This window comes from Hyperoodon ampullatus, assembly GCF_949752795.1.
Source record: "Hyperoodon ampullatus genome assembly, chromosome: 11".
In the NCBI taxonomy this organism is placed as follows: Eukaryota; Metazoa; Chordata; class Mammalia; order Artiodactyla; family Ziphiidae; genus Hyperoodon; species Hyperoodon ampullatus.
In genome coordinates, this window is record NC_136924.1 from 52,485,492 (window position 1) to 52,629,670 (window position 144,179).

Here is a 144,179-nt window from a genome sequence, read left to right on the forward strand (position 1 = left end):
AAATGTCGGAAAAATAAGTTGTGTGATTAAATCAATTTAGGCAATTTGCTACAAAATTTTCTAAATGTGAACCAGCTCTAACCCAAAATAGATTAAAAATTCACACAATTGTTTCTAGAGTTCAAAACTGAAACAAATGAGGTGTGCATTGATATTTAAAACACTGTCTTAATATTTTATTAGAAGAAATATACTTCCAAAACTCTTTCCCCATCATAATCTAAACACAAACCTTAATTAAAAATATATATAAATCAGTAGAATACCATATTACAAATGCCCAGAAATGCAGAATAAAGATCAGAAACTGCTTGGAAATATTTCTACCACTTTTGGGATTATACTCATAATCTAATAAAGATTATGAACTAGCACAATCATTACTGGGGCCAATATTTCAAAATTCGCCTATCAAAGCTAGCACCAGGAAAGTATTATACACATAAAATTGAGAAACAGATAATCTTTACTTCAGAAAAGCACAGTCCTGAAGAGTATTGCTTTCACTATTTAGCTAGTACGAGGGTCAGTCTGTCTCACTGAGGCACAGATCCATCTTTGTGCCATTAACATCTTATCTGAAGTGCTTTCCAGTTATTTGGTATCTATTGAAAACTGTTACTGGAATGAAACAGTTTATCATGGAAATAATCCATTTTTTCTTCCAAGATGCCAAATAAAATAATAAGGCTAGAACATTTTAAACTTACCTTTAATAAAAACAGTACTAAAAAAAAACCAATCTCTAGTCCCTGAAAGCCTAACCAAGACTCCATTATTTAATTCCTCTCCTTTTTCCAAAACACCGGTTTTAATGTCTAGAATTTTGCAACATGGTTAATGGCCACCATATGGTCACCAAATTAACACTTTATTCACTGTAAAGCATTTGGAGATTTCTAAAATGTGAGAAGAATTTCATTAGTGATTAGTCAGATGAGCAAGAACCTGAAAGCCACTGAAGCAATGTCATGATTCTACCGTAGCCACAGGGAAGGGAGGGTCACTACTTAAAAGCAATTCTCCAATTGGCTCAAACAATTTACCATCTCTGATAAGTAGAAGATATTATGGAAGAACATAATTTTTACAAAGTCAACATTTTCTCCAAACAGGTCTTCTAAATTCAACAGAGCTTAGACTGCCGAAGTTGTAAATCTAGCAAATCAAATTGCTTCATCTCAACTTGGGGAAAAAAAGGCACAAAAGAAAAACAAGCAGCATAACCTTTATTTGGTGATACAATAGGTGAACAGTGTTCTAAAGTTTTGAACACTGAATTTTACTCGTGTGATAATTTGTTTTCTATCTAAGCAATTTACTCAGATGTGTGCTTTAAAAATACACAGTAGGAACCCTGCAATTGGTATGTTCTGTTATTAGAAATATTTTTCATGGTAATACATTATTTATCTTTGTATAATTAGAGAGAAAAATCATAAAGATCATACTTTATTTTTAGCCTGACAGAATAAATGTATTATATATATCTCTTCCAAAACCAGTGCACTCAGAAGTTCATCATTTATGCACTCCATTGTTCAAATCAAAAAGCTGTACATCTTCCAGTATCCACAATATAACACAGTCCTAGTAAAAATGCACATTCCTTTAACCCCTTTACTTTCCCTTGAATTTGTTTTTATTGGGGGGGGGGAGGGAGGAAAAGATATAGAAGTTGCGGTGCAGAACTATATTTATTTAGAGCAAAACATTATATCCTACATTAAAAAAAATAATTTTATCAAAACCAAATTTCAATCACAGTTATGTATGATTTTCCATTAAAGGTACATGTTGAAATTGCACTTTGCAGGTATCTTGATAGTGTCCTTTATACTGCTCCCCACTTCAGCCTGTGTTTTTATCAGCAGACACAGGTTCTTCCAGAGTTTTCTTTTGGCTTCCCTTCCGTGAATATTTGTATTTGTCTACATAGGCTTTAACCAGATTTGCCACTTTGGTAGAATTTACTTCTCCACTCTTACTATGACAAACCTATAAAAAAAAGAAGGGGGAATATTTTTCTCATACTTAAACAGATTAAAGGAAAATGGAAAGCTCTATGAAAAACAAATATGCCAAAAAGATAACCAGACATTTTTTAATGTTTCATTATCTCCTGTCGGGTACGTGTTTCGTTATCTCAAAAGGTAAAAAAACAGACAAGAACGGTAGAAGCTACCTCTTACTATTTTAATTAATTTAATTAAGCATTCCTTTATTAAAACAGGCATGTTCAAAACAATATGTACATAACTCCACTAAAGCTATAACTTACTTTATCTACCGCTTTCCGCACAATCTCTTTATATTCTTCCTTGGTGATATCTTTATTTTGATAAAATGGCTTAATGGCCAATTTTACCTCCTGTGCTGCTTTTTCTTGAATTTGCAATTTCTGGTAAGAGGAAAATGTATAATTATTATTTGCCCAATCACATACTTTCAAAAAAAATTCTTTAAAAATATAAAATTGAAAACACTGTACATTTACATTATTGCAAGGAACTATTCAAATATTAGTGTTATAAATACAAGTTATTTACTAACACATACCAAACATTTCTAAAAATAAATATGAAATACTACCAGTAATTCAATTGGCACCAACATATTTAGACAGAACCCTTTAAATAATATTGGAATTTAAGACTATCAACAATAAATTCCCTTCACCACTTATACAATAGAAAGCTGTTATTTTTTCATCTTTATCATATACAGAATTATGTAGGTTGCTCTCAACTTTGAACTTGCCTTGTCTGTCTTCGAGCTATCTGCGCTGGCTTCCACTGTAACACTTACTTTGCTTTCTGCCAATTTTACAGCAGCATTAGAAGCTCTGCTGTGACTTGATGACGAAGTATTACCAGAACTTGGTCCCTGAACTGTTCCCATATTTCCTGGGGCTGCTGTCGGAGCAGGCAAGACTGGTGTACTCATGTTATTACTTACATGAGAAGCACTAGGAATACCCTGTTTTAAAGAGTTATCATCAGTTAATGAATTACTTGTACTCAATAAAAGTCTTTTAGTCACCTATTAGGAATAACATCAAAAAAAAATCATAGCAATCCAATACTTAAGTACTTAAGGGAAATGCATATTTCAGGTCATTTATATCTAAAGGACTCTGAAGAAAAATGAGTAACATTCCTTAACAGAGCCCCATTTAAATATTTCATGATGACTTTAAAAATATATATATGTATTGTAATGTTCTGACAGCAACACTAAAACCAACAAGCAGCAGAGCAGCATTAATAACAGTATCTTTCCTACAAGGCTCTTTAGAGTAGGTGCCCCCCCTTCAAAGACGGAGGAAAGTGAGACAGTGAAGTCAAATGACTTGCAGTGAGTTGACAGCAGAAAAAGATACAAGATCCCAAATTCCCACTCCCCTGCTCTTCCAACTCCTGCTGTCAGGATTCTAGAATTTCTGAGATGTAGACATGAAACTATAATCAACACAATGTTTACAGATTATTATTGAAATTTTTCTATATTTAAGAAGTGCCTCAGAGGCACTTTTTTCAGCATGGTAAATTCATGAAAATGAAACACAGAAGGTAATGACAATGAACAGCTTTATCTGGTGTTTGAACAAAACAGTACAAGGTTTATCACAGTACCCAATCACAACAAGTTCCCACCCCTTAGAAGTCCAATAAATCAGGGAAAGTGTCCACCACTTGATTCTAGTTTGGCTCATAATTTGGTCTTTTTAACCTGACCAAAAAACCTGTTTGGGTATCAGCAATAGCCTATATGTAGCTCAGATTTGATATTATGCATTCAGTTCATTTTCTCATTTGGGAGTGGGAGGTTTGGGGAAGGACAGTGAAAAAGGGGTTACGAAGGTTTACCATAAACCTAACCAAATAAGTCACTGTGTATGGATATCCAGCCAGGAAGCCCTTTCTTGAACATCTGTTCCTAATAGCTAAATGTTTACAATGGCTATGTTGATTAAACTTGAGTTGCTGAAAACATACCTGCAATTGCTTTCCATCTGGCTGTGAAGCAATGTAGCTGACTTGCTGGGATGGAGGGGGAGGGGGTGGTGGTGGTGGTGGTCCCTGAGATACACTGGTGGGAGCAGCTACCTGCATGAGAGGTACTCCTGTGTGCAGATGCAAGGGCAGCTGAGGATGAATGTTAAACGGATTGCGCTGGAGATTCATCAAAGGAGCATGAACACCCACTGGATATGGGAAGATATTCATAGGCTGGTGTTGTGCATTCATTTGTTGCTGCATTACATTCATTTGTGGTTGCATCATATTTATAGGTAGCTGAGAACCATCACCTTGTTGGTTTGTTTGGTCTTTTAGGTTAGAATCTATCAAAAGAAAAAAGGCTTATGAAAAAAATTCATGTTACAAATTTCTTTAGCCAGAGAAACAAAGAACCACTGGTTACAATAAAATAGCAATTAACAGAACACCTAAACCAATACCCAATTATTCAGTTTAATCCTGTCATTCCTAAATAATGTGGGCTGATTTTCTAACTGAAAGAAAACATTCAACTAAAATTATTTTAAAGCATAACTTCACACAATAACATCGGTCAACACTCACAAAGAATCAGTAGCTCAAGAAACTTCCTAAAGAAATAATCACAGAAAATTTAATTAGATTACTAAATTAGAAGGTTAATCACTTTTTTAAAATCTGCAACAGAGTTTTTCTTGCAATGTTCCCAAGAAAAGTCAAGGAAAGATAAATCTTTTTTTAGCAGAGTGACTTATTTATAGGAAAACAATGATCAAAAAATTTCAAGTGCAGGGCTTCCCTGGTGGCGCAGTGGTTGAGAATCTGCCTGCCGATGAAGGGAACACGGGTTCAAGCCCTGGTCTGGGAAGATTCCACATGCCACGGAGCAACTAGGCCCGTGAGCCACAACTACTGAGCCTGCGCGTCTGGAGCCTGTGCTCCGCAACAAGAGAGGCCACGACAGTGAGAGGCCCGCGCACCCCGATGAAGAGTGGCTCCCGCTCGTCACAACTAGAGAAAGCCCTCGCACAGAAACGAAGACCCAACACAGCCATACATACATAAATAAATAAATAAATAGAATTAAAATAAAACATTTAAAAAAAAAATTTCAAGTGCACACATCTGATATAAATGAAACAGAATTTAAATCCTGCAGAGGACTATCTCAAATTCTTCTACTGTAGCAAATTATACTTAAAATATTTATGTCTTTGGCAAGGTTTGGGGCAGGCATGGGGTGAAAAAAGAAATATTGAAGTGTATATCTATTATACAATACAAAGTGACTTGTAAATAACTGGGATTCATTTTAACATAAAACTATAAATAGGGATTATTTCAATTCATATAAATAAGGTATTAAATTTATAATCTCTTTCTTCAAATAAAAGTGTTGATAAATAAACATGTTACCCTGTTCAGTTGTTTCCTCCTCTTGTCTCATCCATCCAGACTGTGGACCTGAAGAATTCCTCCCTCGTCGTGAATAATAGTTTTGTACATCTGCTGGCAGAGTCTTTCTCACAGCCCAACTAGATGCAGATGTCCACCCCGACCTATCTGCAGGTGTATCAAATGAGAACTCTTGCTCACTTTTCCGTTTATAGGGCTGCTGTTCCACAAACTTGAAAGTCTCATTCCCTGAACTATTTGAATTCCCTGAGAGGGGTTTTCGGGTTTGCCACCTGTTTTCATTTTGATCTGTGTAGGCAAAACCACCTCTGTAAGCGCCTCTGCCACGGTTACCTCTACCACGGTTCGACATCCAACCTGAACCAAAGTTTTTATTCCAAGAATTCCCTGAATTTTCACTTCTATTTTCTTCCCAATGAGAATCTTTTAACTTTTCTAGATTTCTGGTCCTCGGATCAGGCCCAGAATTTATTTTTTCTGTTACCCAACTGGGACAGTCATTTCTATGTTTGTCAGCAGAATTTGAATCATCAGCATCTGGACTGATGTCATTTTTTTCTTTTCTTGTATTTTCATTCTGTTTCTCTGAGTCATTCTTTCTGTATCGATCATTTCCTCGTGGACATCTCCAACCATCATTTGCCCATCTTTCCTTCCATCGAGGAGAATAACTGACTCTGTCATTTCTACCAAATGATGAACTCTTACTTTTTGTTCTAGATCTTGATGGTGACCTAGAACGAGATCTGGACCGAGACCACCTTCTGGTTCTCCTTTCTCTATCTCGATCTCTCTTTGGGCCATCTCTATCACTTTCTCTTTCTCTGCTCCGGGACCTGGATTTTTCTCTTGGGGAGGAATCTTTCAGTCTTGACTGAGATCTTCTGTTCTCTCTAGAAGTGTCTCTTTTTGGGGAGAGTGATTCAGATCTTTTGCCTTCCCTAGTGCTATCTCTTTTTGGAGATCGAGACTGAGATTTCCTCCTTTCTCGTGGGTCCTTTTTTGGGGACTGAGAACGAGATTTTCTCCGTCCTCTTGAAGATTCTTTCTTGGGAGATGGTGATCGAGACTTCCTGCTTTCTTTTCCAGCTTCTCTTTTGGGAGATGGAGACTGAGACCGCTTCTTTTCTCGTGCAGTGTCTTTGTTGGGAGACCAAGTTGTAGATGGAGAATGAAATCTAGATCTTCGAGTACGAGGCTTTTTGGCTTTATCTATCGTATCTATTGGGATTTCAGATGGTTGAGATACAGTTTCAACCTTTTCATTTGAAGGACAAGAAGATGACATATTCTTTTGGGAACTGTGCTCCACAGAATTTTCATTCAATTGTTTAGCATCAGCATTTACAGATGGTTCGAGTTCAGATTCATTCTGGTCACTGCAAAATGAATCACATTCCATAGGTATCATCTCATTATTGTCCTCACTAAAATGCTTCTGAATCAGTGCAACATGTGTTTTAGGCAATTCTGTAGATCCGGGATGTTCAACCAGAGATTCAGTCTTTTCTTCGAAAGATTTGTCCAATTTGGTGTTAAGACTTTTTTTTAATAAATTGTTTTCAGAGTCTTGAATACTATTGAAATTTTCATTCCCTGAAGTATCACATGTTGCAATTATTTCTGCATCTTCATTTTCAACATGCCCAAGCAAATGAACCTCTGAGCTCTCAAGAGATTTTCTGTCCGTTTGTATAATTCCACCCTCAGAAGATTCTAATTTGGGGCTGTCAATAAGATGTTCTGTTTTTACTGTAGAATCTTTATGATCAGTAATTTTTACTATAGGACTCTCCATAACTTTTTCTTCATTAACTGCTGACTCTGCTTTCTCAGGGATCTCACCTAGGCTTGATATAGGTTGGTATACTTCAATTTCAGATCCTGAACATGTAAGAAAATCATTTGGAAGATGATCTGTACATCCATCTGCTTTTACTTCTGATTCTGAAGGTAAAGCTATTTGGTCTTGATTTTCCAATGGGTCACCTCCTTTTTCAGACGTATTCTTAGAAATCTCACTTTCCAGACATAAAATATTAGCCTCTATACCTGTAGTCTCAACTTTTTGAATTTCCTCCTCCTCTCCAACTAGCACAGGAGGATCTTGGGTACCAGACTCAGAATATAAAGATTCTACTCTTTCCTCTGTATCATGGGTCTCACTATGTTCCTCACTTGCTTCTACTGGCTCACTGCAACTTCTCAAGCCATTAGCAGACTCATTTTCTACATTTATCTGCACAGTGTTACTACTTTCTACATCTGATTGCTGTTCTTTCTCTAACACAGGTGGTATGTCAGATTCTACTATTTCTTCATCTGCTGAATCACTGGAAGATGATTTTTCAGGGGGAGGTACAGAGCTCCGAAGTTTCTTTTTCAGTAAAGGTAGTTTTCTTCCTCTTCTTACAGACTTCCGTTTTGGAGCCTGCCTTGTTTGCTTTTCTGACTCACCTGAAGAGGAAACACTTACAGATGGATTATTACTATCTGGGGCATCACACCCAGAATTATTTGATACTGGGGACCTCTGAGACTGACTGACTGGTTCAGCTCTCGTGTTACGTGTAGATCTCCTTGTTGGAGTTGTTGCTGCTGGTTTTCGTCTTGATCCTCTGGTGTTTGAGGTACCAGAAGTTTGCTTCTTCTCTTCTCCTTCTTGAGTATGTGCTAATGCATATCCTTTGCAAGAAGTACCTAATAATACATGTTTTTTAAAAAGTAAAAAGTCAGTGTATGTTTCAAAAAATGATAATAGTTTGGCTTAAGCTTATTTTAGCATAAAACAGACATCTATAACAGAGTGAAACAAAATATACTTGTGAATCAAATTATAAATAAATGCATAGCTACTAACACCTGAGTAATACCAATTTTTTAATGCTACTGAAATGAGTTATCCCAAGATTTGAATCCATGTGGGCAATTTTATAGGGAAAAAAACTAAAGAAAATGTTTCGTCTGATAACTGCCATTTGCTTAATGAATCACTAGGCAAAAGCAAGAGACAACAGGTATCCACAAATAGTAAAGATTCAAACTATTTGTTCATAATTAATAGGAGATATTACTTTAAAGATCTATGGTTTGAACATTGAAGCCCTAAATAGAAAGGAGACTTCTAATCAGTTCCTCAAAGACATGAAGCTGTAATTTCTTAAAAGGAATTTTCTAGTTGGGACAATTTTAAAGTCAAGTCACTGTACAAATATTTATAGAAATATCTAGGACTTACTATCTATACCTTATTTTACACTTTTTCTAAGTCATCAACATTCATACTTTTTATGAGACTGAAAGAGGCTAATAACTTTTTTTAAACTAGAAAGAATTTCAAAAACTTTACCAAAATTTTCTAAAGATATGGTACTTGTTGGAAAAATAGTTCTTGGCAACACAGAGGAGGTGAGAGGAAGCACTTCTGTTTCAATATTCCAGGGTATAAAACTAATTCTGAAAATTCAAAACAAAATAAAGACATTTTTGTTTAAATGGTTTAAAAATTAAACCAGCAATTTAAAGGTACTAATTTTCCAAATCAGGTTAGCAACATTAAAATACAGGGTGCTTAAATTATTTTTTGCCAAATAGCTAAAAATGTAAGCTCAAGGTTACTCATTGTTCAAAGATGGCTACCAACTGGCTGCAAAAAAACAAAAACAAAACAAAAAACCTTTTAAAAGCATGTTTTTCAATAAATTAATAGCAAAGGGAGATCAAAGGCAACTTAATACATAACAGTTGTTTCTTATTTAAATAAGTTAATGCAGTACTTTGTCAAAAAAATTTTTTAGCCTTTTTTTCCCACTACTCTAAAAAATAATAAATTTGGATAATAAAATGCAGATAAATAAAATACACAAATGAAATACACAGATTTTAAGTGCACAGTGTGATGACTTTTGACCAATGTATGTACCCGTATAACCTCCACCCCAAACAAGAAATAGAACATTTCCGCCATCCCAGAAAGCTCCTTCATGCCCCTTGATCCAGCCCCCCTCCACTTCCAGGCAACCAAAGAGATAATTTAGTCAAGTTAATCAAATCAGGTTTTAAAGAAATTATCAAGGTCAAAGGGGAATCAGTCCATAAATTTTAAAAAAGTAACAAAAACAAAACTACATCACTTGAATTTTGAATGTGATAACCATCATGGATGTTTATCACATTTTTTATTAGACTTCTTTATGTTTTTACAGCATATATCAAGGCCAAAAACATCAAAATAAATACATTTTTAAGAAGGAAAAAAACACCTGATTTCTATTGTTATATTCTAAAATTCCTCAATCTGAGGATGATGGCTCTTCAAGGTTACCAGGGTCTCTATGGACCTGCTAAGACGCCAAAGTTTCTTCATTCACAACCAATCCACCCTCAGCTTCTTCCTACTCTGACTCTTATTTTGTTCAGTCAGGTCTCCTAACAAAACACTATCTCACCCAGTCTAAGGTGAGATTCTGGAGTAGGAGGAAAGAAGCTTGAAGAACAATGTGCAACTTGCACATGTACAAAGAAAACAGCTCTAAGAAAAGGTTTCATATTATACATAACTGGACTTTCTAATTTACTTATGTTCCACTGTTATTCCTAGAGGGTGAAGGCCCTTCGCAGAACTGTATTACAATGATATATAAAAGTTACAGTATGTTAAAGGAATGAATATAAAACTCTGGCAAGGAACTTGGTCTTTACATAGGAGCCTGATTTAAGTATACATCGTGTACCTACCAATGTGTTAATAGCTTCAGAATAAACTAAGAAAGAAAGAGCTAGATTATAGAAAGTCATGAATGCCAGGGCAAAGTAGGGACTTGATCAAGTAGTTATTTAGAATAACACTGTGGAAATGGGAAGTGTCATGATAAAATCAGTGCTAAAATCAGTGCTTCAGCTAATAGCACACAGGGAAGATTGGAATGGAGGAAAAAACAGAAGAAGGATGGAAGATCTGAATGCTATTACTAATAATGAATCTTATCATTTGGGTGCTCTCCCTGTTAAAGTAATCAAATATCTACATTTATTAAACAAATAAATAAAATATTCTTTACTTTTCAAGGGGTTCTTTAAATAGGGGCTTTTCATTAGGCATCTGAAACACCAAAGTTGAATTAAACAAAACTTTCTTAGAAACATACCTATTGAATAAGATACCTCTGTGCCTTATTAATGATATCTTATGTACATGTTAGCATGTAGACGCTTTAGTAAACAATTTTTTTTTTACCTTCCAATTCCAGGTAATGTATCAGGAAACCACGACAATTCCAGTTCCTGTCTCTTCTGCCTAATCAATGCACTGATTTCATTGACTTCTATAAATTCTGTACTAAAAGATAAATTTTAGACCCTCATCAGAATTCCAAATATTTAAGTTCAGAATAACAACTGGGTTATACCATAAATAGCAGAAGTTTTTATACCTAGCATTATAAATCACGTTTTTTTAAAAAGAACCTTCTTCTATTTAAACACTTTCAAAATGAACTCATTCCTAAACTAAAAATTTTATATTATAAATCTAAATTATACTAATCTGATTCATAAAAATAACGCTTGACTTTCTATCTTGAGTGACAAAATTTTTAAAAAGTCAATTCAGACTAATATCTTTATTATTGAGAGAAAAAAGCAACACTACTTCTATCCCATGAACCAAAGTTGCAGCAAGCAGTTCCAGCCAAAATTCTAGGTGCAATAGTTTGCCATCTGAAACTAAGCATAAGACAAAAGAAGAAAGTAAAGGAAGGCATGGTTATTTTTGTAACCAAAAATGGGTACAGTTCAGTTTTTCAAAAGGCTACTCGGATGTAATTGTTTTCTTTGGTACCTTGCCAACCTCTAAAATTAAATCACAATCTTAATCTGTCTTGTTCATTCAACCAACTCCATGTGATTTTAAAACTCCAACTTAATCTTCAAATTCCACAAATATCTACTCAGTATCTATAATGCCAGTTACTAAGGATTCAAAGATGACTGAGTCTACTCTGAAAGTGTTCTGCTTTATTAGGTACTTCCCTCATCATTTAACAAGTAGCCTACTTCTCTATCACATAAAAACCTTGTGTAGAACAACTTAATTTATTATTAAGGAAAAGGAAGACCACTAGCATAGGCAGTCACTGCATAATAGAGGGTCACAAAGTAACAGGTTTCCCTTTGTTTATTTGCCAAAAGAAACAAAAACATAAAACAAGCTGCTTTCATAATGTTTGTTGAGTCAAGTTTAAATTTCTACCAAAAGTTGACTACAATAACTAAAATATCAAATATAAAAAGCATATATTAAAAGCAGAAAATACTAACCGGTAAGCTGTACAGGTAAAAGAAGATTCTCCAGTGTAACTACCAGAAGAGAAGATATTGGAGAAAAAATTTCTGAAGCACTGATTTGTACACGGATTTGATCTTTGAGGCTAGAAAAGTAAAGAGAGGTTGGTGTTACAGCAAACAAAATCTTTCCATAATAGGTAGGTAATATTGGGTTAGCCAAAAAGTTCATTTAGGTTTTTCTGTTAAATCGTACTGAAAAACCCAAACAAACTTTTTGGCCCACCCAATAGTTATATTTGAATATTTTGATATACCTGAGGCACTAGAGTTATGTACCAAAACAATAATAAACTGTTATTATCTAAGAAAAATATTTTTCTTTATTTCAACAAACCTTATTTGTCTTTATTATTGCATTTTCTTTTCCTCCCATTTCACTGTATTTAGAGTTTCCTGTACAAAGACACAAAAAGATCTTGCCTTAATTTTTATTTTAAAAGGTTTTAAATGAGTATTGATACTGGCATATTGACAAAAGAAGGTTAAAATGTGTAGAAAAGTTGTATTTAAAATAACAGTACCTGCATTTAAATAATTTTTTAAAATGCTAATTTTATCTTGTTAAGCCACAGACAAAAGGAAAATATAAGAGGGCACAATACAGAAAACTAGTGAAGCATGTAAAATTGCTACGCTCGGAGCTTTAAGTATTAAAATTCTAGTCAATATTTTCTGGCACCATGTGCAAACTTAAACCATCTTATAACGAAAAGCATATAAAAGAAGTCAAATTATTTAATATCAATAATGCACTTAATATATCCTTTCAAGTTATGACCTAAACAACAGGTACTGTTAACTCACCTCAAGTAGAAGCTGGCCAGCTTCTGGAACTGGGGCCATCAGCCCTTTTCAACCATAAATTACCATTTTGGCCACAGTCACCAACTTCAATTAAGTACCCTCCCCCCTTCCTCCTCAAACTTTATAGAATTAGGAAAAGTAGAAGTGTTGATTAAAACAGCTTTCTGCTATACCAACGTTTTTGGTTTTATTGCTTACGACTTATTTTTTGGTTTTACCTGTCCCATCTGAAATTTCTATGGATACATACTTCCAGGTTAAGGAAGATAAAGGACGAATAGTTTCTGCTAACCACAAAAATTGTGTTAACATCTTTACAGATTACTGCTCCTGGTTTTTCTTTATCATCAAACCTATGTTATTAGTCATCTCTACCTATCAATACACTTGTCTGCAATAAAGTGCTGCTGGTACTGCCACTGCTCTCTCCTCAGAACTCTGGGAAAAGTTTACAGTACAATCAACAACTGGTCTTTCAATCTCCAGCCAAGCTTGTCTCACAAAGGCCCTACTAACTTTGTTCAAAATAAATCAACCTGACTGACTGGGAGGCCTGTTTCCTGCCACTGTAAGATTGTAAGTATTTTGGGTTTCTTCTGTCAGTCCAGTTGGTAACAGCCTACTTTCTACTTAATAACATACTAATTTCCTTTTAAGTTACTATACAACAGCTGTATGGTTTCATGCTATTATCCATCCTTCACACATGTCCCACCCAGAACTGCTGTAACAAATGAAATTTCATGCTGGGGAGAGGGGTGCTGGCTGAGTTCCAGGAACTTATTTTCCTACCCTTTGATGTATATTTAAAAGATGATACTGATTTTTTCAAGTGGTTAAAGAAGCCAGGAATAAAAATGTGTGATATGTACCCAGCCACATTCTTAGAAATTACAATTTCCTTCAACTAGACCGAGAATTGCTGTGTTGTAGCTACACAGTATTTTTTATGCCCAAAGGGTGCTAAGCTGTTCTCATTCAGGTTTCATTCACTCAATACTGAATAAGTACGTACTGTTTACACAGCATTCCTTCACTTGGAAGCCTATGTCAAGAAGCCACCACAGATGAAATGCTCTCTGTGGGAAGAGCTGTTAGTTTTCTGGCCAATGCTAAGTATGAACATCTCGTCCAAAAGCTATTTCACATATTTCTGGGTAATTATGAGCAGCTCCAGTGGTGGATTTGTCTAAACTGTGGTTTCCTAGAGACCATTTCACAAGTTCATTCTACTAATCTATCCTTTGGTCAGCAGTGATACATCTTTTCATTTAATTTTTATCAAAGTAATGCATGTACATACTTTAAGAAGTCAAACAGCATTTCTAGACTTATTAAAAAAAACAAAACTACAGCAATCCCCACTCCTGATTTCAGCTCCACCAAAGCACTCATCAAATCCTTTAGCTGTTTCCTCTCATATTTACCTCTTTATTTCTAAATAACATGCTTACTGCTCTACCTTGATTTTTTTCGTTTCAGATATTTTCCAATTTTTTTTTCTATAGAAGATAAAGACTTTTGCTCCTCTACCCTAATGTTCTTTTGATGTATCAACATTTGACATAAGCAATATTACATAATTATAACTATACAGACATTCTCAGCTGAACCATGTACTGAATTATGATTACTTTTCTTGCACAACTTCTTGCTTCTCCTAGGGATAATGACTGCTTTGTTTTCTTTTTTCTTTAAAATATTATCTATCATTAACTTAGCTAACTCTATAACAAAAGTATAGATTTCCTCTTAATGCACTCAAATACATCAATTCACCCATCAAGTTTGCTCCCCACTCTCTTGGAAATACTCTTCTTTTGTCTTGCTCCAATCTGAACTGATAACTCTCTAAAAGCTGCTGTTCTACCGTCATTCTGAGACTGTTCTCTATCATCGTCACGATCTCCTTTCTTCCTGGGTCGAAACTCATTTTCTTATTTTTTTTCTCCTTTCTCTGTTTCTTTTAGGAACTCATTTTCTGAACCTCACATCGTTCCTTTGTTTACTTTCTCACTGTGACACATACATATCCTCCAGTATAATTATGAGGGCAGATGTGTGAGAATGAATTTTTGAGCTCTTACGTATTTGAGAATGTCTTTATTTTGCCCTAACACTTGACTGATGGTTTGGTAGTGTACAGAATTTTTTAGGTGAGTAATTGTTTTCCCCAGAATTTTCAAGGCAGTGCTCCACTGCTCCATGTGTTGTTGCTGACAACATTCTTTTACACATGGTCTATTTTCTCTCTCTAGAAGCTCTTCAAATATCTCATATGCAGAGTTCTAGGATTTTATAAAGCAGTGTGTTTCTTTCCTCATTTACTAGGTATTAGGTTAATTATCTGGATACTCATACTCTACTATTCTGGGAAATTTTCTTTTGCTGTATTTTTCTTGATAAATTTCTCCCTTTTATTTTTCCTTTCTGGAATTTTAGTACTCAGTACTGGAACCTCATGAACTAATACCCTATCACCTCTTTGACTTTTGTCCCACTTTCTGAGGTTTCTAAGCTCATTTTCCACTTCTGTTCAATATTTTAAACTTCTACTATAATATTCTTAATTTCCAAAAGTCTTCGTTTTTTAGTCTTTTCTTGTCTCACTGATGAAATATCCCTTCTCTTATCTCTGAGGATATTAATTTTCAAGTAGTTCCCTGTTTCCCAGCACTGGGTTTCTATCAGGTTCCTTTCCTTTGCCTCTTTACTGATCTCTATTATATTGGAGGTTCCCTCAAATCTCTGGTGATCCTTGATTGTTTGCGGGACACTAAAATACTGATTGAAGATGATGTGGATGGGTGGTCAGTGCCTTTCAATGGCTTTCCCTGTAAGGTGATCAAGCACAGATTTGGCTATTTCATTCAGAGACACCCAAATGGCAGTATCTCCAAATCTTTTAGGCAAGACAGTATCCTGGAAGATACCTTCTATCTCCCACTTTGGGAATAAGCAAGATAGCAAGTGCTTTGGGAAATGATCATGGGTAGGGAACTAGAGGCCTCAACATCTGACTTAATTTCCTTTTCTTTACTCTGTTGTTTCCTCTACCCCCATTTGTGCTACAGTTTAATCTGGTTCAACCACTCATTCTAGAGAGTAAGCCTCCAGTCTTTGCCTGTATAGACTCCTTCCCCTACACTGGCCAGAAATCTACAGGATAAACTGCTCCTTTAAAAAAATTTAACCAATTCTGTTTTTCAGCACAACCGCATATACCTGCTTTCATAGATAACAGAGGCCCCCAGACCCAAGACTAAGGTTCTATGGTACGTGAACTGATTTGATTCTTAACCCCACTCTCTCCATGAAAGGTTTGGGCTTCAGCTTTCTGCTAAGACAGTTTACCATTCACCTCAAACAACCATTTTCAAGCTTATATTTTATGGACATCTCTTATCTGCTGTCCCTTCTCTCTAGTTCTCTTATCTTTTTGGCTTTAAATTTTTATTTTCTTTTCATTCCTTTATGGTTATTTCCATAGAGTTCTAGGAGGGATAAGAGAATTAAACAGGTGTTCAATCTGTTATGCTTAACTGGAAGCTTATCTTATTTTTTTGAATTCAGTATATCCCAAAAGATGTTTCATGACAACATCTTTTTCTACAATATGAACCAGTATAACAAAGGCTCTGAGCCTAGAGCCTAGTACTTGGCAGGCACTCAATTAAAGTTTGATTAATTGATTCCCAATTAATAGAGCCATAATTAAATGGATCTAGCATGTACCTAAGGAAGTACTCCATTAAGAAATGCCTTAAAAGAGGACACTTTTTATAAACTACATCAATTATAAACTATTAGCCCAAACCAAAGATTATTATGTTCATTCCAAGAACAAAGTACATAAAGGAGTTTAAATTAAAAAGAAGTATGTAGGGAGGGTAGGAGGGAGACGCAAGAGGGAGGAGATATGGGGATATATATATATATGTATAGCTGATTCACTTTGTTATAAAGCAGAAACTAACACACCATTGTAAACCAATTATACTCCAATAAAGATGTTAAAAAAAAAAAGTATGGCAACTCAGTTATCTAGTATGACTGAAGAATGAAAGTGATATTTTCTTAACAAATTCTCCAAAAGGTATGCTGTCTAATCTTTCACAATACCTCCAGTGAGGCAACACCATCTCCATTAAATGAAGAAAGTAAATTAAACAGTTTATATAATTTTATTAGAGCCACAGATGATTTAACAGAAAAACTAGTACAAAACCAAAGTGGCTCAACTTCCAATAAAATTATCTATTAGGCCTGCTGAAGTTTTAACTAATGTTATACTAATAATTTCTAATCCAGATAAAAGAATTTCACAATTTCATACACTCTATACATTAGTTTGAGTTTGTATAATATAAAGATAATAACTCAAGGGAGAAAGTCACACACGAATGTTCAAAGAAGAGCCCCTTCCCACTTCGAAAAACTGGAAAAAATTAAAGACACTAAACCGCATTGCTTCTGAAATCTAGCCAAGCAATCATAAAAAGACAGATAATACTTTCTCAAGAAGTTCTTTCATAAAAATAAATTTAAATTATTCTTTGGGTACCATGGTTCCTGCTCAGTCTAACTAGGTAAATACATAAAAATGTTCTTAATTTGCACAACTTCCCACTAACTCTACCTTCACCTTAACTTTCATCTTAGTTCCTTGCTCAGTCATCAAATGCCTACATTTAAGAGTCCAAGGTTGCTTCTCTTTTGCATAATAGGTTCATTATTGTCTCTACACTTTGAGACAATTACAAGTAACTTTACAGATTCTCTTAGTCTTCTAATGAGGCAGTTTGTTAAATGGTATCTAAGAAATCTCAATGTGAAAATTAAAGGTTAAAACCCTTAAAGGTTCTATTCCTATAGTTATGATTTATAAACTTTAGCCAGAAAAAAACAAAAACAAAACCTGTTCTCTATTACATTTCTAAAAGGAAACACAAAATAATCAAAGTTAATTACAAAGTTAATTGGTCTGCTAAGTAGGGAGCAGTCTGCTATTTATATCGAGCCATTAGAAAAAGATGATAATTTGAGTTATAAAAGCTTGTAGACAACCACAAAGTGAGAGGCTTAAGGTGAGTAACATTAATAATATCATACTTTAGCATTATTCTGCAGTGGGAAGAGGCATTAGACATAGAGTCAGAAGACTGGATCAAATTCTATCTGCTCCAACTGTGTGATCTTGGCCAAGATATTCAGCCTTTTAAAATTGTTTTAAAGTTTATAATTATGAACGATTTTGAACATTCCATAAAGTACAAAAAATGACACCTACGGGGCAGATTTAACTGTTAACATTTAGTTATTTTACTTTTATATTAACCATTGTTTCAGTCTCTTTGCCTTCAAGAGAAAACTACTTGCCTAAAATTGTCTTTTATTTTCACGCATCTTTTTATTACTGAAGCTTTCTGAAGTCTGTTTGCTGTCTGTTACAGGCATAGATCAGTTACCTTTTATCATCAGGTAAGCTACAGCCAAGGACAATCAAATACTAAGTACTTAATTACCATTACCACTTTGTATGATACCCTGGAAAATGCCACACAGAAAACACAACTATTCACAACTTAAAATCTTACTAGAAAAAAAAGCCGCAAAACAAGCTAATATACTTTATTACATTGAAGTTAACTATAAGAACTTGAATTATTTTATGCACCACTATCGGGGAAAATGGACAATTAAATTCTCATGGTACATTTTTTTTAATTACAGAAAATTTCAAACAAACACAAAATAGAATAGCATAATGAAACTCCATTATACCCATATCCCCGCCTCCACAATTATTAATTCACATCCACTGTTAATTTATCTACTACCTTCTCAAGTCATTTTGAAACAAATTCTAGACATCATATCATTTTAATGCACAACTATTTCAGTAAATAACTAACTCTAAAATATAAGTGTTCGGGCTTCCCTGGTGGCGCAGTGGTTGATGGTCTGCCTGCCGATGCAGGGGACGCGGGTTCGTGCCCCGGTCCGGGAGGATCCCACATGCCGCGAAGCGGCTAGGCTGTGAGCCATGGCTGCTGAGCCTGCGCATCCGGAGCCTGTGCTCCGCAACAGGAGAGGCCACAACAGTGAGAGGCCCGCGTACCGCAAAAAAATAAAAATAAAAAAATAAAATAAAAAGAAATAAAATATAAGTGTTCTTTGGAGGAAAAAAATAACATCAATACCATTATTACAAGTAAACAAACAAAAAACCTCCAATAACTCCTTGATACCAAACACCTGAATCTCAATTTTTCCCCAACTGTCCTTAAAGTTTTATATATATATATTTTACTTTCTTTTTACAACATGTCACAATAAGGATCCAAATAATCCAACTGTGACTAGTTGAATCTTTCTTTTGTCTCTTTTAATCTACAGGTTCCCTCTTCCACTTTTAAACTCCTTGGAACTTTTTGACAGAAGAAACCAGGTCATTTGTCTATGGTCTACATCTTGTTGATTTCATCTCCTTGTCACTTAACATGCATCTCTGTCTCTTGTATGTCTTATAAATTAGTAGTTAGATTTCTTAATCAGATGCAGTTTTTTGTTTTGGGGTTTTTTTTTTTCTTTTCTTTGGCACACTACTGCATATTTGTAGTTACTTACTTCCATAAGGAAATGTTTAATGTTTGGTTGTCCCTTGGGACACTAATAGCCATTGCTGATCACTGCCTAGAACTATTAATTCATTAAAGTTTACAAAATGCTGATATTCGAAGTCCAAAATCTTCAATTACTTGCAGAAATACTTCTATAAAAAATAACCTTTCCAGGCTTCCCTGGTGGCGCAGTAGTTGAGTGTCCGCCTGCCAATGCAGGGGACACGGGTTCATGCCCCGGTCCGGGAAGATCCCACATGCCGCGGAGCGGCTGGGTCCGTGAGCCATGGCCGCTGAGCCTGCGTGTCCGGAGCCTGTGCTCCGCAACGGGAGAGGCCACAACAGTGAGAGGCCCGCGTACCGCAAAAAAAAAAAAACCAATAAAAAAAAAAATTAATAAATAAACTTTCCTTTACTACCTGTTCAATCACCCTGATGTACAGTTTATATACAAAAGGCAAGGTAGATGCTTGTATCTTTCCTTTCATATATTGGTTTTAATAATGAGTTAACTTCCTAGCATCCTCTAAAACAGACCAATTTGTGTTTGTTTACTTATAAGGTAGCATGACGAACTCATGAACTTAAACATATCTGACAGGTTTCAATAACTGTTCTTGACAGTTACTGAGGTTATTATCCTCTTCATGCTCAGATTGTTCCATTTTTGGCTAAAGGAAGCCCAATCTAGTTGATTCTTGAGACTTTTTGTTACAATCCTAGCACTGCTTTGAAAGTTTCCTTGCCTTCTGTTAAGAAAAAAATATTCTAGGCACATCTTATTTATTTACTATCTCAAACCTGGAAACAGTCATTTATTTCAAGGAGGCCTGGTTCTTTTATTAGGAAATGTTATTTGGAGAACACAATCTCTGCATCAGAGTTGGGTCACAGTGATTTCTTATCACTTAGAAATTTTATTTCAGAATTACTGAAAGAGCTGTTTTTAACCACCAAGCTGTTTTGGCCACCAAGTTTGTAATGAATTTTTTACAGCAGCCCTAGGAAACTAATATAGACCTAGGCACAGTTTTTAATTGACTAATAAAAGTGAATATATAGGCATAATAAATTGGTTAAGGCATTCATAAAACTTCTTTACAGGCAAAATCCAACTTTTTCTAATTACTTTTCAACCCAAGTTTGTGGTGACCATTTTTCACATGGTATCCTCTATGCTATCAAGAACAGTGGTGATTTGTGGAGAATACAGTCAATAAATTATGTAATATCTTTGTATGGTGCAGATGGTAAATGGATTTATCGTGGTGATCATTTTGAAATGTATAGCAATATCATATCATTATGTGTGTACCAGGAACTAACAGTGTTGTAGGCTAATTATACTTCAAAAACAAACAATCAAACAAACTCATAGAAAAAGAGGTCAGACTTGTGGTTACCAGAGATGAAGGGTGAGAGGAGGGGGAATTGATGAAGGTAGTCAAAAGGTGCAGACTTCCAGTTATAGGATAAATAAGTACTGGGGATGTAACATACAACATGATAAATATAATTAACACCACTGTATGTTATACATCAAAGCTGTTGAGAGTAAATCCTAAGAGTTCTCATTACAAGGAAACAAATTTTTTTCTATTTCTTTAATGTATCTATATGATGATGTTCACTAAACTTACTGTGATAATCATTTCATGATGTATGTAACTCAAAACATTATGCTGTATACCTTAAACTTACACAGTGCTGTATATATCAATTATTATCTCAATAAAACTGGAAGAAAAAAAAAGAACAGTGGTGATTCTTCAGGAAATCCATACAAGAACTAAATCATTGGTGCTGGTCTCTTATATTGGCCTTGCAATTAAGTATGTATTTAATAGAATTAGCCAACTTATGACTTTCTCAGGAATGCTGGCACATGTGTCTGATGAATTTCCCCCAATTCTCTCTCAGTTAGAGGTCTAGGGGTTAAGAAAATTCCAGGATTATCTATGGATCTTCTCCCAAGTTTCTGCTATCTATTCTCCAGATTCCATGACAGCACTTTGTATGTTCATACAGTCACAGGCAGTGCAACTATGCAGCTGCTTGGTCAACAGTGATCATATGAGACAAATGATAAGATAGAATCCCACTTCAGAGATGTTAGAATGGGGGAAAAAAAAGGGTTCTCAGAATTGATCAAGTAAGGTGTATACTAAATGAGTCATAAAGAGAAAAAAGAAACACAACCTGAGAAAAAAGAGACAGCTCTAGAATTTTTCTAACAGGTATTTGGCTTTCTATCTTTTTGAAATAACTTTTACCGAGTTTTCCTAAAATGGTTTCACCACATTGTAATCCAGTGAAAAAAAAACCTTTAATGGTATCTTTTTGCATAACATTACTCCTTGTAAGATAATATGCAGAAATTTTAGCTTTATTGCTCAACTCTCTATGACGGCCTCAACCTTCCTTTCCAGTCTTATTTCTGATCATGGTCTTTATTAACATTTTTGCCCAAACTCGAGAGTGGGGAAAGAAATGATAACTGGAAGAAACCATCAATTTGACTTAAGCGCCAAACACTAATTCACATATCAACATGAACCAATTACCATTAAAACAATCTAAAGATGAAAATATCTTTTGCATATGACATGCAAACATCCATATTTTTTCAGAGCATCTCTACTTGGTTGTAGAGTAAGCATCTTACATGTCCAAAAGAGAAATCTTTATTATACCATCCCAAACATTCTATTAGCCTTCCCCATCTCAGTAATTGGCAACTCCATTTTGACAGTCGTTCAGGCCAGGACTTTAGTCTCACCCGTGACTTCTTTACCTCACATCCAATCCATCAGCAAATCCTTTTAATTTCACCTCTGAAATACAACATTTACAGAATTGAGCCACTTCCACTAATATCTTCCTGGCCCAACCCACCATAATCTGTGGCCTGGAATACAGCCACCAAACTAGTCTCTCAGTCCTCCTATGAGGACCTTGCCCTCCTATGAACTATTCTCTCCTTAACAGCCAGAGATCCTTTAATAATATGTCAGTCCATACTATCCCTGAAAATGCTTGCCATTTAAGAGGCGCTAAATGACCTCCCAGCCAATGACTTAACTCTTCCTCCTCCATCTACGTAACTCAATTGTTCTAGTCATACTGACCTCCGTGCTATTCTCTGAACATACCATGACTGCTCCTGTCTCAAGGCTTTTGCACTTGCTCGTCCCTCTCCTGCAACACTCTAGATAGATTTATGGCTTGATCCCTTACTTATTCTAGATTGCTGTTCAAATATAATCTAATCCAAGAGGCTTTCCCTGATGCCTTATATAATCACCTCCAGAATGTCATCATCCTTTGTCCCTTTACCCTACTTTATTCTTCTTTGAAGCACGTATAACACCTGTCATATTATACATTTATCTCTTTATTGTCCACAGAAGATACTCTGTTAGCAAGCACTTCGTCTCTTTTGTGCATTACTACAACCCTAAGAGTCCAGAGCTGCTTCAGAGTCTGTTGAATGAATGAGTTCATCTCAATTCCCTTTTGCTCTCCTAGTACAAACTTCTCATACTGAGTATGTGGTGAGTATGGATTTAGAATTTACACCTGAATAATCTTCATTAAACATGATAATTAAATGTAAGCTACTTCATCAGGTACATAATCTATCTCAATGCTGGAAGAAAAACTGGCTAAGTAAGATGTATTAAACGCCACAAGTAAAAAGCAACATCACAGAAAGAAATTTAAATGGGTAATCAGCAAGTACCCAATACCCTTCAGCTCAATCTAGACTTGCTCAGTAAAGACATCTGCTAATAATTACACGATAGGTATTAGTACTCTTGTTCTACCCACTCATAAAGTATAAAGAATATTCTGCCTATCCTAAACCAAACAAATGACTTCAGGCATCTTAACATAAGTAGACATGGCATTAAGTTACAGGCCTTGGATAATGTTAACCTTCTGGCAGGAAATACATTTTTTAAGAACTATAATTTAAAATTACCTATTCAAAATTTTAAAACTCCTAACAAACAAAAGTCCAGGACCAGATGGCTTCCCAGGTGAATTCTACCAAACACTGAGAGAAGAGTTAACATCTACCCCTCTCTAACTATTCCAAAAAACTGCAGAGGAGGTAACGTTTCCAAGGCCAGCAACCTTAATGCCAAACCAGACAAAGATATCACAAAAAAAGAAAATTTATTAAAGGCCAATATCACTGGTGAACATACACCCAAAAATACTCAACAAAATAATGGCAAACCAAATTCAACAGTACAGTAAAATGATCATATATGCCATGATCAAGTGGGATTTATCTCAGGGATGAAAGAATGGTTCCATATCCACAAATCAATCAATGTGATACTCATTAACAAATTGAAGAGTAAAAACCATATAATAATCTCAATAGCTGCAGAAAAGCTTTTAAAAAAAAGTCAACATCCCTTTATGATAAAAACTCAATAAAGTTGATATAGAGGGACCATACCGCAACATAATAAAGGCCATATATGACAAACCCACAGCGAACATCACACTCAACAGTGAAATGCTGAAAGCATTTTCCTCTAAGATCAGGAACAAGACAAAGATGCCCACTCTCGCTACTATTATTCAACATAATTTTGCAAGTCCTAGCCACAGCAATCAGACAAGAAAAAGAAACAAACGGCATCGAAACTGGAAAGAAAGAAGGAAAACTGTCACTGTTTGCAGATGACATGATATTATACATAGAAAATCCTAAAGGCGCCACCAAAAACCTACTGGAACTCATCAATGAATTTGGTAAAGTTGCAGGATATAAAATTAATATGCAGAAATCTGTTGCACTTCTCTACCCTAACAACAAACTATCAGAAAGACAAATTAAGAAAACAATCCGGGCTTCCCTGGTGGCGCAGTGGTTGGGGGTCCGCCTGCCGATGCAGGGGACACGGGTTCGTGCCCCGGTCCGGGAGGATCCCACATGCCGTGGAGCGGCTGGGCCTGTGAGCCATGGCCGCTGAGCCTGCACGTCCGGAGCCTGTGCTCCGCAGCGGGAGAGGCCGCAGCGGTCAGAGGCCCGCGTACCGCAAAAAAACAAAAAGAAAAAAAAAGAAAAAAAAAAGAAAACAATCCCATTCAAAATCCCATCAAAAAGAATAAAATACCTAGGAATAAACCTAACTAAGGAGGTAAAAGATCTGTACCTGGAAACCTATAAGACGCTGATGAAAGAAACTGAAGACAACACAAACAGATGGAAAGATATATCATGTTCATGGACTGGAAGAATTAATATTGTTAAAATGACCACACTACCCAAGGCAATCTACGGATTCAATGCAATCTCTATCAAAATACCAATGGGGGCTTCCCTGGTGGCGCAGTAGTTGAAAGTCTGCCTGCCGATGCAAGGAACGCGGGTTCATGCCCCGGTCCGGGAAGATCCCACATGCCGCGGAGTGGCTGGGCCCGTGAGCCATGGCTGCTGAGCCTGCGCGTCTGGAGCCTGTGCTCCGCAACGGGAGAGGCCACAACAGTGAGAGGCCCACGTACCACAAAAAAAAAAACAAAAAAAAACACCAATGGCATTTTTCACAGAACCAGAACAAATAATTCCAAAATTTGTATGGAAACACAGAAGACACTGAATAGCCAAAACAATCTTGAGAAAGAAGATTAAAGCTAGAGGTATCATATGATCCACCAATTCCATCCCTGGGTATTTATCCGAAGAAAATGAAAACAGTCATTCAAAAAGATATATGCACCTCCATGTTTACTGCAGCATTATTTAAAATAACCAAGATATGGAAGCAACCTAAGTGCCCATCAATAGATGAATGGATAAAGAAGATGTGAGATACACACACACACACATATTCCACACAATGGAATATTACTCAGCCATGAAAAAGAATAAAGCCCTGCCATTTGCAACAACATGCAAGGACTTACAGGGAATTATGCTAAGTGAAATAAGTCAGACAGAGAAAGACAAATACTGTATGATATCACTTATACAAACAAAATCATAGAAAAAAAGATCAGATTTGTGGTTACCAGAGGCAGGTGGTGGGGGAAGGAGGAACTGGATAAAGGAAGTAAAAAGGTACAAACTTCAAGTTATAAGAGAAATAAGTACTAGGGATGTAATGCACAACATGATAAATATAATTAACACTGCTGTATGTTATACATGAAAGTCGTTAAGAGAGTAAATCCTAAGAGTTTTCATCACAAGGATAAAAAATTTTTTTTCTATTTCTTTAATGTTATATCTATATGAGATGATGAATGTTCACTAAACGTACCATGGTAATCATTTTATGATGTATGTAAGTCAAATCATTATGCTGTACACTTTAAACTTAGTGTTGTATATGTCATACATAATTTATATACATAATTACATAAGTTATGCACATAATTTATATACATAGTTTATATATGTATATATGTATTTATATACATAAATTGGAAGGAAAAAAATTAGCTATTCAACTGGCTTACGATGTCCCCTGAAAACTTGTTTAGTATTTCATATTCTGAATAGTAAAACAAATTCTCAAATCCAAATGAATCAGTCTTATAAATGGCCTTCACCATACTGAAGCACTATAGATTTAAGATTTGCCTATGTTTTTCTCTCTAAAAATAAGTCCAGGCAGGAGATACATATTTAAAGAAAATTACAGTAGTCTTAAAACTAAGATTATCATAGAGAGAGTGGGCCAGATTATCTAGAGAAAATCTATAACATCATTTACTCTTCCTTAGCAGTAAATTTTACATCAGATCCTAGAATTATCAAACAAAGGCTATTCATTAAAAAGGATGCTATTCTACAGCAATGACACAGAAAAACAAAGAAGTTCTGATACCTAAAGTTCTTTAACAAAAGAAAAATGCTTATCTAACCATAAAGTCCTTTTAGTGAAATTCCACTTTAATAGTAAATTATCGAAGACAGACACTCATTAATCTATAAATATGGGGTTATCTATAACCCTGAGATCATGTTAGTTCAAATAAAAAAGCCAATAACAACAACAACCAAACTTCGTATTCAAACGTATAAAAAATGAAGTTGATTATCATTTAGTTTTAAGATCAATGAATTCATTAATTCTTTCTATCTATAAATAGAAATTAATTATAACCTGGCCTGGAAAATAAATGCTCACTTCTCCCTGCTTACAATTAGCCTACAGTAAGTTGTTCTTTGTAACAAGAATAAACCGCTTGAGCTCCAAAGAGGAGTCACAAAGCACTATAGTGCCATTTTTCTCAGGCCCTGCTGCAAAGCTTTCCTGTATTAAAGAACCATACACTAGACAACAACAAGAGACAGGCATATTTAACTGCTCATTTAGATAAATATGTAAGAAATGCTTTATTTCCAAACAAAGTGTCAAATTAAAAGTGTGGCTCAAAGCCAAACCACAACTTCCTCTGGGAACTATGAATTAACTTCTCACTGTCACAGGCTTCTCTTGTTACTGCTTACAGTTATTGGCCCACAAGGTATTTCATCTCAGTTCCCATAAGGACTTCTGCACTAACGAGTGGAGTAGGACCACAATGTAGGTTGCTAACCAAGTAGTTGGAAAACATCCTTTTCTCCTTTTCCTTCCCAACATACATGCGCGCGCGCACACACACACACTCATTCACTCTCCCCTTCCCTCCTTACAGCTGAGCATGAAAACAAAAAAGGCTTGAAACAGTATAAATGACTCCATGAAAGCAGTTTATGTAGGACTGAATACAGTGTACAGAGCTCAGCAGAGTTCTGTGCATGACTATTTTCCAATCCAAAATATTACTTACAAGAACTTTGGCACAAGCATTAAAGTAAGAAACAAAAAAAGGTAGAACACACAAGTAAAAAAAGTCACTTACTGTATATCATCTTCAAGTCATAAAGTTTTGCACTTAATAGACCTTCTCTTTTGACTTTTTTTCTGTAAACACCAATAAAGAGATGAAATAAGAGAAAACTGTTACTTTGCTCATTTATTTTCAATCCACTGCCCACCAAATTGAAAGTATTATGCACTGAGTTTTAAATTTTAGCAAAGAAAGCATGATTAGTTGGACTCCCCACTTAGTTACCACTCCAATGACTGCAATGGAGATTCACTAACAAGAAACAAAACACTCTTGCAATCCCTTTCCCTGGAACTGGGAGAAACTATCAGAAAGAGGACTTTTACAGCTTTAGAAGGGAGAGGCAACAATGAATGGGATATTTTCTAAGTGCAGGAAATGAGGCATATGCCTCATAAACATAAGATTGAATGAGAGGAATTCTAAAACCATCCAAAAGACTCCCAAAAAAAGTGTATGGTAAAAATCTAATAGCTGACAGATTTTCCACCTTGGAAGAAATCATTAAGGGTATGACTTGGTGAGCAAAAGCAAATTATTATTTTGCATTACATCCCTATGCCATCCCTCTACCACAGTCCTTGAGAAAAAACAGTTAAGCATGTGGACCACCTCAGCTCTGTTAGACCCACTGTACGACCCTATCACAGGTCATACAATGATGAGCACTGCACTCTCAGCACGAGCCAAGAGAATTGGGTAATTCTGAAAAAATGCCTATCTATGACATTGTCACAGCCAAGAATAGGAGATAAATCAATAATGAAGCTAGCAAAAGGTATTTCTTCACTATGCCTGGGAAAAATGTGCTATTTACTATATAACCATAAATGGAAGACTCAAAGCTGACTCAGATATAATTAAAAGAAACTTTAAATAAAATTTGCTCTACTGCAGTTATTAACTGGCTTTATGGGTGGGCTCTTGAACTGAGTGTTCCAGGAATCCCTTAAAATCTAACAACTTTTGTCTCTAAGTATGTTTTCGGATAGTAGTTGTCTATAGTTTTCTTCAGATTACCAAAGAAGTCTATAACTTCCCCAAAGTCTATAACTTCTAAAGAGCTACAGGGTTCTAAATTAGTGGCATGATTCAATAAATCTCAAGGAATATTGTTAACTGTTTTGGTAACTAATATATTTACGCTCTTAAGATATTAGTATTCTGATGAAATGTACTAATTAGAATCATAGATTTAATTATGCCTGTGACAACTTTTGGACAGCTCTAAATATACTTCAGATCAAAAAGGGCTTCAATTTTAAAAGTACTGTAATAAGTTATTTTAAGTATTAATAATAAATGAATCTCCAGTACACTACTAATTCAATTTAATTCAAAAATATGTTAATACCTGTTAAACCTGCGTACTAAGTATTTCTAGGCAATTACGTTTTAACAATAGCAGTTAAAGAAACAAATCCAAACATGTTTAAAAATTTTTTTAAACAATAAACATTTGTTATAGTAGTAGCAAGTGTCTGCTATAACACAGAGAAACAAAATGAGAAAGATAATAAGTAGTTTCAATTACAACTGTCTCATGAAGAATGTTGTACTATATCTTTAGTTACTTTCTACTTTCGGTCCATAAATACTAGAGCAGTTACTCAAAATGTGTGGGCTGTGCACCAATGCTTATCCATGTTGGTTTGTGATATGTACAAAAATGCGTAAGCATTCAGAAAATTTTACAGAAATTTTACACTGTTTTAACTTTTATTGTACAAAAATATCGATCTAAAACAAATTAGGAAAAAACTAAAAAAACCTAATTCATCAGATAGAGGTCAAATAAATTATATTCTCAGATTTCAGCTGGTCCTTCCTTAACTTATCAAGGGTGTGCTTTAAAATAAATAATTAAATACATTTAAACCTCACCTCAAATTAAATACAAAAAACCTCATTTTTTTAAGTACTTTTTTTCTTTTTACTAGCTATCTTCTGATTCTACACAGTTGGATTCCACTTCTGAAGTTCAGCACTAACCTCATACAGCTTTTAGAATTTTCCTGACAGGACAGATGTTTCTTAAAAGAGCTTTCATTTTTCTTCTCATTTGTTTCTCTCAACTGTCTTTTTATGTGAACCTGTGAGAAAAAGCAAAATCACCTATTTAGACTGATAATCTGGCATCACAAATGATAACCTACACATTTCCCTTGAAAGGACAAAAAATTAAAGAAACAAAATTGTCTGAATGAACATGCAGCCCAAATACGTATGCTTATTAATTCAAGCATGCTAAACTCTAAATTTAGTATGTGTGCTAAGCTCTGGGGAAACATAACAGTAAGAGAGGGGCATGTAAATAGATTAAGTGCTCATAACAAATATAAACACAGATCTTTGTATACATGTAGAACTGACTTTGAGGATATCAGAGAAGACTTTAATGAGTAGATGAGTTGGAATCTGTATAAGGAAAAAAATATTCTAAATGGAGGGAACACAGTTATAAGAAACAGTGAGAAGCCAATGCAGATGGGGAAGAAATAATTATCAGGATATGAAGCTGATACAATGTATTAGGACCAGATTGTAAAGGGCCCTGAATAAGAAAATAATTCTATAGGAATCAGAAGATAGAGTTTTAAAAGCATGTGAATGAGATGATCAAATTTGTTTTCTTTGGCAGTGATATGGAGAATGAACCAGTTAAGGGAAACTATAAAAGCCAGGAAACTGGAAAAAAGTTCTTATAACAGTGTAGATCTATACTGCATGAGACAACAGTCACTAGCCACATACTATTAAGCATGTGAAATGTGGCTGGTTTAAATTGAGATGTACTTGTAAGTGTAAAATATACACCGATTTCAATGAAAACAACAACAAAAGATAAAATCCTTCAATAATAATTCTTCTAAAATATTACATGTTGAAATAATACTAGATATGTTGGATTAAATAAAATATAAAAATTCAATTTAACTGTTTCCTTTTGGTCTTTTAATGTGGCTACTAAAAATTTTATATTATAGAGTGGTTTGTAGTATACTTCTATTGGCAGAACAGGTCTAGATGACAGCATGAGGGCCTACAAAGAGGTAATGAAGTGGAAACAAATTTAAGACATTGTGCAGAAGGAACAGGCAAAAATAAGACAGAGAAAAAATGGAAAACTCCCAGATGTTTTTGATCTGGGTGACTGGGATTATGGTACCATACAACTGGGGTTGGGTGACGGGGCAGGGAATGAGATGAGTTTGGGGTTTGTTAATATTTAGATTCCTTTGGTATTCTAGATGGAGATGTCCAACAAGTGGTTGAAAATATAAGCAACTATATATGACCCATTCGAGTTTAACTGTAAAGGGAAAAGGATAATAAAGATTCAAAAGAAGTAAAAGAGCAAAGGAAGATATTAAGAATATATGGATAATATCACAAACAGAATTACCATATGACCCAGCAATCCCACTACTGGGCATATACCCAGACAAAACCATAATTCAAAAAGACACATGCACTCCAATGTTCACTGCAGCACTATTTACAATAGCCAGGTCATGGAAGCAACCTAAATGCCCATCGACAGACGAATGGATAAAGAAGATGTAGTACATATATACAATGGAATATTACTCAGCCATAAAAAGGAACGAAACTGGGTCACTTGTAGAGACGTGGATGCATCTAGAGACTGTCATACAGAGTGAAGTACGTCAGAAAGAGAAAAACAAATATCGTGCATTAACGCATACATGTGGAACCTAGAAAAATGGTACAGATGTACCCGTCTGCAGTACAGAAATTGAGACACAGATGCAGAGAACAAACATACGGACACCAAGGGGGAAAAGTGGCGGGGGGGAGAGGTGGGGTGTGGTGGGGTGTGGTGTGATGAATTGGGAGATTGGGATTGACAGGTATACACTGATGTGTATAAAATGGATGACTAACATGAAGCTGCTGTATAAAAAAATAAATAAAATAAAATTCAAACAAAAAGAAAGAATATATGGATAATATCACACATGATAAGAAATACCTTTTAAGTTTGACAAAATTAGATTAACACTCCCCCAAACTTTTAATTTAAGTAACACTCAAACCCTATTAAATAAAACATAAATTTTTATTCCAAGCAACAGAACAAAGTTCACATGAAGCAACAGAACAAAATTTTACAGAAGAATATCTTTGGAAGCTAGTTCACGCTAAAGAATCTTCAGCAACATAATATATATAGTCTGGAAAAACAGAACATGTCTTTCAGAGAAGTGTTGCTTTAATTTTGATTATACTATCACACACATATATAATGTTTTATCTTTTCTCCAAGATATATAGTAATTTGCATAGATGTCCAAAGTTAACACAATTACAACATGCAGTATCTTTTACATACGTCATTTTATTTGAATTGCAATCTCATTTGTACCTTAAGTCACTGAGACTTATCTGGAAAAAATATATCAAAACAAATTATAAACACCTACACTGAGAACATCTAATGCTTAAATAGTTTTATGTTGCTTACATGCCCCTTCCTATTCACAAAGATAGCAACCAAAGTGTTGGTGCTACTTGGGAAGTTTGTTTTTCCCATCAATGGCATCATATATGTATATATTGAGTATTCTCATTTTTAACTGTATACCATTCCTGACTTACTAATGAGAACCTCAAGAAATCTTTCTTACACATTTCACTTTATGTAAATTACTACTTACTCTCTTTTCCTCTTTTCACTTTTTATTCATTAACTCAAGAATATGTTCCTATTTCTTTCTTCTTCTTTTATTTGTAAGCCAAAAATAAATGTGAATACAAATCATAATCATGGTTCTTAATCATAAGTAACATCAGCATGGAATGTGAATCTCAAGAATGTGATTAGGATTAAGCATTACAATAAAATTGTACATAAAAGAAGTCATCTGCCCATGACAACCCTGAAACCGTGAGAAGTCCCTCTCAAGATCTTCACAAACCCCCTTATTCTACTCCAGTTAAACTCAGTTTCCTTCAAGCACCAGAATTTAAGAACAAAGACACCCTTTTATATGAAATTTTATTTGTTTAATCTTCTCAACATTATATGTTTTTCATGAAAACATAATTTTCAGGTACTCTGGACTTAAGTTTTTGTGGGGGTTTGTCTTTGAATCTAATATTCCATTCAAACATTTTTTCAATGGAAATTAAACACATTAAAGTTGAACAATTCACAAATATACTCAAACTGGAAATTTAAAGCAAAATCATCTCAATTAAGTTTAAAGAGTTTGTTTTACAAAATAAAATGTAAACCTTACCTTAACACAACCTTCCAATGCACTGAATTTAAACACCGCCTGAAAAGGTTTCCGGTCAATAGGACATGAAGCCAGTGTCTGAAAAATGAACGAATTATAACTTTATGAATGTCTCTTTAAAACAGATCAAAATTAAACTATAACAAACGCATTTACGGTAAGTTTTTCACCAGAAGAGGAAACAATAGAAAAATAATTTTTTCTTCTTTCAAAGACAAAGATGAAATACTTTCCACCTGTATCACTCCACAAAGTAATAAATACCATAATTTTTAAAATTCATTCAAACATTTACTGAGCACCTACTGTATGCTAAATAAGTAGAATACAACGATGAACAGAGAGAGATAAGATCTTTTTTATCAAGATAATACCTATTAAGACTTGCTGCACAGTTGAGTACTACAGCTATAATGAAAGGAAAGCTGGGCTGAAATCACTACCTCTCTGATCCAAAGCACTTGAGTAACTCTAAATAAGCTGTAAAAGGAATGGCTTGGACAGGTCCCTTATAGATTTTAATATTTGATGACAATATTTTCCCCCAAAATAATTTTGAATAGGCAGTTGTACCAGCAATAAAAAAAAACTGTAGATATGAAGAAAAGCAAGGATTCCTCTGCTGTTCCCTCAGCCATGTAGATGCCCTCTCCGGAAGGAGCTTCTTATGTATCCTTTTGGCGATACCCAATGTTTATGCATAACATGTATCTTTTAAATATAAAATATAATTCAGATGCTGAACTGAATCTTGTTTTTCTCTTAATTACGTATTTTAAATTGGCTCATATTACTATTTCAGAGCTGTCCCATTCTTAACAGCATGGTATGTCATATAGTTTTAATTTACATTTCCTTTTATATGAGTAAGGTTGAAAATATTTCCATGTTTAAGGGCTCTTCAAAGTTCCTTTTCTTTAAACTGTCTATTCATGCCTTTTGCCTAAATTTTTTTATTAGGTTGCTGGTCTTTTTCAAACTGAATTGTAGGCTTTCTTTATAAATTAAGAAAAATTGTCCTTTGTTCACTGTGTAATTCTAAATCATCTTTATCTTGACATCAGTATATTCCCTGTACTTTCAAAATTAACATGCATCAACTATAATTGAGTTTCTCTGATAACTATTAAATGTTTGTATAGGAATAGGCTTATATTATTTAAATAATTTAAGATAAAGTATGTTGTCTACTAGGGTAAAAGGGAAGATTCTGTAGCCTAAGAAGAAAATACTGAAAGGCGATATTTTAATACCTATGGTTATAAAAGTAAAACAGGATTCTAGCAATTTAATAGCAATATTCGAATAGATAAGATAATAATGAAGTTTTGATAAACTATCCTATATTCCCTGGTGGAAAAATGTGATATTTGCTTTTCTGGACTTTGGCACATATCAAGATATGCCTACACAAGCACAAGTACAACAGACTGTGTGTGGTCCTCGATCATATAATACATTTTCACAAAGCTTGTGAGTCACTTTGGAAGCAGCCAAAATATAAATAGAGTTACTTTTTACTACTCTGCTAAAAAGTGATTTTTCTTTTCTTAAGTAGGTAGGGCTTGATAAAATGCTCTACACCATATCTGAATTAGGAAATTTGACTTTCCTGGCTATATTAAACCAATTCAGACTGGTAGAACCCAGCTCAGCTTACTTCCAAGTACTATGCATTTAGGATGCTAGTACTTTCCCTACAGAAAATTTGACCTTAAAAAGCTTTGCTACAAGTAGCAACAAAGCTGTCCACAGCTTTTTAATAATGCATTACAAATAGCAATTCTAGTTCAAAGAACTCAACATCATAGCTATGTGATTGTTGTCTATATTACCATTTACTTCATGAAATTTCTTAGACTAGAGGTTATATTAACACATTTATAATTCAAAAGAATAAAGTGGAAACTTTCAAGTATTTATTTTTACTAAAGTTTCAAAATATATTTGTATTTCTATTTTAAAGGTAAATTTAGATAAAATTCATTAAAAAGATAAAACAGGGACTTCCCTGGCAGTCCAGTGGTTAAGACTTCACCTTCCAATACAGGGGATATGGGTTTGATCCCTGGTCAGGGAGCTAAGATCCCATATGCCTCGTGGCCATAAAACCAAAACAGGAGCAATACTGTAACAAATTCAATAAAGACTTTAAAAATGGTCCACATAAAAATAAAAAAAATCTTAAAAAAAAAGATAAAATAATAAAATTTGTTTCCTTCAATGTTTTTTAAAAAACTATTAAGACATGTGTAAGGGCTCTGGATTTACTATTTTTATATCTTGTCCTGTGTATAACCTTGAGCAAATTACATAGCCTTTCTTTGTCTCATTTGTGAAAATGGGGATAATAATAATCTGAGGTTTTCACAGTAATTAATGGCATACACTAAGTACTGTGTAAAGTTTTCTAAACATTAACTAGCTTTACAGCACTAACAATAAAAAAGCTTGGTTCACTAACAAAAAGATAACTCACAATATGATGTACATATACATGTGAGAGACTGAATTCTTAGTGATTTTTCTTGTTGGAATTTTCAAAGTTCACGACATATATGGAAATTAAACTATTCCATTTTTTAATATCTATTTCAAGTTGTAACACTTACAAAGATCCAAAGAAAGCCACTGTGTTAAAGAAATTTATTCTATATCAGATGCATTGAACCTTTCAAAAACTCTGAAATTACACAATCCCATTTCCTTCTTTATTAAATTTCCTCTGTTGACATCAGCTAAATGGCTCTCTTCCCTTTACCATGTTCAAACTGACAAGAGTTTTAACCTGAGCTGTTCCATTTTGATCTGTTACAGGTATCAGGGTTCTGAGTAAGATTTTGGTTTTGTTCTTTTTTCCTTAACTGTAATTGTCATGGATTTGTCTTAAGGTTTCATGTGGAGAAAGGGTTCCACTGCTATTTCAAAAACAAAAAGAAAGAAAACAAATAAAAAATAGTAGTCGGAAAACTACTGCTATCTATTACGATAATCTGTATATACTTACATTTCCTAAAAATAATCTAGTTAACATTGGAAAATAAGTTAATAGATTTTCTTTGGCTCAGGTTTACCGTCAGAAAAGTTTCTTAAAAGCAGGTTATCCTCCTCAGATTAAAAAAAAAGCATAGGTCAGAAAATAAGCTACCTATATAGACAAAATATCTTTGCTATAGCTACTGAGAAATGATGATATCCATTTCTGACCTTAAAACAGTTTAGCAAAGCATTTCAAAGGGGAAACAGAAAAGAAATTCAGTTATCCTGAGTTAAGTCTTCACAGCATACCTCAATAAATTAATAGTGACTAAAGAACTTAATGAAAAAGAAATCAAAACAGATTTTTAAAAACTAAGTGGATCTTTCATTTTTTGTTAATGTATAATGTAAGAAAAATATAAGGCTACTTTACATTAGCGTATTAGCCAAAGTTCAAAGACACCATCATCAGTAGGTACTAAAGCATAAAATTATATATCACATGATGATCAAACAGCTTTAATAGGAAAGTTAAAAAAAAATGGTTTGCATTGGCCTAATTTTAAAGCATTCCTAAGGAATCTTCATCCTTATAATCCAGCAGATATCCATTCAGAAAATCTCAAAGATATTTTAATCTTAGTTTCCAGAGTTTGTGTCACTAAAATAACTAATTTAGTTTTTAAGTTGTGTGGTTTTAAAAAATTCACATTTAAAACTAATGTTGAAAAATTTTAGCTAATATACTTAATTCTTCTTTAAAATATATTTTTAGTTTTAAAGAAAATTATCCTAAATTTTATTTTCCTTGTATACAACAAAAATAAATACCCTTTCGTTATTCACCATTTTGAGTTCTTATATACAACAAAAATACCCTTCAATTATTCACCTATTTAAACTGACAATGACTTTTATTTCAATAATTTTTCAAGTATCTAATTTAATTAGTTTCATAGTCAAAGTAATCCAATATCATCATTCAACTTTGTGATGCAGCTACAAAATTAACAGAATTTGATCACTACTTTACAATGTAATGTGTATTAAAAAACAGAGCATTCATTTTACTGTGAATGCTCTGTACTGAGGTTGTATCAGTTAAGGAGGCAATTTCGACAGAAAAAAATAATCTTCCTAATGATTTCAGTAAAACATACCCTAGTATTCTGAAGCGTTGTAAATTCCCAGCTCAGATAAACCCATATTTAAATGTAAGAACAGGAAACCTTCCTTATTTGGGAATTCAGGATTCTTGATTTCTAATATTTCTTGCTTCCTGCTGCTGCTCTATCCTCAATCACAAAGGCTGCCTACCGATAGCCCCTCCTAGAGAGAGAGAAGCAAGTGTTAAAGGTAAGTGCTTAAAGACTAAATCTCAGTACCTATGTTTTAGGTAGGTTTGTCTGTTCATGGGAATCTCTAGAACATTTATCTCTCTTACTAATAAATAGAGCACATTATATAAAACTGCAGTTCTAAATCAAATAAAGATGATTTAGGAATGCATACCATTAGAGGTTGCTGCTTATTTTAAAGCCATTCACTAGGACCTATCCTTTCTTCTTGATGGTCCCAAGATACCTAGTCTGAACCTCTAAAGAAGTGCTCACCTGTAGTCGGCCTACATGTACACTATCACATTTAACCAGTTCTTTCCAGACAGTCCTATCACATTTAACCAGTTCTTTCAAGACAGCTTTCAGGAATGTACCCCTACAGGGCAAACGGCTGTCAGTATTAAATTAACAGCAAGAAAACTTTTTATCCAACTACTCAAAAGGAACTGTTTCATATTCTTAAAAATATATTACAACAGTTGGGTAGAATTACTTTTAACCTTTCTTTTCTTTTGACATTTAATAGTTAAGACTTTCATTTTCTAGCATAAAAACAGAAAATCCCATAAACTATCTGTGTAAATCACTTTACAAATTCTGACATTTAAAATTAGACTATACAGAAATACACATTAATTTACCCAACTGGTAAATATAGAATATTAAATGAAAACATATTCCATATATGCTTTAGGTAATGAGCATTCGCAATATAAAAATATTCTTTGCTCTACCAAAGGTTTTACCAAAGGATTAATACAGAGTGAAAACAACTAGAAATTTGGAATAATTAGTCACAACTTCAAGTTCTGGAGGAGTCAGAACTAGCAAACCTTTCTAATCTACTTTAAGGATGAAGATAGACAGCTCTGAATCACTTATCACACAAGTTGTAATAATTAAATGAATTAATGTATTTGACAACGCTTTACAGATTATAAAGATAAGGACTAACAGTAGTGCTCCACAGATATGCTTACATTATTGTTCACAGAGAAGTACATAACAGAGAGGTTTGGTTCAGTTCAGGAATAAAGAAAAAATTTAAATCTTAGGAAAAACTGTTGGGAAAATCCAGGCAATAAAACTTTGCTTAATTATGTTATCAAACAATAATCTAATCACTAGAATGATGTATAAGTTTCTACTCACTGCATAAGGGAACATCTGTATATAAAACATATCAGTAGTCAAGATATAAGTCAATGAGTCACATTTTGATTTTTTGGGTATGTACTATTAATCCAAAAACATACTCCTCACCTGTCTGCATTGAACACTGTTGTCTGACTTCTTCAAGAACCGTACATCACCACAGTAAGACTCTCTTCATTTCTAGTCTCATGAGAGAAAACATACCTTTGCCAACTGTGCAATTTTGATTTCATTAACCTTACTTTATCAAACTGAAGCTGTCAGAATTTGATATAAAATGGAGGACTGAGAGAAATAAGTTGAGGGAGGATAATTTGCTTATAGTAGGAAAGTTAATCACATTAAAAATTTTACTTTAAAAATAAGGGAAATATTTATATTACTTAAAAGAGAAAAAAATCCCAGTGAATATCAAAAACCTCCTAATCACATATATTGCATGTTCCTTTAAATAGAGTAAAAACTCTTAACCACTTCAAACATGAAATGTTTCCAAGTCCTCAAACTTTAACCCTTTTAAGGGTCAGAACTGTAACCACTTCTTGGCAACCTGCCAAATCATAAATCTTATTTTCTTAGTGTGTGTGTAGGTTACCCTATTGTCTATTGAGGATCATAATTATGATTGGCTATCAATGCTATGGCCATGTGTCAAACTTCCCTAGCCTTTACCTTTCTAATTATCTACTTTAAAATGTGCAAACTCAGACAATCAAGATTAAACTTATATGTAAACTAAATGCCCTCAATATGTTTAGACTGTATTTTTGCTCTCAGTATAGATAAAATAATTAACTTTCTAAGTGGCTGATAAACTTTAGTGTATTGGTTCTATACATATTTCATCAGGTTAAAGGCCTTCTTTAGTTCCAGATTCTCAGTTCTAATACTGATGCTTTAAATTAACAAGAACTTCAACTTTCCTAAGTGTCAATTACTGTGTCTTTGTTTAGATCAGTATTTTATTTCTACATCATCACTTTTATTTTATAAACCAACAGGCTTACCATCTGTGAATTTCTTGAAACTAAACACAGAATGGACATGTTTAATTTCAATTTGTTCTAGTGTCCCTAATGGGAGGCAATTAGGCTATGGGCCATGAAGACCACCAGCTTCCATTATTCTGAATCTTTCTGCCCTAGGTAAGTAGATTCTATGAAATATCTAGAGACTAAATTCAGTTACTTAATTAGTCCTTACATGGCTTTTGTTTTAAATAACCAAAGAACCAAAATTTTAGAACTTGAAGAGATTGAAACTGATTGTGACTCTGGATATAGATATTTTAAGAACATGAGAAATTTCCAGGAATGTGTCCAAAATAAATATACTAGACTATTATATACTTTAACTTTGTTTCTTATGGAGAATTTCTTCAATGCCTAAAATATTAAGGTGAAAGTAAATAAATGAGTCCTTCTTGGTTCTTGATACCTATTCTGAATCAAATTTTAATAAACCTTGAGAATAAATCTCAGACAGCTCAGCAGAATTTCTGAAAGACACGTAAGACTAGGAAGGTGATCCTGAATACATTTTGTACTTTTTTCTTATTATGTAGATTTCCAACCACTGTAAATTTCACTTTTGATTTCTAACTCCCTACTAAAAGTGAACATTAGTAAAATTTAAAACTATGGATCAATTTTTAAAAATGATTTTAATTTCAGGCTCTTGAAGTATTTAGAAACAACTTAAGAGTTCAGGATCGCTGCCTTGAATTTCAAATAAACATTAACATAGTAATTTAAATGAAAGAATATAAAAGAAAGCCTTAGCACAAGGCCGGGCCAGTTAGCAGAGTCTGAATATAGCCGCTCATTCCTAATCCTGAAATCCAAAGTAAACTACATGCCCCTTTTTCAAAACAGAAGGAGGTTAAGGAAAATGAGAAGAGAGATCTTAATAACTAATGGCCATGAATAAAAACACTAGTGAATATGAAATCTGCTTCTATTTGTCAAAGCACTTATACACTTCAAAACATATCTAATTTTTATCGTACCAATGAAAGATTCAAACTGAAAATTTAGTTCAAAGCCTAAGTGATTTTGTTAACCAGTAATCATTTATTATTTATAATGAACATTTTATTAGTAGATTGTGCTCTTGTTACTGCTCAACTTAATGGTTTATTTAACTGATGTCTGCTATCCCCACTAGGGACAATGAGATAATTCAGAATATTCTGTTTATTCTCTGCTTTCAAGGTTAACTAGTTTTGTTTAAACAATACCTCAACTCCCCCACTGCCCATCACAATTTATGGTAGTACAGCCCATAAGTATTTTCTTTTAGAAGCAATTTGGCTTCAACAAAATGTTTATATCCAAAGGAGTAACACAAAAGAAAAATATTACATGCAAGAAAAGTGCTGACTGCAATACTATGTATGTTATCAAGTATTTTTAACTTAAAAATATTCAACAATAGTTAAAAACATAGACCTAGGTTTAGCACTATCTAGTGGAGTCGAATATGTACATAGTCTACAATCACTTCTAGATACTTACCCTAGAGACACCTGAACTTGTACACCATGATAAAGCTAATGGTTGTATCAAAGATGCATGTAGTGTAATGAAGGATGACGAATCAAGCCTATTTTACACATTCTAATCCTCAGAGAAAAACACATACTCAAATCATGGTTGTTGAACCTCCCAATTATGTGGTCACTGAATGCAATCTTACAAAAAGCACTGAATTGAAGCCTTCTAGCCATCCAGTAATTCTCTACTGGAAGCAAAATCTCCTCTATTTTTTTTTTTTTTTTTTTTTTTTTGTGGTATGCGGGCCTCTCACTGTTGTGGCCTCTCCCGTTGCGGAGCACAGGCTCCGGATGCGCAGGCTCAGCAGCCATGGCTCACGGGCCCAGCCGCTCCGCGGCATATGGGATCCTCCCAGACCGGGGCACGAACCCGTATCCCCTGCATCGGCAGGCGGACTCTCAACCACTGCGCCACCAGGGAGGCCCTCCTCTATTTTTAAGATATCTAATCACAAAGCAAACCACGGTGCACTAAATTCAACACAGATGAAATCATTAGTTGGGTGGCAGAGAAAAATATGCATTCTTATTTCATTAGTCAATGCTCCTGCAAACACACAGAGATTTACAATTATATTAAATAATTAAATTAAACTGAAAATATTTTTTCCAAGAATACATTTTCACCTATCCTTAGTCCTTTCTTGCCAAAAACCAGTTTAGACTTTTATCTAATTAGAACTGTTTCCAAGTATACTATTATGAACTCAATTAGTATAACAAATCTTTTTCTTCCCCCTCCCAGAACTTAGCCATAGAGTCAGTACACAGTTATGTTCTCTTTTTCATACTATTGATGAAATATAAGTAAGACACGGAACTTTGAAAACCCCAGTTATGTAATAGACAATTAATTCCAATGTGCATAAGGACAACAAAGAATTTGAATGCAGCTAATGTTAAAAACATTTTTAAGATTTATCTCCTTTACTGATTTTTACACACTGACAAATTACTAACTCAGAAAATAGCATGAGCAGTATAAATTTTTATTTCACAATTTCTAACAATGGGGTTCATAATGAATATTCAATATACAGTACCGTGATCTACTTGACCCAAATTGAATCAACATAATACATTAAAAGTACCAAATTTTCCTGTTTCTTAATCATTAACTATCTATGAAGAACCTCAATAATATCTCTAACTTTGAAATTAGTTCAAAATAAATGAAACACAGGAACTAGAAAATGCAGTTGTAAATTTATTTCTGTCTCTTAAGCTATGAGACCTTGGCCAAGTTACAGAACACAAAATCCAAGTTTCCACATCTGTAAAATGGAAAGTCACTGTTATATCTGTTCTGGTTATCCCACAGGCTGATATAAGGAAGAAATTTAATAATCTATGTAAAAATTATCTGAAAAATATAAAACACAAAGCAGAGAGAAGGTGTTATTATTAGTAGTAAATAGATAGAATCACAAGAGGGTCAAGTACACTGAAGATGAATCACTGCATTTCTACCAGAAAAAAAATAATCAGTTATTCCCATGGTTTTTTTTTAATGGTATGCATTTAAAATTTTTTAATCATAAAAGAACAAAAAGCTGAATATAAAAAATTTAGAAGGGAATATACTAACAAAATTTGAGCAATACAAAGATGTTTGTCCTAAGTGGAGGAAAACACATTACTGTGAAATAATTTATGAAAGGCAGTATCAAGTTTTTAGACTAGGTGGAATGAAATCATGCTAGGGAACTAAAATACAATAACATTTAATACTTAGACTCACCTCTGCCCATTTAAGAATACAGGTCAAGCAGAAGACATGATTACAGCTTTCTGGAAAACCAATTTCCTTCTCTAACAGGCAACTGAGACATATTGGACATCTATCAGCTTCACTGTACAACAGACCAGTGGTAGCAGTATTATCTTTGTTTTCTTCACCTATAAAGTAAAGCAACGATATATGCTTTCAATTTCTCCAGACCAAATGACTTATGTTTGTGGTAGTATGATGGACTAGATACTCTAAAAGGCCCTCCTTCTACAAAGTAATTAGATCTTAGATACACTATAAGAAACAAACTCCTTGAGCACAATAACCCCAACATTTACTGATTTATAATTTAAGGGAGGAGTGAAAAGAATTTTTCATGAATTAATTTAAAAATAGGTAATAATCACATAGTTCAAATATTTAAAAGTAAAAAAAGGTTATAGTGACAAATCTCCCAAGCAAATCTACTCCCATCTATCTAGTTCCACCCAATGCAACAAGTAACAACTGTTGTTTGTTTTGTGTTCTACCAGAGACAAGATAGAATGCACAGACAAGCAAATCCTAATATATATTCTTTCAAACCTCCTTCTTCACACAAATGCTAGAACACTATACACAGCAGTCTGTGTTTTCTGTTGTTTCAACCTATGGATGGGACATTTACCTGTTTTCAACCTTGGGCTATTACAAACAATGCTGCAATGAAAAACTTTTCATTTCCCATTTTTAATAGTGTACCTACAGGATAAATTCTTAAAAATGGAATTCTTAGACCAACGTGTACATACATTTGTATTATGAATAGATACTGCCAAATTATACCCCTTAGGGTTTGTACTAATTTAAGTACCTACCAGCAATGTAACCGACACACAAGAAGTAAGCAGAGCTGGCTCAAAAGTAAAAGAAACTCCAAGATTCAACATAAAACAAAACAAAAATAGAGAAATGGTCAGCTGAAATGTGACCACTATATGCCAAGCAAATGGAAAAGCTGGCATTGCCCTGGAAACACATGTCCATACTAGTGTTCAGATCTGGAGACTAACCCTTAGGACCAATCCAGGTAGGGAAACTGATCCTAGGAGATTCCAGTCTTAAGCCAAGACCCTCAAATGGGGCTAAAGTGGTCCCAGAATGGGTTCAGAAAAAAAGCAAATACATACAAATCCTCTGAAGGAAAGCATACCTAATTTAGGCCCTCAGGATTCCACACATTAAACGGATCAAATATGAGCTCATAATCAAACTTTACCAAACAGAAGAAAATACGTTGTCTTGAGTAAGAATCAGCAGAAACATGAATGTGTTTAGATTTATTTTTATATTTATGTATTATATTTATTTATTATAAATTTATTTAGATGCCACTGGCTTCAAATATCAGAACTTTTAAATACTACATAGAATAACTGAACAACAATTAGACCCAGAAGAAAAGAATATTTGTGAACTGGAAGAACTCAAGGAAACTACCTAGACTGTAAGAGACAGACAAGGAGATAAAAAAACAGAGGTTGAGAAATGAGGTCAGAACAAAGTCTAACATATTAATTGAAGTTCAGAAGAAGAGACTAAAGGGCAGGCAATAGTTGAAGCAGTAATGGCTGGGAAATGATAAAACAAAAACATGATCCAACAGATAAAGGACACACAAGGTATACTAAACAGGAGTAATAAAAATAATCCATGTTTAAAAACAAAGTAGCAAAACTGTACAATATCAAAGATGAAAGCAAGATCTTAAAAGCAAAAAGAGGGAAAAGACAGATCATCTACAAGGGAATGACAATTAGGTTGAAAAGAAATTCCTTGACAGCTAGTAGGAAAACCAGGGGCTTCCCTGGTGGCACAGTGGTTGAGAATCTGCCTGGTAATGCAGGGGACATGGGTTCGAGCCCTGGTCTGGGAGGATCCCACATGCCACAGAGCAACTAGGCCCGTGAGCCACAACTACTGAGCCTGCGGGTCTGGAGCCTGTGCTCCGCAACAGGAGAGGTTGCGACAGTGAGAGGCCCACACAGCGCGATGAAGAGTGGCCCCTGCTCGCCACAACTAGAGAAAGCCCTCGCACAGAAACAAAGACCCAACACAGCCAAAAATAAATAAATTAATTAATAAACTCCTACCCTCAACATCTTCTTTAAAAAAAAGAAAAAAGAAAAGAAAACCAGAAAACAGCTAAATAATATCTTCAAAGTGCTAAGAGACAAAAAAAAAAATTATCAATCCAGAATTGTATATCTTTCAACAGTTTTGAAGAGGATAAAATAAATACAAAAGCTTAAGTTTACCACCAACAGACTTTCACTAAAGGAACTTGAGATTTTTTTCAGGAAGAAGGGAATGGAGAAAAAACCAAGGACAGTAACAATAAAAACAAACAGAAAAATGTCATTCCTAAATCAGTAGGGAGCAAAACTTAAGAAGAAAAAGAGCAGAGCTCAATGAACTAAAAACTGACTGATCGAAATTAAGACATGAGAAGAGGAAAAAAAAAAGGTGTGCACTTCTTATTTAGGCAACTTATTTCAGAGTTTAAGAACAACAAAAATAAATACAAAAAAACTCCTTGTTAACAAACAGTATGGAAACACTAACTTTTGCTTTCAACACACAAGCTTTATAAAAATTAAGTTACCTTCCATATCTTCATAGTCCTGATCTCCCACATTTAGGGTATATACAGTTTTCTTCTTCATTTCTCCTTGAAAAAGGGTTTCCTATAGGATGAATTATAATAGAGAATTTTTATGTTTGCCTTGTCCCAATAATATATATATTTTAAAAAAAACCAAACTGTAAGAAATTATTTTACACATAAAAGAACACAATACAAACCAAGCCGGTAAATTTTTTGGATAATCCAGTACACTTTTATACTCCTTGCCACCAAGCACTGTCTTACTGAAAGGAGAAGCCTTATATAAGTATTAAGCAACAAAGACTAATGATAAATTTTTTGGTACAGACATAAATACAATTGGAGCTTAGAGAAAAGAGATCCATTTGGACTGAAGTTTTCATTGAAGTTGATAGGTTATATATGTTAAGGAGCTTAACACATTTAAGGAGCAAAACAGTATGAAGGAATAAAAGGCATTTAGCTAGGCCAATCTGACAAATAAGAGTCAGTGGGTGTAACAACCGACACTACAGAAATACAAAGGATCATAAGAGATTACTACAAGAAACTATATGCCAATAAAATGGACAACCAAGAAGAAATGGACACATTCTTAGAAATGCACAACCCTACGAGACTGAACCAGGAAGAAACACAAAATATGAACAGACCAATCACAAGCACTGAAATTGAAACTGTGATTAAAAATCTTCCAACAAACAAAAGCCCAGGACCAGATGGCTACACAGGCAAATTCTATCAAACATTTAGAGAAGAGCTAACACCTTTCCTTCTCAAACTCTTCCAAAATATAGCAGAGGGAGGAACACTCCCAAACTCAATTCTACAAGGCCACCATCACCCTGATACCAAAACCAGACAAAGATGTCACAAAGAAAGAAAACTACAGGCCAATATCACTGATGAACACAGATGCAAAAATCCTCAACAAAATACTAGCAAACAGAATCCAACAGCACATTAAAAGGATCATACACCACGATCAAGTGGGGTTTATCCCAGGAATGCAAGGATTCTTCAAGATACACAAATCAATGTGATACACCATATTAACAAATTGAAGGAGAAAAACCATACGATCATCTCAACAGATGCAGAGCAAGTTTTGACAAAATTCAACACCCGTTTACGATAAAAACTCTCCAGCAAGGAGGCATGGAGGGAACTTACCTCAATATAATAAAAGCCATATATGACAAACCCACAGCCAACATCATCCTCAGTGGTGAAAAACTGAAACCATTTCCACTAAGATCAGGAAAAAGACAAGGTTGCCCACTCTCACCTCTATTAATCAACATAGTTTTGGAAGTTTTAGCCACAGAAATCAAGAAGAAAAAGAAATAAAAGAAATCCAAATCGGAAAAGAAGAAGTAAAACTGTCAACTGTTTGCAGATGACATAATACTATACATAGAGAATCCTAAATATGCTACCAGTAAACTACTAGAGCTTATCAATGAATTTGGTAAAGTAGCAAGATACAAAATTAATGCACGGAAATCTGTTGCATTCCTATACACTAATGATGAAAAATCTGAAAGTGAAATTAAGAAAACACTCTCATTTACCACTGCAACAAAAAGAATAAAATATCTAGGAATAAACCTACCTAAGGAGACAAAATACCTATATGCAGAAAATTATAAGAGACTGATGAAAGAAATTAAAGATGATACAAACAGATGGAGAGACATACCATGTTCTTGGATTGGAAGAATCAACATTGTGAAAATGACTATACTACCCAAAGCAATCTACAGATTCAATGCAATCCCTATCAAACTACCACTGGCATTTTTCACAGAACTAGAACAAAATATTTCACAATTTGTATGGAAACACAAAAGACCCTGAATAGCCAAAGAAATCTTGAGAAAGAAAAACAGAGCTGGAGGAATCAGGCTCCCTGACTTCAGACTACACTACAAAGCTACAGTAATCAAGACAGTATGATACTGGCACAAAAACAGAAATATAGATCAATGGAACAGGATACAAAGCCCAGAGATAAACCCACGCACATATGGTCACCTTATCTTTGATAAAGGAGGCAAGAATATACAACGGAGAAAAAACAGCCTCTTCATAAGTGGTGCTGTGAAAATTGGACAGCTACATGTAATAGAATGAAACTAAAACACTCCTTAATGCCATACACCTAAATAAACTCAAAATGGATTAAAGACCTAAATGTAAGGCCAGACACTATCAAACTCTTAGACGAAAACATAGGCAGAACACTCTATGACACATAAATCACAGCAAGATCTTTCTTGACCCACCTCCTAGAGAAATAGAAATAAAAACAAAAATAAACAAATGGGACCTAATGAAACTTAAAAGCTTTTGCACAGCAAAGGAAAACATAAACAAGATGAAAAGACAGCCCTCAGAATGGGAGAAGATATTTGCAAATGAAGCAACAGACAAAGGATTAATCTCCAAAATTTACAAGCAGCTCAATATCAAAAAACAAACAACCCAATCCAAAAATGGGCAGAAGACCTAAATAGACATTTCTCCAGAGAAGATATACCAATTGCCAAAAAACCCATGAAAGAATGCTCAACATCATTAATCATTAGAGAAATGCAAATCAAAACACCAAGATATCATCTCACACCGGTCAGAATGGCCATCAAAAAATCTACAAACAATAAATGCTGGAGAGGGTGTGGAGAAAAGGGAACCCTTTTGCACTGTTGGTGGGAATGTAAGTTGATATAGCCACTATGGAGAACAGTATGGAGGTTCCTTAAAAAACTGCAAATAGAACTACCATACGACCCAGCAATCCCACTACTGGGCATATACCCTGAGAAAACCATAATTCAAAAAGAGTCATGTACCACAATGTTCACTGCAGCTACATTTACAGTAGCCAGGACATGGAAGCAACCTAAGTGTCCATAAACAAATGAATGGATAAAGAAGATGTGGCACATATACACAATGGAATATTACTCAGCCATAAAAAGAAACGAAATTGAGTTATTTGTAGTGAGGCGGATGGACCTAGAGTCTGTCATACAGAGTAAAGTAAGTCAAAAAGAGAAAAACAAATACCATATGCTAACACATATATATGGAATCTAAAAAACAAACAAAAAAATGGTCATGAAGAACCTAGGGGCAAGACGGGAATAAAGACGCAGACCTACTAGAGAATGGACTTGAGGATACGGGGAGGGGGAAGGGTAAGCTGGGACAAAGTGAGAGACTGGCATAGACATATATACACTACCAAATGTAAAACAGATAGCTAGTGGGAAACAGCTGCATAGCACAGGGAGATCAGCTGGGTGCTTTGTGACCACCTAGAGGGGTGGGATAGGGAGGGTGGGAGGGAGGGAGACGCAAGAGGCAAGAGATATGGGGAATATATGTATATGTATAACTGATTCACTTTGTTATAAAGCAGAAACTAACACGCCACTGTAAAGCAATTATACTCCAATAAAGATGTTAAAAAAAAAAAAAGTCAGTGGGTGAAAGAGCAACTGTGTGTATATACTGAGAAGGAATGGGCATGTAAGCCAAGAAGTTCATCTGAAAGATTACAGTGAGGGTAACGAGAGTAATAAGCAGAGCAATATAAATGAAGTAGGGCTAGATTATAGACAGATCTCTAATGATTGACTGAGAGGTTTAGAGTCAATCCTATAGATTCTTCTGAGGAAGACTGACATGATATAAGCAATGTAAATGAATCTTTTAAAAGAATGATCTGCCTGCAAAACACAGAATGGATTATAGAAGGGAGAGATTGGAAGCAGAGATGTTTGCATAGTTAGAGTAATTGGCTATGTAGTGAATAAAAAAGAAAGAAATTTTGAAGAGCTGAAGAATTTCTGACATTTGGCGACTAAATAAATACAAAGGAAGGAGTAAAAGATCATTTTGGCCTAGGGGACTAGGAAAATGGTGATTACAAGAGACAAAATGAGAAACAGAGGAAAGGAAATTAATTTGTTAGTCAAGGGGAACAAATTTATGAGGTAAAATTATTTTTTAAATCAACTCTTAGAATTCTTTCTTGAATTGATGCAAGACAAGTGATTGCAATGAAGTATTCAAATATATTTTGTAATATCTAGGCACAAGAAATCCCCAATTTCATCCGTTATGATTCTTCCATGTGTACATGAAGTAGTTTTTCTATTAGTTTGTTAAATAACGTACACATGCGAGTTTCTACATTAAAGGTATGTACTGCCTAGGAAAGTTCTGTATTAGATTAAATAAGGAGAAATGCAAAGGCCCATACTTTGATTCAAAACCCAAGCAGAAAATAAGAAACTAACACATACAAGAATAATTTAAAGGTTTTAGTAGGTTAAAAATTGGAAATTTGAGTCAGGACTAGAGTTACTTTTAAAAGGTTAATTCAATCACAGTCTACCTCAATAAAAGTAGACAGAATGTCAAGAACAAAAGGAAAACTTCCCACTCAGCCTACATTAACATTTGTTTTAGTTCTGGTGCTATTCTTCAGGTATCAGGTAACAGCTTATAGGCTAAGGTAAATACATTGGCTTCTTTGAGTGTGATAAGCCAGTAAGGGGTTTAAGGCAGAGGAGGCAGCAAACGGAAAAGCAGAGGCCAGCAAGCAGACTACTGCAATAATCTAGAGGGGGAGATGACAGTGGCTTGTACTAAAGTAGTAGCAAGGTTACTGAAAAGTGCTCAGATTCCAGCAGTTTTCAAAACACAGCCATCAGGATTTGCTCACAGACTAAATGCGGCATATGTGTTAGAGCAAAATTCCAGGATTATTCCACATTATTTTGATTTGAGTAACTAGAATGATGGAATTGCTGAGATAGAAGAATACTTTTAAAAATATTCCGATAGTCACAGGTTACTATTCCACTTGATATTTACTCAGGACAGTATCAATATCACTTGGGAACTTGCCACAAAGATACCTCAGGCACCACCCTAGACTAGTGAATAAGAATCTGCACTTTATCAAGATTTGTGCAAGATTCATATGTACAGTAAAGCCAACTCCCAAACTTAGCTGATTTTAGAATCATAGTATGCCCCTGTACGATCTATAGTTGAGTGTAATTCTTCATTTGGGGAAATTCATACCACACCATCTTACCCCATTATCCTAACTAGCTGAGAATTTAAAAAAAAAAAAAAAAAAAAAAAAAAGTTGTAATTTTTGTCATAAGCAAACCTGTGCTTATGACACTGCCTAGCAATAAAAAGCATTCAAATGTTAACCATTACTATTAATGCACATCTTCCATCCCAATCCCAGTCTTAAAACCATTAAGTGCCTGCCAATTAACTACTCAAAAATTTGATACTCCCTCTAAGAATGTTATTTTTATTTTCCCTTGAAAAAACCATAAGCAAGGCTATTTGTTAGTGATGTCGGGGCGGCAGTGGGGGTGGGGGTTGGAATTAGATCCATTATTATAGGCCAGCGGTCAAAAAACTGGCTGTTTCTGTAAATAAAGTTTTGTTGAAGAACAGCCATGCTCATTCCTTTATATATTGCCTATGGCTGCTTTTGCACTACAATGGCAAAGCTGAATAATTACTACAGAAACTGTATACTTGGCAAAGCCTAAAATAATTACGATCTGGCCCTTTTCAGAAAACGTTTGCCAACCCTATTAAAGACTATAGAAGGCTGCCTAGTTTGGAGATGTGGCTCAGTCTTTCACTGCAGAGGGCCCCTCAAGCTTTCCTAAGTATAGGCATCTATTTACATTTTTATTCAACCTGTACTATGGCACAACAGCTTCTCATTACACGTCTGGGTCGATGGTTCTGCAATGGTGTCCTTGAGTTTCTTTAAAAATTCCCTGAAGGCTATGTGATTTTGTTGATTTATCTACATTTATTTTATCAATCTGGCTTAAACTATCATGGATATTTGCCCTAGTGCTTTCAACTTGTTCGCTTCAGAGTAAGGTTAAGGCAATTACCTCCTTCAGCTTCATAGTTATTTCCTTTCCAACTTCTTTGCTACATAATCAACTGCCTCCTGCTTCTAATACGTCACTGTTAATTTTTAAATCCCTTGCAGAATGGTCCCTCTAATTTTTTTCCTACCTGATTTCCACCACATAACACTCTTACCACACTTTGCAAGGAGACTTGTTTGCTTCAAGTGGGCTATTTTGACAAGTTTTTGTTTAGAATATCCTTCGCCTGCAAGTTTGGTGCTGGAGCTTTAATACCAGCACTCTTCAGTACAGAAAGGAATGTCCCTTTAGCACTGGTTTTAGAAAAAAACTGCCTGGGTTCAAACATTAACTAGTCTGACACTTACTAGTAGTGTGACTTCTTTAAGCCTGTTTCCTCATCTATAAAATGGAGATAAAACAGTAACCATTTCAGTCATTATGAAAATCAAATTACATAATCTCATAATCCATTTAAAGTGTTCAGACTAGCACAAAGTACTCAACAACTAGCACACATGCACAAACACGTGAATACCTCCCCACCCCAAACGGATTTTACGTATATCACAGGATTAAAACTGATAAATCTGTATGACTCTCAGATTTTCATTATTAACAAGTGAACAAATTTTAAAAACTCCTGTAACTCAAAGAATATCCACATATAGAAAGAATATGACTAAAATGTTTACAAAATTTAAATTGTCAAATAGTTCTTCAAACGGAACTTACACAAAGATAAATAAGTTCTTTATTCTACATTGATAATATTTATCAAGATTCCTGTTTATCTGGAAATAAAAATGTTGAAGCAAGACACAAAATCTAGGACTCACAAAGTAAATAGCCCTAGGATTTTTGTATCCTATTTTCTGCTTTATACAGATATAGGAAATAAAACACTAAACGCCGTAACATATGGCAACTCCAGCAAAAAAGAAGAGGTCATGTTTAAGTGAAGCTCCAACCACAATTATCTAGGTGGTACCTAAGAGTGTCATTTAGTTTTAGTAAGTATACAAATATTTACAAGGCTTCTTACCCTTAAGATTCTTCAGGTCGAGCAGTCAGGTAATTGGTTTTCCATCAAACTTTTCTGGAGAGGGAATTATGAAAATTAGTCCTATTTCATTTCATTTTCACCTAGCTGCTCCCTTATTTAACTTGGGTACAGAAAAAAGGAGACTAGGAAAGTATAAAGAAGTACTTATTACAGAGGGCCCCAGATGTGAGTATAATTTATCTAGAACATAAAACATTTCGACAGAGTGACTATATGCCTGCAGATAAGAAGACACACATATGTATTGGAAGCAAACAATAATGAAAACATTTTGTTCAGGGAGGGAGAAGCACAAGAAAACACATTTCAGCATATAGGAGAAAACCGACTGAAAACAGAGAAATGGAGAATTAGAAGAAAATCTACCCCAACAAATACACTTAGGCTTACCACCTAAGAAAGCAATTTAGAAAAAGATATAGAAAAAGATATTTAAAGAGCCCAGAAATTCAACTACTAGTATTTAAATTACTTCCTGAACTCCAGATTTTAGTATCCTTAGCCAGTAATCACTTTTCTCTTTTTTTTCTCTTCTTTTTCAACCGGTCCCACACCGGACTCCCCACATTTCTACAGCCTGCCTCTTTCCCTCCTTCTCTTTTTCTCTCTTTTTCTCTCTCTCCCTCCCTCCCTCTCTATTTATTTATTAAATATTTAGTCAGTGCTCCATATTTTCTATTTATTTATTTATTAAATATTTAGTCAGTGCTCCATATTTTCTAGGTACCACTAGGCCTTAAGCACTGACACACCTGATAAAAACGAAAATCAATTAACAACAGAGTATAGCAGATGCTGTAATGGTGGTAAGCACAGGATATTATAGAAGCACACAATGAGCACCAATGCATCCTTGCAACATATGCCTTTGTAAAAAAAGGCTTCCCAATGAAGACCAAATAGATTTAAAATGTATTTTTCTACCCCCACCCAACTATTCTGAACCATTATAGCATTTCCATCTTTAAAGGACTCAAAAATGGAACTGTCAATTTAAACATGATAGTGAGGATTTTAATTTTTAAAACAAATGAAGGATATATGCAAACAGGTAAGGTGATTCTCTGACTATTTTACACTTCCTCTATGGGAGTGACCATTAGGCAAACATGAAACACACACTGTATCTGATCCCACACAATAAAGTTTTATCCCCAGAAAAAGCTTTTCAGACTAATGTTTAGACATATAGATAGAGAAAAGTATCTTTTCTCTTTCTTCAAATTTTATAACGTAGTACATTTTCATACAATGATCTGAGTATGTTAATATCTAACTGAATGTAATGAATTAAAGAAAATAATTTACAGGTCTTTAATAAAGTGTTTGCCCTTCAACACACCAATTTCTCTCTATTCATGATCACAAGTTACATATTTTTTCAACATCAAATTTTTTTAGTTAAAAATAAAATTCCTGGGCTTCCCTGGTGGCACAGTGGTTGAGAATCTGCCTGCTAATGCAGGGGACACGGGTTTGAGCCCTGGTCTGGGAGGATCCCACATGCCACGGAGCAACTAGGCCCATGAGCCACAACTACTGAGCCTGCGCGTCTGGAACCTGTGCTCCGCAACAAGAGAGGCCGTGATAGTGAGAGGCCCACGCACCGCGATGAAGAGTGGCCCCCGCTTGCCACAACTAGAGAAAGCCCTCGCACAGAAACGAAGACCCAACACAGCAAAAATAAATTAATTAATAAACTCCTACCTCCAACATCTTCTTAAATAAATAAAAAATAAAAAAATAAAACTCTTAATCAGAAAATAATTCAATGGAGAACCAACAAATTAGGATATCTCTTTACAAAAACAGCAACAAAATTTTCATTCCTGCCAATACTTTCAATTTCACCCCAACTTTATAAATACCAACCAACAGTAAAACTGAAATGGATATAAAACTCAATCAATTTTTGTTTTATTGGATTCATTTACACACTGCTATGGTCTTAATGTTTATATCCCCCCAAAATTCATGGTGAAATCCTTATCCCTAAAGGTGATGGTATTATTGGTAAGGGAGGCCTTTGGGATATACTTAAGAGGGTGGAACCCTCATGAAAGGGATTACTGCCTTATAAAAGAGGCTCCAAAAAGATCCCTAATCCCTTCCACCATGTGAGGATTCAAGGGAAAGTCTGAGACCTGGAAGAGGGCCCTCACCCAACCAAGCTAGCACCCTGATCCTGAACTTTTAGCCTCTAGAAATAATTTCATTCTTTTTTTTTAATTTATTCATTTTTGGCTGTGTTGGGTCTTCGTTGTTGTGTGCAGGCTTTCTCTAGTTGCAGTGAGCGGGGGCTACTCTTTGTTGCAGTGCACATGCTTCTCATTGTAGTGGCTTCTCTTGTTGTGGAGCATGGGCTCTAGGCACACGGGCTCAGTAGTTGTGGCTCGCAGGCTCTAGAGTGCAGGCTCAGTAGTTGTGGCACACAGGCTTAGTTGCTCCGTGGCATGTGGGATCTTCCCAGAACAGGGCTCGAACACGTGTCCCCTGCATTGGCAGGTGGATTCTTAACCACCGCGCCACCAGGGAAGTCCCAATTTCGTTCTTTACAAGCCATGCAGTTTTGGTATTTTGTTATAGCAACCCAAACAGACTAAGACACATGCTCTGCTTTCAGTTACTATTGCATATCAGGCCCTGGAAATACTTTCTATCTAGTTCAGTTTTTGACAGGGTTATCAGTGATTTGGTTGCTTGTCAGCAGTTGATCAACAGTAGCAATTTCGAGGAATCTTTTCATACTCAACTCCTTCATTCTGGACCTAGATCCAATAAAAGGCTTGTTTTCTCAGCACCATTCACTGATGAACAGATAACCCTATGTCTTGTAGTTTACCAGGTAAACTGAAAATAAAGAACCTGAAGTCACCCACATTTATAGGTCTTATAATAAAACCAGCTTCATATATCAATCCAGGAAGTAAAGACATGCCTTCAGAACGTCTCTAACATTCTTACAGTGTCTGCAACAGGAAGTGAGTGCCGAAAGACTCCACTAATATGAAGGATGTGACCTCATACTATGCTCTATGATGAGCAATAACCTAATTATTGAAACGAATCATTTTTTAAAAAGGTTAAAATGAATAAAAACTAAAACATTTCCAAGGTGGAAGGCAAGCCAGAAATCCTCAGGCAGAGAACATAGATTAAACTGAAAATAGGAAAACAGTTTTTCAAATGTAATATAATTTTGGTAAGAGTTCATGAAAACTATGCTATTACTCTAAAAGAAAAATTAATGTTCCCATTTCCTTCTACACTTAATGTAGCATCATCTCCTTGACAAAACTTGCACTGTTATACATGGCAGGATCATATATATGTTGAAAAAAATAAGATATCATTGACAAACCATATTTAACTACAAAATAAGGAGATTCAAGTTGCCATGACATTCTAAAACAGATAATAAGTGAGACTGGGAAGTTTCCATTCTGTGTAAAATGGAATAAGCACATTCTACCTTGTTAATCTCACTGAATGAAACTATAAAACCTAGACAGAATAAATGGAGCAGCTAACTGAAAATTAAAAGGTAAGCAGTAACAGGTAGATTGGGGAAGAGCTCAAAATCTGATATATTATCAAACTGGTAGTGTGTTTATAATTTCTTCCCCATCCAATTTTCCCTCCAGCCTGGGCTTCATGAAGCCTGAAACCTATAAAGTGACCACTAGCGAGAGAGCGAGAGAGAGCGAGAGCGAGAGCGCGCAGGCTAGCACTCTAAGAAAAGCCATCTAGCTCTGCCCAATGAGTAGGAACGGGGCCTCCCAATACTCAAGAGTGAAGGAAATCTTTTTTTTTCTTTCTGTTCTTCATTCCCCATGCCCCAGTTCCCAAGCAATCCTGTGGTGGCGATGGCTGCAACAGTGACAGCAGCAGGGTCAGCAGAAGCCTAAAACTCTAAGGGAAAGGTACCATACTCGCTGACTGAAGAAACTCTGGGCTAATCTCATTGATTTTTCTCCTGTCTTCCTATCATTTGGCTCCAGATGCAACTGTGGAAAGTATACAGCACAGTGGAGTAAACAAAGACTGAGCTTTCTAGCCAGAAGACAGAAAAGTGTGTGTGGGGTGGGGTGGGGGGGTGTTCCAGGGATCTAGAAAATACCATGGATATAACAGAGAGGAAAGAGCTTGAGACAGTAACCTGTTAAGTTGTTCAAAACGTCCAAAATTACTTGGCATACAGAGAACCAGGAAAATCTCAAAGACTCATGGGAAAAGACAACCCACAGAACCCAACACCATGAAGACACAGATATTACAGCATTGGGTGAATTGTCTGACAAAGATTTAAAGCAGGTAATAAAAATGTTCCAACAAGCAAAATCAAATACTCTTGAAACAAATGGAAAGCTAGAAAATCACAGCAAAGAAATAAAGTGCCGCCAAATGGAAATTTTAGAACTGAAAAACGCAATAACTGAAATAGAAAGTACACTGCACAGACTCAATAGCAGAATGGAAAGTCAGTGAACTTGGAAGACAGAGCAACGGAAATTACCCAATCTAAACGACAGAGAGAAAGACATAGGGAAAAAAAATCATTAGTGCCTCAGGAAACTGTGGAACAATGCCAAAACCCTAACATTCTTGTCAAGAGCTCAAGAAGGGGAGGAAAGGAGAGTAATAATAAGAAATAATGGCTGGAAACTCCCCAAATTTGTTGAAAGACATAAACCTCTACATTCAAGGAGCTCATAAACCTCACACAGGATAGTTCCAATTTAATTCATTCCTAGACACGTCACAAACTGCCGAAAATTACAAAGGAAAAAAATCTTACAAGTAGATTGAAATAAGAATACATTACTATGTGGGGAAGATAGGTTAATGATTTGAATAACTACTGATTTCTCATCAGAAATGACACAGGCCAGAAGGAAGTGAAACAACATTCTTAGTTTAAAATGGAAAAGAACTTTAAAAACCTAAAATCTTCAAGCTAGTGAAATTATCCTTAAAGAATAAATGTGAAATGAAACTGAAAAAAAAATCAATAAAACCAAAAGCTCATCCTTTGAAAAGATCAATAAAACTGAAACCTCTAGCAAGACTAATTAAGTAGAATAGCACTGAATAGCCCGGTACTATTTAAAGAACCTGAATTTGTAGTTAAAAGTCTTCCAAAAAAGAAACCTCTAGCCCCAGACAATTTCCCTGGTGAATTTTACTAAACATTTCAATAACACAATCTCTTCCAGAGTTTGGAAGATAAATACTTCCCAATTCATTTTATGAATCCAGCATTACCATGATACCAAAACCAGACAAAAACAGTACAAGAAAAGAACAAACTGATATACTAGATTTCATCAAAATAAACAATCTATGATACGTTCATCCATACAGTGGAATACTACTCAGCCAGGAAAAGAAATGAACTGGTGTTTTACTCAACAACTTACATGAATCTTAAAGGCAATATACTGAGTGAAAGAAGCCACTCTCAAAAGATTACCTACTACTGATACATAACTGCATTTATAGGACATTCTCAAAAAGTCAAAACTGTAGTAATGAAGAACCATTATCAGTGGCTGCCTGGGTCAGGGGAAGGTTAGACTACAAAGATAGCACAAGGGAGTTTTCTGGGAACCATTCTGAATCCTGACTCTGGTGGTAGTAATAAAAATCTATATGTGTATTAAAGTTCACAGAACTACATACTCCAAAAAGGTCAATTTTACTATATGTTAATAAATGTTAAAATGTTTTTAAAAATAAAGACTAACATGAGAGAGCAATCATGGGCTAGAATATAAATCAACTTTCTCAACAAAGGTACTTTTTCACTGACGACTTCACTCATACTCTCAGTCTTTATCACCAACACAGAGACCACCCAAATTACATCACCACATTTGAGCTTGAGAGGAGGTATCTGAGGGTTCCTGTATTTCTGTAGCACTGAAAGGTCTCACAGACAACACATACCTATTGCTTGGGGAGACACAGAGATTAAAAGCAACAGACACAACTTCACAACCCCACTAAATTCTAAGACAGAACTATAAAAAGAGATCCGTTCTAAGACCCTACTGATGGTATAGATCTAGCAGGTTTTTCATTGTATGGGGGAAGACAGGCACTATAGATGGCTCCCAGTTGGGTTACTCTTATGTGATAGTTGTCCACTCTATGAGAAGATTATTCCTACAATACAGTACTTTAATTAAAAAAGAAAAATGAGTGCCTTCTACATGCTTGGATAGTTTAACCATAAAGAGTTTGATAAAGATACCATAATAGGGGGCTTCCCTGGTGGTGCAGTGGTTGAGAGTCCGCCTGCCAATGCAGGGCACACGGGTTCGAGCCCTGGTCTGGGAAGATCCCACATGCCACGGAGCAGCTGGCCCCGTGAGCCACAATTACTGAGCCTGCGCGTCTGGAGCCTGTGCTCCGCAACGAGAGGCTGCGATAGTGAGAGGCCCGCACACCGCGATGAGGAGTGGCCCCCACTTGCCACAATTAGAGAAAGCCCTCGCACAGAAACGAAGACCCAACACAACCATAAATAAATAAATAAAATTAAAAAAAAAAGATACCATAATAATATGACAGGCTTCCACTATTTCTCCAAATGAGAAACAATTATAGAACAGCAGCATGTTATATGTACCCTAATAATTTCAATATATATTTATGCAATTCTTCTCTAATAAATCCCACCCCTGCCTAAGGTATGGAGGGAATAGAAGAAGGAAGTGATTATGTAATCTTCATTTGTCCTTGAGATTCTCACCTCCATTTTCTCAACCCCATTTACTAAAGCACTAATTTAAATGATAAAGGCAAACCTAAAGCTCTTACATTTTTGTTTCTTTCCATCACCCATTCCTCAACATTTATTACAGGTCTGCTGAAGGCAAGAGTTACAAGTCTGGAAAAGTAGAGTTTACATTTAGAAGATTAAACCTTATGCCTACTAGAGACAAAAAAGCAAAAAGAACAATGAGGTGTTAAAAGACTCACCTCACAACAAACCTCCCCAGAGGACTACAGGAGCCCTTAGGATCAAGAGCAATGTACCCTCATATGTGGGCAGAATAACCAAGAGGAAAGGGGATCCTGGAAGGAAACAAGGAAGTAGAGAAAGAACTGGAGTCTTTTTATACTGTTCTTCTAACCCCAAACAGGAAAATTATAGACCATTTCTTTAATTTAACCTTTAATCTACCTTAGACAGATTCCTGAATTTAAATGGTAATCCCCGTCTACCTACCTCCCAAAAAAGGAGATGGGAAAATTATGAAAGGCACAGGAAACATTCGCAAATAAACAAATCCTAAGAATTAAAGGAGAGAAAAAACACAATAAAATACCGTACACAAATGCTTGTTACAGAGGAATGGAAATGAATTTCATCTATAGCAGTGGGGGGGAAAGGACAAGGTTCAAAACACTGCTTCTGAAATATTGCTCTGTTCTGTTTAAACAAGATTTTAAAAACTTACATTATAGAATTTCAACTCTAGAAATCAGTCTCTTTTTTGCACAGATGTTAAATGTCATTCTTTGACTGGATCCTCAAGAAATGTCACTTCCTTTGTACTAAGCCCTTCCAAATTGGTACAAGTTGCTACAGTGAAACTAATACGGGGGGAGGGGGGAGCAACTGTTTTGTATAGTACACAGCACATCCACTCTCTCTTTACTCTAGCTATGCCTATTATCAGAATTTCTTAAACTCAACCTAGGTAGCTATCTCAGAGATAAACACAATTTTATTATGTTATGTAAGTATATGATGAATGTGTTCTCAAATGAATTTTTCACACATAATTTAAAGAGGCATTTCACAATCCTACTCCTATGATACACTACTATTCTAACCTAGAAATGTTATTACACACCATGAAAACTTACTTTTAAAAAAAGCAAAAAAAAAAAAAACCCAACACTTTTTCATGCTAGTATCAGGCATGGGCAGATACTGGGATTCTCTCTGAAATTTAACATTATTATTGGGGTTTCAAATGCCCCAAGAACTGGACTTTTGGCTGTGATTTTCACACTGTTTCTAGCTATTACTTTCTCTTCTTTTTTTAACACCTTTATTGGAGTATTAATTGCTTTACAATGTGTGTTAGTTTTTGCTGTATAACAAAGCAAATCAGCTATATGTATATATATGTCCCCATATCCCCTCCCTCTTGCGTCTCTCTCCCATCCTCCCTACCCCTCCCCTCTAGGTGGTCACAAAGCACCCAGCTGATCTCCCTGTGCTATGCAGCTGCTTCCCACTAGCTATCTATTTTACATTTGGTAGTGTATATAGGTCCATGCCACTCTCTCACTTTGTCCCAGCTTACCCTTCCCCTCCCTGTGTCCTCAAGTCCATTCTCTACATGTGCGTCTTTATTCCTGTACTGCCCCTAGGTTCATCAGAACCACTTTTTTTTTTTAGATTCCATATGTATGTGTTAGCATACAGTATTTGTTTTTCTCTTTCTGACTTACTTCACTCTGTATGACAGACTCTAGGTCCAGCCACCTCACTACAAATACTTCAATTTTGTTTCATTTTATGGCTAATATTCAATTTATATATGTGCCACATGTTCTTTACCCATTCACCTGTCAATGGACACTTATGTTGCTTCCATGTCCTACCTATTGTAAATATTGGTACATGACTCTTTTTGAATTATGGTTTACTCAGGGTATATGCCCAGTAGTGGGATTGCTGGGTCATATGCTAGTTCTTTTAGTTTTTTAAGGAACCTCCATACTGTTCTCCACAGTGGCTGCATCAATTTACATTCCCACCAACAGTGCAAGAGGATTCCCTTTCTCCACACCCTCTCCAGCATTTATTGTTTGTAGATTTTTTGATGATTGGCATTCTGACCCGTGTGAGGTGATACCGCATTGTAGTTTTGATTTGCATTTCTCTAATGATTAGTGATGTTGAGCATCCTTTCATGTGTTTGTTGGCAATCTGTATACCTTCTTTGGAGAAATGTCTATTTAGGTCTTCTGCCCATTTTTGGATTGGGTTGTTTGTTTTTTTGATATTGAGCTGCATGAGCTGCTTCGTATATTTTGGAGATTAATCCTTTGTCAGTTGCTTCATTTGCAAATATCTTCTCCCATTCTGAGGGCTGTCTTTTCATAGTTCATGGTTTCCTTTGCTGTGCAAAAGTTTTTAAGTTTCATTAGGTCCCACTTGCTTATTTTTGTTTTTATTTCCCTTACTCAAGGAGGTGGGTCAAAAAGGATCTTGCTGTGATTTATGTCATGGAGTGTTCTGCCTATGTTTTCCTCTAAGAGTTTTACAGTGTCTGGCCTTACATTTAGGTTTTTAATCCATTTTGAGTTTATTTTTGTGTATGGTGTTAGGGAGTGTTCTAATTTCATTCTTTTACATGTAGCTGTCCAGTTTTCCCAGCACCACTTATTGAAGAGACTGTCTTTTCTCCATTGTATATTCTTGCCTCCTTTATCAAAGATAAGGTGACCATATGTGCATGGATATATCACTGGACTTTCTATCCTGTTCCACTGATCTATATTTCTATTTTTGTGCCAGTACCATACTGTCTTGATTACTGTAGCTTTGTAGTATAGTCTGAAGTCAGGGAGCCTGATTCTTCCAGCTGTTTTTCTTTCTTAAGACTGCATTGGCTATTCAGGATCTTTAGTGTTTCCATACAAATTGTGAAATGTTTTGTTCTATTTCTGTGAAAAATGCCATTGGTAATTTGATAGGGATTGCACTGAATCTGTAGATTGCTTTAGGTAGTAGTAATTTTCACAATGTTGATTCTTCCAATCCCAGAACATGGTATATCTCTCCATCTGTTTGTATCACCTTTAATTTCTTTCATCAGTATCTTATTTTTCTGTGTTATAGGTCTTTTGTCTCCTTAGGTAGGTTTATTCCTAGGTATGTGATACTTTTTGTTCCAACAGTAAATAGGAGTGTTTCCTTAATTTCTCTTTCAGATTTTTCATCGTTAGTGTATAGGAATGCAAGAGATTTCTGTGCATTAATTTTGTATCCTGCTACTTTACCAAATTCATTGATTAGCTCTAGTAGTTTTCTGGTAGCATCTTTAGGATTCTCTATGTATAGCATCATATCATCTGCAAACAGTTGACAAGTTTTACTTCTTCTTTTCCAATATGGATTCCTTTTATTTCTTTTTCTCTGATTGCTGTGGCTAAAACTTCCAAAACTATGTTGAATAATAGCAGTAACAGTGGGCAACCTTGTCTTGTTCCTGATCTTAGAGGAAATGGTTTCAGTTTTTCACCATTGAGAAAGATGTTGGCTGTGGGTTTGTCATATATAGCCTTTATTATGTTGAGGTAGGTTCCCTCTATGCCTACTTTTTGGAGGGTTTTTTTCATAAAAGGGTGTTGACAAAAACTTTTTCTGCATCTACTGAGATTATCATATGGTTTTTATCCTTCAATTTGTTAAAATGGTATATCACACTGAATGATTTGCATATACTGAAGAATCCTTGCATTCCTGGGCTAAACCCCACCTGATCATGGTGTATGATCCTTTTAATGTACTGTTGGATTCTGTTTGTTAGTATTTTATTGAGGATTTTTGCCTCTATGTTCATTAGTGACATTGGCCTGTAGGTTTTTTTTTGTGACATCTTTGGTTTTGGTATCAAGGTGTTGGTGGCCTTGTAGAATGAGTTTGGGAGTGTTCCTCCCTCTGCTGTATTTTGAAAGAGTTTGAGAAGGAAAAGTGTTAGCTCTTCTCTAAGTTTTTGATAGAATTCGCCTGTGAAGCCATCTGGTCCTGGTCTAGCCATTACTTTCTGATATATCATAAGTTATCTCATTTAACTGTTAGAGTATTTTTTGAAGAAGCTATCTCCATTTTACATACAGTGAAATTAAGTAGCTTGTCCAAGGTCGCAAAGCCAGTGGTAAGTAGTAGGATTGGAACTCACTAGCCTTTTGCCAGAAAATAAAACAAATATTAATCCAAGTCACTAAATATTAAAAATATTCAAACAATGAGAAGCAGTAACACCCTTAATGACTCAAATGACTACAAAATTGTTAAGCTGTTATCTGCCTTATTCACTATATAACCCAGGATCCAGCACCATGCCTTCAAATGAGGGCCCAATAAACAGCTTTGAATGAATGATTTATTAATATGTATAATAACCTTAGATAATACTTACTCAACACATTTGTCAGGCATGATTTTAAACTAAATATATAAATAAGTTATGCTCCATGGGGAAAAAAGTAACACTTTAGAAATGAATAGGAAGACAGAAGTTCTCAGCAGATAAATAGTAACTGTATTAAAAAAAAAAGGGGGGGAATTTCAGAAGTGAAAAATACAATGTCTGAAATAATATCTCAATAACAGGATGGAAATGCAAAGGAATGAGTCAGTGAATGTGAAGATACAATAGAAGTGATCTAATTTGAAGAACACAGATATAAAAGAGTGAAAGAAAATGAAGAGTCTCAGGGTCCTATGGACAACATCCAAAGTTCTAATCATGTCCAGAAAAAGGAGAAAGAGATTGGAACAGGAAAAAATATTTGAAGAAATAATGTCCAAAAAACCTCCCTAACTTGGTGAAAGGCACAAATTTAAAAAACTGACAGAGTTTTGTGTACATCAAATAAGACTAACTCAAAAGAAAAATGAAATGAAAATGGAAAAGATATTTCAGTGAAAAAAACTAAGAAAATTTATCACTGGCAGGGCTACTTTAAAAGAGAGGCTAAAGGAAGTGCTTCAGGCTGAAGAGAAATGACCCGAGAGAAAACTGAAGTTTCATTTACAAAGAACAACAACAAAATAGTAACTATTTAGGAACATTTAAGAAACTACTTTTTCTCCTCTAAAGTCCTTTTAAAAAGTACATGATCATTGAAAACAAAAATTGCATAATTGTCTAATGGGATTTTCATTGCATGTGTACGTGTAATACATATAACAACATAAGATAAATGTCACTGGGGAATTACAGGGCTTCTACATTTACTTCAACCAGTAAATATGAATTCTAAGTAAATCCTCTGGCATATATATTATGATCCCTAGAGCAGTATTGTGCAACAGAAATATAATGTGAGCTGCATATGTAATTTAAAATTTTCTAGTAGCCATATTTCAAAAGTTAAAACAGATAAAATCAATTTAGTAAATTTTACTAACCCTATTATGTCCAAATATTAATACTGCAACATATAATCAATAAAAACGTATTAAATGAGACATTTTATATTATTTTTGTGGTAGTAATTCTTTTAAATCTAGTGTGTATTTTATATTTACTGCACACTTCAATTCAAACTAGGCACATTTCAAGTTGTCATGAGAAGATCTCAAGCAACCACTAAAAAATAATGCAAAGAGATGCAGCCCAAAAAAAGGGCCAAAGATAAATTTAAAGTAGAATACTAAAATATATTCACCTAGTCCAAAAAAGGCAGTGAATGGGGAACAAAGGAACACATCATATCAATAATTACATTAAATGTAAATAATCTAAATATACCAATTAAGAGATTGTCAGCTTGGATTGTTAAAAAGACTGACTTACTTGGATCCACCTTCTAGAGTAACGAACATAAAAACAAAAATAAACAAATGGGACCCAATTAAACTTAAAAGCTTTTGCACAGCAAAGGAAACCATAAACAAAACAAAAAGACAACACACAGAATGGGAGAAAATATTTTCAAAAGATGCAACCAGCAAGGGATTAATCTACAAAATATACAAACAGCTCTTGCAACTCAATATCAAGAAAACAACCCAATCTGGGCTTCCCTGGTGGTGCAGTGGTTGAGAGTCCGCCTGCCAATGCAGGGGACGCGGGTTCGTACCCCGGTAAGGGAAGATCCCACATGCCGTGGAGCGGCTGGGCCCGTGAGCCATGGCCGCTGGGCCTGCGCGTCCGGAGCCGGTGCTCCGCAACGGGAGAGGCCATAACAGTGAGAGGCCCAATTAGCTAAAAAAAAAAAAGAAAACAACCCAATCAAAAAATGGGCAGAAGATCTAAACAGACATTTCTCCAAAGACATACAGATGGCCAACTGGCACATGAAAAGATGCTCAACATCGCTAAGCATTAGAAAAATGCAAATTAAAACTACAATGACCTCACACTGGTCAGAATGCCCATCATCAAAAAGTCTACAAACAGGAGAGGATGTGGAGAAAAGGGAACCCTCCTACACTGTTGGTAGGAATGTAAATTGGTATAGCCACTATGGAGAACAGTATAAGATTCCTTAAGAAACTAAAAAAGGGAGCTGCCATATAATCCAGCAATCGCACCCCTGGGCATATATCCAGAGAAAACCATAATTCAAAAAGATACATAGACCCCAATGTTCACTGCAGCACTATTTACAATAGCCAAAACATAGAAGCACCTAATGTCCATTGAGAGAGGAGTGGATAAAGAAGATGTGGTACATGTATACAATGGAATATTACTCAGCCATTAAAAAAGAATGAAATAATGCCATTTGCAGCAACATGGATGGACCTAGAGATTATCATACTAAGTGAAGTAAGTCAGACAGAGAAAGACATATATGATATCACTTCTATGTGGAATCTTAAAAAATGATACAAATGAACTCATTTACAAAGCAGAAACAGACTCACAGACTCAGAAAACAAACTTATGGTTACCAAAGGGGAAAGGTTGGGGGTGGGGAAAGGATAAATTAGGAAGTTGGGGTTAACATATACATACTACTGTATATAAAACAGATAATCAACAAAGGCCTACTATATAGCACAAGGAACTCTACTCAATACTCTCTAAATAACCTATATGGGAAAAGACTCTGAAAAAGAATAGATATATGTATATGTTAAAAAAAAATAAAATAAAATAAAGCCCTAGGATGAGAATGAAAAAAAAGGCAGTAAATGGGGAACAAAGGAGCATACCATATCAATAATTACATTAAATGCAAATAATCTAAATATATCAATTAAGAGATAGATTGGATTGTTAAAAAAACTGACATGCTGTCTGCAAGAAATTCACTTCATTTTCTTTTTCCAGGAAAGTAAATTTTATTGAGCTCCACGGCTGCCTTTAGGAACAGCCAGGAGGGAATCGTGATATCATGGCGGGGGGTGGGGGACGACACTCACTTTAAACATAAGGACATAGTAAATAAAAGTACGGGAAAAAATTACATCATGCAAGCAATAATCACAGAAAGTTGGAATGGCTATATTAATATGAAACATACTATAAACTTCTTTTAAGGGCTTGATTGAATTTGTTTCTACTTCATGTTCTGTTTCAGTTTTATCTAATTCTGTAGCAGTTTTGAAGCAATAAAGATATTTTGTTTCATGCATCTTCCTCATATTACTCATGTTTATGTCCAAGTAACTGGACATGTACAACAGTTCCTAAAGAAATATGGCCTAAATCATTAAAGCTGTCCTATCTGTAGCCTTTTTTCCCCCTAATAAATTAATTCATTTATTTATTTTTGGCTGCCTTGGGTCTTTGTTGCTGCATGCGGGCTTTCTCTAGTTGTGGTGAGCGGGGGCTACTCTTCGTTGCAGCGTGCGGGCTTCTCACTGCGGTGGCTTCTCTTGTGGAGCACAGGCTCTAGGCGTGCGGGCTTCAGTAGTTGTGGCTCGAGGGCTCTAGAGCACAGGCTCAGGAGTCGTGGTGCATGGGCTTAGGTGCTCCGCGGCATGTGGGATCTTCCCAGACCAGGGCTCAAATCCGTGTCCCCTGCATTGGCAGGCAGATTCTTAACCACTGCACCACCAGGGAAGCCCCTGAAGAAGCCTTTTCTATGATAAGATTTTCAGGTGAATGATAGCTTACAAAATTTTAAGTTATTAATATTTTATTCCCAGTTAGAACAGTAGTTTAAAGAAACAATTTTCTTGACAGGCCATCCGGGCATACAAAATATTCATGTTAACAAATCATGTATCATTTGTAAGCTGTTTCACTGATCCCAGAGAATATTCAAAGCAATGTTGCTGTGGCTGCTCTTTTTGCTGTTTATATTTCTGTTTTTGTTTACTTTAAGCTGCTGAACTACTACTATGGTTAGGGTATTGGGCCTGGCATTGGACTACAAAGACAGATTAAGATACTATGTCCTTTCAAAAAGTGGAAGTGCAAAAATAGGATACAAAAGATGTACAACAAAATAGCATATGCTAAGTGCCAAATGTGAGGTACAGGTCACTTTACAGGACTAATTTAGTCAGAAAGAATTCATTTAGGACACTAATAGAAGATAAGGGCAAAGACATAATTATGGGCCAGAATGTAAAGGGACTTAAAGTTTAAGTCCAAGGTAGGACTTAAATTGTGTTTTGTAAAAAGTAGAGAATCACTAAGGAAAAGTCCACCTCTCTCTCACTTATCTATTTTGAGAGTAGTTGCTAAGATGTTTAAATTGGGAGTTTTGAAAATAAGCCAGCAGCAGAAAGGGGGGAAAGCGAGGAAGCTATGGAAAACTAGTTAGGAAAAAATACAAACAACACTGGGGAGCAATAAAGAAGGCCTGATTAGGACTAAGCTCCCCAAGAGCAAAGGCCATGTTTCATCCCCAGACCTAACAGACACATAGCTATCAACAAACCTGGAGCACAGAACTAAAGGTAGAGAGAATGCCTACTTTATATCAGGAAATGAACTGAATACTCTGGCACACCTTTGCACATTTAACCCTCAAAACATATACCACAGTACATTCTAAAAATTAAAACACCACCAAGATTCAATACTAGAACACTGCTAAAAAGGCTTGAAAATCACTCACTAAATAGAGCTAACTTAAGGGGATGAAAGATAGAGATGGAGTTAGCTGCTATTACCACTGGACTCAGGTAAAAGTTACTTAAAATTAAAATAGGTGAGGAAACTGGGACATTGATTAAGTCACCTAGGAAAGGTGAAAATCAGTACTATACGGGACAATCAGCATTCAAAGCCAGGTCTGATTGACTCCAAAACCTATATACAAAAGAACTCAACTAATTTTTACCTTACTACTAAAATTACATTAAGAAGACTCTCTCAAACGTACAACTAGGGCTTCCCTGGTGGCGCAGTGGTTGAGAGTCCGCCTGCCGATGCAGGGGACGCGGGTTCGTGCCCCGGTCCGGGAAGATCCCACATGCCGCGGAGCAGCTGGGCCCGTGAGCCATGGCAGCAAAAAAAAAAAAAAAAAAGTACGTCTGAGAACTCTAAGGTAAAAGGAAAAATAAGGAGGAAGATCAGTCTTATCACTAAGAGATGTGAGAATCTCAAGGGGGGTTAAATTAAAAGTTGAGAACATATCTGGTCATTAATTTTCACTATAACTTTTGGTATAATAATCTTTTGTAAAAACAAGTAACTATAATCCTTAAAAGAACATGTCTGTATGCTGCTATTCTTCCTGGATGTGTTAGAACCCAACTCTGTGACCAAGGTGTCCTCATGAGGGATGGTGAAAGAACCCAGAGTGAGGTACTAGAACTCAAGCAGAATGGCAAGATGCTCTGCATGAGGTATAAGAGAAGCCTGGAATGAGGAATGCATCCTGGCACAAGGTGTCAGAGCCAAAGTAGAGTGAAAATGTTATGCAAGACGGGGGAGAAAGCAGCAGTGGCAATGGGAAACTGTTTACATACCAGGGATTGATCATGTAAGTAAATACACTAAGGATGATAATGTGAGCTAGGCTATCCCTTTTAAGAGAGAAGAGTTACAAACTTTGAGAAGGAGAAAACTAAAGCAAACACTGTGTATTGAAATTGGAGAAACTGGTACCAAATCATGGTTTTTTACATATAGATGGAGACATAAAAACAGCTCTCAAATCTTGGTTTCTAAATTCCTTTCTCCACTAAAAGAAACCACTCCTTGGAGAAATGGTTGATTCCAGGGCTGTGGCAAGGAAAGTTGAAGGTGAGCCTGGAACATTTTCTTGTGTCAAAAAGTAAGGAAGTGCTCAAAGCGAGTCAAAAGAACACAGAAACTAGCTTGAAGGGGCTTTTGGTCCCTGGCCAAAGCTGGGACAATTTGAGAATGAACAAATAGCAAGTTTGATAAGGAATGGGCTTAATATAGTCTCAAAATACTTCCCCACAAAGTACTTATTAATTACTAAGACAGGAAAAAAACTTGCCAGTGAAGAAGCTTGGGAGACTTCGCCTTAATTAAGTGATCAAAGTGCACATCATCAGTCAGGGAACAAACAGAAACTGTTATTATGCCATCTGATAGGATGCCATGAGAAAACAGTAACATCACTGTGATACTCCTACCAAAAAATGCACAATCTGAATCCAATCATGAAGAAGTATCAGGCAAATCCAAATCGAGAGAAATTTTACAACAAAACTGACCTGTAATCTTTCCAAGTGTCAAGGTCATGAAAATCAATAAAAGGCTAAGGAATTGTTCTAGGTTGAAGGACATTACAATTAAATGGATATAACACAAAATTCTGAACTGGATCATTTTGTTATAGAGGAAATTACTGTGAAAACTGGCAAAACTTGGATGAGGTTTGAGAGTTATATGGTAGTAATACAACAAGGTTAATTTCCTAATTTTAATATTGTTTATGTAACAGAAAGAAAGTCCTTGTCTTTGTTTGGGGTGATAAGACTGCATCTGCAACTTACTCTCAAATAGCTTTGGGGGAAAAGTTCTTTGCATTGCACTTGGAACTTTTCTGAAAGTTCTAGATTGTTTATAAAAAAAAAAAGGAAAAGAAGATTATTTACAAATATTCATTTACAGCATCTAAAACTAGAATATAAGCAAAACAGTACTCCTTTCAAATGAGGAATATGTGTTTCCATCTCTAATAAGAAAAGACTCTGCTTTATTATTCATGGGATTCTTTTGATCTATATCTGCACTGTCCAACACAGTACCACTATTCTGTTCCCTGACTGCACTGGCTACATTTCAAGTGTTCAACAGCCACTATCTACTACAGTTACTATCAGCTACTATACTGGGCAGCAGAGATACAGAACACTTCCATCATCACAGCAAGTTCTACTACTAGACAACACTGATGCAGAGTTTGGGAGGTCAACTGACGTAACGACTAACTAAAGGCCAAAGAGTCAGATGGACTTGGGTATAAATTCTTAGCAAGTGCTCTGACACTTAGCAAGTCATCTGACTTCTTAACTTCTCCAGAGCCTCAGACTCCTTTCTGTAAAATGGATTAAATACAACCAATACTGCAAGGGGGCTGAAAAGATCAAATGAAAATTCATCCAAAATGTCTAGAACAGAGTGTTTGGCACACAGTAAATATCTGATAAACGTTAGGTCTCTTCTGTAATGTGAGTAGATAATTTCTTAATCTTTGATCCCAGTACTCTTAGATCTAGTCACGCAATTACTGGAGCATCGGTTTAAAAATAAGCTTACTATCCTGCTTGTTCAAAAACCCAATGAGCTCCATGTTGTTAAACGTAAACAAAAATCTTTTTTTTTTTTTTTTTGGCCACGCCACGCAGCTTGTGGGACTTTAGCTCCCGGACCAGGGATCGAACCCGGGCCCTCAGCAGTGAGAGCATGGAGGGCTAACCACTGGACCGGCAGGGGATTCCCCAAAGAAAAATCTTTCAGCTCTCACCTTATTCAACTCTCATCATCACTTGACTACTGACTACTCTCCCCTTGAAATACTCTCTTCCTTTGGTTTCTGTAATACCACACTAACCTCCTCTCTGACCTTCACAGCATTCTCTGGGAGCTCACATTCCTCCAACAAACTTTTTTTTTTTTCTTTTTTAATGTTAGAGGCCACTGTGATTCCATTTTAGCATCTCTTTTTTCCAAGTTATATTAGCAGTTTATGCAAAAGAATGAGGCTTGCACAGTCTCAAGTTTCAAACCACAATTACTATTTTTAATGTTTTCTAGCTGAAAGCATGTTAATTCATTATGTATTTGTTAAGTATCTACTGTGCGTCAGACATTGTTCAGTGTTTGGGGACAAAACAGTGACCCAAACTGACAAACCCCATTCTCATAGAACTTGCATTTGAGTAAAGAAAAAAATATAATAAACTTAAGTTAGTAAATTCTACAGTATCTTGGAAAGTGTTAAGTGCTATGGAGAAAAATCTGGCTTAAAAAGGGCTAAGAAATGTGGGAGGAGGGCCTGTGTTTTATGGAGTAGTCAAAGAACACCTCAGTAGTACAGGAGAAGTGTGGCTACAGAAAGAGTGAAGTAATGAAGTCAGAGAGGATGAAGAGACTCAAAAGGCTCAGAGCCTGGGAGACCATAATAAGGATTATGGATTTTACTACTACTGAGAAGGGAAGCCATTTGAGAAGAGAAGTGACATGATCTGATATATTTTATCAGGATCACTCTGGCTGTTGAGTGTTAAAGATTCTAGGTGAAGAAAGGTCATGGTGAAACCTTTTAGGACATTATTTTGTGAGATATGACAATGCTGTTTTTACATTTTATATTGAACTTTTATGTGCTTAAGTACTAGGAATTACAAAGCACGGCTTTAAATAAGAAAAGCGAGGACCACAACAATGCAAAGATGAGTCTTGGGAACAGCAATAAAATGATAAAGGGTATTTTAACTCTAGGCTCTAGTCAGTGCTACTAAAAGTTAGCACTCGGATGCAAGATAAGATACAAAGCTATTAACTTACTCTTCAGGACAGAGGATACAATTAAGATTATTTCACTGGGGCTTCCCTGGTGGCGCAGTGGTTAAGAATCCGCCTGCCAATGCAGGGGATGTGGGTTTGAGCCCTGGTCTGGGAAGATCCCACATGCCGCGGAGCAACGAAGCCCGTGCGCCACAACTACTGCGCCTGCGCTCTAGAGCCCGCGTGCCACAACTACTGAAGCCCGCGCGCCTAGAGCCCGTGCCCCGCAACAAGAGAAGCCACCGCATTGAGAAGCCCACACAACCGCAATTAAGAGTAGCTCCTGCTCGCCACAACTAGAGAAAGCCTGTGAGCAGCAATGAAAAGCCAACGCAGCCAAAAATAAAATAAATTAATTTTTAAAAAAAAGATTATTTCACTGGGCAAGGTAAGTCAAGATCCAATTTACATCACTAAAAGACAAGGGTAAGTGATGGCAGAGCTTACTAAAAGGAAGTTACAATGAAAATTATTCTAGGGCTGACTCTTTATTACTTTTATGCCTGCCACTCTCCTTAGTAAGGTTTTACAACTATTTCTCACTGATGAAACTAAAAAAAAGTTCAGTATTAGGTAGATGAGTAGGATAATTCTGCACTCTCTTATTACTAAAAGATGCTACTGATGAATCAACATCATGTAACAGCACTGATTCATCCTATCTCTGATTAACAGCACAGCTTTTAAAGAAAATTGCTTAAAGTACTGGTTAGTGCCCAAAGAATTATGGGGAAGCTGAATGATCTCTGAAAAGTTTCAATCTTAACCCAAGGACCCCATTACCACTGCCTAAAGGCATACAAAAAAATTTCCCTTAAAAATTTCTCCATGACATATGTTTCAGGCAGCATATTTAGGAAAAATCTTCCATTTTCTTCCACAGTTCTTTTCCCCCTTAACATAGTGAAGAGTGTCTTTACAGCATGAATACACTTAGAGTAAGCAGACATCCAAATCTTACCCAGCCAAACACTTAAGATGTACTCAAATCCTTAGGCAAAAAGGTCACTATCTGAATGTAAAATGGAATGATTATTACTATACTTGTAAGCACCAAAAAATAATACAGCGAAAAAATGCAGTTACAATAAGAATTGCTAATTTAAAAAAAAACCTTCATAATGTATAAACAAAATACAAAGTAAATTCAGATTATCTTTGATAGGATAGAATAAGACAAAAGAAATCCAAAGACAGTTTCATCTCTTCTGCCCAGTAAATTAAACAAAAACAAAAGTCCCACAAACTTTTTACTGAAGCTCTTAGCCAAGAGCAAAAAAAGTGAAATGATTAAGCCAACTGCCAAAGAAACAGGAAAGAGAAAGCAACAGTCTGGAAAAAGACTTGATTACATATCAAAATTTTAATACCAATAAAACACAAAAACCACCAGTTATTTAAGAATGTACTTCAATACCTTGCTACTGAGATAAGTGGTCATATGTATGAATTAGCTTCTCTTTTAAAATAAAAGAAATGCATCTATTAAACATGCTCTTTCCAATATTCAGTGAATTTCCCAAATTGGGAAAATTTTAGAACAGTATCTACTAGTCAAAGCATTACATTAAAAACTTTTTGGTCAGTTTTGCCTAAAACTCTTAGTTCACTAGTAGTATGACAAAAATGTTAAAATGCAATCCAAAATGAATGAAAAACGCTCACCTCGTAGACACTTTATGTAATGCTGTACAGAAATACTTGGAGGATATTTTAAAATTCCGCATTCGAGTCTGAATGTTTTAATCAACTACTCTAAATCAGGCGCTTACTTTTGAACAATTTTCCAAAATGGGGAGCAAGACGGCCAGTCATCTCTAAGATTTGACTTCAACGGTTCAAAATTCCTAGTATCTGAGGAGGGGCGACTGGTGCAACTAAGTTTAGATCTCCCGGCCCTTTTGTTGTCAGTCCAGGAAATTGGTTTAAAAATCGGCGGTGGGAGAAGAGTTTGAAATTCAGGGCATGGGGTAAACGCGGATGCTCAGAAGCGCCGGCACTTCCCTAGTCGCGCACTCCGAGAGGTCACGGCGCAGTAAAGTTTGGTTTCACAAGCGGGCTTGGACGCTATTGACAAAAGCAAAGTCTCCCAAGTCAAGCGGGCGCGGGGGTCAGGGAGTGCCCGGAAGCCCAGAAGGACACGTTTCCCCGGAGGGAGGGGGTGGACGTGTGGCGACCCCTGTAGCTGAGCCTCTAGCCTCAACCCACTCCTCCAGGACCCCCGGGCGGGTACGGGCTGCGCCGGCGGAGGCGGCGGGAGGCGGGTAGGCCACAAGGAGGAAATGGGACGGGGTACCGACAGCGAGGCGGCGGCGGCCGAAACGGGGCCGCCCTCGTGGGATGGCGAGAGGGAAGGGGGGGCCCTCCCCGCCGCAGCTTTCCCCGCTTCGAGAAGCGGCTTCAACTTTCCTCCGTGCGCACAACGCCGCCTGGGCCGCGCGGATTCCGAAACTTTGTCCCCCCTCCCTTCGCCCCGGGCCCGCTCACCGGCTCTGCGCCGGCCCGTAACCCCCACCCCGCCCCGACAGCTGCCCGCGCCCGTTCACCCCCGGGGTCGGCCCGTGTTTACCTTAGACTAAGGTCGAGGCGCTGGATCCGGCGGCGGCGGCCCCACTGCAGGTCCCTAGGTCCCCGTCACGCCGCCGCCAAGTTCCCCAACATGGACTCCTTCGTCCGCTTTGAGGTGTTCCGGGGGCCGCTGGGGCGCCGGCTCTGCTGCCTGGGGCGGGTGGCGGCGGCGGAGCAGGGAGCGGACCCGAGCTGCGCGGCTCCGCGCGGCTTGCGCCACCGCTGCTCCCCCTCCCCCCGCCTCGTCTGGCCTCCTCCCTCCCCGCTCCGCGCGTCCTCTTCCCCCTCACCCCCCGCTCCGCTCCTATCCACTCTGCCGCGCCACCACAGGTCGGCGCGCTACGGCGGCGGCGGCGGCGGCGGCGGCGGCGGCGGCGGCGGCGGCGGCGGCGGCGGCGGCGGCGGCGGCGGCGGCGGCGGCGGCGGCGGCGGCGGCGGCGGCGGCGGCGGCGGGACCCTCCGCGCTTTCCCTACTAGCTCGCTCTGGCCCTGCATGCACGGCCGCAGCGCTCAACCGGACCGCAAGGGGGCGCTGGCAAACCACCGTTTGCGACAGAGGAACGTGACGGGCGGAGTCACGTCACGCGGCCTGCGAGCGAGAGGGAGGACGGTAGCGAGTGGCCCGGGCTTCTGGGAAACATCCTCAGAGCCTCAGCTCTCCTCCCAAGTCTCGGGTCGTGCGCATGCGCCATGCGTGGCACGCTGGAGTCCGCCCTGCTTTGGCGGCTGTACGAGCTAAACTGCTGAAGACAATGAAGAAGGGTCTTGGGGACCGGGACGTGAGGGGGGTTTGCGCGGCATTTGCTATCCTATCTTTATGGTAATCTGATATTGAAAAGAGTGTTGATATGTTGTTTGGCTGTGTATTGAATTTTCACCCAGCAGCGTTGCCCGCCTGAATTACATCTTGAGAGGAGGCTGAAGTGGCCATAACTTGTAAGCCCACCTCTTTCTTCCCTCCGGGTGGGCACTTGTAAAAGGCCTTGGAGAGGTTTCCCACGTGACTCATCAAGCCTAGGCATATCCCCGTGTCTTAATTCCCACATCAAAAAAATTAAACTTGATCCGGATCCACTTGATGGTTAGATAGTGACATGTGATGATTCATTCAAGAATATGTTGGAGCGTGCGTTACTGAACGTGCGTGCCATTGTCAGTTCCTTCTCCGTTGGGTCGTCAAATCTTTTATTTTACCTCAAAAATACCTTTCACGCTGTTTTTTAAAGTCACTGACTCTTTAACCTTATAGTTTCTCTTCCGGACAATTTCTTCACGCTCCTGACTACTCCTCCTGCCGTCGATGTCTACTCCTCTTGTACCAGCGGGTCCTTGCGGCCCCTCCCCCCAACCCCGCCCACGCCGTTGTCCAGCCAACAGACCCGAGTGATGAAGCTCTGCCCCCGGGCCACCCCGCAGACTTGGTTCATCCAAGTCTCAGTCACATCCAACCTTACCGCTCGCACCTTTTCGGGTCGTCTGCCCCTTCCTCCCTTTCCGTGCGCGTTGCGCTCTTCTAGCCACCCTGAACCCTGCCTGGGATGACTTTCCTCCCCACTTTCTCGGGACCCCGCCTACTGGGTACCTCCCTGCGGCACTCGCCCAGACTAGGCTGGCTGCCGTGCCCCCTCCTCCTTTCTCTGACAGCCCCATACTGTTCAGCGTGTTTGGTCTGCTCAGTGCCTGTCTCACACAGTGAGCCCTGGGAACAGTGCCGTAACACTTTCCGAACAACAGCTCCTGGCACAGTGCCTGTCCCTCAGTAAGGACTTGGTAAATAATTGCGAAAGGAGTATATAGGAATATATGCACGGCAGCCTTGTCTGTTTTCAAAGTCTTGGGAGTTTTACAATGTATAGTTTTGGATATGAGCTTTGGGAATTTAGATGGGCTCTACTGTGTTTGGGATATTTGAAGAAATAATGATATAGAGGAGTTTATAACAGTACATTATAAAGAATGTGATAAAGGATGACTAAGACAATCACTGAAAACTTTGTTTAAAGAATTATGTGATGTAACCAGATCAACAAGCACTGTTATGAGCCATCTGACTGAATGAGAGTGTAGCTTTGTTACGTATATATGCATGTCCTCACCCAGGAGAATCCAACCTCTAGGAGTAAAGCTCCAGATAGTGACTTCTGGTACAACATTCTTCTTTTATGTAAAAACTTATGTAAAAATCTCTTTACATATTTGTTTTGGGGGAAATGTTCTCTCATAAAAATTAATCAAAGATCAAATGATAGCATTTGCCAAAGAGAAAACTACAATTGTTATTTTTTTATTAAAAAAAAACGTTTCCACATCTTTATTGGAGTATACATGCTTTACAAAGTTGTGTTAGTTTCTGCTGTATAACAAAGTGAATCAGCTGTATGTATACATATATCCCCATATCCAGTCCCTCTCCCTCCCACTCTCCCTATCCCGTCCCTCTAGGTTGCCACAAAATATCGAGTTGATCTCCTTGTGCTATGCAGCAGCTTCCCACTAGCTATCTATTTTACATTTGGTAGTGTATATGTGTCAATGTTACTCTCTCACTTCATCCGAGCTTCCCCTTCCCTCTCCCCTCGCCCCCGGCCCTCAAGTCTGTTCTCTGTGTCTGCGTCTTTATTCCTGCCCTGCCACTAGGTTCATCAGAACTGGTTTTCTAAATTCCTTATATATGTGTTAGCATATGGTATTTGTTTTTCTCTTTCTGACTTACTTCACTCTGTATGACAGATTCTAGGTCCATCCACCTCACTACAAATAACTCAATTTCATTCCTTTTTATGGCTGAGTAATATTCCACTGTATATATGTGCCACATCTTCTTTATCCATTCATCTGTTGATGGACACTTAGGTTGTTTCCATGTCCTGGCTATTGTAAATAGAGCTGCAATGAACATTTTGGTACATGTATCTTTTTGAATTATGGTTTTCTCAGGGTATATGCCCAGTAGTAGGATAGCTGAGTCATATGGTAGTTCTGTTTTTAGTTTTTTAAGGAACCTCCATACTGTTCTCCATAGTGGCTGTATCACTTTACGTTCCCACCAACAGTGCAAGAGGGTTCCCTTTTCTCCACACCCTCTCCAGCATTTACTGTTTCTAGATTTTCTCATGATTGCCATTCTGACCGGTGTGAGGTGATACCTCATTGTGGTTTTGATTTGCATTTCTCTAATGATTAGTGATGTTGAACATCCTTTCATGTGTTCATTGGCAATCTGTATATGTTCTTTGGAGAAATGTCTATTTAGGTCTTCTGCGTATTTTTGGATTGGGTTGTTTGTTTTTTTGATATTGAGCTGCATGAGCTGCTTTGTATATTTTGGAGATTTTTTTTTTTTTTTTGTCAGTTGCTTCATTTGCAAATATTTTCTCCCATTCTGAGGGTTGTCTTTTCATCTTGTTTATGGTTTCCTTTGCTGTGCAAAAGCTTTGAAGTTTCATTAGGTCCCTTTTGTTTATTTTTGTTTTTATTTCCCTTACTCTAGGAGGTGGGTCAAAAAGAATCTTGCTGTGATTTATGTTATAGAGTGTTCTGCCTATGTTTTCCTCTAAGAGTTTGATAGTGTCTGGTCTTACATTTAGGTCTTTAATCCATTTTGAGTTTATTTTTGTGTATGGTGTTAGGATATGTTCTAATTTCATTCTTTTACATGTATCTGTCCACTTTTCCTAGCACCACTTATTGAAGAGGCTGTCTTTTCTCCATTGTATATTCTTGCCTCCTTTGTCAAAGATAAGGTGACCATATGTGCATGGGTTTATCTCTGGGCTTTCTATCCTGTTCCATTGATCTGTATTTCTGTTTTTGTGCTGTACCATACTGTCTTGACTACTGTAGTTTTGTAGTGTAGTCTGAAGTCAGGGCGCTTGATTCCTCCAGCTCCATTTTTCTTTCTTCAGATTCCTTTGGCTATTCAGGGTCTTTTGTATTTCCATACAGATTGTAAAATTTCTTGTTCTATTTCTGTGAAAAATGCCATTGGTAATTGATAGGGATTGCGTTGAACCTGTAGATTGCTTTGGGTAGTATAGCTATTTTCACAATATTGACTCTTCCAATCCAAGAACATGGTATATCTCTCCATCTGTTTGTGTCATCTTTGATTTCTTTCATCAGTGTCTTATAGTTTTCTGAGTACAGGTCTTTTACCTCCTTAGGTAGGTTTATTCCTAGGTATTTGATTCTTTTTGTTGCAATGGTGAATGGGATTGTTTCCTTAATTACTCTTTCTGATATTTCATTGTTAGTGTATAGGAATGCAAGAGATTTCGGTGCATTAATTTTGTATCCTGCAACCTTACCAAATTCATTGATTAGTTCTAGCAGTCTTCTGGTGGCATCTTTAGGATTTTCTATGTATAGTATCATGTCATCTGCAAACAGTGACAGTTTTACTTCTTCTTTTCCAATTTGGATTCCTTTGATTTCTTTTTCTTCTCTGATTGCTGTGGCTAGGACTTCCAATACTATGTTGAATAATAGTGGTGAGTGGACATCCTTGTCTTGTTCCTGATCTTAGAAGAAATGATTTCAATTTTTCACCATTGAGAATGATGTTTGCTGTGGGTTTGTCGTATATGGCTTTTATTATGTTGGGGTAGGTTCCCTCTATGCCCACTTTCTGGAGAGTTTTTATCATAAATGGGTGGTGAATTTTGTCAAAAGCTTTTTCTGCATCTATTGAGATGATCACATAGTTTTTATTCTTTAATTTGTTAATATGGTGTATCACATTGATTGTTTGGCATATATTGAAGAATCCTTGCATCCCTGGAATAAATCCCACTTGATCAAGGTGTATGATTTTTTTAATGTGTTGTTGGATTCTGTTTGCTAGTATTTTGTTGGGGGTTTTTGCATGTATGTTCATCAGTGATATTGGGCTATAATTTTCTTTTTTTGTGATATCTTTGTATGGTTTTGGTATCAGGATGATGGTGGCCTCGTAGAACAGGTTTGGGAGTGTCCGTCCCTCAGCAATTTTTTTTTTTTTTTTGCTGTACGTGGGCCTCTCACTGTTGTGGCCTCTCCCGTTGCGGAGCACAGGCTCTGGACCCGCAGGCTCAGCGGCCATGGCTCACGGGCCCAGCCACTCCACGGCATGTGGGATCTTCCCGGACCGGGGCACGAACCCGTGTCCCCTGCATCAGCAGGCAGACTCTCAACCACTGCGCCACCAGGGAAGCCCCCTCCACAATTTTTAAATTGACAATAACAGTATACCATTTCAACAAAACTAAACAACACAAATCTTCTCATATATTTATTCACTGGCAGATAGTAAAATTTTCACTTTTTTACAGTTGGCCGCCTAGGTATTATGAGAGCATGTTTTAAGAGAAAAACACTCTTGTACTAATGTGCTAGTGGTATTTACTTTCATGTGCAAATAGAAAAGACGATGATGGTTTATGATAGGCCATCTCTTGCATCCCCAAGGAAAAGACCATGTGTATTTCTGTACATGCAGTATTCTCCTAATAATGTTTGCATGATGAAGATATATTATTCTCTCTATTGTCTCAGTATTTTTTATTTACAATATAATAAAGAGACACTGAGTTTTAAATAAATAAAAGATGAACTATAAAATGTAGGAGTAAAGATTAATATATCAACCACCACTGTCAAAATTTTAGATTTTATTATAACCATAAAATACACAAATGATATGCATCATAAAACAAACTTCAACTGATTGTCCAATTGGAATGTTGCACTTTACCCAGGACTTAACATATCAAACCTGTCATGCAGCAACAGAAGCCTATATTAGCATCTTTAGAAATGAAAGGTAATCAGTGTATCATTTTTGACAGAGCTTTATCAGAAATAACAACTTTCATTAATTTAACTCTTCTGAATTCAATACAAAATAAAAATCAAATCAAGAGGGGTAATTAATCATAGTATAAAAGGCACTTGGTTACATGGGGAATGTGGTTCTAATATAGACTGTCACTTAAGACCTTTGCAGTTATGAACAAATTGTCTAATTTTTCTGGTCCTCAGTTTCCATATCTATTCCAATGGAAGTTTTTAGTTTAATGATCTCTGTGGCATTTTTATAGCAGAAGTGTATGAATTCAAAGGATGTATAGTTTAAGACTCTTACAAGCAAAACATGACCAAATATACAGTATCTTTGTAAAAAATGAAAAATGCATGCTAAGTTAGTTTACAGGAATATTTTTTTAAAAACCAGTGGTTTATTCTTGCTTTCACAACTGTGAAGAATTTTAATCAGGATGATACTGATTATTGTCCAGTTGTCTTCTGTGTGGAATTAAATTTATTTCAACAACAATCAGTTGGGTCTCTACTATCTGGAGGGTGCTATGAGGTGGTTATAGATAAATGAACAGTGTGTCTAAGACAGTTTAGTGGGTACAGATAAGTACAAAAACTAAGGAAGAATATAAATGACCTAATAGGAATAAAAAGAAAGTGCTGGGTCGGGGCAGGGATTGTCAAATAAGGGAGAGAATACAACAAGGACCAAGGACAATTTCATGAAAGAGCAAATCTACACAAAATATAGTCAGACATTATTCCAAATTTGAAGTCTCCAGTTTCTGTCAGGTTAGTCTCCAATTCCCCACAGCACCTCCTCCACTCTTTTACCACTCCTTTCAGGTCTCAGCCTACAATCACTCCCACTGGGCCCCTCAACCTTGAACCCAGCAGAAGATCTTATCACCGTCTTTATAGGAAATAACTTCCTCAACTTCTTTCCCTGTACCTACAAAGTCTGTCTATAACTCTCTGTATACACACACACACTTGTTTTCCTCTATCACGGAGGAAGAACTATCTCTTCTCTCGATTAAGGCTTAGGTTTCTACTGGTGATGTAGATCCATTTATTCCAGACTTTAGGATTTACAGGCCATTACCATTTCTAACAGTTTGGGAACTGACATAGGACTGCTAACTTTTTAATCCTGGCAAATAACAGTCCTCCCATCTCTTTAACATCATGATTTCCTAAAAGAAATGTATTTGCTGGGGCTTCCCTGGTGGCGCAGTGGTTGAGAGTCCGCCTGCCGATGCAGGGGACACGGGTTCGTGCCCCGGTCCGGGAGGATCCCACGTGCCGTGGAGCGGCTGGGCCTGTGAGCCATGGCTGCTGAGCCTGCGCGTCCGGAGCCTGTGCTCCGCAACGGGAGAGGCCACAGTGGTGAGAGGCCCACGTACCGCAAAAAAAAAAAAAAAGAAGAAAAAAAGAAATGTATTTGCAACACAAAAAAACTAAATTTTTATGAACTACACTTTTTTTGCATTTCCTTGTGGAACAGTGAAGTCATCAGCCTTGGTACACTTGGGACTCTGCCCTGAAACAGATCCCCTGAGGGCCTACTGCACGGGTTACTCTGTTTTCTCATTTTGAATCTCTTCTCTACTATAGATTAATTTATCTCTTCTCTCTAAATCTAAAAATAGTGTACATTTTTTTAAATTTAATTTTTATTTATTTATTTACTTGGTTGCGTTGGGTCTTCGTTGCTGCACGCGGGCTTTCTCTAGTTGCATCGGGCGGGGGCTACTCTTTGTTGCAGTGCGTGGGCTTCTCTTTGCAGTGGTTTCTCTTGTTGTGGAGCTTGGGCTTTAGGTGAGCGGGCTTCAGTAGTTGTGGCTCGTGGGCTCTAGAGCACAGGCTCAGTACTTGTGGCACATGGGCTTAGTTGCTCCACGGCATGTGGGATCTTCCTGGACCAGGGATCGAACCCGTGTCCCCTGCATTGGCAGGCAGATTCTTAACCACTGCACCACCAGAGAAGTCCCTGGTGTACATTTTAAGACACTTCCTCATTTTACTTTCCATTCACTTTTTTAAAGGTAATAAATATTCATTTCAATAATTCAAACAACACAGAAGTATATAAAGAAAAAGATGGTATAAAAAGAAAAAGATAGTCCTAGATAAAACCAATGTTAAAAGATTGATGTTTCTCTCTGTACTTTTTCCAAGAAACACATACATATAAATAGAGGTTTTGATTTTTATTTTTACAAATAACGCATCACATCATATATATTTTTCTGCAACTTCCTTTTTTTTACTCAACAGTTTACAATGGGTACTCTTATCTAGCTCATTTTTTTAACTAGCTGCACAATATTATGTAGTATTCATTTACTGTTTTTGAAGCCATTACTTTATTGATAGATAATGCAGATTTGTCCGGATTTTGTGCCATTATAAACAATGCTGGTGTAAGTATCCTTTGCATGTATCTTTTTTTTTTAATGTTTATTATTTATTTATTTATTTATTTATTTTTGGTTGCGTCGGGGCTTAGTTGCAGCACACAGGATCTTCGTTGCAGTGTGCGGGCTTCTCTCTAGTAGTGGCATAAGGGTTTTCTCTTCTCTAGTTATGGCGTGCGGGTTCCAGAGCACATGGGCTCTGTAGTTTGTGGCACACAGGCTCTAGTGAGGTGCCCGAGCTCAGTAGTTGTGGCACGCAGGCTTAGTTGCCCCGCGGCCTATGGGATCTTAGTTCCCTGACCAGGGATCGAACCCACGTCCCCTGCATTGGAAGGCAGATTCTTAACCACTGTGAACCACCGGTGAAGTCCCAGCAGGATCCACTTCTAGGTTCACTCAGGTTGTTGGCACAATTCAGCTCCTTGAAGCTAAAGGACTGAGGGCTCTCGTTTCTTCCTGGCTGTTGAAGGGCCACTGTTTTCAGCTCCTAGAGCTGCCCAGTTCCTGGCGCTGTGGGACTCACCAACATGGCTGTTTTCAAGACTCACCTGTGGAAAGAGTAAAGGAAGCAGGATTGGGCAGAGGAAGAAGTTGAATTGTGATGCAGTCTAACAAAGGCCTCAGCCATTCCTACATGGAGCTCTGAAGACTATATTCTACCTCAATGACCAATCATTTTGACTAAAACCTGAAAGGCAAGGTGGCTCTCTTGAGCCAGGGATAAGTTCTGGAGAAGGATTCAGTTGAAAGCTATCAGCCTCCAACAATTCCAACAGCTGGTAGAATGACTTCTTTAGTCCTGGATTGGGAGATCTCTGCACCAGGATATTCATGACTGTCCACCCATTTACATATAATAAGATCTAGGAACAACTCTTCAAAAATTCTGTTGGGTCTTTACTCCTGGAGAAACTTACTAGAAAAGAGTTGGTGCGATTAACAACAGCCCTTGAAGCTGCTCTTGAGGCCATAATTGAAGCTGATCATCTTCCGCTACCACTCTTTGTAGATTCCTCTCACTCTCTGCTGGTCTAGGTAGGTTACTTAGTGCAGTGACCCAGACCCTCTTCACTAAGGGGCCTGACACCTTCATCACCAGGTCTTTTTCTAGTTGTGGCTGCTGTACCTGTCCATGTACCATGTAAATTATGCAAGTGAAAACCAAGACACAGATGGATAACCTAAGTATCAAACATTCTTTCTTATCCCTATTGCCTACCAGCTGCCTAATGAAGATCGAGGTCAGTTATCCTTGCCTGCTGGTTTCTTGGGATGATGAGCCAGAAGTGACCAGCCAACAGCTGGGGTTTAGTAGGACTCTCCCTGTGTACCCTAGTGGAAGCATTTCCCCTCTAGAGGCCAAAACCTCTCGCCTCTGGGAAAAGGTTAAAAATTCCCCAGATTTATCACTGGGAACCAGTATACAGAGGTACTCCCATTTGCACCCTTTAGCCAATGGATTCACATACTCTCCCTACTGGGGACCCTGTACCATATGATGAATATCAATTTAGAGTGTACCTTGAGTCCTGGAGGGTGGTGCCTCTCCTCACAAGGTATTCTTTGCAAGCTAACACCTCATCTGAATCTTCGACAGGTCATTCCAGTGCTCTATCAGTCAGCAGTTTGTCTAGGTGGTGGTGTATGTGAAAGGATCAGTGGAGCCCATGGTTATGTGCCCACTGCTGCACCAACACCTAGGTCAGTAGATAAAACACTTTAAACCCTCAGTGGTACTTGCTAAGACCCTTCAGGCAGGAGGTCTAAGTCGGAATATGTTTAAATTCCAGTCAAAATAGATTGATACTACTTGTAGGAATGAACAGGTCCAGTGTAGGGAATGGGTCCAACTTGCCACCAAGTAGCTGGTAGGTTTTCTAAAGGGATGGTACCATATTGGGAGCCAAGCATTGGTCTCTGTTGCTGACAGGTTGGGTATTTGACAGTGGCAGTAGGTAGATAAGCCTTGGTAAATGGGAGCCCATGCCACTGGGCCCATATATAACCTCCATTCCTGCCCCTATTCTTATCACATGCCTGTTGGACCAACACTAGTGTAGCTAACAGCAGAGCCTGACTGATGTCATCTGGACAAGTCATTGTTTCTAGTGGTTGTTTAGTGCCTCTTCTATGATGGATGCTCTCTGTTGGGCATTAACAAGTGAAACAAAGATCTTCACATTTCATACCCACTTTTATAGCCTCATCCACCTGTCTCTTTTCCCAGACCTCTTTATCCCCCTTCCCCATCCTTCTCCCTTATCTGTTTGTTTTTTTTTTTTTCTCATGAGTTAGGGGGCAAGGGCTGGATCCCATCAAGTACCTTTAGGTAGTCCAGGGCTGGGCCTCACACTTGGTCTTGAGTTGGCAAAGTGCTTCACACAGTTCTTCCAACAGAAGCAGGGAGGGGCCTGGAAGTGTTAAGGGCCCATACGTTGTAGGAACCTCAGGACAAGTTGGTGTTTATACATTTGTGGAAGAAGACCAGGTACTGCAACTTGCTTCTGTAGAAATTACCAGAAGTGTGGATGCCCTCACAGCATATGACCACCACTTTCCTGCCTGGGAGTAACTACTTAGCTACGATGATTACCTGGACACCAGGAGATGGCCTCAGCTATTCAAGTACCAGGACCTGCTCCTCCACTTCCTTTGGCAACTGTCTGGGGAAAGGCAGAAACTATTCTACAAAAGGTATATAAATCTCCACTGCAGGGCTTCCCTGGTGGCGCAGTGGTTGAGAGCCCGCCTGCCGATGCAGGGGACGCGGGTTCGTGCCCCAGTCCGGGAAGATCCCACATGCCGCGGAGCAGCTGGGCCAGCGAGCCATGGCCGCTGAGCCTGCGCGTCCGGAGCCTGTGCTCCGCAGCGGGAGAGGCCACAACAGTGAGAGGACAGCGTACCGCAAAAAAAAAAAAAAAAAAAAAAATCTCCATTGCAAATGACGTGCTGTCACTTGAGAACCCTAGGGATCTGTGTTGTTTTTCTCCCATTGGGGCTTACCATAAACTTAAATGTTTACACAGACAGGAAACTTTAAATATACAAATTTATAAGAAAAAAAATCCTTACAAATCTCATTGTTAGGGACAATTCCTGTCAAATCATCAACATCCTGATGAGCCTCTTTTTAGACCTTTCTATACGTATTCACATAACTAAAACATCCTATGTAATTGCTGTTTTACAACCTGCTTTTTGATTCAACAATTTGTCAATGAATCTAGATCTAATTATTCCTGTGTTTGGCTATATCATAAATTATTTAACCAGTTAAATAATAGAGTTAACTAGGTGGTACTGCCCTCTAGAGTATATTTTGTGTCTAGAGTGTTTACATATTGAAATACGTATTATTTTGTTACAAATTACTTTCCTTTTATTGTTTTTAATATAATAATTAGGTATATTTTGTTGTAGGTATCTATGACTTTCATTTCAGGACTGTAAAGGGAGTATTATAAAATATTTATTCTAAGAAGGGGACTGAGTTGGCTAGGGTTGAGAAGCTTTGCTTGCATATGGACATTGAGCATTTCCAATTTTCAATATTACAAAAGCTCTGATGAACATCTTTATGCATTCATCCTTTGGAGTGGGTTTGCTGTATTAAAGGGTATGAATGTTTAAAATTTTGACACACTGCACCAATTTACCCACATAACAACAGGGCATGAGAGTGCCAGTTTCTTCATATACTCACCAACAGCAATGTAATCTTAATGTCTGTGGAGGTAGCTCTTCCCATAAGAGGTAGATAAATTTTTCTTAAAACTTGTATTTTATGTCCTGGGGTAAATCTAGAGTCCCCCAACCCCTTTTCTGAAAGTTCCAGGAATGTACTTTATTCCTAGTCACTTCTGGGTTTACTTCTGACTTCAACTGATTTCTCTTTCTCTTCTGTTTTTGTTTGTTTGTTTATTTGTTTATTTGTTTATTAATTAAATCTATAGGGCTTCCCTGGTGGCACAGTGGTTAAGAATCCGCCTGCCAATGCAGGGGACATGGGTTAGAGCCCTGGTCCGGGAAGATCCCACATGCCACGGAGCAACTAAGCCTGTGTGCCACAACTACTGAGCCCGTGCTCTAGAGCCCGCGAGCCACAAATACTGAGCCTGCACGCTACAACTACTGAAGCCTGCGTGCCCAGAGCCTGTGCCCCGAAACAAGAGAAGCCACCGCAGTGAGAAGCCCACGCACAGCAACGAAGAGCAGCCCCCGCTCGCCGCAACTAGAGAAAGCCTGCGCGCAGCAACGAAGATCAAACGCAGCCAAAAACAAATAAATAAATAACTTTATGAAAAAACATAACATCTATATTGAGATATACTTCACATACCATACAATTCACCCATTTAAAGAATATGCAATACAGTGGTTTGTGGGTATATTCACAGAGTTATGCAACCATCACCACAGTCAATTTTAGAACATTGTATTCAACACCCTCCTTCCCCAAATCCCATACCCGTTGGCAGTCATTCCCCATCTCCCACCCCAATCCTCCAGCCTTAGCAGCTACTAATCTACTTTCTGTCTCTATGAATTTGACTATTCTGGACATTTCATATAAATGGAATCATAAAATATGTGGGTTTTCGTGATTGGCTTCTTTCACTTAGTATAATGTTTTCAGAATTCATTCATGTTGTAGCATGGAGGAGTACTTCATTTTTTTTAAAAAAGTATTATTTGTTTATGTATTTTTATTGTTGAATAATATTTTGTTGTATGGATATACCACGTTTTATATATCTGTTCATCAGTTGATAGCCCTTTTGGTTGTATCCACTTTTTGGCTATAATGAATGATGTTATGAATATTCATGTACAGGTTTTAGTGTGGCAAATGTTTTTATTTCCCTTGGATTTATACCTAGGAGTAAAATTGGTGGGTCATGTGGTAAGTATGTTTAACCTTTTGAGGAGCTGCCAAACTCTTTTCCAAAGCAGCTGCACCACTTTGCATTCCCATCAGCAGTGTACGAGGGTTCCGATTTCTCCACACTCAACAACACTTGTAATTTTCTGTGTTTTTGATTATAGCCATTCTATTGAGTGTGAATTTGTATCTCATTGTGATTTTAATTTGCCATTCCGTGATAGCTAATGATGTTGAACATCTTTTCATGTGTTTGTTGGCCATCTGTGTATCTACTTTGGAGAAGTGTATATTCAGATCATTTGCCCATTTTTAGTTGGGCTATTTGTCTTTCAACTATTGAGTTCTAATAATTCTTTATATATTCTAGATGCAAGTCCCATGTCAAATATATGCTTTGCAAATCTATTCTCCCATTCTGTGGATTATCTTCACTTTCTTGACAGTGTCCTTTGAAGCGCAAATGTTTTTAATTTTGATAGCATCCAAATTTATTTCTTTTTTCTGTTTTCCTTTTTTTTTTTTTTTTTTTGGCCATGCCACACAGCTTGCAGGATCTTGGTTCCCCGACCAGGGATTGAATCCAGACCCTGGCAGTGAAAGTACCAAGTCCTAACCACTGGACCATCAGGGAATTCCCTCCATTGTTTTCTTTTGTTGTCTGTGCTTTGATGTCTTATCTAAGAAACCATTGCCTAATTCAAGGTCACAAAGATTTATGCATATGTTTTCCTCCAAGAGTTTAATAGTTTTAGCTCATACATTTAGGTCTTTGATCTGTTAATTTTTGTATGTATATATGTATAAATTTTGAGTTTATGCAGCTTCAGTCTTTTGCATGTGGATATCCATTTGTTCTAACATCACTTATTGAAAAGACTTCCTTTCCCCATTAGAGTGTCAAGCATCTTTATTAAAAGTCAATTGACTATAAACGTGAAGGTTTATTTTTAGACTCTCAGTTCTATTCTATTGATTTATATGTCTCCTCTTGTGCCAGCTGATCTTATGTCTTGATTACTACACCTTTGTAGTAAGTTTTGAAATTCGGAAGTATGGGTTCTTCAACTTTGTTCTTCTTTTTCAAGATTGTTTCAGCTAATCTGGGTCCCTTGAATTTTCTTATGAATTTTAGGATCAGCTTATAAATTTATGCAAAAAAAGGCAGCTGGAATCTTGATAATGATCAGGTTGAATCTATAGATCAATTTGGGAAGTATTGCCATCTTAACAACATTAAGACTTAACATTAAGTCTTCCAATCTAACACATGGGATGCCTTTCCATTTATTTAGGTCTCCTTTCATTTCTTTCAACAGTGTTTTATAGTTTCCAGTGAATAGGTTTTGTGGGGTTTTGGTTAAGTTTATATTTTATTTTTTTTGATGCTATTGCAAATGGAATTGTTTTCTTACTTTCATTTCAGATTGTTCATTACAAGTGTGTATAAATACAGTTGACTTTTGTTATTGATCTTACATCCTGCAGCCTTGCTTAACACATTTATTAGTTCTCATAGTTTTTTAGCGGATTCCTTTGGATTTTCTATATGCAAGATTATGTCATCTGCAAATAGAAAGTTTTACTTCTCCCTTTACAATCTGGATGCCTTTTATTTCTTCTTCTTGCCTAGTTGCCCTTGTACAATATGAATGAAAGCAGTGAGAACAGACATCCTTTCTTGTTCTTAATCTCAGGGGTAAAGTGTTCAGTCTTTCAACATTAAGTGTGATGTTAACTGTGGGTTTTCACTGAAGTCTTTCATCAGGTTGATGAAGCTCCTTTATATTCTTAGTTTGTTTAATGTTTTTATCATGAAGGGATGTTGGATTTTGTCAAATGCTCTTTCTGCATCTGTTGAAACAATCATGCCGTTTTTGTCCTTTGTTCTAGTGATTCTGGTGCATTACATTGATTGATTTTTCTCATATAAACCACTTTGCATTTCTGGGATAAATTCCACTTGGTTATGGTATACAATTCTTTTTATATGTAGCTGCATTCGATTTGTTAGTTCACCTCTGTCTTTTGTAATTGATTCTTCATCAATGTCCAGCTCTTAGCCCAAATATGGGGCATGGCTAGTTCTCCTTGATTTTCCTCCAAATACCGCTGTAGTGATCATTTCTCATTTAACTGGTACCTGAAGTCTGAACTTCTTGTGAGTCTTGGTAAGGAGAAAAATCCATTTCTCACTGCAGGAATTAAAGCAGTTCACTTCTGCAACCTCCTTTTGTTCTAGGACAGGGGCTTACGATCAATCAGACACACGTTAGTTTGTATATAATTTGAGATCTAATGCCACTAAAAGTAAGGTAAAACTCTCTTTCCCTCTCCCTCTCCCTCTCTCTCTCTCTCTCTCTCCACACCGATAAGTGTTTCCCAGCAGAACCAGGCTTCAGGCATGATTTGGGTGTTTTTTCCAGGCCTAGTTCTCTAACCCTTCTAGTGCTTCGGTAAGCTGCCCAATATTTTTTAAAATAAATCCCTTTTTGCTTAACTCAGCCAGAGTCCACTTTTATTAATGGCAACTAGTAGCCTTGTCAGATAAAGGCAAGACATTAATGTTACTTAACTTATACTGCTAATTCAGGAGATGATGTCAGAGACTCATCAAAGAACTATAGAGCAAATAATTTAGAATTGAATATTTGGCTTCCTTTTTTAAAAAAAAAGAACCTTGGCCATTTCTCCCAAAACAAGCTTCAGCCTTCTGTAAGGAGCTTTACCCCATTCTCTTTATTTTTTCTTCTCCCTGCCCCATCCCCAAATCCCTGTTTATTTCTTAAGTAGAATGACTTATCTAATTCTCTTTACTTTGCCAATCCCAAATAAGTTACCAAGATCTTTTCACAGTAAGTCCCCTACATACGAACTTTAAAGTTGCGAACTTTCAAAGACACGAACATGTGTTCGCATGTCCAATCACTTGTTCACGTGTCTGGCGTACATTGTCACGTGCATGCATCCTCTACGAGTGGTTGTGCTTTTGTGTACTTTACAGTATTGTATAGAGTACAGTAGTACAGTATCTTTATTTCAAGCCCAGGAGGTCCGGAAGCAAGTGTAAAAACAGCAGTGATGTAGCTGGTACTGCTAAGAAGCGCCAGCTGTTATACTATACTACTGTACTTTTCAAGGTACTGTACTGTAAGATTAAAAATGTTTTCTTTATTTTTTGTGTTTATTTTTTAATGTATTATTTGTGTGAAAAATATTTTAAGCCTATTACAGTACAATACTATATAGTCGATTATGTTAGTTGGGTACCTATGCTAGCTTTGTTGGACTTGCAAATGCGCTCTCGGAATGGAACTCGTTCATATGTAGGAGACTTACTGCAAAGGCAGCTCTTTCCCTAAAACAAACTAGTCACATATTTTTTTTTCATTGCACCATGCTAGATATTCCCTGTTGTTTTGTCATAACCAATCTGACAAGTAACAAAGATATCACACTTATAAAAGCTTGCATTTGTTGAGTCACTTCATTTTTTTAAAAATTGGAGACTAACATTTCTTCTTTTGGAAATTACCTGTGATTTTACTCATTTTTCTTATTTGAATATTTTTTTCTTGTTATTTTGTAAATTCTTTCAAGCTCTTTATATGTAGGGAATATTAGTATATGGTCATATATATTGCAAATAATTTCCCCAGGTGGTTGTTTGCCATTTGGCTTTGTTTTTTCTTTCTGGTCACACTGCACGGCAGGTGGGATCCTAGTTCCCCAACCAGGGATCTAACCCATGCCTCCTGCAGTGGTAGCACAGAGTCCTAACCACTGGACCACCAGGGAATTCCCCATTTGGCATTGTTTATAATGAAGTTTTGTTTGTTTTACCAAGCAGAAATTTTGGTTTTGGTTTTTAGAAAATAAAACCTTTCAAACTTTTCCTTTATAATGTCCAGATTTGTGCCATGCTTAGAAAAGCTTCTCCCGCTGACTCTGGCCCCAAGATCATATACATGTTTACCTGTCTTTTTTCCTTCTCCATCTGTAATTCATTAAAAATTAAGAAACTGATGTCCAGATTGATAAAATGACTTGCCCATGTTTATACAACTAATTAAAGATAGAAATAGACTACAGAAAAGATGGCAGTTCTACTCAAAGCAGTCCTATATAGTGGTACTTTGTTTAATTTAAAATTTTTATTTAATGTTAAGTGAGATTTTTTACTCTTTAAAGATTCTGGCTATTTTCTAGAAGCTCTCTTAGGAAATGGGAAGAAAATACTCTCTCAAACACTGACAACCCAAAAGACACAAAGGGATTTATTAGACAAATATATGCTCACCCTTGAGAAATTCCTTTATTAAAACGTATGGGAAAATTTGCATCAGTTTAATAAACCAGCCACTTAAGTCCCATTACCCTAGAGCTACCCTATAATAGAGCCAACAGAAAACAGGGTATTCAAAAAAGCTACCATATTCTTTCTTAAAATGATATTTGGCATATAAAATTTTATATACTCATATTCAGCTAACAATACTTTGCCAGCTACATAAATTATTATTAATTTTTTACTATTTATCAGAATATGTAAGGAATTCTTAGGTCTTTTTTTTTTTTTTTTTTTTTTTTTTTTTGCGTTACGTGGGCCTCTCACTGTTGTGGCCTCTCCCGTTGCGGAGCACAGGCTCCTGACGCGCAGGCTCGGTGGCCATGGCTCACGGGCCTAGCCGCTCCGCGGCATGTGGGATCTTCCCGGACCAGGGTACGAACCCGTGTCCCCTGCATCGGCAGGCAGACTCTCAACCACTGCGCCACCAGGGAAGCCCATGTCTTATTATTTTTAACAAGCATATTTGCACACCTCTCAAACCAGCAGAATATTAACATTCAATATATATATAGGTCTGTATTTCTTCTGAATTCACAAATGAGTTTCACCGATTTCTGCTTTCTATTATAGATTCATTTTTAAATAATATAACAAATATCTTTGAGATGAAGTTATTCTCAGAAAGATCTATTTTAGTATGCAGACAAGCAATAATTGGTTATTTTCCAAATTGAATCTTTTCTTAGTTGGATTTGGTTTGAAACTAATTTAGTCTCAGTGTTTTCTATAACAACAAAAAACTTTTAAACACAGTCTTTACTTTGATTAAGCTCTAACATCCAGGAAATATCTTCAGAACCTGCCTCTTTACACCTGCTTTTTACAATAAATAAAAGTGAATTTGTTCTTAATTTTTCCCTTCCAATAATTATGACAAACATTGAAAAACAGTAAAACAACTCTAGAATACAGAGCAGGAGAAATTAGCAATCATCATCCCACTCATAAAATATTTTTTTCATTTATGCATGTTTTCTTTCAATATTTCTTCATATAGTACACATAGCACATGGTTACAATTCAAGTGTTTATACATTTTATGTTTTTATTTTTCTGTTATTATGGCATAAAGCTTTTGCTATTGTCATTTGATTGACATGAATTGAGTTACTACAATATTCCTATGAGGATGTTTCACAATTTAATTGTTTTTCTTTCTAGCTACTAGAATATTTCAGTTATGTCTTTGTTTATATTTCACACACTTGAAAAATGGTTTGAGGCTGTATAAAAACAAAACAAAGATTACTGAAATAGAAATAAAGCTTTGTAAAGTGTTTAATAAATAAAGAAGCTAAGAAACAGTGTTAATTTAATTAAATAGCTCTAAGTTTCCACAATATTCCTTCATACAGCTGTGTCTAATAATAAGACAATCTAGGTCTTACTAGAAAAGTGTGAGCCTGCAAGTTCATAGATGTGAGTTTACATATATTTGGGGATGAATATTTGTTTACAGAAGTATTTATTTCCAGCCCCTTTAACATGAAAGCTTCATCTATTTTATTTAATACTGTCTGTCAGATTTTGTGTTAGGGAATGCTGGCCTCATGAAATGAGTTAAGAAGTGTTCCCTTATTCTCTAATTTCTGGAAGGTTTGTGTAATATTAGTAGTATTTCTTCCTTATATATTGTACAGAATTCACCAGTGAATCCACATGAACCTGACATTTTCTTTCTTTTGTTTTCTTTGAAAATTGAGTACATTTCCAACCATTATTTTTCAAAAACATTTTTTCTGACTCATTCTCTTTTTATTTTCCTTCTGTGACTTCAATTTCAAATATCTTGGGACTTTGGTATTTTCACACAGGTTTGTTAATGTCTCTTCATTTTCTTTCAATCACTCTCTGTTCTTCAGATTGGATAATTTCTATTGATATATCTTCAAGTTTACTGATTGTTTCCTTTGTTATCACTATTCTGCTGTTAAAACCAGTGAATTTTTGTCTCTGATATTGTGTTTTTCAGTTCTAGGGTTTCCATTTGATCCTTTTTCATAATTTTTATTCCTCTTGTGAGTTTCAATTTATTACAGTACATTTTTCTTTACCTCATTAAGTCTGGTCGTAATAGCTAGATTAAGTTGTTGTCTGCTGACTTAGGTCTGCTAATATCAACATCTGAGTCATCTTTAGATTGGCCTCCATTCATTGTCTTTTCTCTGGAGAGTAAATCACATTTTCATGATCCTTCACATGCCATGCCACATAATTTTGGATTGTATCTTGAATATTATGAATTTTACATTGTGGAGATTTTGGATTCTGTTATAAAGACTGCTGATCTCTTTGGATGAGCTTGCAGTTAACTAAGGTATTAAACAGCAGACTCTTTTAGTGACAGGACAAATCTCAGTTTAGTTCTTTTATACCTGAGCTATTTGCGGTGTGTTCATACTTCAGGGATCAGCTAGAAACTTGGTTATATTTTAGATACAGAATTTAGGCATCCCTCTTTGGTTCTCTCTTTTCTAGGATTCCACTCACACCTTCTAAGGACTCAGGTTGCCCTGAACTCTGTATTTGCATTCTGTAGGCCAGATAGACTACAGATTATTTGAGTCCTGAACATTGTCACAACTGTGGCCTGACCTCAGGCTAAACCATCTTATACCCCAAAATGTGAAATGCCTTGTGCCACCCCATCTCTCAATTTTTAAATTTTCCTCCAAGAACTGCCTGTTGTTTCTTACTGTACTTACTCTCCAGAATCTTCAAGTAATTGTTGTATTTTGTCCGAAGTTTATACTTGTTATCTGTAGAAGCATCAGTGATTTAGGAACTAACTCAGTCACCTAAATAATTTCCGGTTCAATTTTTTTTCTTTTGAAGACCTGTTTAATAAATTCTCACAAGTGCCCTCTGCAAATTGCAAAGGAATATGGACATATTCAAAGAAAACAATTACTCCTTTTCTCCTCTCTTTGTCAACTCCCACCCACTGGAGGTATCTACTATTAACAATGTAGACTGTCTCCCTCCTTACCAGATCTCCAGACTTACACGCTGTTATGTTAAAATAGACAGGATTTTTCTTTTAAAAAAATGGAATCGGGCTTCCCTGGTGGCGCAGTGGTTGAGAGTCTGCCTGCTGATGCAGGGGACACGGGTTCGTGCCCCAGTCCGGGAAGATCCCACGTGCTGCGAAGTGGCCGGGCCCGTGAGCCATGGCCGCTGAGCCTGCGTGTTCGGAGCCTGTGCTCCGCAATGGGAGAGGCCACAACAGTGAGAGGCCCGCGTACCGCAAAAAAAAAAAAAAAAAAAAAAGAATCAAACTATACCCATTGCTATGGAGCTTTCTTTTCTGAATGTGTCTTGGACAAATTTCTAGGTTAACATATACACATCTACCAAATTTTTAGTGATTTCAAAATCTTGATTTCAAAATTTCAAAATTTTGACTAACCATATAGCATATGGGAAGACAATGTCTTGAAGATAGAAGTGACATTTCCCATCAGTTCTTGCCACCTCAGACCCCAGCCCTAGTCTGGATTAGCAAAGAGAAAGAAACAACAGCCTCAGTACTGGTTTTAGGATCCTCCTAGATTAAAAGAAGACTAGAATCTTTTGCTACAGAGGATTAGAGCCACTACTATTGGAAATTGTTTAGTGTCTTCCTCATACAAAGAGAGTTTCCTAGGACCATTATAAGTAATCAGAGAAGAACACAGAAGAGAATTTTCCATTATTAAAACAACTAATGAAACATTTTTTATGACAACACTCTAAAGCTTTGTGTAACTGATCTCTTTTCCTTGTATGGTGGGTCATTAGAGTCAACTGGGAGTAGTTCCATGATAAAATAGAAAACAGAATAACAGGATTGGATTTTTTAAAATGCAGCTGACTTTACAACCATTTTTGGAATATTTAGCTGGAAATTATAAGTTTATTTTACCCAATGCCTATTTAATCATGTTGTCACTTGCATAGCTGGAAGAATAAATTTTCCTAAATCTAACATCAGTTGAGATATTTATAACTAATTTAATCTATCTTTTCCTTTTTTTTTTTTTGCACCCACCTCCTAGAGAAATAGAAATAAAAACAAAGATAAACAAATGGGACCTCATGAAACTTCAAAGCTTTTGCACAGCAAAGGAAACCATAAACAAGACCAAAAGACAACCCTCAGAATGGGAGAAAATATTTGCAAATGAAGCAAATGACAAAGGATTAATCTCCAAAATTTATAAGCAGCTCATGCAGCTCAATAGCAGAAAAACAAACAACCCAATCCAAAAATGGGCAGAAGACTTAAATAGGCATTTCTCCAAAGAAGATATACAGACTGCCAACAAACACATGAAAGAATGCTCAACATCATTAGTCATTAGAGAAATGCAAATCAAAACTACAATGTGATATCATCTCACACCAGTCAGAATGGCCATCATCAAAAAATCTAGAAACAATAAATGCTGAAGAGGGTGTGGAAAAAAGGGAACACTCTTGCACTGCCGGTGGGAATGTGAATTGGTACAGCCACTATGGAGAACAGTATGGAGGTTCCTTAAAAAACTACAAATAGAACTACCATATGACCCAGCAATCCCACTACTGGGCATATACCCTGAGAAAACCATAATTCAAAAAGAGACATGTACCAAAATGTTCATAGCAACCCTATTTACAATAGCCCAGAGATGGAAACAACCTAAGTGTCCATCATCGGATGAATGGGTAAAGAAGATGTGGCACATATATACAATGGAATATTACTCAGCCATAAAAAGAAACGAAATTGAGCTATTTGTAATGAGGTGGATGGACCTAGAGTCTGTCATACAGAGTGAAGTAAGTCAGAAAGAGAAAGACAAATACTGTATGCTGACACATATATATGGAATTTAAGAAAAAAAAATGTCATGAAGAACATAGGGGTAAGACAGGAATAAAGACACAGACCTACTAGAGAATGGACTTGAGGATATGGGGAGGGGGAAGGGTAAGCTGTGACAAAGTGAAAGAGCGGCATGGACATATATACACTACCAAACGTAAGGTAGATAGCTAGTGGGAAGCAGCCGCATAGCACAGGGAGATCAGCTCGGTGCTTTGTGACCACCTGGAGGGGTGGGATAGGGAGGGTGGGAGGGAGACGCAAAAGGGAGGGGATATGGGAACATATGTATATGTATAACTGATTAAATTTGTTATAAAGCAAAAAAAAAAAAAAAAAAAAACTACAATGAGATATCATCTCATACCGGTCAAAATGGCCATCATTAAAAAATCTAGACACAATAAATGCTGGAGAGGGTGTGGAGAAAGGGAACCCTCTTGCACTGTTGATGGGAATGTAAATAGATACAGCCACTATGGAGAACAGTATGGAGGTTCCTTAAAAAACTACAAATAGAACTACCATATGACCCAGCAATCCCACTACTGGGCATATACCCTGAGAAAACCATAATTCAAAAAGAGTCATGTACCAAAATGTTCATTGCAGCTCTATTTACAATAGCCAGGACATGGAAGCAACCTAAGTGTCCATCGACAGATGAATGGATGAAGAAGATGTGGCACATATATACAATGGAATATTACTCAGCCATAAAAAGAAATGAAACTGAGTTATTTGTAGTGAGGTGGATGGACCTAGAGTCTGTCATACAGAGTGAAGTGAGTCAGAGGGAGAAAAACAAATACCGTATGCTAACACATATCATGGAATCTAAAAAAAATGGTTCTGAAGAACCTAGGGGCAGGACAAGAATAAAGACGCAGACGTAGAGAATGGACTTGAGGACAAGGCGGGGGAAGGGTAAGCTGGGACGAAGTAAGAGAGTAGCATTGACATATATACACTACCAAATGTAAAATAGATAGCTAGTGGGAAGCAGCCGCATAACACAGGGAGATGAACTCGGTGCTTTGCGTCCAACTAGAGGGGTGGGATAGGGAGAGTGGGAGGGGAGACCCAAGAGGGAGGGAATATGGGGATATATGTATACGTTTAGCTGATTCACTTTGCTGTACAACAGAAGCTAACACAACATTGTAAAACAATTATACTCCAATAAAGATGTTAAAAGAATAAACAATTTAAGCCTTTACACTTAAAAAAAAAAAAAAAGATGTTGGGGGTAGGAGTTTATTTATTTATTTATTTTTGCTGTGTTGGATCTTTGTTTCTGTGCGAGGGCCTTCTCTAGTTGTGGCAAGCAGGGGCCACTCTTCATCTCTGTGCACGGGCCTCTCACTATCGCGGCCTCCCCCGTTGCGGAGCACAGGCTCCAAACGCGCAGGCTCAGTAATTGTGGCTCACGGGCCCAGCCGCTCCGCGGCATGCGGGATCCTCCCAGACCAGGGCTCGAACCCGTGTCCCCTGCATTAGCAGGCAGATTTTCAACCACTGCGCCACCAGGGATCCCCTATCTTTTCCCTTTTGATCATATAAAACTTTAGCCCTTTTGCAGAGATATGAGACTTTTGCCTGACAGATCTGTATGTGTCTGGCTGTTTAAACACAATGCCAGAACATTCATTATATATGTGTGTGCATAACTACAGAGATATCCAGATTGACATTTAGATAGAGTTGATTGAATTTATTGTGGTGTTAATATAATTTAAACCTTAGTAGTGTTTCAGCAAGATTGTTTTATACTCTGGCATGGGCTAATACAAAGGATCAAGGATTTTGATTGCAGACATCAGAATCTACTCTAGCAAGTTTAAGCAAGAAGGATTTATTAGAAGTTAACAGGTAGTTTGTAAAAACTGTGAGAGGACCAGAGAACTAGATGTGGGTTGCTGCACAGCCAACAGCAATAGCAGCCAGAAGAAGCATCCAACCACACCACAGGACTGTCCTAGCAAAATACCCACTGCCACTACCTCACCCTGATTGTCACCTGTTATTCTAGGACCAGACATTAGCACCTCCTCCAGAACTTCTCCAGAAAAACCAGTAACTTTGCCATCATGTTTGCAAGAAGGATCAATTTCCTCATGTGTGACTTATCTCACATTGCTCACTTCTTCCTATTAAGTCTTGTGCAGCTCTGTCTGCCTGGAAGGACCCAGGCCACTTCTGGAGCCCTAGGTGTAAGGGACACCAGGAAATGTAGTTTTAGTTCCCCAGTCTCTACAGTTCAAGTATGCACACCCGAGAGGGGTTGTGATGGGTGCTTACCACTACTCCACTATAGTGTGTTTGGTGGAGATGATATGTTGTGAGAGTACTGAGATATACTGTTTTTATGAAAAAGAAATATTTTCCAATACATGGGAGGCTTAAATGCTTTGGTTTTATTTGAGTTAAATGTCACAAAAAGGAAGCCAAACAAGACAGGCGCTGGATTGAGTTGACTCAGGCTCGGTAGTTTGTGCTTATTCTCCCAAAATGCGTTTTGGCTACAAAATATTATGCCCAAAGGAGCAGCCCTGTGCAAAGAAGCCTCTCCACCATACTCAACTGTAGCTGAAAGTGGACTTGGATGGTAGTTAAGGTGTCCTCTGCATCATTAGGATGTGATTACTGAGTAGAGGAGAGTCATCCAAAAAGTGGGTATGAACACCTGTAATCAGAAACTTAGACTACAAAATATAACTTTATTTTTATATAATTGAATTTACTTTCTGTCTCAAGGCCCCTTTCTAACTGATTCAGAAAACTTAATCTCGTCACTTCCAGATCAACTCAGTCAAAGCAATGCTTTGCTGCCATTTCATGTTTGAATTTAATTTAAACCTGGTTAATTCAGTTTTTGCCTCCCTCTTCTAGGGAAGTTTCTGAGTTTTGGGAGAACTTAGGAGTCAAACCATGGTAGACAAAAGGGTATCTCATTCGTGATCTCTGATCTCCACAGATTCATCATAGGAAGGTGTACCTTGTTCCTAGTAGGTCCTTGGGCATGAGCCTCTGTTTGTGATGCATCTGCTCATATCTGTGGCCCTTCTTACTTGTCAGAGGAACACATGGCATCCACTCAGCATGATCTGGAGCCTCTCACCACCCACTGGTCTCTCTAAGCCACTTTGTGCCCTCCTCAGGGTCTTGGAAAATTTTCATATGCTCTCCCTTGATCATTTGGGGGTCCTCATAGAGTTTGGGGGAGGGATTTCTGGCCCTCCTAGCTTAGATATGCTAGGACTAACCTCACTAATCTGTATGGAGGATTTCTCTATCAGGCTTGCTGCCTCAAGACCCATTTACCCCCCACAAAGCCTCAAAGCTTCTTTGGGGTTTCTCTGGCTACCAATCCAGAATTTTTCCCAGGGTGAGTATGCAGGTTCCCTTCTCAAAGACTCACATCTGTGCCTATTTCGCTCTTCTTTTTCTCTTTTCTCCTTCTCCCGTTAAGGCTGGTAAACCTTAATCTAGTTTTGGATTGTAGAAACTTAACATCGCCCAATTTGCCCAATTGTGTTTTTTATGGCATAAAGGCTCACAGCTTTTGCGAACTTAAAACAATCCTTCCCCCCTTTTTGAGCAAAGTTTAGCTCTTGCCATTACTGAAATCCTTGAATCTTATCAATAAAAACCTTAACATCCAAGAATTTTGACCCTCTTAAGAATTTCAAAAGCCCACTTGGGGATATTTGACTCTTTAAGCAATACGCCTCAGTCTTTTTTTTTGCGGTACGCGGGTCTCTCACTGTTGTGACCTCTCCCGTTGCGGAGCACAGGCTCCAGACACGCAGGCCCAGCGGCCATGGCTCACGGGCCCAGCCGCTCCCCGGACTGGGGCATGAACCCGTGTCCCCTGCATCAGCAGGCGGACTCTCAACCACTGTGCCACCAGGGAAGCCCACGCCTCAATCTTATCATCTCTCTAGATCTATATCTAGATAGATAGATATAAAATTTGTAAAATTTATTTTTTAGAGAAGTTCTAGGTTCACAGCAAAATTGAGTGGAAGGTACAGAAATTTCCCATATACCTCCTACCCCTACACGTGCATAGCCTCCCCTATTATCAGCATCCCTCGCTAGAGTGGTGTCTGTGTTACAGTTGATGTATCTACAATGACACATCATTTTCACTAGAAGTGTATCGTTTGGTGTTGTACATTCATTCTATGGGTTTTGACAAATGTATAATGACGTATATCTACCAATATAGAATCATACAGAATAGTTTCATTGCTGTAAAGATCCTCTGTGTTCTGCCTATTCATCCTTCCCTCCCCCATAAACCTGTGGCAACCACTAATCTTTTTACTGTGTGCCTAGTTGTGTCTTTCCTACAATGTCTTATAGTTGGACTCATACAGTTTGTAGCCTTTTCAGATTGGCTTCTTTCACTTAGTAATATGCCTTTAAAGTTACTCCATATCTTTTCATGGCTTAATAGCTCATTTCTTTTTAGCACTGAATAATATTCCATTGTCTGGATATGCCACAGTTTATTTATCCATTCACCTATTAAAGGACATCTTGGTAGCTTCAAAGTTTTGGCAATTATGAAGAAAGCTGGTGTAAGCATCCACATTCAGTTTTTGTATGGACATAAACTTTCAGCTCCTTTGGGTAAATAGGAAGGAGTGTGATTGCTGAATTGTGTGGTAAGCATATGTTCAGTTTTTAAGAAATCACTAAACTGTCTTCCAAAGTGACTGCACTATTTTGCATTTCACCAGCAATAATGAGAATTCCTATTACTCTACATCCTTGCCAGCATTTGGTATTGTTACTGTTCTGGGCTTTGGCCATTCTAATAAGTATATAATGGTATCTCATTGTTTTCATTAGCATTTCTCTAACGACATATAATGTCATTATACTTAATATGCATAGACTTATTTGCCATTTGCATATCTCTTTGGTAAAGTGTTAAGATCTTTTAGTTTTCCCACTTTTTATTTGGGTTGTTTGTTTTCTTACTCTTGACTTTTAAGAACTCTTTCTATATTTTTTTATAACAGTACTTTATCACGTGTCTTTTGAAAATATTTTCCTTCAGTCTGTGGCTTGTCTTTTTTTACTTCCAGTTTTATTGAGATATAATTGGCATACAGCACTGTATAAGTTTAAGGTGTACAACCTAATGATGTGACTTACATACATCCTGAAATGATTATGACAATAAGTTTTGTGAATTTCATTATCTCATATAGATACAACATTAAAAAAATAGGAATTGTTTTTTGTGTGTGATAACTCTTATGATTTACTCTCTTAACAACTTTCATACATAATACACAGCAGTGTTAATTATATTTATTATGTTGTACATGGTAGTACTTATTTATTTTATATTTTATTTATTTATTTATTTGGTTGCGCCAGGCCTTAGTTTTGGCAGGTGGACTCCTTAGTTGCGGCTCACAGGCTCCTTAGTTGCGGCTTGCCAGCTCCTTAGTTGTGGCATGTGAACTCTTAGTTGCAGCATGCATGTGGGATCTAGTTCCCTGACCAGGGACTGAACCTGGGACCCCTGCATTGGGAGCATGGAGTCTTAACCACTCCACCACCAGGGAAGTCCCTACTTATTTATTTTATAACTACATCCCTGGTACGTATTAATCTTATAACTACAAGTTTCTGGTACATTTTGACTGCCCCTATCCAATTCCCCCTCCCCCAAATCTAGCAATTGGGGTGGAATTGTTAGATCATATGGTAGTTCCATTTTAAATTTTTTGAGGAATCTCCATACTGTTTTCCACAGTAGCTGCACCAATGTACATTCCCACCAACAGTGCATGAGGGTTCCATTTTCTCCACATCCTTGCCAACACCTGTTATTTGTTGTCTTTTTGATGATAGCCATTCTGACATGTGTGAGGTGGTTATCTCATTGTGGTTTTGATTTGCATTTCCCTGATGATTAGTGATATTAAGTATCTTTTCATGTGCCTGTTGGCCATCTATATGTTGTTTTCAGACCCTCTGCCCATGTTTTAATTGGGTGGTTTGTTTTTCTGATGTTGAGTTCTATGAGCTGTTGACTGTATGAGCTGTTTGAATATTAACCCGTTATCAGATATAACACTTGCAAATATCTGCTCCCATTTAGTAGGTGGCTCTTGTTTTGTGCAAAAGCTTTTTAGTTTGATATAGTCCAATTTGATTATTTTTACTTTTGTTTCCCTTGCCTGAGGAGACATATCCAATAAAACATTACTCCGACCAATGTCAAAGAGAGAACTATTTTCTTTTAGAAGCTTTATGGTTTCAGATCTTATATTTAAGTATGTAATCCATTTTGAATTTATTTTTGTGTGTGGTGTGAGAGAGTAGTCCAATTTGATTCTTTTGCATGTAGCTTTCCAGTTTTCCCAACACCATTTATTGAACAAACTGTATTTTCCCCATTGTATATCCTTGCATCCTTTGTTGTAGATTAACTGCCCATATAAGTGTGGGTTCATTTCTGAGATCTCTATCCTGTTCCATTGATCTATGTGTCTGTTTCTGTGCCAGTCCCATGCTGTTTTGATGACAGTAGCTTTGCAGTATAGTTTGAAATCAGGGAGCATGATACCTCCAGCTTTGTTCTTCTTTATGTGTCTTGTCGTTTCATTCTTGTGGCAATGGGTTTTGCAGACCACAAATTTTCAATTTTAACTGAACTCAGCTTACCAATTATTTCCTTAATGGATAGTGTTTTCAGTGTTGTATCTAAAAAGTCATCATCATACTCAAAGTCATCTACCTTTTTCTCTTTTTATATTATCTTCTAGGAGTTTTAGAGGTTTGCATTTTATACTTAGGTCTGTGACCCATTTTGAGTCAATCTTTGTAAAGGGTGTAAGGTCTATGTCTATAGTTTTTCTTTTTCTTCTTCTTTTTTTTTTTTTGCATCAGTTGTTCTAGCACCATTTATTAAAGAGACTCATCTATGCTTCACTGTATTGACTTTGCTCCTTTGTCAGAGATCAGTTGGCTCTATTTATGTGGGTCTATTTCTGCACTCTCTATTCTGTTCAATTGATCAATTTGTATATTCTTTCACCAATACTACATTGTCCTGGTTACTGTAGCTTTATAGTAATTTTTAAAGTCAAGTAATGTTGATTCTCTAACTTTTTTCTCCTCTTTCCATATTGAGTTGGCTCTTCTAGGTCTTTTGCCTCTCCATATAAACTTTAGAATCAGTCTTTTGATATCTGCAAAAGAACTTGCTGATATTTTGATTGGAGTTGCATTGATTATATAGATCAAGTTGTGAGGAACTGACATCTTGACAATACTGAGTTTTCATGGAATATCTCTCCTTTTATTTAGTTCTTCAGTTTTGTTCATCAGGGTTTTGTAGTTTTCCACACATACATCTTGTACGTACTTTGTTAGATTTATATGCAACTATTTCATTCTGGGGAAAGTTAATGTAAATCGAATTGTGTTTTTAATTTAAAATTTCAGGGACCTCCCTTGTGGTCTAGTGGTTAAGAATCCACCTTCCAATGCAGGGGAGGTGGGTTCAATCCCTGGTCAGGGAACTAAGATCCCACATGCCGCGGGGCAACTAAGCCCACGTGCCGCAAATACTGAGCCTGTGCACTGCAACGAAGAGCCCGTGCACCACAACAAAAGATCCTGAATGCCGCAACTAAGACCTGACGCAGCCATAAATAAATAAATAAATAAATAAATAAATAAATAAATAAATAAATAAATATTTTAAAAAATAAAATAACATAAAATTTCACTTATTCGTTGCTGGTATTTGGAAAGCTGCATTCAATGCTATAATGAATTCAGTTCCCTCTGACCACTGCTTTTGGTGCATCTCACAAACTTTGATAAGTTGTGTTTTTATTTTCATTTAGTTCAAGATAGTTTTTAATTTCTCTTCAGATTTCTTCTTTGACTCATGTTGACTTCTTTGACAGAAGCATATTTGGGGATTTTCCAGTTATCTTTCTGTTATTTATTTCTACTTTAATTCCACTGTGGTCTGAGAGCAGGCATTGTATGATTTCTAGTCTTTTAAATTTGTTAAAGTGTGTAATGGCCCAGAATGTAGTATCTTGGTGAATATTCCATGTGAGTTTGAGAAGACTGTATCCGATTGTAGTTGGATGAAGTAATCAATAGATGTTAGTTAGATCCAGTTGATTGATGGTGCTGTTGTATTCAACTATCTTCTTACTGATTTTCCACCTGCTGTATCTGTCCATTTCTGATAGAGAGTGGTTGAAGCCTGCAACAACTGGATTTAAGTGGATTCATCTGTTTCTCCTTGCAGTTCTATAAGTTTTTGCCTCACATGTTTTGGTGTTTTGTCACTAGGCACATACACATTAAAGATTGCAATGTCTTCTTGGAGAATTGAATGTTTTATCATTATGTATGCCCATCTTTATCCCCTATAACTTTCCTTGAAGTCTGCTGTGTCTAAAATAAATATAGCTATTCCTGCTTACTTTTGATTAGTTTTAGCATGGTATATCTTTCTCTACCCCTTTACTTTTACTCTATATATGTCTTTACATTTAAAGTGGGTTTTGGTGGAGGAGGATCAAGATGGAGGAGTAGGAGGATGTGGAACTCAGCTCCCCCCACAAACACATCAAAATACATGTACATGTGGAACAGCTGTCATGGAAACTGACAGAAGAACTTCTGTACAAACAAAGCTGCAAGAAAGATCTGCACACAACTGAGTAGGAAGGAAAAAATGGCATCTGGTTGGGACCTGAGCTCCTTAGAGCCCTCTTAAAGGAAAAGAAGGTCCACAGAGGTGGATTCTCATCCTGGGGAGCAAGCAGGGTGAGCCACAATCTGGGCCTCCCAGTCCTGGGGTCCTGTGTGGAGAAGACAAGCCCACTTGGCTGCTAGAAGGACCACTGGGACAGACAGAAGGGTTGGAGAAGCCTAGACTCTACTTGCAAGGAGTGTCTGTGTACTGACTTGCCAACAGGGTAGAAAGACTCTTGCACTGGTGGCTACGGCCTCACCACACTCCCCAATCCAAACAGGGTGAACACTCTAGCCCTGCATACTCCACATCATAGCCTGGCATGAGATCTTGGCCAATAAGGTCCTGGAAAAATACTCAGTCTAGGTATACAGAGACAGACCAGCATGGGGGAGACCTGGGGTGTGATTTGGGTGGTGCAGCAATAGCCATTGTCAACACAAGCATGGAACAGCGCCACAAGAATGTGCAGCAGCTTAGCACTGAAACTTGGGCAGACCGGCCCTGGGAGAGGACTCAATCTAGCTATGTAGAGACAGCCTGGGGGGCTTGGAGTGTGGTCTGGGTGGGGCAGCAGTGGCAATGTATACATGGGGCACCACAGGAACACACAGTGGTTCTTCTCCCAGCAAGAGTGGCCTGATCCCACTCTACACCTGAGCTTAGTGTTGGATATGAGGCAGACAGGCCCTGGGAGAAGACTGCCACAGAGGCAGCCCAGGTCTCTGACAGCAGTGCAGCTTCCTCAGTTTCTGCAGCCACAATGCCCTGACCCCCAACCCCAGGCTAGGCTTGCACTAGATCTGGGGTGAAAACAAAACCTCAAGGGAAGGAATGAGGCCTTGGGCTGCTTTTGGGCAGAGCCACAGATACCTACACAGTCAGTGCATACGTCCTCTGTGACCACACCTCATTTGCTTCAGCATTCACCTTTTTTGAGGGAGGGCATGCACTCAAGGGCAGTGGAGCCTGGTTGAACCTGACCCTCAGAGCTTCTACTCCAACAACTGGGAAGGAGGTCCCCATGCCTGACAGGGCAGCGACAGCCATGCAACAGAAAGGAACTCCCACCTCACACCCTGCACAGGTTTTAGATCTTCCAATCACCAACCACACCCCTTATCAAGGGGATAACAGTCAGCACACCCTGAGGAAAGACTTGACTGGCAACATTCATATCAAAACCAGCTGTTGCACCAAAGATACTGGACACACACAATCTACACATAAAAATACCCCTTCAAGACCACAGTAGATAACTTTTTCTCCTAAATTCATACAGAAAGAAAAGTAAAATGAATGGGCAGAGGAAGTACTCCCAGTTAAAAAACAAGAGAAATCACCTGAAAGAACAAATGATAAAACAGAGCTCACCCATCTACCAGATCCCAAGTTCAAAAAGGTGGTAATAAATATGTTAACTGAATTAAGAAAGAATATCAACAGAAATGCAGATCACTGTAACAACGGGCTAGAAACTATAAAGATGAACCAATCAAAAATAGATAACTCATCACCAAGATAAAAAGCAATCTAGAAGCAATAAATACCTGACTAAATGACACAGAAGAATGAATAAGTGAACTGGAAGATAGAATAATGGAAACCACCCAATCAGAACAACAACAGATCAAAAGACAAATGAAAAACAAAAACAAAAGCAACATACGAGACCTATGGGATAATATAAAACATGCCAACCTACCCATAATAGGGATCTCAGAAGGAGAAGAGAGAAAGGGATCAAAAACGTATCTGAAGAAATGGTGGCTGAAAACTTTCCAAACCTAAAGAAGGAAACAGATATCCAGATACAGAAAGCACAGAGGGTCCCAAACAAGATGAAACCAAACAGACACTCACCAAGACATATCATAATTAAAGTGGCAAAAGATAAAGATAAAGAGAGGTTTCTACACAAAAAATAAGAAGAGAAAGAGAGAGAGAGTAGAGGTTTCTAAAGGCAGTAAAAGAAAAACTAAGAGTCAGTTACAAGGGAACCCCCATAAGGCTATCAGCTGATTTCTCTACAAAAACTTTGCAGGCCAGAATGGAGTGCCATGATATATTTAAAGTCCTGAAAGGGAAAAACCTGCAAACTAGGACACCCTACCCAGTAAGATTATCATTTAGAATATAGAAGGAGAAGTAAAGAATTTTTCAGACAAACAAAAACTAAAAGAATTCAGCAATACTAAACCTACCCTAAAAGAAATATTGAAGGGTCTTCACTAAATAGAAAAGAGGCAAGAATCTATAGGAAAGGGAAAATCACAATAGGAAAGGAAAATATATAGTAAGAATTGAAGACCACTTAAATTAGCCAGTACATAGATTTAAAAACAATCACAAAAAATGTAAAAGCAATAATAAGTACAATAAATAGTAAAAGAATAAACATGGAGATGTAAAATAGGACATCAAAATCACAAAATGTGGGGAAGGAGAGCATAAAAATGTAGGTCATTTAGAAAGTGTTTGAATTTGAATAACTCTCAGTTTGAAGCAAGTAAATATAGTTATGGGTCCACATACTTGAACTACATGGTAACCAAAAATCAAAAATATACAATAGATTCACAAAAAGAAAGGCATTCAAGCATACTCTAAAAGAAAATCATCAAGCCACAAAAAGAGGAAGAAATGAATAAAGTAGAACTATAAAAACAACTGGCAAACAAGGATTAAAATGGCAATTAGTACAAATCTGTCAATAATTATTTTAAATGTCAATGACTCAATGATAAGAAGACATAGAGTGGCAGACTGGATAAAAAAACAAGAACCTGCAATATGCTGCCTACAGGAGACTCACTTCAGGGCAAAAGACACACAGTCTGAAAAGGAGGGGATGGAAAAAATAAGTGGGGGTAAAAATGACAAAATAGACTTTAAAACAAAGGTCATAAAGAAAGACAAAGAAGGACATTATATGATTTACAAGGGATCAATACAAGATGAGTACATTACACACATTAACATATACACATCCAATATAGGAGCACCTAAACATATAAAACAAATAGAAACAGAAATAAAGGGCATAATAGACAACAATAAAATAATAGTAGGAGACTTTAACACCCCACTGACATCAATGAACAGATCACCCAGACGGAAAAATCAATAAGCAACATAAGTCCTAAATGACACAATAGACCAGTTGGACTTAACTGGTATCTACAGGACACTTCATCCAAAAAAACAAAAAACAACAGAATACATATTCTTTTCAACTGTGCATAGAACATTCTCTAGGGTAAACCACATACTAGGTCACAAAGCAAGCCTCAACAAATTTAAGAGGATAGAAATCATTTCAAGCATCTTTTCTAACCATAATGATTTGAAATTAAAGATCAACTAGAGAAAAAAAAAACAGAAAAGAACAAACACGTGGAGACTAAACAACATGCTACTAAAAAACCAATGGGTCAATGATGAAATTAAAGAGGAAATCAGAAAATATCTCGAGACAAATAAAAATGAAAACAGAACTTTACAAATCTATGGGATGCAGCAAAATCAGTTCTAAGAAGGAAGTTCATAGTGGTACAGGCCTTCCTCAAGACACAAGAAAAATCTCAAATAAACAACTTAGCCCACCAAAAATGAACAAACAAAACCCAAAGTCAGCAGAAAAAGGAAGTAATAAAGGTCAAAGAGGAAATAAATAAAATAGAGATCAAATCAACAATAGAAAAGATCAACAAAACTAAGAGATAGTTTTTTGAAAAGATAAACAAAATCAACAAACCTCTAGCCAGGCTCACCAAGAGAGGACCCAGATAAACAAAGTAAGTGAAAGAGGAGAAATAACAGCTGATACTACAGAAATACAAAAAAATCATAAGAAAATACTATGAATAGTTGTGTGACAACAAATTTGACAATTTAGAAGAAATGGATGAGTTTCTAGAAACACACAGCCTGCCAAGACTGAGTCAAGAAGAAACAGATAATTTGAACAGACCAGTCACTAGAAGTGAAATAAAATCTGTAATAATAAAAAAAAAAATTCCCAGCAAACAAAAGTCCAGGACTGGATAGCTTCCCTGGGGAATCCTACCAAACATACCAAGAAGAACTTATACCCATCCTTCTTAAATGATTCCAAAAACTTGAAGTGGAGGGAGCACTCCCAAATTTATACTATAAAGCCACTATGACCCTGATACCAAAAGCAGACAAAGACCTTAGGAAAAAAAAAAATTAGAGGTCAATATCTTTTTTTTTTTTTTTTTTTTTTTTGCAGTACGCAAACCTCTCACTGTTGTGGCCTCTCCCGTTGTGGAGCACAGGATCTGGACGCGCAGGCTCAGTAGCCATGGCTCACGGGCCCAGCCGCTCCGCGGCATGTGGGATCCTCCCGGACCGGGGCACGAACCCGTGTCCCCTGCATCGGCAGGCAGACTCTCAACCACTGCACCACCAGGGAAGCCCAAGGCCAATATCTTTGATGAGTATAGATGCAAAAATTCTCAACAAAACAGCAATCCCAATCCAACAATACATAAAAAGAATCATACACCATGACCAAGCTGGATTCATTCCAGGGACACAAGGATGCTTCAACACACCCAGATCAATAAATGTGATACACCACATTAACAAAAGGAAAGACAAAATCCACATGATCTTCTCAATAGACACAGAAAAAGCATTTGACAAAATTTAACATCTGTTCATGATAAAAAGTCTTATCAAAGTGGGCATAGAGGGAACATATTTCAACATATTAAAGGCCTTTTATGACAAACCACAGCCAACGTAATAATCAATGGTGAAAAGTGAAAGCCTTCCTGCTAAATTCAGGAACAAGACAAGGATGCCTACTCTCACCACTTCTATTCAACATGGTATTAGAAGTCCCAGCCACAGCAATCAGATAATCAAAAGAAACAAGAGGTATTCAAATCGGAAGGAAAGAAGTGAAATTATCACTATTTGCAGATGACAAGATACTCTATATAGAGAACCCTAAAATCTCCACACAAAAATTATTAGAACCAATAAATGAATTCAGAAAGGTAGCAGGATACAAGATTAATATACAGAAATCTGTTGTGTTTCTTTATGCTAACAATGAAATATCAGAAAAAGGAGGTAAAAAACAATCTCATTCAAAATTGTGTCCAAAAAATTACCTAGGAATAAACTTAACCAAGGAGGTAAAAGACCTATATACTGAAAACTATAAAATATTGATAAAGGAAATTGAAGCTAATTCAAAGAAATGAAAAGGTATCTAGCATTCTTGGATGGAAAAATCAGTATTGTTAAAATGGCCATACTACCCAATGCAATCTACAGATTTAATGCAATCCCTAGCAAAATACCCAGGATGGTTTTCACAGAACTAGAACAAAAAATCCTAAACTTTATATGGAACCACAAAAGGCCCAGAACTGCCAAAGCAATCCTGAGGAAAAAGAACAAAGCTAGAGGCATAACCCTTCCAGACTTCATACTACCCTGCAAAGCTACAGTAATTGAAACAGCATGGTTTGGGCACAAAAACAGACATATAGATTGGGACAGAATAGTGGGTCCAGAAATAAATCCATGCACCTACATTCAATTAATCTATGACAAAGAAGGCAAGAATATACAATGGAGAAAAGAGAGTCTCTTCAACAAGTGGTGTAGGGAAAGCTGGACAGCTATATGTAAATCATTGAAATTAGAACATTCTCTCACACCAAAAACAAAAATAAACTCAAAATGGATTAACGACCTAGATGACATCATAAAACTCCTAGATGAGAATATAGGTAAAACGTTCTCTGACGTAAATCATAGCAATGTTTTCTTATTTTCCTAAGGCAAAAGAAATAAAAGCAAAAATAAACAAATGGGACTTAATCAAACTTAAAAACTTTTGTAAAACAAAGGAAACTATCAACAAAATGAAAAGGTAACCTATGGAATGGGAAAAAATATTTGCAAACAATGAGACCAACAAGGAGTTGATACCCCAAATATACAAACAGCTCATACAACTCAGTATTGAAAAAATAACCCAATCAAAAAATGGGCAGAAGACCTAACCAGACATTTTTCCAAAGAAGTCATACAAGTGGCCAACAGGCCTGTGAAAAGATGCTCAACATCACTAATTATCAGAGAAATGCAAATCAAAACCACAGTGAGATATCACTTCACACCAGTCAGAATGGCTATCAACATAATGTCTACAAATGACAAATGCTGGAGAGGGTGTGGAGAAAGAGAACCCTCCTACACTGATGGTGGGAATGTAAATTGGTGCAAGCACTATGGAAAACTGTATGGAATTTCCTTAAAAAAAACTAGAATAGAGCTATCATATGATCCAGCATTCCCACTGCTGGGTATACAGCTGGAAAACATGAAAACTCTAATTTGAAAAGCTATATGCACCCCAATGTTCATAGCAGTACTATTTACAATAGCCAAGACATGGAAAGAACCCAAGTGCCCATCAACAGACACTTGGCTTAAGAGGATGTGGCATGTATATTACTCAGCCATAAAAAGGAATAAAATATCGCCATTTTCAGCAACATGGATGTACCTGGAGATGGACGTTATGCTTAGTGGAATAAGTCAGAGAAACACAGATACTATATGATATCACTTATATGTGGATAAGTGATATACTATTTCCTATAATCTAAAAAATAATACAAATGAATCTATATACAAAACAGACTCACAGGCATAGAAAATAATCTTATAGTTACTGAAGGGTAGAGGGAAAGGGGAGGGACAAATTAGGAGTATGGGATTAACAGATACAAACTACTATATATAAAACAGATAATCAACAAGGATTTTACTGAGAATTATACCAAATATCTTGTAATAACCTATAACGAAATATAATCTGCAAAAAAAACCACAACTGAATCACTATGCTGTACACCTGAAACTAATGCAATATTGTAAATCAACTATACTTCAATTTTTTTAAAAGTGAGTTTCATGTAGATAACAGGTTTTTATCCACTCTGTCAATCTGTCTTTTGATTGATTATTTAGATCATTGATGTTTAAAGTGATTATTGATACAGTTGGATTAATATCTACCACATTTGTTACTGTTTCTTATTTGCTGCTCTTGTTCTTTGTTTCTATTTTTACCTTCTACTCTTTTTCTACCTTTTATGGTTTTGATTGAGCATTTAACATGATTTCATTTTCTCTCCTTTATTAGCATGTTAGTTTCACTTTTTTTGTTAATTTACTGGTAGCCCTAGAATTTGCAATATATTTTACAACTAATCTTAGTCCACCCTCACCACTATATTGCTTCATATGTAGTATGGGTACCTTATATGATAAAATAATTCTAATTCCTCCATCCCATCCCTTGTATCATATATTATTGCTGTCACTCATTTCACTTATATAGATAAATGTATATGATTACATTGTTGCCATTATTCTTGTGCATTAAAAATTTTTTAAATATATTTTCCAACTTTATTTAGATACAATTGACATATAACATTGTGTAAGGTTAAGGTGTGCAAAGTAGTGATCTTATGTATGTATATCTTGTAATATGATTACCACAATAAGTCTAGTTAACACATCCATCACCTCCCACTGTTACAATTAGGGGTGGGAGGTGAGAACTTTAAAAATCTCCTCCCTAAGCAACTTTCAAATATACAATACAGTACTGTTAACTATATTCCCCATGCTGTACATTATATCCCCAAAACTTATTCATCCTATTGCCAGAAGTTTGTACTTTTTGACCATCTTCACTCATTCCTCCCACCCCATTCCTCATGATCACCAATCTGTTGTTTCTATTGTTTGTGTGTGTGTGTGTGTGTTTAGATTCCACATATAAGTGAGATCATACACTATGTGTGTTTCTCTGACTTAATTTACTTAGCATAATGCTCTCAGGTTCATCCATGATGTCTTAAATGGCAGAATTTCCTTTTCAATGACTGAATAATATTCCATTGTGTGTGTGGTGTGTATCACATTTTCGTTGTTCATCCATCAATTAACACTTATGGTGTTTTCATGTTTTAGCTACTGTAAATAATGCTGCAATGAATATAGAGGTGCAGAAATCTCTTTGAAATAGTGATTTCATTTCCTTCAGAGACATACTCTGGAGTGGAATTGATGAATCCTATGGTAGTTCTATTTTTAATTTTTGAGGAATTTCCATACTGTTTTCCATGGTGGCTGAGCCAATTTACATTCCCAAAAGCAGTGTACAAGGATTCCCTTTTCTCCACGTCCTTACCAGCACTTTTCTTTGATTTTTGACAGTTTTATTATAATATATTTTGGAGAATGTCTCTTTGAGTTTGTTTTGGGACCTATGGGCTTCATGAACTTGGATGTCCAAATCTCTTCCTGGCATTATTTCTTTAAATAAGTGTTCTACCCCTTTCCCCTTTTCTTCTTTTTCTAGGACTCAATAATTTGCAGATTTATTTTTCTGATGGTATCCCAGTCTCCAGGCCCTCTTCATTTCCCAGAAGATAGGGCTGGGGTAGAAAGTTCCAACTTCTAATCATGACTTGGTGTTTCTGGTGAACAGCTCCCATCCTGAAATTTTCCAGGAGTCCACCAAGAGTTGCTTCATTAGAACAAAAGACACTCTTATCACCCAGGAATTCCAAGGGATTTAGGAGCTTAGTGTCAGTGACAGGGGTCAAAGACCAAATATTAGAAGAAAAAATGCTTTTAATATTCTTATCACTTAGGAAATTACAAAGGTTTTGGGAGCTTGGTGCCAGGAACTAAGGCAGAGACATATATATATATATATTTCTATTATTTCACATCACAGTTGGCCCTTGAACAACACAGGTTTGAATATTGAATCTACTCATATGACTTTTTTTTTTCAATAAATGTATGCTACAATACTACACCATTCACAGTAGGTTGAATCCATGGATAAGGAGAGCCAGCTGTAAAGTTATATGCAGATTTTTGACTGCACAAGGGATCAGCACCCCTAATCCCCGTGTTGTTCAAAAATCAGCTGTAGTTGTCCCACAGTTCTTGGTATTCTATTCTGTTTTTTACTGTTCCTTTTTTCTCTTTGCTTTTCAGTTTTTGAAGTTTCTATTGCAATATACTCAAGCTCAGCTTTTCTTTCCTCAGTTGTGTCTTCATTTCTATTACCGTGTTTTTGACCTCTAGCATTTCTTTTTGATTCTTTCCTGGAATTTCCATCTGTCTGTTTACATTGCCCATCTGTTCTTGCATGCTGTCTACTTTGTAATAGAGCCTTTGTCATAGTAAACATAGTTGTTTTAAATTCCTGGACAGATAATAGTAATATCCTTGCTACATCTGAGTCTGGTTCTCTGATGCTTGCTCTGTCTTTTCAAACTGTCTTTTGCCCTTTAGAATGACTTATAATTTTTTTTCTTGATTCAGTCTGTGCTATATGTTTGTGTCCCTCCAAATTCAAAATTTTCCCACAAAATGTTGAAACCAATGTGACGGTATTTGGAGGTAGAGCATTGATTAGATCATAAGGGTAGAGCCCTTACAAATGGGACTAGTGCCCTTATAAAAGAGGCCCCAGAGAGCTCCCTTGCTCATTTTGCCATGTGAGGACACAGCCAGAAGTTGGTTGCCTGTGAACCAGGAAGTGGGCTCTCACCAGATACTGAATCTGCTGGCACCTTGATCTTGGACTTTCCAGCCTCCAGAACTCTGAGAAATATATTTCTGTTTTTTATAAGCCAGCCAGTCCATGGTATTTTTGTAATAGTAGCCCAAATGGACTAAGACATACTGGGTTAAAGTAACTGCTTTAAATAGGACTTTAATATTATAAAATGGTGATAAGTTTTGGGGAGAAGGGAAGCCTTCTGTAGTCCTAATGATTAGGTCTCAATCTTTAGTGCGCATATGCCTCTGAACTGTGAACCTCACAAGTTCTTCTTAGCCCTCTCACTTCTTCCTAAATGAGACATTATGACTGAGTGTGCTGGAGGTGGATATTTCCCTTCCCCAGGTGAGTTAGACTCTCAACTCCAATAGTTTATGCTCTTCCAAACTAATTTCTCTTGAGGGTAGGCTCTGTTAAGAACAGGATGCTCTGGTATATTTCAGAATTGTTCCTTTCCTTCTCCCCCTGCTGGAAGCATAAATGTATTTTCCCTCCATAGTCCTTATAAGAAACTGGTAGGGCTCCAAGTTAATACTCATCAAAGTATCAGGACCCTTTCTGTGACCAGGTCTCTCTGGAGTTTTTAACAATCAGAATTGTCCATGCTGAGCTTCTGGAAATCCACCAGTGACAGTTTTGGTTTTCCTACCCTGGCCGTGGTTCCCACGGAAATTTCTGCTTGTGGGTTTCTGCTTTGGTAAGTTGTGATTCTTTGTATTTGTCTGTATGTCTCTCTAATTTGGGGTAGAGTGGTTTGCCCTGTGACCTCACTTCTCTGACAGATCTATAAAGAGTTTTTGATTTTTCCTTTTGTTCAGCTTTTTACTTGTTGTTGGGATGGAGTAGCAACTTCCAACCTCCTTATATGTTGGATTGGAAACCAGAAGTTCTGTGATGTCATTTTAATGATGAGAAGACTGAGGAGTAACAAGGACTTGTTGAATAAAAGATACAATAGTTTAAAATTTAAATCTTATCCTTCTGTACACTTCAAATATTATCAGCATTCAATTTAACTATTATTCCTCTGTATATTTAGTAAGAAAAAAACATTTTATCAATGCTTTCCTCTAATTGAACATAGAGACTCTCAGCTTGAGATATGGCCATATTTTCTGCTGGCGGAATAGGGTTCTGAGTATAGCTCAGTGACTATTACTCAGTCTACCTTGGGTCTAGCTCCCTGGACAAATTTCTGGGTCCCAGGAAGAGAAAACTAAATGACTTTAAGTAAAAACAGAAAGAACTCTTTTTTTTTTTTTTTTTTTTTTGCGTTACGCAGGCCTCTCACTGTTGTGGCCTCTCCCCTTGTGGAGCGCAGGCTCTGGACGCACAGGCTCAGCGGCCATGGCTCACGGGCCTAGCCGCTCCGCGGCTAGGATCCTCCCGGACCGGGGCACGAACCCGTGTCCCCTGCATCGGTAGGCGGACTCTCAACCACTGCGCCACCAGGGAAGCCCCCAGAAAGAACTCTTTTACTAAAATCTTTAACCCACTGGGTCCCAAACGTCTTTGGCACTGCACTCAGAGTAGTTTAGAAATCTGAGGGAGCCATCTTCCCATTCCTGCTCTGGACGACAATGCAGCTTGGGCACCATGAGAGCTAAGTGTGGTTGTCTCTGGAAAACTGCTGTGCCTGGCAAAGCTGTAGGAGGGACAATGAAATGCAGAGGAACAGCATGTGATGGTATTAAGTTCCCACCAGTGCTCAATAGGGCAGCAGTAGTCATCAGCAAAGAATGACTTTGTTAGATAGAACAGTGGGAGAGTGTTTTTGTTTTTCTGTACTCTAATAGAATAAATATAGTGGGAGTTAAGGACAAGCAAGACATCTGAGGACTACTTAGGGGGTACTTTGCAAGGGATCAGAGACTCTACATCATCACTATGCAGTAACTAGGCAGTAAAATTTGGGCCTTAGTAAAAATGTGACATAATTTGCGATGTCAAGTGAAATTTGGTTACGTTATATTAATATCTACTCAATATCTTGACATGTAAGCCCTTTTTACCCTTGTTACTATTAGTAAAAAGCAGCAATTTTTTTTTCTTAGCCTAAAGTTGTTATCAATGAGTGAATGAGACAAATAAGTAAAAAGAACCCCTGCTAAAATGACATATACTCAGCTGATAAAGGGATAAAGTGAAACTCGTGTTGGCTTACCCCGTCAAAAGGGGTAAAGCAAGCCAGTATTAATTACCCATAAGTCACAATATGCCACTTTCAAAATGAGTTTTTTATTAGGACTCATCCTAATTTCTTTTAAGGAAATTGAAAAATGACTCACGCCACTCCCAAACACAGCTGAAAATAAAGGCAATGCCAATGTAGAGACCACCAACATTAACACCATTCCTTCCAAATTACAACACACAAAGGAAATTTTAATAGTATCCAACAGAAAAAGTTCTCATTATCGAACCTATAAGAAAGAGTTCCTGTGTTTTGGAGGAACAAGGAAATGAGATGTTAGATAATTGAATATAAAATGCTACTTTGCCATATTGTCTCCTAAGGAAGATATTAAATAGATGCTTTCCCTTAAGTAGAGATCAAGTTATTTCAAGTGGAACCACCACTGGTTATTTTAATAGCATTTTATTTTAGTTCTAACTCTTAACATTTTCTGAAGATTCTGAAACACTTAGTACTAAGGAGAAGACACTAAAATTTATATTACTCAGAGGAAGAAATAAGCATTGTTTCTTTCTAGACGGTGATAAAAATAAAATTCCCTGAGCTTTCTTGCTTGTCTGAAAAATCCATCATTCTGAGTACTTTGACCAAATTGGAAGGAGGAACATTAATTATGTGACAACTTTGCATTGCCCCTTAAGCTGAAGAAGCTCTTATAGTCCTTTGGAAGAATCTTCTGTCATAATGATTCTTTTTCTCAGATTTACTAAATTTTTCTGGAGACATCAGGAATAAGTATAGGCACTTGTTCATCTTAGCAACAAATTCATTTAAAATTTTTATCATTGGAAAAACTAGTATAGAATGTGACACACTATCTCTTAGGTGATTTTTGTCATAGACATTGTTTTTTATCAAAATTCCAACATTTTTAGTTATTCTGTTTTTAAAGGATAGGCTTACTTGTGTATATTGATTCTAGTAAAATTGTATCTTTGTCAATCATAATGTTATAAGAGGTTTTGGTTATAGTGAATAGGTTCACAATTTCAAACACTGACCTAAAAAAATCTTTTGCCTGGTAATCACATATGAAATGTAGGGATCTAGGATGGCAGTGTTAATAAATCCACATTTTCCACAGTGGTTTAGAGTAGTAAACCTTGTAAATTTTCTGCCCTTCCTTATATTTTTTCAACAAATTTTTCTGTGGTTTTTATGATTGCCTAGCAAGGGACCCTTGGAACACCTTTATTCCTCTTTCTCAAACACATTTACCTAATATTACATACTTTAAAGTTCACCATGCTTGGCAATTGTTCTGGTATGATGTGTTTGAAAAAGATAATTAAAGTAAAAAATACAGATCTGAACACAGAATAGCCAAGACAAAACTGAAAAAGAAGAGTAAAATTGAAGGACTCACACTACCCTATTTCAAAGCTATAATCTATAAAGCTACTGTAAAAGCTACTGTAATCAAGTAGCATAGTACTGGAAAAATAATAGACACGTAGATTAATGAAACAGGATAGAGAACGCAGAAATAGAGTGACACAGATATAGTCAACTGATTTTTACAAAGGTATAAAGGCAGTTCAATGGAGAAAGAACAGTCGTTTCAACAAATGTTGCTGGAACAATTGGACATCCATATGCAAAAAAAAATGAATGCAGACACAGTCCTTACACCTGCACAAAAATTAACTCAAAGTGGATCATAAACCTAAGTATAAAATGCAAAACTGTAAAGTTTATAGAAGTAAACATATGAGAACATATACATGATTTTGAGTTTGGTGATGAGATTTTCGATATAACAACAAAAGCATGATCTATGAAAGAAAAAAATGGATTTTAGACTTTATTTAAATTCAAATATTTTGCTCTGCAAATGATACTGTTAAAAGAATGAAAAGACAAGTCATTTTCTGGGAGAAAATATTTTCAAATCACATATCAAATAGAGGACTTGTATTCAAAATATACAAAGAACTCATAAAACTCAACAATGAGAAAAAAAATTTTTTAATGGGCAAAAGAGAGCTATTAGTGAAATGGTAGAGTAGAGAACCCCAAAAATCTATCCCTCAACAAAAGCAATGAATAAGCTGGCAAAAACTGTCAGAATAAACTTCTGGAGGAATATGGAATCTAAACAAAAGCTCACAACAAGCAGAGTAACCATTAATATAGAAAAAAAAACCCTTAAGTTTAGTGAAAAGATAAAGTCATAAGGGTGGGGCCCTGATCTGATAGAGATGCCACAGATTGCTCTTACGGCATGCATGCACAGAATAAAGGCCATTCAAGGGCATAGCAAGAAGGTGCCATCTGCAAGTTGAAGAGGAAGGCCTCACCAGAAACCAACCCTGACTGACACTTCAACCTTGGACTTCCAGCCCCCAGAACTGTGAGAAAAATTAATTTCTGTTGTTCAAGCCACTTAGTCTGTGTATTTTGTTATGGTAGCCCTAGCAATCTAAAATGACCAATAATTCTATATCCAGCAAAACTATCATTCAGGGATGAAGAAATTAAGACACTCCCAGATAAACACAGATAGCTAATAGACCTGCTCTATAAGAATGTTAAAGGGAGTTCTTCTGGCTGAAATGAAAGGACACTAAACAGTACTTCAAGTTCACTTGAAGAAATAAAGAACATTTGTAAAGATAACCACATAAATATGAAGTTAGTATTAATATATTTTGGTTTTGTAACACCTCTTTTTTATACGTGATCTAAAAGACAAATGCATAAAACAATAATTATAAGTATATATTAATGGGCACACAATGTATAAAGATGTAATTTGTGACAATAACATTATAAAGGGGATGGAGCCATATAGAAGCTATATTTTTGTAGACTACTGAAACTAAGCTGGATTTGAACTAAGTTCTTATAAATTAAGATGTTAATTGTAATCACCAGGTAATCATTAAGAAAACAACTAAAAAATATATAATTAAAGAAATGAGAAAGAAATCAAGGTGGTATACCAGAAAATATCTATGAAATACAAAAATGTAATAGAGGAATTGAGGGAAAAAAAGATATGACGTATAGAAAAATGGTATAAGTAATTCCTTTCTCATCAGTAATTACATTAAATGTTAACGGATTAAACTCTCCAATTAAAAGACAGAGATGGTAGAGTGAAGTTTAAAAAAGATGCAACCATATGCTGTCTACAAAAGACTCATTTTAGATATAAAAACACAAATACACTGAAAATGAAAGGATGGAGAAGATTATGCCATACAAATAATAAACAAAAGAGAGTTGGGATGGCTATACTAATATCAGACCAAATAAACTTTAACCCAAAAATTGCTTCTAAAGACAAAAGACATTATATACTGATAAAAGGGTGACTCTACTGTCATACTGAGTGAAGTAAATCAGAAAGGGAAAAACAAATACCGTATGCTAACACATATATACGGAATCTTAAAAAAAAAAAAAAGGTTATGAAGAACCTAGGGGCAGGACAGGAATAAAGATGCAGATGTAGAGAATGGACTTGAGGACATGGGGAGGGGAAAGAGTAAGCTGGGACGAAGTGAGAGAGTGGCATAGACTAATATATTCTACCAAATATAAAATAGACAGCTAGTGGGAAGCACCCGCATAGCACAGGGAGATCAGCTTGGTGCTTTGTGACCACCTAGAGGGGTGGGATAGGGAGGGTGGGAGGGAGATGCAAGAGGGAGGAGATATGGGAATATATGTATATGTATAGCTGATTCAATTTGTTATAAAGCAGAAGCTAACACACCATTGTAAAGCAATTATACTCCAATTAAGATGTTAAAAAAAGGGTGACTCTATCAAGAAGATGTACTAATTATAAACATATATGTACCTAACAACAGAGCCCCCAAATATATGAAGCAAAATGGACAGAACTGAAGGGAGAAATAGGCAATTCAATTAGAGTAGTTGGAGACTTCACCACCTCACTTTCAATAATGTATAGAACAACTAGACAGAATATCGAGAAGTAAATAGAAGACATGAAGAACACCATAAAATAACTAGACCTAACAGACATACAGAACACTGTTCAACAACAGAAGAATACATGTTCCTATCAAGTGCACATGGGACATTCTACAGGTTAGATCGCATGTTATGCCACAAAACAAGTCTCAATAAATTGAAAGTAGTAGAAATCAGAGTATCTTCTCTGATCATGATGGAATGAAAGTAGATATAAATAACAGAAGGAAGTCTGGATAATTCACATATATGTGGAAAATAAATAACACAATCTTAACCAATGGTCTAAGAAGAAATCACATGGGGAATTAGAAAACATCTTGAAACTAATTAAAATAAAAACAAAATGAAGCAAATTAAAATTAAATATCTTGAAACAAACAAAAATGACAACACAACACTTACCAGAGGCTGGAGGTGGGAGAGATGGGGACATGTCAGTCCAAGTGTACAAACTTCCAGTTGTAAAATGAATAAGTTCTGGGAATCTGATATACAACATGGTGATTATAGTTAATAATACTGTATTATATACTTGAACATTACTAAGAGAGTAAATCCTAAATGTTTTCACCACAAAAAAGAAATAGTAATTATATGATGTGATGGACGTGTTAGCTAGCAGTATGGCGGTAATGATTTTTCAATTTATAAGTGTATCAAATCTTAAACTTGTCTTAAACTTACACAATGTTATACCTCAATTATACCTCAATAAATTTTGGCGAAAATAGAAATCACAACATACCCAAATTTATGGGATGCAACAAAGACAGTGCTAAGGGGAACATTTATAGCTGCAAACAACTATATTTAAAAAGAAAGAAGATCTCAAATTAATAACCTAGACTTCCCCTGAAGGAACTAGAATAAGTTCCTTATATTAGGAGAGAAAACTAAACCGAAAGCAAGCAGAAGAAGGAAATAACATTAGAGTTAACAAGGCTAAACATAGCCTTACCATATGATTCTGCAATCATGTCCCTAAGTATTTATCAAATTAATTTAAAAATTGTGTCCACAAAAACTTACATGCAAATGTCGATAGCAGGTTTATTCATAATTGTCACAAAACTGGGAGCAATCAGTGTCCTTCAATAGTTGAATGCATAAACAAACTACGGTACTTCTATACAATGGAATACTCTTCAGCCATAAAAAAGAATGAGCTATCAACCATGCAAAAACATGGGTGACTCTTGAATGTATGTTGCTAAGAAAAAGAAGCTAGTCTGAAAAGGCTATATCTTGTATGATTCAATTTATATGGCATTCAGGAAACGACAAACCTGTAGAGGTGGTAAACAGATCAGTTTTGGAGGAGGGAGGTTTGAATAGGTAAAATAGGAGATTTTTTTATGGTGGTAAATATTCTGTATGGCACTGTAATAATAAATACATGGTATTGTGTATTTGTTAAAATCCAAAGAAATTTACAACACAAAGAGGGAACCTTAATGTATTGATAGCAAATTTAAATAATTTAAAAATTATTTAGGAGGTTGGGGAATCCCAGGATGGAATGCAGACTGTGAGAAAAGAATGTAACTATTTCAGGGAGTGGGGTCAGGGGATGTGCTGACCTAACTAACTTTGGGAATGAGTGGGAACAAAGACTAAATGCAAAAGGAACTGTACATAAGCACTGTACTGTAGTTGGTAAAGTCATTTTTCATGGAGGTATGAGTTAACAATTCTGAAATCACTAAAAATGTATGCTGGAATTAAGTGAATGAATAGCAGATTGTGGGAGCTACTTTTCTGACTGTTGAAGTAGGAAGTTATAGACAAGAAAAGAGGCAAAGTTTGGAATGATTTATATATGTGGTCAAGGATTTCAGTTAGAAATGTCAATATGAACTCATGTTTAGCCTAATATAGGTACAGAGGGATACATAAATATTCAAATATGTGTGCATATGTCGGTCAGCACACAAACATGTATTTCCTTTCTCTGTCAGCTAAGAGAGCCTAGAAGCTATGACACCCCAGTAGCAATGAACACACCCAACACCCAGATCTTGGTTTCTAAAACTGTTCTCCTTGGAACCAGGGCTTTTTGGAGAAAAGGTTATCCTAGAGCGGGGACAAGGAACATACATTATGATCCTGTAGTGTTTTGTAGTTCCAGAAAGTAAGGACATGCTCAAAGAAATAAAAACCACAACAATGTGGTATGTCAAAGGGACACAAGAGCCAACTGAAAGAGCTCCCAATGGCCTAAGCTGGAACAATTTTAGCCACAAAACAAATAAGTAGTATTGGATCATAACCCAAATAATAAAATAAATATCTATGAGTCCATACTGATATAAAGAAATGATTGAATAAATAAATAAAATAATTACAAATTTTCTGTGCAGGAGCATCCCAAATGATTTAAATAGATACTTTGCTCTCAAGGAGGTAGAGCATATCTCCCCACCCCTTAAGTGTGGGCTGTGCATAGTGACTTCCTTGTAAAGAATACAGTATGGAAAGGAGGGGAAAACAGTAAATTTACAGTGGAGAAACCTGACAAATACTACCTTAGCCAGGAGATTGAGGTCAACACAAACATGTGGGTGGTGGGTACCCTTGATATGTGTTGAGACTGGTACTTTACTTCTGCAGTCTTTCTCTCCAAAATGCATAAACCCCAGTTCAATCATAAGAAAAACATCAGACAAACCCCAAATCGAGGGACATTCTACAAAATACCTGACCAGTACTCCTCAAAACAGTGAAGGTCATTAAAAGCAAGGAAAGTCTGAGAAACTCTTACTGTTAGAGAAGACATGATGCCTAAATGTAGTATGAAATCCTGGATAGGATCCTGGAACAAAAAAGAGACGATAGGTAAAAACTAAGGAAATCAGGATAAAATATGGACTTCAGTTAATAATCGTGTATCAATATTGGTTTACTAGTTGTGACAAATGTACCATACTAATGTAAGATGTTAACAAAAGGGGAAAGTGTGTGGGAGGTATGTGGAAGTTCTTGTTCTATTTTTGCAACAGTTCTGTAAGCTTAAAGTCTTCTAAAATGAAAAGTTTATTTTTCAAAAAGACATGGAACTTACTTATCACATAAGGATGCATTAGTGGGTGATATAGGTAGATAAGGTCTTCCTAGGCATCAACAGCGCATATGAGACTGTGCCCACCAAGTCAGAGGAGACCTTAGTGGTGGGGTGCTCTGGACTTAGAGCCCTGCCCTCAGCAGTCACAGTAGACTTTTTTATTAATAACCCTTACTGACGACAAACAGGAAACAGGTGTGAACAGAGACACTCACACAAAGGCATTCACATGACTTGCAGGTATAGCTGGTCAGCTCTCCGTTGCTTCCTCTGCAGCCACATCTCATACCACTCTTCCCTTAATTGTCACATTTAACCATACTAGATATTTTTAGTCCCTTATAGAGATAATACCCTCTCTCAGCTCTGGGTCTTTTCCTTCTGCTTGAAATTCTCTTCAAGCCCCAACCTCCATCTTTTCCCTGTTTGCCCAGGTAATTCTACTTCATCCTTCAGTGGAAATGCCAATTTTTCAGGAGGGCCTTCCTGGCATCCTAGACAGCACACTGTGCTTCCGCTTTTGTGGCATGCATCCTACTTGCAATTATTGTTTATTCTGACTTCCCCCACTAGATTATAAGCTGCCTAAGGATAGGATTGTTGTCAAACTCAAGTTCATGTGCCCAACACACAGTGAGACCAATCAATCCAAAACATTGGAGTATGGAGCAGAGAAAGGTTTATTGCAAGGCCATGCAAGGAGAACAGGTGGCTCGTGCTCAAGGCCTGAACTCCCTGATGGTACTCAGGGAAAGGTTTATAAAGGCAACGTGAGGGAGGAGAATCATGGGGTGTGTGATTAGCTCGTGCACAATTCTCTGGATGATGGTAAGGCAACAAGGTGGTGTCACAGGGGTGAACATTATCAATCTTCAGGCTCCAGTAGGTCTGGGGGTTATGTGCTCATGGTCATCAAGTAGTTAACTTCTATTTGGTAGGGGTTTTAGTATCTGTAAAACAACTCAGGAAATGTGCATCAGATACTGTTATCTAGGTACTTCAGGGAGGAACTTAAGATTATGTGACTGCCATATGGCTGATTTACCATTTGAATTATTACCAGTTCTCCTGGCCCAACTGCTATTTTTGTCACTACACATTCACACTCTTTCAATCATTAATTCTTCAGCCAGGCTTTTGTGACTCAGGGGAGGCCTGGGGAGACTACAGCTTTTCTACCAACAAGAGGCAGGCAGAGGACATGGGGAAAGGGGTCTGTCCCAAGAAGGCCCCATAGGGTCCTGCTCAGTTACAGAATTACTGTACCCCAGTGCCTAGCACAGGGCTTGCAACATCCGAGGTGTTTGGTAAGTATCTATTGAATTGAAAACAATGAAGGAGGGGTTAGAACTGAGCATGACATTTAGTAGAGCAAGGGCTCTGGAACGACTGGCCCCAGATAAAATTGAAAAAGTAGGTAGAAGAGAAACTGTGAAGGAATTCATATAGGCTGACTGTAGAGTTTGGACTTTAACCCATAGTCTTGAATGGTCTAAAGCAGGAGAATGATACAAGTCAACTGGTACTGAATTTCCTGGAATCTTACATGCTGAAAATATTTCTCATTAGTTTTATACTTACAGAACAACTTAGCTTGCTATAAGGTTTTCATAGTCCACTTCCTGTCTTTCAGACCCTTACAGACTGCAGCACTACCATACAGCATCAATTTTGGTTATGGTGAATTCTGAGGCCAAACCAATTTTTTCCTTGTCTATGACCTGCTTTTTCCACTGGGATGCTCCCATCATTCTTTATACTTAAATTTTAGTCTCTATACCAAGAGATAAACTAGTGTTATTTACAATGAATCAATTTTTCCTGGGATAAGATATGCTTTCTAGATCTGCAATTTTAGAAGACTTTCTTGACTTCAGAAATGTTTTGAGTGTTTAAGAGTACAGATTGTTAAATCAGGCTGCCTCATTTTAAATCCTCGCTCTACCACTACTGTGTGACTTTAGGAAGTTACCTAACCTCTCTCTGCTTCAATTTTCTTACCCTTAAAATGGGAAGAATAACAGTACTTAACCAGGATTGTTATGAGGATTAAACAAGGTAATCCTCAGAATACTTAGAACAGTGCCTGGTACATAGCAAGTGCTCAGATAAATAGTAACTATTATTATAATTACTGTTGTTATCAGATTCAAATTTTTTCCCTTTGTTTTGCTTTCTTATTCAGAAACACAAGTAGTAGCTATTTTGTATTTACTGTGTCTACCATGTTTAACATGTTCACAAGAACTATCTCTGTAGTTTGTTCCATTTTATTTTATTTCCTCATACATACTATCCCCCAGAAATGTGTTTAAATTTTGTTTATTCTATTTTCATTGCTTCTAATGTGGCTTTTTATCTCTGTGACAGTTTTACTTTTCTCTCATTTCTCTCCTAAGCTTTCTTGGCTCACTATTTTTTAGTTTCCTTCTATTGGCTTATAAGCTCTTCTTTGAATTATTTTGTTTCTTTTCTCAGCTCTTTTTTTTTTTAACATCTTTATTGGAGTATAATTGCTTTACAATGGTGTGTTAGTTTCTGCTTTATAACAAAGTGAATCAGTTATACATATACATATGTTCCCATATCTCTTCCCTCTTGTGTCTCCCTCCCTCCCACCCTCCCTATCCCACCCCTCTAGGTGGTCACAATCTCAGCTCTTTTTAATGTAAGGTCGTGTTTGTAATTTCTTTGAAACTATTTCTTTAACTTTTAAAAAATCTGTTTCCCTGGAAATTTTGGGGTTTTTTTTAGATACATGCTTCTGTCTTTCTTTGTATTTCTCTTTCTGTCTCTTATTTCTTCCCCTAGGTTTCCTTCCTTTCTTCCTGTCTTCTCTCCCCCTCATTCACTTCTTCCTGCCTGACTTTCTGACTATTACCTATGTTTGCTGAATAATATAGGAGAGATGTTGGGAGGGGGTAGGGTAAAATGCAGAGGGATGAGCCAGAGCAGCCCTGCTGCCTCTCCTAGATAGGGTTGCTAGATGCACCAAATAAAAATATAGGATGCCCAGTTAGATTTGTATTTTAGATAAACAACAAATAATTTCTTGGTATAAGAATATCATGAAAGTTGCATACTATATTTTATCTGGCAACCCTAATCCTAGAGTTGTTTTTGCCAGTATCCTCTCTCTAAATCTGATCTTTCCTTTCCCCTGGAGGCCCATTTCACCTCAGTTTTTGGTTTTCCAGAGACTGATGGGCCTCAGAGCAAAGTCTCCTAGGAACGTCCTCCTTCATCCTACTGCATTTCAGTGGGGAATATAAGTCAGGTGGCTTGGACTTAGGTATTAGAAATAACATGGTCTCTCTTTCTGTTTCACTTTCATTTTTTACTGTAGAATTGGGTCTGTACAGGATAACATCTTCTGTTCTCATGGATGATTGAAATCACTAGATTTTACCATTGTCCTGATCAAGAATAACCAGCTCTTCCTTTCCTGGGAGAAGTCAGCTCTGCTGTATAACTCAGAAGTACACAGAACAGAACAGAAAAAGAAAGCCGGACAGCCGGGAGATGTAGAAAAGAAATTTTGCCCTGATGTTTAGAGGGTTTGTCTTGGCTCATCTTAGTGAATATATTGTTTGCCAAGATGGTCCAATTTGCCTACATTTCTTGAATGTTTTTCTTTGTATTTGATAATATTATCATTTTTGTATCTTATAAAACAGACCTTGTATATTTATATGTTCTGCTCTACAGTGGTTCTCTGAGTGTAGCTTGTTTTACTTAGCTTGTACATATGTATTTCAAAACTTTTAAACCTGGAAAATAAATAATCATTTAATGTTAAGTATGTGTTTATCCTGCATGTGTGTCTGAGAACAAACTGGCCAGAGAGCTGTACCATAAGACTGTTAAAATATAATGAAAATACAATATGTCCTTGTAACTTATTTTATAAAACTGTCCTTATTTTACAAAATTCTTTTTTCTGTTCAACCTGGATAATTTCCACTACTCTGTTTTCCAGTTCACTGATCTGTTTTTGTATATCATCTAATTTACTGTTGATTCCTTCTAGTGTAATTTTAATTTCAGTTATTGTATTCTTCAGCTGTTTGGTTCTTCTTTATATTTTCTAACTCTTTGTTAAAATTCTCACTGTATTTATCCATTCTCCTCCGGAGTTCATTGAGAATCTTTGTGATCAAGTTACCTTGAACTCTTTATTGGGTGGATTGCTTGGTTCTACTTTATTAAATTCTTCTTGTGAAGTTTTGTGTTATTACTTCATTTGGAATATATTCCTCTGTCTTCTCATTTTGCCCACTTCTCTGTGTTTATTTTCATGTATTAAGTAGGTTGGTTACTCTTCCTGATTTTGGAGAAGTGACCTTATGTAGGAGACATTCTATGGGGTTCAGCAATGCTGTATTCTCAAGGGGTGCCCCTTATGTGGGCTGCATGGGCCCGTCTACTCTGGTGGGGTCGATTACTTTGGGTGTGCTTGTAGGTGGGGCTGGTTCCCCGTGTGGCTGGCTGTTTGGCCTGGGAAGTCCTGGGACTGGTGCCAGCCCACTGGTGGGCGGGTAAGCCCCCAGAACAAACAGGCTAGAGGGAGAACTCCAAATAGTGCTTACCAGTACCAGTGTCCTTGTGATAGAATGAGTTCCCCAAAATGGCTGCCACCAGCGTCTGTGTCCCCAGGAGGAGTCCCCATTGCCTCTTGCCTCTCTGGGAGGCCCTCTAAGATCAGCAAGTGGGTCTGACTCAGGCTCCTTTCAAATTACTGCCTCTGCACTGGGATTTGGAGTGTGTGAGATTTAGCATTTACCCTTTAAGATAAGTCTCTGTTTCCTACAGCCCTCTGGCTATCCTGTACACAAGCCCCGCTGGCACTGAAAGCCACATGTTCTGGGGGCTCATCCTCCTGTTGAAAGACTACTGGGCTGGGAAGACCAATGTGGGTCTTGGACCCCTTGTTCTTTGGGGAGAACCTCTGCAATTGTGACTATCCTACTGTTTGTGGGTCACCTACCCAGGAGTATGGGTCTTGACTATGCTGTGTCTCCATCCCTCCTACCCATGTAATTGTGGTTTCTTCTTTACATCTTTAGATGTGCATGCTTTTTTCCTGCTAATCTTCAGGTTGTTTTCATAGATGGCTGCTCTGTAAATGTCGAAGTTGTAGTGAGTCTGTAGAAGGAGGTGAGCTCAGGGTCTGCCTGTTTCATGTTGGCCAAACACCAGGAAGATATTACATTCTAAGCCATAGCCAGCTGGAGCCAGGAGCCAGGAGCTTCACTGACAGTTTTTTGCGAGGAAGGAAAATTGATATGAGTCATCCAGCACTGGGAGAGGCCAGGACAGAAAGAACATCAAAAGTGGGCCAATGTTCTCTCTGTTTTTGCCTTTTATTTATACAGCTTTCCTATTTTTAAATTTCTCTCCTTCTTTACCTCTTTCAATGTGGTATTTCTGTATACAGATCTAAAGTGTTTACGTTTTTATGTTCAGAATTGCTTTTGAAGCAATGATTTTTAGAAGTCATTTGGAGTTTTTCACATATGTGCAGTTTAGGTGTTCTGAAAGTCTTAATCTGATTCCAGCTTCTTGTATAGCTTTGGCATCATTGACTTTTTGTGGCTAAAAATCTCAGAAAGTCTTCCCATCTTATAGACTCTTAGATATAACATCATTTTAAAAAGTATTTTGAGCGAGTAAGTTCTGCAATAGTAAATTGATGAACTAAGAGTAGTGTAAGAAATTTGAGATTGATGAGAGAAAAGTAAACATATACAAAAATTTTAGGGACTTACCCTTAAATTTGTGCTCTGCAACTATTTTACAACAATGAATTGTTATTTTAAAAATCCCATCTATGTCTATTACAATGATCTATGCTGCTATTAAGTCATGCTCATAGAAGAAATTTCTCCACCCTGAAATGGAAATGTAAAAGATAAAAATCAACTGTTCTTTCCACTACAGTTCACATCACTGAAGTCTTAAACTCAAAGTTTAATTTGGACCTTATGTTTTCTAGTACATTTAGAAACTGAGGATGAGTTCTGAAAGGTGTAAATAGTACCATATGTAAGTTCAACTAATATGGTAAAGCTATTTTCATATTACAATGTGCTTCCTTTTAAAAACTTCCTTTTAAAAATTAAATTCATGGTTTTCCCCTTTCCTGTCATAAACAGATTTGCTCATGGAAACTTTCAGGGCTGAGATAATAGCTTATCTTCTGATATAATTTTGTAGGAACAACTATGTAGCCTACTTTTCTTTAGAAATTATGATGATTTCCACTCCTTAATAACTCTGATCATACCAGTTAATTTCAACCTAATGAAAATGTATTGCAAGGAACCAAGAGGTGTCTGGGCAGAAGTTGATAGTTTAGGGGGATTTGAAAAAGATGTATTAGCTTTCAGAGTTCCCCAGCCATTTCTACCTATGAATGTATACAGTGATGCCCATCAATCTCAAATTGCTTACCTCCTGTGTCCATCCATTTGTTCCATGTCTATAATCTGTCAGGTTCTATGTTGTATTTTAAAGATGCTAGTGGAAAGCAAAAGTAAATCTACCTGCAGGATTATCTGGTTAGAAATGATACCAGTTGGAAAAACCAGATTACCCTCAGGGATGTCCCTAGGTCCTGTGGACACAGGCTCTTGGTGTCTCATTACTACACTCTACTGATGTCCTCAGCCTCTTTGTCTTTGCCTCTTTGATCACAGCCTGTCTTCTGCTCTCTGTCACTGTCCCCAGCATGCCACCAGTAGCCACTTCTTCGCATCTTCTTGGACTCTTCTTACATCAAGCCCTCAGTTGTTACTCCTCACCACCAGTCTCTCTACCTCGTAAGTCTCTTCTCATTCAGTCCTTCCTACCCATTAATGCCATGTTAAGTCTCCAGAATGTACTTCTCTGATCCTGGCACTAACTCTAAAGACCCCCCTATGGCCCACTGGATTAAATCCAAAATCTTCAGTTAGGGCCTCCACAATGTGAATTCACCTTTATTTCCTGCAAAGCTCCACTACACATTTTTTTACCTCACCCAATCGAGTCCCTGAAGTTTGCAGTGAACTAGAAGACATTGATCTTCTAGGAGAGAAGTCAGGAAACTTTCTCTGTAAAGGACCAAATAGTAAATATTTTCAGCTTTGTGGGCCATATGGTCTTTGCTACAACTATTTAACTCTGCCATTATGACATGAAAGCAGCCATAGGCAATATATAAAGGAATGAGTATGGCCATGTTCCAATAAAACCTTATTAATGGACATGGAAGTTTTAATTTCATATAACTTTTGTGTGTTGATTTTTTCCCAGCCACTTAAAAATAGAAAAGGCATTCTTTGCTCATGGGTTGTACAAAAACAAGTGGCAGACCAGATTTGACCCATGGATGTAGCTTTCCAGTCCCTGTCCTAGGTGATCACTGACCATGGCCTTGAGTCAAGCAAGGCTGAGGACCACAGGGTGGCAACAGCAGCACCTCCTCTCCCCATGATGGTGTCCTTTGTCACCCATTGTTAGTGTTCATCTGTAGTGGTATAGCCTGTGTCACATGAGGCGCCCAACATCTCTGAGTCTCTATACCTACTGAGAAGATGGCCTCCCACTAACCGCCCTGTCATGAGAAGGTGGATACCACACTACATGTGGCTGGAGGACTGGGCGAGGGTCAGTGGTGGGTCCTTGGGAGGGAGGGGAAGCCCAAGCTACTGGCAATACGTAGTACCTCCTTTCATCCAGTCCCACTGGAGTCCTTCTAAGAATTAGACCCTCACGACTGAATTGTTCCCTTTCAGATTTTAGATGAGGTAATTCTCCTGTGGGTGGAGTTTGCTGACAGATTCCTGGCAAAGTCTGCAAATGATGTCAGTGGTCGTACCACTAGGTAGGGACATTGAACCTGCAGCTTAATGGTGCTAAGAAGCTGGAGGGGTTTTCTGAATGTCCACTACCAAAGAGAGGCACTGCTGACCTTCAGATACCCCCTCAAGTTTGAGAACCAGAAGACAACCCTCTTGCCTTGCTTGAAAACCGTAGACAAGCACTTCTAAAATAGGGAGATTAAAGTGTGTCCAAGCTATCTGTGGATTTCTTCGGAAGGAGTGGTAGCGGAGAGGGGACGATGTTGGAGGTGATGGTAGGAGAGTGTGCGGAGTTCTCCTTTTCAATTCCTATCCTTGCTCCTGCAGTTGGATTTCTACTACTGAAAATGATGCCTTTGAGGAGAACAGCTCAGAGGCGAGAGTCTGGCATTGTGCTGACGTTGCAAGCCTGTCAATGGCCACTAGAGGGCGCCAGAGCTTGAGTTTGGGGAGCTTAAAGAGTCATTTCCTCGTATGGCCTGGAGAATTATTAGCTAGATAAGAAGCAAAGGCAATAGACCCTAAGGATGCTGCTCTGCCTATGTGGAGCAAGACAAGCAAGATCACAAAAAGTTCGGAGCCCTAGAGTACAACAGACCAAGTGACTTCCTACTTTGTCTAAGGACAATGACTGAGGCTGGCATCTCATGAAACTGGGCTGGGCTGAGAATGGCTTCATGGCTACAGTGAAATGGGCAAACTCCCCCCCTTCATGGATCCTATGTTGAAATCACTAAATAGATTTTTTCTCTTTTATGTGCAAAGAAATAAAATAAAGAATAAGAAATGGGTAGGGGTATAGGGGCTTGGATAGAGAGCAGTCAGGACCATGTTCAGATCAGAGCAGGTAAGGAGATGAGAAAAGGTAAAAAATGCTCCTTCCAAGGGTACAGTGGAGATCAAAGCCAGGAGCTGAGGCTTGGCCACAGAGGTATTACCCACTCTTCTCTCTGCCTCTCCCAATAGTAACTGGCCCAATTTGTTTTTAGAAATCCTTCAAAGAAAATATGTGGAGAAAGTATGTGGAATACAGAGGAAGATGGTCATTTACTCAAAAGTCTGTTTAAGAAAATAACATTTTAAAATTGGCATAATAGCCTGGAAACTGGTATTGGTTGTAAAAAATTAATAACAATCTGTAATTAAAATCCAAAGAGATTTAAATCAACATGGGTGATGAAAGGGAGAATTGGTCATATACAGAGGGCAGTAAAATCCTGTCATGATTCTTATATTTTTTAGGGGATATAGATTCCGATTAATGCTGACAATTGTTAGAAAAAAACATTTTAATATGTGTGTTAATAATAGAAGCCATTAAAAGAGAAATAAACTATACAATTTTCAAACCATTTGAGAAAAAATGAACAAATCAACTCATCCAAAGTCAAAAAAAAAAAAAAAAAGGAGATGAGGAAAAGAAACAACCAGAAAGGCATGGAAAACAGGAAAGATAAGATAGCAGAAATAAATTCAATATCACAATGAATGAGTTAAATGTACGTAATTAAAATACAGAGATTATGTATTAGGTTAAAAAAATCAATTGACTGTCTATAATAGACACATATAAAGCAAAAAGACACAGGCAAGTTGAAAGTAAAAGGATAGGAAAAGGTATACTAGAAAATACTAACAAAGAGAAGGCAGGAGGAGCAGTGCAGATGGAAAAAGATGTTGATGTGGCTTCCGTGTCTCAGTTTTGGTTGATAGCACCAAAGCTAAAAACAATACAGTGGGTACCAAGGACTCCACAATCTAAAGGAAGGAGCCAGATTCTCCAAACAGGACATGCTACGAAATGGTAGGAGTGATTCCCTAGCCTCCAAAGAGTAGGGGAATGAAAGATGTGCTTTGGAGAGACTTTTTGGATGCTGTGTGCTTCTTCCACTGTCATGGGGAGAGGGGAGGGTGTGATTCCCCTTCACCTCATGTCAAGTGAAGAGCGCTTCATTTAGAGAGTTTGGAGTGTCTGGAGTTGGGGGAGCATATGGGCTGTATAAGAAGCTGTGGCTACGGGCTTCCCTGGTGGCGCAGTGGTTGAGAGTCCGCCTGCCGATGCAGGGGACGCGGGTTCGTGCTGCAGTCCGGGAAGATCCCACATGCCGCGGAGCAGCTGGGCCCGTGAGCCATGGCCGCTGAGCCTGTGCGTCTGGAGCCTGTGCTCCGCAACGGGAGAGGCCACAACAGTGAGAGGCCCGCGTACCACAAAAAAAAAAAAAAAAAAAAGAAGCTGTGGCTAGATTGGCTCAAACAAGGAGAGGAGGAGAGTAGGCAAGCAAGGGAACCTGTTGTTTGTTCTCGCTTCCCCCTGCTGCAGCAGGTGCCCCAGTAAAGCCTTCCCTGAATTTCTTGTCTGGCCTCTAGTCAATTTCTATTGACTGGGGAAGGCCAAGAACCCTGGGTGGTATCAGATTTATGGCACCCTACGTCGGGCCGTTGTCCCCTTCTGGGGAGAGGATCTGGACACCTCCGGGACCACCAAACGCAGCTTCCCCGTGGGTGACAAGTGGCCACCTGAGCCTCTTATTTCAGTGTCACTGCGTTTGGTAAATCTGTCTTCCTGGCCCCTGGGGGGCTCCGGACCGTCATTCAGCAATGCTTTCCCCTCCCCATTGCCCTTTTCCCTCTCCTAATATCTCTCTACTTCTTCTCTTCTGTCCTCTGTTACTTCTGTCTTCTCCTTCCAAGAGAGTGGACGTCCGGCAGCTACAGCATCACTCCTCTCAGCTTGTGAGACCTGCTCCCTCTGGCCGGCAACGGCTCCCCTTGATGGGTGGCAAGCAGAGGTGGGAGAGGCTCGCCTCACACCGTGCAGATCCTGGTCCAGCGGGCTCTCCCTGACCGGAGACTTATGAGAATGATAGAGGTTTAAACCTCATATCGTGTAGCGGCTGGAAGTCTGATTGTCCCAGTATTCTCCCCTTTATGTTCCTGCTGTCTCTTCTTCTTTTTCAGTCTTTTCTGTCCCGCCTCCCTTTACCTCTCCCTTGATCCTTATACCTGCACTCCCATCCCCTTTATCCTGAAAGCTTCTTGCTTGTGTCTTTACGTTTTTGTCATTGGCATCTTTGTTTTATGTAGTTTTGTCTGTCCAACTGCTCCTGCAAGGCTCTGCCAAAATTGTGGGCATGGTGGAGCATTTAAACCTTGAAATACAAACGCAACCCACATTGCCTGAGACTCCAGTCTTGGGTTACTTGGTGGGATTTTAGAGAACAAAAAGAAAAGAAAGGAGCTTGCATTTTCCCCTCCTCTGACTTTGCAGTGTAACTATTCTTTCTGCCTGAGCTGGAGGGGCTTGCACCTGTCTCCTCTGCTTTTGCAATATGACCATCTGCCTGGGCTCTCAGGAGCTATCGGATTCTTCTGTAGTTCCCAGACTGAGGGGAAAAAAAGGGCCAATTTAAATTCAAGTGGGAAAACTATGAGACCTTTGGTTCTGTAGAAACTGGTTTGTCTGGCTTAAGCTTGTGGGTTTAATTAATACAGACCTGTGTTTAGAGTCATCAGCATTAAGTATAATATTTTTATTGTACCTAGGGTTACTGCAAGTCAGTAAGTGCATATTGTTTTTGTTATGAAATTTGTCGACAGGGAAAATAACCTGATATGATTAAATTTTAAAGTAAATGTAACTGGAATAAGAACTTTTTAGTAAACTCTATAGGAATAATTATGTTTTGGAAACATCCATCTAAAACAGTCTCTTCAAATTTTGGTAAATTTGAAACTAAATTAAGTTAAATGATAGGAATTCATTGAGTATCCAGGCCATTTCAAATAAGATTAAATATTGGGAACATTAATTGCTAAACAGGTCTAAATTTACCTACTTTTGTCTTCTTGTAAGAGAGAAACTAAAGCTGTTTAGTGCCACCTTGAGGTGTTCTCTACCAATCTATAGAATGCTAATGAAAAAAACAGTTCATGGTTGCTTAAGGAAAGTAGGATGTGTGTTTTCAGAAAAGAAGGTATGAGGAATGGACATATATTTCGTTAAAGGAAAAAGGGTGATTTTGTTCTAAGGCTGGTTATTTCTAAATGGAAAGAATATGGGACAAAATATGGCTACAGAAAGTTGCAGAAGGTTTGCAGAAGAGGAACATTGAGAAAAGAATTTTGTATGTGGTCAGGGTTTTCTAAGGTTGGATTAAATTTAATTAGGTAAATGGATTTTACCAAGAGTGGGCTGATGTAAGACTGGATTTGGTTTCTCTCTCTCATAAGAGAACAAAGTTTTCCTGGAATGTTGCTTTTGATATCAGATTGTGTGAGTTTCTGTGCATTTAAGTGATCTGTATTTATTTTTGAAATTTTTTTTCACCTTAGCTCAAGGAATAATTGTTTCACAGTGACTTATGACTCTATCTGACTAGGTGTTTTAAAACTTTTTGAGATTTTTTGATAGACTTCCCAAATATCAAATTCTAACTAAAGTTCTTTTGACTTCCAACTAACTTTGGGGTGCTTCAAAGTGCTCCTCAAGCATCCCAAAGAGAAAGCCTAAATTAATTGAATTCATTTGGTATGTTAAGTTACACGGGAAACATTGTCCAAATTCACTGTTGCCTGTTTCAGATGGAATCATCAGGCTCTCCTCAATTTTCTCGTAGCCGCCAAACAGACAGGGGAAAGGGTTTTGGGTTTTCTGCTGTCTAGTCGCTCACCTTACTCTATGTCCAAAAAAATCCCCTGTGGGAATACTCCCACATCTAGGCCCTCAGGTCCTGACCCCATGGCATTTTCCATTGGGCCCAACTCCAATTCCTCCAGGAGTTCCTTTTTGCACCTCTAGGCCTGCACTCCAGGCTTTGGCAGCCCAAACCTTGTTACAGACTACCTATTGAGCTGGCTATTTCCAAGCAGCCCACATCCTAGGCTTTATAGATGCTCAGTCTCAAGGACTACACCACAACATAGCGAAAATTGTTATAGGACATAAGCTTCACAGACAACAGATACCCCTCAAGGGGAGTCCTGGCAATGCACTGGTACTGGTTTAAACGTCCCCTATCAGGGACTCGTCGCATGAGGGACCGATGACCAGAGATGTCTGGTTAGGCGAGGGACAGTAGAGGATGCTCAAAGTCCCATTAGGTAAGAAGGGAATTCGGAGGACACTCCAACCCCCTTCCAACAAAAGCCTCCTGGTAAATGTCTCCGGGATGCTGGACTTCATTTCTAGGAGCGCCCTAGCTGGCAGGTTACTCAACATGGGAGGATCCTCTTCTAAGCCAGAAAAAACACCTCTGGAATGAATCCTTAAAAACTGGAAATTTAAAAAAAATAGATGGGCTGAAAAGGGAAAAACTTAAACTCTACTGTAACACTGCCTGGTCTTTATTTAAGTTGGGGGATGGAGAAAAATGGCCAGAAAAATGGGTCTCTAAATTACAATACCATCTTGCAATTGGATCTTTTCTGTCACAAGATGGGAAAATGGACTGACATTCCATATGTCCAAGCCTTCATGGTCATTTACCAAAACTCTGCTCTATGTGCCTCCTGTAATCAAAAGCCTGGGGAATCAGAAAACACTTCTGACACTTTAGATGATCCCCTTTTAACCTTCCCCACATTTTCAGGGAGAAAACCGAGTATCCTCTGCTTCTCCAGAGCCACCTGTTTACTTCTCCAGATTCCTCTGACCAATCCCACACTCTGCCTCCCTGTGTCCCTTTATACCCTCCATTACACCAGAGGGGAGAGACTAGTCCCTCTGGGGTAACTCTTAGTGGAACTTCCTGTCACCCACGATCAGGAAAAGTGTGCCCTCTTAGGGAAGTGGCAAGTGGCAAAGGGACAATCAGAGTACGTGTGACCTTCTCTTTAACAGATTTAGCCCAATGCAAACAGAGACTGGGCCAGTTTTCTGAAGACCCTAGTAAGTTTGTTGAAGGGTTTCAGGCCCTAACTCTGGCCTTTGATTTAACTTGGAAGGATGTCCAAACAGTCCTATCTACTTGCTGCACCCCTGAGGAAAAACAGAGAACTTGGGCATCACCCCAGGGACACGCTGACCAGCTGGCCAGGGACCAGCACAAACATTTTGTTATGGCTGGAGACGCAGTCCCAAATCAGGAGCCCACTGGAATTATAATTTCCCAGGAGGGAACAGAAGCCAGGAAGCACATGGTCCAATGTGTACTAGAAGGGATGAGAAAGTGTATCAAAAAGACAGTTAACTATGAAAAGGTTAAAAGGACTGATCCAAGAAAAAAAGAAAATCCAGCCCTCTTTCAGGGATGGCTTGTGGAGTCTTTTAGAAAATTTACTAACATTGATCCATCCACTCCTGAGGATCAATCCCTGCTGGGACAACATTTTTTTTTTTTTTTTTTTTGCGGTATGCGGGCCTCTCACTGTTGTGGCCTCTCCCATTACGGAACACAGGCTCTGGACGCGCAGGCTCCGCGGCCATGGCTCATGGGCCCAGCCGCTCTGCGGCATGTGGGATCTTCCCGGACCGGGGCATGAACCCGTGTCCCCCGCATCGACAGGTGGACTCTCAACCACTGCGCCACCAGGGAAGCCCTGGAACAACATTTTATCAGCCAGTCTGCCCCTGATATTAGTCAGAAACTCCCAAAGTTACAATTAGGCCCACAAACCCCAGTAGCCCAACTCCTAGAGGCCTTTGGGGTATTTAATAATTGAGATCAAGCTGAGGAGGAAGAGAGAAACTGATGTGAAAACAGGCAGGCCAGGACTCAAGCTAAACTGATGGCCAAAGCTGTCAGCCATGCCTTACAACACCAGGACTACCCAAGGGGGCCAAGGAAGTTTAACCATCCATCTGGAGGTAAAACCAGCAAGGAGGAATGCTTCAAATGTAAGTCAACTGGACACTGGGCCCAAAAGTGCCAAAAAGAACCCCCTGGTCCATGCACAGTCTGCAAACGAACAGGTCATTGGAAGTGGGACTGTCCCCAGTCCCAAAGGGGAAGGGGAGCTCCTGCTGCTGAGTTGGCCGTGCGGGATGATTGAGGTGGCCCCAGGATTCTGGTGGCTCCCCGCAATGAGATATCTATCTCCATCGAGGAGCCCCGGGTGGTCCTTGACGTGGCAGGTAAGAAAACCAGTTTTTAACTGACACAGAAGCCACTTACTTTGTCCCGCTCTCTCACTCTGGGCCTCTTACCTCCAAAAGCTGTACTGTGACTGGTGTCAACGGAAAGCCTTGCACCTGTTTCTTCACTGGGCCTCTCACTTGCGAATTTGAGCAGCGTTTATCTCACATGCCTTTTTAGTTGTGCTTGAGTGTCCTACCACACTACTGGGGAGAGACCTTTTGGGGGTCCCTTGGAGCCATATTACGATTAGGAGGTCCCAAGCAGCCCTAACTTGAGACTTAACCTTGGGGGAAGGAAAAGTTATAAATATGTACACAGACTCAAAGTATGCCTTCTTTGTTTTACATGCCTATGCAGCTATCTGGAAAGAAAGAGGACCTTTACATGCAAAAATTCCCCTGTACTGTAAAATATGAGGCTGAGATTTTACATCTCATAGAAGCGGCTCAAAAACCAAATCTAGTAGCAGTCATTCACTGCTGCGGGCACCAAAAGGAAAATTCTCAAATTACCCAAGGGAACATTAGGGCAGATTGGGAACCAAAGAAAGCAACCCTGATGCCTATACCAGGTAGAAACCAACACTGAGAAAATTCGACAGCAAGCTACTTGGCTTCAGCAGACAAATAACCACCAATCCTCGCTATTCAATATGGGCGGGGAAATTGAAAACTGGTTTTCTAGTTTGATCTCCTGAATCCCACAAGGTATAAAAAATTTCTGGCAAGAGGTTTTCATTTTCTCATAACCCTTTTCTTTTCAGTCATACTGATTTATGCCCTATTTCATCTAGTGCTCCGTTGTCTTCCCTACTACTGTAAACCTGTGACTAAGGCTTTTCAGTCCAAGAAGGAGACCTGGGACCAACAGGTCCAGACCTTCCATTCTAAAAATAGAGAAACATGTTAAACTTTAACCTTGAGGTGAACAAAAATATATACCCAAGAAGAATGGCTTCTTGGCGGGGTCGACGTCACCTCCCGTGTCTGGTCAACAGTTAAGGAAGCCCTCCCAAAATTAACTTGATTCCTTCCCTTTCTAGGCCCTTTAATGGCTATTGTTGTTCTCCTTTTAGGCCCTTGTTTGTTTAAACTTTTGGTTAAGTTTGTGTCTTCTAGGCTCCAACAGTTTGAAGTAAGGCTCATGATGGTTCAAGGAGTTCAACCCATTCAGCAGAGAGTGGCCCAGGTCCCTACAGGTCCTTGGAACAGTCAGCAAGGGACTTCTACATCTCTACGGTAGGCTAGGGTCTGCGGCCCCTGTCCAGCAGGAAGAAGTTTCAGAGGAAGAGGACTTCGGCCCCTTCCCCTTTAAGAATAAGGGTGTTGAGGGGCTTCCCTGGTGGCACAGTGGTTGAGAGTCCGCCTGCCGATGCAGGGGACACGGGTTCGTGCCCCAGTCCGGGAGGATCCCACATGCCGCGGAGCGGCTGGGCCTGTGAGCCATGGCCACTGAGCCTGCGTGTCCGGAGCCTGTGCTCCGCAACGGGAGAGCCCACAACAGTGAGGGGCCCGCGTACCGCAAAAAAAAAAAAAAAAAGAATAAGGGTGTTGAGTCTCTCAGGCGGGAATGAGACAGGCTGGGACCTGGGCCCCTTTGCTGCAGTGCTTGCACCTGGACACACCTCTCCTGGAGCAACAAAATACTAAGAAACTATATGGGACTAAAAATAACTGCGTGCATGCGCAGTTGAGGCAAATTCTAGACAAAAAGATACAAAAGACCAAAAAACCCAACTGCCACTTTTGAAGAGCCTGGAGCAAAAACAGGGTGTTGGGAGCAAAAGCAGCGTACTGAGCATGCCCCCTGCGCACAACACCACCTAAGGGGTGGGCAAAACACCTAAGCCACCCCGCCGGCCTGACTCTTGGACACATCCCTCCCCTCCCCTCAGGAAGCAAGCAAGCAAGGGAACCTGCTGTTTGTTCTCGCTCTCCACTGGTGCAACAGGGGCCCCAATAAAGCCTTGCCTGAAGGAAAATAAAAAAGAAGCAGAAGAGAGAGAAGCAGAGCTGCTGGGGGAGCGTGCCACCGCTGGTGGTGGTGGCATGACAGCTGGGGCAATTTGCATGTTTCCTGGGGACCAGAAATGAACCACATGGGGTTGGGGTGGGATAGATGAGCTTCCCTGAAGTCTAGAAGAGGAATCTGCCCCCACAGAACTGCTGAGAGGGATGATGGCACCCAATTCAATGGTGATCCATTGAAGCCCAGGGCGGAGGGAGGAGTAGAAAGTAGCCAGATGGTATCAAGGGATCAACAGTGGTATGTTTCCACTGGGAGAATCTCTGAGAAACCTACAAAATTGCTCCTCAAGAGAATGAGTCAGCTTGGAACATGCAGATCACAATAGTATTAGTAGATGATACTCCTTCCAGCCCTGGAGGAAGGAGGTGAGCAACGGAGAGAGAAGTGGACCACTGCTCCCTCTGCTCTGTTGCAGACTTCCATGACTGCAGCAGACCCAAGTCAGCATAAGGAAGAATCTGGGTAAAAAGGAGTTTGCACTTCTTATGATCACATTGGATTTGTCCTCTATATGTAAAAGCAGAAGGACAATTTGTATATTATCTAACAGTGATCCAAAGAAATATGGGACCTGTTCAAGATTTCATCCAAGGACAGGATATGGATTGTCTGATGGAGCAAGTTTAGTAAGGAGTGATGGAGAAGAACACATTTGTTTTATAACTGTACCCTACGAATCTCAGCTCATTCAGTATAACTGTTGTATTAAAATAAGATGAATTGGAATTCAAGGTAAAAAGTATTAAATAGAACCAAGGAGGGTATTTTATATTAATGAAATGAAGACCTCTAGAACAATGTGACTCTTTCCTGTTTCCCTCCTTGCTCTCTTCCTATCAGTCCAAGTAGGAGACTTTTTTTTTTTTTTTTTTTTTTTTTTTGTGGTACGCGGGCCTCTTACTGTTGTGGCCTCTCCCGTTGCGGAGCACAGGCTCCGGACACGCAGGCTCAGCGGCCATGGCTCACAGGCCCAGCCGCTCCGCGGCATGTGGGATCTTCCCGGACCGGGGCACGAACCCGTGTCCCCTGCATCGGCAGGCGGACTCTCAACCACTGCACCACCAGGGAAGCCCAGGAGACTTTCTTTACTCTCTTCTCCCTGAGCCTCCACCAATCTGCCTCATACTCTACATCCTATAAATGTGACATAGTTTCCAGCTCCCTTCTGTCCCCCTGTGGCCAGAAGTCCCTCCATCCCTGTATATCCTTCACCTACAGGAATTAAAGGGTGGCTTCACTAATGCATTTCTGTGTGAGCAAATTACCTACCTTCAGTGAATTTCAACTTATCATCTGTTAAATGCAGATAAAAAGTCATACCTTGAGGATTAAATAAAATGACGCTTATAAATTGCTTAACATGGCATCTGGCACATAATAATAAATGGTACTTATTGGTAAAACAAGGTTAGTGATAAGAGACATCTATATAGCCATTTCATCTTCTTTCAAGGGCAGAAAATGAGCCTTCTCTGTGATATGTGCCAACCTAGCATATATAAATTTCAGGATATGTTGCCTGATGATAGTTACAGTGACAACGAAATGGTAACAACAAGAATAATGATTGACAACAAGATAACCCAGAAATCTGAAAGCACGTGGCCCAGGAAAAATACTAGAGTGGGTAATGGAGCCTAGTAGATTACTGCTAGGAATTGACAGGGGCAGGCAGGTTAAGTTGAGATACTGTAATTGGAGACTTGGGTGGCTCAAGTCCAGCATAAGTTCCATGCAGCCTTCAGAGCAAAACCAAACACACAAAGAGAATATTTGATAAATATCCTCTGTGTGTAACATTCAGACAGACCCTGCAGATGACCTTCAGTCTCACAGCTGTTCTTATACATAGAGCAGTGTACCATCATATTTAAACATGAAGGACAGCAATACATTTTTTAATCTAATCTCAGCACCATTACATAATGTCAGAAACATTCAAAGAAAATGCAACTGTCTAAAGGCTAAGGGAATTGTAATTTGGAGTAAGCAATGGGTTCTATAAAACAAATGGCTTCTGACAAAACCAGTTGCAGTTTTGATAGAATTATAAAATCATTCCTTTATGTGATGACAATTATATTTGGACATTATCAAATTCCTTGCTATACCAATTCCTCACGCAATTTTAAATAATTCAGATTAGACAAGCATAAGCAATCACAAAATGGAATGATTCAATGAAAACTGGCTGAGGATCTATAGATAAAGAGGTCATGGTGATAGCAATATGTGAAACTCCAAGTGGAATTTGAGTGGGATTGCTCTCTTCATGTTTAATATCTTGATTAATAGAGTGGGTGTTGGAGTAGCAATATAAAATGTTTCATTAGGCCCATTTCGAGAGAGAGTTTGAATACAGTATAAAGAAAAAAGAACAGTGGGAACAGAGACCCAGAGAAGTTTAAAATTGCAGCAGAAAATAAAAAGCTGCCATTTACGTTGTAAAATTCAATATAAATTATGTGTTGTAAAGTATTCTGATACATAGGGTTTATTAAGACTATCTGGTGATGCCTAAGAGGCAATTAGACAATGGCGGGCAAGACATCTGAAATAAATCCATGATGACAGTTTCTCTTTGCATCCTAACCCTCTCACTCAGAAGAGTTCAAACTGATGCCTATATACAATATATACTTTGTTAAATAAGGAAAACTAGGAACTAGAAATTAAAATATTAAATGAATGACAATAGCATTGTAACTTGTAAATAATGGCTGTATGTAAGTTAACTGAGAAAACTGGATTTAATTTTCCAGAAGGCAATGCTTTCTTCATATTTGGGTAGCGTTTAAAAAAATAAGTATTAGATGGGTTTCCCTGGTGGTGCAGTGGTTGAGAGTCCGCCTGCCGATGCAGGGGACGCGGGTTTGTGCCCTGGTCCGGGAGGATCCCACATGCCGCAGAGCGGCTGGGCCCGTGAGCCATGGCTGCTGAGCCTGCACGTCCAGAGCCTGTGCTTCGCAACGGGGGAGGACACAACAGTGAGAGGCCCGCGTACCTAAAAAAAAAAAAAAAAAAAGTATTAGAGATACTGGATTAAAATTGTGTATAGGAACATTTGGGGGGAAAATAAATTTCAACAAATGCAGGGTCTAGATTGCAGAAATGCCCTTTGAGGTATCTGGCTCTATAAACTTTACACATATTTCATTGTAAACAAAGTTGGGAAAATATGCTTGAATCTTGGATATTAACTAAACATGTGCTAATAATATCATTCATCAAAATTGTCACTGATTAGATTAGAATTTTTGACCTGGAAAAGACCTTAAAGATCTGCATTTATTTATTTATTTATTTATTATTTACTTATTCATTCTTTCATTCATTCATTAATTTATTTTTATCAAAGCATAGTTGATT

At 37.6% G+C, this 144,179-nt stretch overlaps 1 protein-coding gene across 1 annotated transcript; it reads right to left on the minus strand.

The window, feature by feature from the left end:
• Positions 1-1,678: 1,678 nt before the first annotated feature.
• Positions 1,679-51,760, minus strand: SCAF11 (SR-related CTD associated factor 11). The gene is made up of 15 exons (XM_079714152.1): positions 51,705-51,760; positions 44,724-44,805; positions 42,089-42,246; positions 32,320-32,397; positions 29,045-29,145; positions 27,065-27,126; positions 12,097-12,155; positions 11,736-11,845; positions 10,654-10,755; positions 8,767-8,873; positions 5,418-8,117; positions 3,999-4,345; positions 2,761-2,979; positions 2,282-2,401; positions 1,679-1,998 (listed from the first exon to the last, which is right to left on the minus strand). The coding sequence occupies exons 2-15, from the start codon at positions 44,782-44,784 to the stop codon at positions 1,852-1,854; spliced, it is 4,371 nt and encodes a 1,456-aa protein (XP_079570278.1). The 5' UTR covers positions 44,785-44,805; positions 51,705-51,760; the 3' UTR covers positions 1,679-1,851.
• Positions 51,761-144,179: the final 92,419 nt, after the last annotated feature.

Excerpts from the sequence above, each read along its gene's own strand:
- SCAF11 (XM_079714152.1), bottom strand. The coding sequence starts at position 44,784 with ATGAAGAAGAAAACTGTATATACCCTAAATGTGGGAGATCAGGACTAT. Across the intron at positions 12,156-27,064 it reads TGACTTGAAGATGATATACA|GAAACTCTAAATACAGTGAA; the intron begins GTAAGTGACTTT and ends GTCTTTGTACAG. Across the intron at positions 2,402-2,760 it reads ATAGCTCGAAGACAGACAAG|AAATTGCAAATTCAAGAAAA; the intron begins GCAAGTTCAAAG and ends TCCTCTTACCAG.